We start from the raw sequence: 144,179 nt of genomic DNA, 5'->3' as shown, positions 1-144,179 counted from the left end.
GTGCACGGTGGCGTACCCTGGCATCCCTTGCCCGCTGCACATCTTTGAGCCTCGTTACCGTCTGATGATGCGCAGATGTATGGAGACGGGCACCAAAAAGTTTGGCATGTGCAGCTATGAGCATGGCAAAGGGTATACAAATAAAATATTATGTAGCTAACATCTGTCATTTAAGGTTATGCTAGCTTCCGCACTTACTGATTTTAAGAAACTTAATTTAGGCCTTATTAATTCTCAAATTATATACATACAGTCATGTGAAAACGAAAGGACACCCTTTCGAATTTTATGGTTTTACGTATCATAAAAATCGTCTTAAAATTAGGTAAATGCAACCTCAGATGAACAATAACACATGACTTAAAGGGTGTAACACATTACACCATGTCATTATTTATTTAACAAAAGCCATATATATATATATATATATATATATATATATATATATATATATATTACATTGTTTTGATACTAGAATTTCCTGTCACAGCTTTGCAGATTATGGCTGCATGTTGGATATTTTGGAACTTGAATTGCTTCCCGATGGTCGCTCCTATGTGGATACAGTGGGAGGAAGTCGCTTCCGAGTGCTCAGGAGAGGACAGAGAGATGGCTACCAAACTGCTGATATTGAGTACCTAGAGGATCATAAGGTCAGAGGTTACAGATTGCCATAACTCAAATTTCAGATCTGAGTCCAAGAAAAAGTCACATTCGAAGAACTCTTTAATGCAATACAGCATTATTAAAGCACAAAAGACTATATGTCAAATATGAAAAAAATAAACCTTATAACCAGATAATACAAGAATCATTTAAATGAAATTGCTCTCATGGGGTCGGTACCACTGAAACATTCTAGAATTCTGTCTAATCTATTTAGTAACTATGGTGATTTCAGTTAGTTTAGTCAAATCTTAACTTAATGCTTAAGATAGGAAGTATCTTTAATACAGCCCTTGATGTACTTCTCATCTTAAAGGTTACAGTCTCTTGTCACAATAGAAATCTGGCACATGTTTATCTGAAATGTTGGCACGCTTGCATTCTATAATGTATATTGGTATTTAAACTAAAGTGCTGTGCCTGCGTGAGCCTCCGGGATATTATTCTACCATAGCAAACTGTGGCAGTAGCAAGCTCTTTTTGTCATTTTATTATATTCTGTCATTTTAATAACTGTCAATCACAACTAGTTTTAATATATTATATATTATTAACTATAGTAAGCATGCATTTCAGTACATTATATTAAAATATAATGATCTGAATGCCTGCATAAAGGTGGATCGTTTTAATACTGCTTTGACCTGTTGTGGGACACTTCCTCAAGATGAAATTTGTGCAGAAGTTTCTCACACTTTCTATACACTGCACTGCATAGGAAGTTGTGGTGCCCACTGAGGCTATGTGTGGAAGTGATCATGATTGTAGTGACTCAAATAGTGCAGTGACACCAAGATGATTGTCACTATAACAATAATCAAGCCATTTGGCTGCCGCAGTTATTTTCATTAAATTGCATCCGGTTGAGTTCACATACTAGGGCAGAATACTGTAATTTCTCGTCATTTCAATAGGTTCAGGTTGGTTCTGACTCTGGCAATTAAATGTTTATTAATAAAATGTTTAAGGCAAGTAGAGCCACGCAACAGTGTGGTGTTTTTTGTTCAGTTATCATTATTAGTGAATAACGTTGGACTTTTTAATCTTCTAGTAGTCGTTTTCCCAATGGTTGTGTCTCAACCACCTAAATAAGGTGTCATGTTTGAACATTAAATGAAAAGCATGCATAAAAGATTCATGAGGGGGTTTTTATCACTATCACAAGCCCGAGCCTGTTTGCATGATAGATTGCTTATAATGGCTGTAAATATGAAACCTTTTGTTAGCACTGCAAATTTGATATCAAGTAAATACTTAATGTTAATTAGCGTTAATTGCAAGTGTATTCATCGAACAGCTTGTGATTAACTGCCTGTTAGTCAACAAACAAGCTCTTTTCTAACTCATCTTCATTATGATTTCACAAGCATTGTTTTATCATCAGGTTGAAGAAAGCATGTAAATAACAGGAAAACTTCTACTTGTTTGCGTTTAGGTCGAAGGCGGCGAGCTTGAATTACTTCAGCTTCTCCATGACAGCGTGTATCAGCAGGCGAGAGAGTGGTACCATCGTCTGAACAGCCGCATTCAGGAGCAGATCAGCCGGCAGTACGGCATCATGCCCGAGAAAGAGGACAACATTCAGGTCAGAGCACGCCGAATATTGTGTTTATTAGCAAAACCACCGATCTTGCGTTTTAATAGTAACTTTCTAACGAGAATGAATGTTTTTGTGCGTTGCAGGCGTCTGCTAATGGACCGGCCTGGTGCTGGTGGCTGCTGTCAGTGCTGCAGTTAGATCCAGCCTATCAGACCACCGTTCTGTCTTTGACTTCCCTGAAGGATAGACTGGGTCATCTACGCATTGTACTAGAATACTTCTCTCAGAGCTAGGACAGAGACACATTAAATGCCAAAATTGCTGATCTCATCACATGCATGCCCCACGGAAGATTATTATTATTTTTTTAATTTGTCACCTTTTTTTTTTTTCTTATCATAATCCATACACAATATATTGTGCTTGGATTATACAACGGACAGCTATGATATGGGTTGGTTGAAAATAAGATGACTTGTTCCAGTGGCTGTACAACTATTGAATTAGTCATTGAACTAATTCCTACTTAGTCAAGCACCAAAGAATTAAGGACTCGTTCTACACAGAACAGCTGTTTATTGGTTCACGCTGTTCGCTTCATTAAACATCATCAGAGTGGATGCCAAATGTTGCAGCTAGTTTTGTTGACATACATTTGAGATGTTTCCAGTAGTGCTGCGCCCTGGCCAGGATTTATTTTGAAAGTGTAGCTCACATTTGTGGCCGAGAGGGAAACTGTTGGCCCAAGGTTCTGATGACTGAATAGGAGCTCATTGATTATGCATGAATGAAACGCTTATGACTACAGACTCAAAATCTCACAATTCCGGCCGTTCGTTTTAGTAGAATCAGAAATAATATTATGAGGAGTTACATTAATATTGCTATACTAATGACAGAGAATACACTTCCATTTTTTTTCCATGAATGAAAGCTGCTAATTGTGCTTGTTTCATTTTTGTATTAAATCTGTTGCAAGCTTGCTGGCGTAACACTAAGGAGGAGAGGAAAAGAGGAAAGAATTTTAGCAGTCTGTAGTATTTTTTTGAAAGAAATAAATACTTTTATTTAGCAAGAATGCTCAAAATCGATCAAAAGTGACAGTTTTATAGTTAAACATTTACTAAAGATTTCTGTTTTTAAAAAATGTGAGTTTTTCAACAACAACATAATAATAAAGCTTTGCCATCACAGGAATAAATTACATTTTAAAAATATTCAAAAGGAAAACAGATATTTTAATTTTAATGATAATTTACAGTATTATTGTTTTTACTATATTTTTAATCAAATACATGTAGCCTTGATGAGACTATAAAAAATGAAAAACATTAAAAATCTTACCAGCCCCAAATTTTTTAACAGTAGCGCATAAAATTCTCAAACGGCAGTTTCAGACTTGTCATGGGCACCAGGGCCGTTGTGGGAGGTGTTGTGAATGTTTTAGCCATCTGGTCGATCAGTACAGCTCTCCAAACCTCTTTGTGTCAGTCATATTGGATTATTTATGTGCGCTTGTGCCTTGTGTTAGGCCTTAATCTAGTTTCAGATATTTAGTTAAGGAGGACTGTGACATTTAATTTCCTTATTTCCTTCTTCTGTTTTAGTGCCACATTCTGAGGAATGTTAAAACTGCAAAGTTATATGTGATGTAACACTTAAATGGGCTTAAACTTACCTTTTTTTTTTTTTTTTTTTACACTGGTGAATGTGCCATTGTTTTTTTTTTATTGCTGGAAGTCCAACAAGGGTAAAAATGCACCAACCTGCACTGTCAATTTTGTTGCACATTTTTCAGATTTTATCTGTTGTGCACTGCTCTGAAGATTACTGTCAATTTTCCATATTGAAAACCAGTTATTAACAGGTTGGTGCTTGGCTTTCGACCCTGTTTTGAATGCAGTATGCCTAAACGTACAGAAAGGTGTTTTGTTTGAGGAAATATAAATCTGGGTATTTTTGGAGGAAAGATTTTAGGGCTCATCTATTAGGTACAGAAAGGTTCTTAAACTGAGATTGAAAGAGGCCTCAGTTATGTTTCTCACGAGACCGCAATGAATCAGAGAGACACATATATGAAAGGGATTCAAATCAGAATAGGATTTTATTTGAATTTGCTTTAGTAATTTAAATAATAGAAAAGTTACTGATTGTTGCATCTGATGTGTTTTTTCATGTCTAAGGTGCACTCTTGTTGTCTCAGGATTAAGGACTTGAAAATCACTTACAAATGCTTTCAGAACTGTTGCTTCATCTGTAGTGTGACTCAGTTACGTGCTATCGAGTCTGACAATGTCAAATGTTCACCCTTCTGTTTATTACTAGTGTATGTGAAAGTGGCAGATCCTGTGGTGTTGCTTTGGGATAGTACACGTGCAATGTGTGACTTTATTCACTAATAGTCTCAAAAACAAGGAGAAGGACTCCTGTAAACCAAATCAGTTGAAGAGCTATAAAAAAAGACTTTGGTTTTATAGATTAGTCCACTCAAATCAAACTTAATAATCAAGATTATATCCATTGTTTTGTTAAGAAATTGCTCAAGAAGCAAATATCTTCCAGTCAATGGCAAATAATGATTGCTTGTTTGTTTTTAAATGATCCATGGATCTTTCTTTCTTTTTTGTCACTAATTCTATTATTGTCATATATTGATGTGTTTGGAATTAAAGCAGCTTTTGCCAGAGTATTTTATAATTTGTAATCCCTGGTGTAAACTAGGGGCCTGTATCAGTGATTTTTCTTTTGAGAGATTTGTTGTATAACTCTCAAGGAGTTATACGATATGCATTATACTACAATAAATGTAACATGAAAATCATTCAAAATATCATTGCTTTTCTGTCATTGGAAATTGCAAAATCAAATTAATAATAATAATAATAATATAAATAAAACATTAAAATCAAACCTATTTATTTATAGTTTGTATTACCAAGCATCCACTAGATGGCGTCATACAATCACATGATTGGCACCAGATTGTCTGATGTATTAGCATCTATCAGCGTCTTCCATTTCTTACCGTAAAAGAGTAAAGATGTTAGTTTTTTCTCCTTTCCAAGCAGACTGGTCTATCATATTTTGCTAGTTTTCCCCCCCCTTTACAATAAAGGTCAATAGGGACTATTGTTATTTTGTATGTATGGACAAAATATCTTTACATCAAGATCCCACTTGTTAATGTTAGTGAGTTAGTGCATTAAAGGGGCTATATGCTTTTTTCTGAAATTTAAACTCGCGACTGACACCTGTGGCCAAAAAACGGAACTGCTCTTCCTTTCTGCTCGCTCTCGTACGTGCACACTTCACAAGTCATCCGCTGCAAAGAAGTCAACATTATGTTTACAGAGGTAAGAACAGTCAAATACATATATTGTTTGAGAAACTAAGTTTGTTTGCTGACTAGCGGTGGTGGCAGAGTGATCTGAAACGTTTAACATGAACGCGCTTGACGTCACATCCGCAGACAGCGCGCGAAAAATCCGACCCGACAGAAAATAGGAAAAATAGGATACAGGCTTATAGGTGCACCCACTGTGAGCTGACAAGGTGTCAGTATGCTCATCAGGAGATGTTTGAGTCATACATGGTCAAATAAAAAGGCTATTGTTACGTTTATTTTGGGGAAACAGTTGCATATAGCCCCTTTAAAGGGATAGTTCACTCAAAAATGATTCTGTCATCTTTTACTCACCCTCAAGTTGTTCCAAACCTGTATGAATTCTTTCCTCTGCTGAACACAAAAGAAGATATTTCGACAGAAGAAAGAAATTCATACAGGTTTGGAACATTCTGAGGGTGAGTAAAAGATGACATAATTTTAATTTTTGGGTGAACTATCCCTTTAAGGGTAACCTGCATAGGACATCTGCCGCGTGTGCTGATGAAATCCCCATTGTGTTGAGTAAACAGTTGAAGTGTCAAAATGATGGCAATTAATTAGGGATGAAATCAATGTAATTTTCACAAAGCTAGTCTGTCACCATCTATTCTGTAGTTTCGATTTCATGGACATTCAGTTTGTTTTCATTTGTCACGTGTCTTCTTTGTTCAGATTCCCGCCGCCCATTTGTCTCCTTGGTTACCGTTATCATTGGTTCATTATGCCAGTTGTAGTGATTAATTATCCTCTTTTGTATTCCTTCTTAAGTTGTTTCTTCACCTGCACTCCTTGTCCGGTAGGCTATTGTCTGTGTTGTTAGCAGTAGCCTACAGTTACACCAGTTCGTCTTTAGTTTTATTAAATTACGTTGATAATTTGATGCTGTCTTCAGTCTTTCATCATCATCATCTTAATCTTATGACACAGTCAGAGATGGAGAGTTTTGATTGAAGAGATGATGCAGGCCCGTCACCGCCTGTCAAACTAATACCCCGTGTTGCCATGGAAACCATTGCATGATAGATAAGAGACAAAATAAAACTTTTAAGTAGCTAGTTAATTAAAAATAAACTTTTCAAGTGCACGCACAAACTCTTTTGTTTGTTTACAGTCTGTGAGCCGCAGTGTCAAATGCAAATACTTCAGAGAGATAAATGGTGAATGCATGAGATGATACCGAATATGTCTGTTTGTCTCCCTCTCTTGGTTCTCTTTGTAGGGATTATGGAGCGTCTAAGGGGTGGCAGAGCTTGGACTGATAAAGCAGCCTTGTTCCACACTAACCTAATCCTCCTGTGTCAATACACTGATAAAGCTTCAAATGCTGTGTGCAAAAGAGTTAAGGTAAACATATCAGAGCCTTGGTACTTGAGTCTCAGGGTGCGTTTGGTAATAATAAGACAAACGCAGGCAGTGCGTCTCCCTTCGTAGAGGTGGAGATTAGCTTCCATGAGAGGCAGCTGGCTTTGTCCCCTCGCTGAGGTGGCAAGATGAGACACAGTAATCTCTAACCTCCCTGTGAAGAGCTAATACATTTGAAAACAAAACAATAAAGTTAGGGGAACGTTAGAATGTAACGTTCTACAAACCAAAAACATAGTTCTATTTTCGTTAAGAAAACTTTCCTTGCTAACCAAAAGCAAACCTTCAAAAAATAACATTCTGGGAACCAAAAATGGTTAGCTGGGTTACAACCTGTAATTTGAGCTCTATGAGGACATGAACCCTTTTTACAAGTTGAAATCACGTAATTGCGGTAATTATGGCATTAACGCACATTCAGTCAAACATGATCAAAACGAATGAAAAGCAGATAAAACATAATTTTGCACCAACATAAAAAAAAAGTTTTTTTTTTTTAACTAAAAAGCTTTTAAAAACTACTCGACCACCCATATCACATTTTATTGTATTTAATGTGGTAAATTTTGACTAACTTTTATAATTTATAATAGACAATCTGTTAATTAAATATATATTTTCACTAGATTTATATTACAACTGTGGCATGTTGTAGCTATAGTTTCTAAATGTGTAGGCTGCTATTTTTCAATAAAAAAAGAAAAAAGTAAACATTGGCCAACTGAGGAGCCATCACTGTAATTACATTCCTGTAATTAGGCTACAGCTAGCCTTATTGTAACATATGCTACAGTTAAACAATTACAAGAACTATGTACATTTTCACAAGGGCAAGACAGTTTTCGAAAGACGGAGAGCTGTACTACTTCACTGCCTCATTACAGAGGAACAACAGATTTTTTTCTAATTGCCTAACAAAGGCATGACGTATAAGGAAGCAGAGGATGCATTGAAAGCCTACTTTGTGCTAAAAGCTAACATAGTAGCTAAATGAAACGCCTTCCGTAAATGCTGTCAGGCGCTTCACAAGACATTTTTACAGTACGTTGTTGCTTTGCGAGAGCTTGTTGTTTCATATAAGTTTGGCGCCAGTACTGACGAAATTATTTGTGATCAGTTAGTAGAGAATGTGCTTAGCCCACGAATATGTGAGTGTATTTTACTAGAAACTGATCTTACACTGGACAGAGCTGTTACGATAGCAAGCCAGATTGAATCTGCTGCCGATTAGGCTAAATCCATTTCAAATTCCCGCCAAGTTACCGCCTCCATACAAGTGGTGCAAAACACAGAACAAGGGAGAAACCGTCACATGCGCCTCTTAATTCTGCTCAGGTTGGGAAGAGGAAGTCATGCTTTCGCTGTGGATTGGAGGCACTCTTAGCTAACGCTGGGAACTGCCCAGCTGCAACTGCAAGATTGGACATTATGCTAAACTGCGCCAATCAAATACTCACAAGATCTGTGAAATTGAATTACCAGAAGTACCTGTACACCGAATGTTTAGCTTGTACTATCAGCAACACAAGTGACTACATCTTTTTCGCACTCACAGTGGATTGTGTGTTGGATTTTGTGGTTGACAGTAGGTCTTACTTATCTATTCTGCCCTACAGCATTTATGCATGCCATTTCAGTAATGTTGTGCTGTAGCCACCCACAGCCAGACCTGTGACTTATTCAAAAGCCCAAATTCTGGTGATTGGATGTTTGTCAATGAACATTTCCCTACATGACCACTCAGTTCCTGCTACGTTTTTCAAACTTCTTACACAAATTTCTAATGCCCCAAGGGTGTGACGTTGAGTTGTTGCCATACTATAAACTGCGACTGGATCTGTCTGTTAATAGCTGTTCTTCGATCTGTGCTGCTCCATAGCACACAAAGGATATCAGGAAAAAGTGAGCTTCGTGATCTCTATTGGTGGCCAGGGATGGGTGCTCAGGTTCATGATGCTGTCCGTTCCTGCCACGTGTGTCAGCTCAATTACAAAACCGTCAAGTCACATCCTGCTCCTCTCCAGCCAGTGCCGGTACTGCTGCCAGATGGACCACGGCAGAATGGCCTTTGGATATAGTCAGGCCATTTGACACTGCTGCATTGACTGCAGGTTTGCTATAACATTAACTGATTATTACAGTAAATGGCCAGAGGTCTCCTTTACTCACACTGTCACTATGGTTTCTGTGATTTAGGTTCTGTCATCAGTCTTCAGCCACCATGCAATCCATTGAGTATTATAACGGTGTTCAGTTTACATCTGCTGCTTTCTCTGCTTTTCTGGAAGGAAGGAATATTCGTCTCCATCGTTCCTCTCTCTACTGCCCAGCAGCTAATGGTGCTGTAGAGAGGTTCAACCGTGTGCTCAAACACACTGTCCAAATGGCCATCCAGCAACATCAACATGGAAACCTGTGGTAATTGACTTCTTGCAGGTGTACCGTGCCACTCCACACACTGCAGCTGGTACTTTCCCCTTTCAGATCCTCGATAGCAGGCAAATGCACACAAGGCTGTCTATTTTGCCATCTGCTACTGTGCACCCACCCACTGACATGACTGTTCGCTGAAGGGTTGCGCGGCTGGAACACAAAATAAAAAGGTACACTGATGCGAAGCGGGGTGCTCGCACTTTTTGTTTCTAGGAGGGGGATAAAGTGAGGGTACGGATCCATGTTCCTAAGGAACACCGAAAGTTTGTAGATGGTTGCCAATCTCACTGCATTTCCACGCACACCAACAACTCCGGCTGAGAACACTACTCACTAAACAAGCGCTCATACCACTAGTCTAGTCACTAAACGTGATGTTCGGAAGCCAAGGTTAAATTACTATGTCACTTAAATCTGAAGTAATATTCTGTTCTTTAAAAAGGGGTAGAATTGTGTTGTGACTCCTATTTTAAAAAGGAAGTCTGAACTGTTGTATTCTGACGTTGTATAAAAGCTCAATGATCCTCCATATATGCATACAATTTTCACTCAAAATTGTTATAACATACTGCCATTTCTACTTTTATTGACTAAAAATCTTCCCACAGATGACCAATATGTTCTATAAATTGTGCTGAAGCAAAAAGTTACCATGGCAATATATCTGTTGACACATGCCAAGAAAATGATGAAAGGTTTTGATCCACTTCAAATGTTGACTACTGTATATTGTAACGCTAGGTGAAAATAAGCAGGCATGAGAGAGAATCTAAATGCTAGGAAGGAAACAGGGTAACAGAAGGGAACTAAGCAAACTCATACAACGACGGACAAACCACGAGTGAAACATAAGTACTATATATACACAGACAAATGATCTAAACAAGATAACAAGGGGGTGTGGTTAAATGGGAAACACCTGGGGAACTAAATCAACATGAAAAACTTCAAAGCAAAGCACACGACAGGAAATAACAAATTTGAAAAAGTGCACAGGGAATATGACAGATATATATATGACGGCTTCCAGACGCTCACAAGGAATAAAACAAGTCCAGGTGGGAGGCGGAACAGGGGGAGAGAAGGCGGGCCAGACACGTCGAGTGAGAGGCTGGGGTGGAGCAGGCAGTTCAGGGGGCCTGGGAGGCTGCGACTGGCTAGGCGCAGAGGCGGCCATCTTGTCCGAAGACACCGGCATAGACACAGGCGTAGAGGCGGCCATCTTGTCAAAAGACACATGCATAGACACAGGCGTGGTGGCCATGACGGAACGAGACTCTGGAATGGCGGCGGACATGACGAGACGAGACTCTGGAATGGCGGCGGCCATCTTGGCAGAGGGCTCTGGCGTGGCGGCGGCCATCTTGGCTGGAGACTCTTGAGTGGCGGCAGACAAAACAGAGGCATCAGGAAACACAGGGAGTTCAGGATTAGCGTTCGTGGCTGTGATAGTACCAACAGAAAGTTCAGAAATAAAAGCCACCGCCACCTCGGAAGAAATGGGCATAGAGTGTGCAGCCCACACACACAAAATGGCGATAGCAATCACAGGGACAACCGAAAACAAAAGGTCTACCTCAGAGTCAAGCGGCGGGCTTGATTGCGTAGTGGCCTGGGGATTTGAGAGCGCTGAAACCAGTGAAAATCTCGGGATACCGGCTGCTCGGGCAGATGTCAGTGGCGGATCGGCCATGCTGGACGCCAATCCTCTCCACTCTAGGACAGGTCCAGTGGCCGTGATTGTGCTGGCTGATGGTGCGGTCTGCTGTGGGCCATGCTCCACGGCCAACGGAGCTTCAGCCGTATAGCAAATGAAATAAAAATTTTGAATGGAAAAAACAGGCGGTTGAAACAGAAAAAAAATGGCAGGCAAACCTTTAGATGCACAGCACTGAGTTTAATGCCAAACAGCTATGGATGAAAAGCCCACATCATTTCATACAAGACATGACCCCTTATCCACATACAGTAAATAAACTGTAACATAAATGGTGTCTACCCGAGTAGGTCTACTGAATTACCTGTAAGGGTAGCACAATACCTAATGCATTTAAGAGGAACTTACAAGAGAAGCATATTCCTTCCCTATCTTTATGGTCAAACAGGAGACATATTCATTTTGACAGGTAATCGAGTGAACTTGGCTGATAAAAATGCCATTCATGTTCAGCTCTCATTCTCCACAAACCTGCAAAAATCAGCAGTCTCTTAGCTTTCTCCAGCATAGAAATCTGAGCTTCAGAAAAGAGACCTGAAATCAGCAGGCAACCGAAGAAATAGTGACTGTCAAAAGCCTCCCCATAGAAAACCAGCTTCTGCTTACTGCGAGTTGAAGTCTTTATTACATATTTTTTGGAGCTTTCTTTATACTCTTCCAATAGGGTTACTGCAACCCTGGCAGAGTGACAATGAATAAGTTTGTGTTAAATGTAAGGTTGTACCAGATTATTGGGGGAAAAAAGATAGTGACAGTGTTATTGCATTATGATGAATTATATTCAACAGAAAAATCACATTTAAGAAACAAGATGTTATTTGAAACTTATTTTGAGTGTTTTAGGTTGAACAGTGCAGTAGAAATATGTTAGTCCAGCACTTGTGTTTTGCCATTTGCTATGTTAATATACAATCTTATATTATTATTATTATAAACATATATACCGTTCAGAAGTTTGGGATCAGTACGATTTTCTTACTGCTTACCAAAGTGGCATTTATTATATCAAAAATACAGTAAAACTGTGATATTATAATTAACTATACTACTATATAAAAACTTTTCCGTTTAAATATATTTTTAAATATAATTTATTCCTGTGATGGCAAAGCTTAATTTTCAGCATCATTATAGCATACTGTAGTCTTCTGTGTCACATGATCCTTCAGATATCATTATCATTCTAATATACTGATTTGGTCAAATGTCTTTTGGTGCCCCTAGCTAACCATCAGTACTTATTTTGTTGATGTATGTTAAGGATAAAGACTCCTCGCATTAAATCAAATAAAAAATTTGAAGCTGTCTTTTTTACAGTTTTTTTTTTTTTTTTGGTCAGTAAGCAATTTTGATATGATTTTTCAGTAGTGCTTTTTTGCTATTGTGTCTTTGACTTTAAACCATTAACCAGCAATATATTTACTATATAATTATATTATATATACTTTATTATATACTGTAATTATTAAATATAATTAGGCACATAACTCATTCTCGTCTGTTTGTCGAAGCACAGAGGCTGAATTAACTCTTATTTGGCTGCAAGCCGGAGTGGCCTTTTTGCTCTAACTGATGAAAACATGCTCGTCTATTCTCATCAGTGCCCCAATGAGTTCTCAATATTCTTTTGACTGAGCATTGTCATGGTGACAGACCTTCAGCAGCCAATGGCTTTTCAGTGCGGTACGCAGACATCATTCTCTAATCAGATTATTCTCATCAGTCAAACTTGTTTGCTTTGTTTGCACCGAAATTGGAAAAGCTAGCTGAAATTAAGTAAACAAACAACACACACACACACACACACACACACACACACACGCACACACACACACGACAGCATATACAGCATATCAAATATATGAGATGTGAATAGACGAATAAATACTTTTTGATATCACATGAAAAACAGAATAGACCGTGCTTGTAAAATATTGTCACAGTCTGATTACACAGACTCAAAATGTGACATGTACAACTATCCAAGTCTCATCGCCGTCATGATGCAGTCGTGGAGCACATAATCTTGGTTGTCCTGTGAGAAAAGAGCCGTATCATCTCACAGGTCCTCTGCATTACACCAAGGAGGTTTATCTCCTCCTAAAGATGATGAGAAGAGGATTCTGGGAGCACAACTGGGACATGGCAGCCAACCATATAAGGCTTCTCTGTGTGAACAGATCCATAAATAATGCATATCCTAAGACATCTGAGGAAACATGCCTCTCATCCAGCGCAATTGAGCCGAGACTCTTTAATACAGCAGAACATATGTTTTATTTCAAAGTTCATATGCATGTTTAAATGCAAATGTATAAGCATATTATGTAAGAACAATGACTTGAGTATGCCTGCTTTTGAGTGCTTTTTTAGCTTGTTTTTCTCAACTGCAAAGCCCCAGGATGCTGTGTCTTCCTGATACTTTACAGCCCATGCTGTGTAAGATTGAAAATAAACCCCATTGGATGCTAGCAAGTGTTAAAATGTGGATCCACTGCTGTGGACGGCTGTTTCGCGAGTCACAGATCTGTGCAGGCGGCCTCTAGCCCTGAAGCACTAACAGATTGCGGATGTAATTTAGTAACAAAGGGGACTTATAGATTTGTGAATCACACAGAGTGACAGCCCCTTGCTCTGAGTTTGGCTGGTGCTCTATTTTAATGCATATTATTTACATAAATTCTTTTTGCAACGTTTGGCTTTGTGCCATTCAGTGCATTAATCATTGATCTTGAAAGTTTGGGAAGAGCCCAAGCTTTATGTTACTCTTCAGTGGAACAATAAAACTGCAAAAGCCCTGTCCCTGAATGGTACTCCATATCCATGCCAAATTATTAGAGTGTGGTGGAAGAACAGCTCCAAGTATATCTGAGTGCTAAAAATCCAGCCAAAGCAGGTTAAGAAGGGTTTCATCAATCAAGACTGCCTACTTTCCGCCTACTGACCTAATGCTTAAATATTATGGGAAGAGCGCTAGCCAGATGGGATTTAAACTTTGTTGGCTGGAGACACAATGTTCTCTCACCATTCATGATTTCTAACACACTCACAGTTCGGTGCGGTTTTGCGGCTGTCAGAGCAGAAACAAAAGCTGCTGCTTTCCGTATGTTTTTCCGTCATCTCCGTGCACGTTTATATGTAAATTGCGCAAGCTTATTTTGTCCATTCGATCGAAAGATCTGAAAAAAACCCATACATTTACCCGCTCATTAGTCTCAGCCTCAGACGTCATGCCCACGGCACGGACCGCTGGCTGAACGTCTGATGCATACTGTATGGAACACTTAACTGGAAACACAGGACGTCCGGGAGACTAGTTCCTCATGGAAGAAGAACGCTGTCATTTTTACAGCTGTGACCATGAGCCCAAGTATGTGAAGTATGCAAAGTTTGTGGCACAAACTCTTGAAATACGTCCAAGTGTTATACACACCAGTCTGTTATTGTAGGGACAGCGAAGTTAGATTTCCACGCCCCTAAACATGACGCGGAACAAAACGAACTGTGATTGGTTGCTTTACATGTCAGTCAGACGGCTTCTGGGCGGTCCTTGGCCAATGAAAGCTGCGATAGAGTCCTCAAAGAAATCAGGACAGAAGTGGTTGAAAGTGGACAAAGGTGACGGATTAAAACACCAGGTGTAAACGGGTATGTGTCTCCATCTACTTGTGATCCAATCGACCAAAACATATCTTAATACCATGTGTAAACAGGGCCTTTGATAAAGATAAATACCATGGAGGTTAATTGGAAGTCATTTTGAAAGTTTTAGATATTTAAATGTTAAAGGACAAAAATGTGCTAATATGGAAGTGAGGGAAATCCATCCATTCTAATTTGAGACATTTGTTAAGACACTAATGGCAATAATTGTGCAGTTTACATTTCATGTTTGCCATCCAGTTAAGGGAAATAATATAATATTATAAATTAACTATAAACGAATTATATAAATATTATTAATTACAGCATTATAGTAAATCATATGCATCTATTTGTATTATATTATATACGAGTAAAAAATTGGCTTACACTGTAAGTGACATGAACAAAACAGAATAAAATCCCAAATCGTTAATTTATTTGTGAGATAATTAATCATCGGTACAAAATTCATTATCATGACAGGCTTAGTTGCAAAAGCATCAATGATTTTAATGATATTAAGGTGGAATGACTGCACCTTGAATTACCACTTACTAACAAAATTGCAATTATCACAGATGTAACCTGTGATATATTTAACAGAATTAGAGAATTTTACAACAATGCATCTGAGACACATTATTATTGTTGAACCTGATGCAAAAAAAACATTTTCTCTCCCTTTTTTTCAGATCCAAACCTGCATCCTTAGAAACACTGCAGCTCCAACATAGATAGCAGTGCACTAATGAATGTGCCACAGCTCTGACAAGAGTTCCCACTTTCAGGTAAGATTTTCTGTTTGTACCTGTACGTGTGTGTTTTTGAGGATTAGTTGACCCAAAAATCTTTGACGCCAGTTGAACAGAATTTTATACCTGCCTTCTATAAATACAAGGACTTGCCCTTCATTGAGTTTTATTATATGTGACTTTTACTTTTACACTCTTTAAAATCTAGAAACAATACATATTATGCCAATAGCTCAATATACATTTATTTGCACGAACATCTAGTGGTTTTACCATCATGAAAAGGAAAAACAGCAGCCTCCAGAAATGTCAGTTTTACCCCCATTTCAAAAGGGACCTTGCAGGTTTATTAGAGTTGGTGGCCTGTGATTGCCTTTTAATGAGAGAATGACTGGGAGTGAGAGATAAGGAAAGTTCAGACTAAGAGGTCCTTGGTGGGATTAGAATAATCATCAAAACTGCCATGTCTTTAAAAAATCCACAATAGGACATGGCAGCCCAGCACACTTCCCCCCTCTCTGCAGCCAACCTATTTGCATTCCAGCGCAATGGTCCAGTGGATGCTCGTGAATATAGAATTTGTTCTCTTATTAAAGACCCACTATATGATTGAGGCAGGAAAATGAAAACTGTGCCTGCAAAGGAAAGAAACTTAAATGCCACAACTGTGACAAGATTAATTATCAGTTTAGTCATGTAGCCCATATTTAATTCACCTCTATGATGAGCTGATATAGTTTGCCTTTTGTAGAATGCTGTCTCAGAAATATAAAAGACTGCCACATTACATGACCATTATATTCGGAAATATGTCCTATTTATTGGGCAATACACCATTTTGTAGGTGACATACATTGTTGAAGTGTATTGGAAATAAAACCCATTTACATTCGAAAGAAAGACATGATCTTAAAAGTAAATTTCACTCTTAAATGGTCATCATGCTGAGTTGAACAACAGTAATACTCTGCAATCTGACAGCAAATCCTCTTTTTTCATGTAAAATGACAAAAGGCAAGTGCTGTGTGTTTCCAATTGATTTCTTTTTCCCATTACCATTTGCTGATGGCGATCATGTGGACTTCTGCCAGTTTAAAAAAGCAGGTCTGAACATGTCGACTGAGATATTGATCCCATGAGTGGGTCTGAGCAGCCAATGGCAGTGACCGCACTGAACATGTACTCACTTCTCATTGCTCATGTTTCATTTTTGGAAACCTCATGCTTTCAAGTGATTTTCGGGGATCAAGAAGTGGAAAAGCTTGTTCTGCTGTCTTAGATGTGCTGCTCAAAACCTCAGAGGACATTGGGTTGTTACTCATTTGGGAAAATATACCAGAGAGATTTCTAATGGAGTCTTTTTTAGGACTCAAGCTGCGAGTCATTCAGTAATTGGACCACAGTCTATTTATACCCAATGACAAAATATTAAAGTCCACAAATAGTTTTGAAACAAATAAGTCAATTGAAATGATTATTCAGCCATAATCTATCTCAGATAATTTGGAAGTGTTTTGGAGCACGTCTGGGTGACAAGCCCAACCTTCAGTGAAAAAGGATTATGCTTCTCTGCCGTAAAGCATTCTGACATTCTGAATGATATTAAACTTCAATGGACTCAGATCAAGGTTCACCGATCATTCTTTCAGGCGCTGAATCCATTATTCAAGGTTAGAGATGCTGTTTACTGAACTGAAAATGGGCTGCATCTATTATACATTCACATTACACTCAAAGCACAAGTGGTGCTTTCTGTTTGTTAGAAGTAATGTACGGTTTGACAATACAAAGATGCTACTAGGAAATTGTATATGAGATAAAACTGCACTGCATTTACATTGCTCTCAAGATGTTAATTATGAAACATTACACAAGTGATCACCAGTGATCCACATACACAACTTATGTACACTGCTCAGAACTTAGTGCTTTCCTCTGTATGAAAAGGGATATTTCTTCCAAAAATGAAAAATATTGTCATTATTCACTCACCCTCATGCTGTCACAAACATTTATGATGTTTTTTTTGCTTCTGTGGAACATTAAGGAGACATTTTTGACATTTTTGACAATTTTTACACAGTTCTTGCTATTACAACAAGGCACTTCAATTCCAATTCACTTCTAATGAAGGTGTTCAGAATTACTTGCAAATTACAGAAAGGTGGGTTAAAGTGGGTGGGTTTAGTACTAAAGTCTGCAGGACACTGCCCAGACAGCAACATAGTGTTGGCCCAGATCCAACCCTCATCTGATACACGTGGAATCCACACGTACCAGATGTGGGCCGGATCTGGGCCGATGTTGCTGTCTGGGTGGCCCTCCTGGACTGGAGTGGAAGAGCTCTGCCGCCATACAATGACAGTTCATTGTGACCAACTGTAAAACTACACAAATCAACATTAAAAGTGGGCCATACGAGTTCTGCAGAATGGAAGTATGGAATAAAAGACGCAAAGCCTTTGTGTGTGTGGATATCAGATATGGTACATTTGCTGGAAAAGCCAGAGATTTTACTACAATTTAAGGTCGCTATGAAAGTGGTGACAGATCTTTTCTTCTGTTTTGTGACACATCCAAGTGTAATGTATTATCGAAAAAGGGAAAAAGAAATGTAGGGCAGGGACTTGGTTCTGTCCATCGGTTGTCGGTTGGATTTTGAGATGTGGCCGTTGTACTTAAAAATAAATGCGAGCTTGCGGTCGATAGTGGAGGGACAGGGTTTAAGTGAACTTAACATGATTCAAGAAGTCCGGAATACATCACTAGAGAGAAGACTATTGTTTTCACCATAAGATCGAGTTATGACATTTTGATTACAGTTTTTCTCAATTGTTTACACACATTTTCTGGTACTTGAGACACAATGACCACAACATGTAACTCATTCACCAACCCCCTGAACCAATTCTGCTAAACTACAAGCACAATTCCTGCTTTACACTCAAATTGCAGTTCTAAAACACACTTTTTTCAAAACACTACACACAATTCTCTGCTTTTGGCACAATTTTCATGCAGAAAATATCTTGTTTTCACAAGGAACACACTGCCATTCAAATATGCACACTGACTCTTCACATGGGCAAACACCCGTCACACAGTTTTACAATTAGCAATCAGAGCTTTAGCATAAAAGGGCAACAGGTGAGCTCTTCAATGGAGCAATGGATGCCAACATTGGATTTTTTTTTTTTTTTTACTGTAACTGTATACAGTCAATTCTTCTGTTGTTTTGTATGTAGACCACTGTATGCGCAACTTTGTGTTGGTTGGGATGTACACTGTCTATATTGTTTTTGTGGGAAAAATAAAATGTATTTGTTACCGTGTATTTGTGTGTTCTGAGTATAAAAACAATATTCTCAAATATTTTACAACACACTTATGTATGTACTGTCTGTAGAAAGTGTAACACTGAACAAAAAAAAGGCCTAAGTCATTATGATGAATGGAGAAGAAGTGTTTTGCATTCATCATAGTGTTTTACATTGAGCACATCAGTGTTCAACTGGTTCTTATAAATGTCTATTCATATGATGGTTTGTGTGTGTCATTTGAAAACAAAATACCATTTTGAGAAGAAATAACATTGTTTTGAATGTAAAGTTTCATTTTGCAGGAGAATTGAGGGGTTTTGCCCATTGTGTGTGTGTTTTTTGATTTGTGTGTAGAGTTCTGAGAATATGAGGCATGCTTTCAGAAAATGTGCGTAAACAATCGAGAAAAACTGTAAACATACAACAGGGGTGTCCAAACTAGATCCTGTAGGGACACTGTCCTGCAGAGTTTAGCTCCAACTTGCCTCAACACGCCTGTCTGAAGTTTCTAGGATGCCCAGTAAGACCTTAGTTTGCTGGTTCAGGTGTGTTTAATTGGTGTTGGAGCTGAACTCTGCTGGACAGTGGCCCTCCAGGAGCAAAAAAAAAGCACAAGTTTTATGAAGCAATTTTATGTTTGGAACATTCTGGGGTGAACTATCTCTTTAAATTGGTTCCTTAGCAGAAGTGCCTCAAACAAACTCTAGCCATGGCAATCATAATAAACAAAAATGCCTTCAAGTGGGAGGCATAACCTGCAGTTCTTTCCGTGTGATGTTCCTATAGTCGGGCTTGTAACAGACTGGAGGTCAGCTGGGACTGTCCTGCTTGGCTGTTCCTGCTCCCCTCTCAACAGTGACAAGCAAGGCTCCAGTGTGACTGTAATCCATTCATCCGTCAACCCGTCTCACTCCATGTGCACCACCATACATCTCTCCGCTCTCTGCGTTACTCATTTAACTTCACCATCCATCTTACGCTGGCAACTTTCTACATCTACGCCCAACACGAACACTGGCCAAGTGAGCCTGTCTGCTTCACCCACTGTAGAAGGAGTGGGGTGCGCCTTCATTTTAACTTTTGATTCACCGCATATAGCGTTTAGTGATTTCCCTCTCAGAGAGGAGATTTGGGTGAGATCAAAGACTGTGCATTAACATGGCTGGGATTAAACAGTGAAGGGCGCCTTTGTAGGTCAGAAGTGAAATCATGAGCACATTAGCGTGATTCGTACGCATCACCGTGGCGGTGCAGGAGAGGAGGCAGGGGATCTATCTTTGTCACTGCAATGATGAGCCCGCGTGATTAACAGGCCTCCGCTCTCCGCACAGACTGCAGAACAGTGGGAGCAGCTGATGAGCCAACTTACAAATACAATGCTCTTTTCTCTCTCTTTCACATGTGTACGAAAGCATGCCCGCTCTCTCTTTTCATCTATCACTCCATCGCTCCCACTCACGTCTGCCCCCTTGTAACAAACAAATAAAAACAAATCACACCTCTTACAGAAACCCCTCGCCAAAATATGAAAACTGTGATTATTTACTCATATTTTTGTAGTTCCAAACTTTGACTCCTTCTTCTGCAAAAGACATAAGGAGAATGGTTTGAATGCTCTTTTCCAATCCATTACAATAAACAGGGACGCAAGCTATGAAGTGTCAAAATGGATGCAAAATCACAATAAAAGTGGTCTATATTACAGTACAAGCCTTCTATTCATATTGGAAGAGCCCATTTCACCACAGAAGAAAAAACAAACAAAAAAACATAGTAAATCATAATTTACAAAAGTACATCATTATGGGATAAAAAGTCAAAATTGTGACAAAATTCATAATTATGAATTATACAAAGATTTGAAATTATGACATACTGCATATTTTTGCCATAATTATGACTTTTTGTAACAGTTTTGACTTCATCTCATAATGACGTAGTACTTCATAATAAAAAATGTCAAAAAAGTCGACATGTCAAAATTGTGACATAAAAAGTCATATTTTAACTTAAAAGTAAAAAAAAGTCATAATCATGGCAATTATCTTCAGTATGTCAAATTTCAAACCTTTAAGTCATAATTATAATTTTTTTGTCACAAAAACAGACTTAGGCCTAGACTTAGGCCTAGTATCTAATAATTATGACCGCCGCTAGCGTAGCTAGCGAAAGCGGTCATATAGGGATTGTCAAAGTTTTTTTTTTTTTTTTTTTTCGTCACCTTACTGAATTTTTCGTCAACGATACCAGGGACACCGAAGCACCGGGGAACATGAAATTTGGTGGGCATGTAGCCCCACTAGACTTCTAAGGAAAAATTTCGTTTGGTCCCCGGGGGCCACTCCCCCCCCGCGCTGGGCCCCCCCAAACCCCAAAAAATGCAGTTTTTCCTAAATAACTACCTGAACCGTGGCACCGAGGATGAAGAAATTTTTATGGTATGTTGGTCTACTAGACTTTTACGGAAAAATTTCGTTTGGTCCCCGGGGGGCACTTCCCCCCCCGCGCTGGGGCCCCCTTAAATTTTTCGTCAACGATACCAGGGACACCGAAACACCGGGGAACATGAAATTTGGTGGGCATGTAGCCCCACTAGACTTCTAAGGAAAAATTTCGTTTGGTCCCCGGGGGCCACTCCCCCCCCGCGCTGGGCCCCCCCAAACCCAAAAAAATTCAGTTTTTCCTAAATAACTACCTGAACCGTGGCACCGAGGATGAAGAAATTTTTATGGTATGTTGGTCTACTAGACTTTTACGGAAAAATTTTGTTTGGTCCCCGGGGGCCACTTCCCCCCCCACGCTGGGGCCCCCTTTAATTTTTCGTCAACGATACCAGGGACACCGAAACACCGGGGAACATGAAATTTGGTGGGCATGTAGCCCCACTAGACTTCTAAGGAAAAATTTCGTTTGGTCCCCGGGGGCCACTCCCCCCCCGCGCTGGGCCCCCCCAAACCCAAAAAAATGCAGTTTTTCCTAAATAACTACCTGAACCGTGGCACCGAGGATGAAGAAATTTTTATGGTATGTTGGTCTACTAGACTTTTATGGAAAAATTTTGTTTGGTCCCCGGGGGCCACTTCCCCCCCCACGCTGGGGCCCCCTTAAATTTTTCGTCAACGATACCAGGGACACCGAAACACCGGGGAACATGAAATTTGGTGGGCATGTAGCCCCACTAGACTTCTAAGGAAAAATTTCGTTTGGTCCCCGGGGGCCACTCCCCCCCCGCGCTGGGCCCCCCCAAACCCAAAAAAATGCAGTTTTTCCTAAATAACTACCTGAACCGTGGCACCGAGGATGAAGAAATTTTTATGGTATGTTGGTCTACTAGACTTTTACGGAAAAATTTCGTTTGGTCCCCGGAGGCCACTTCCCCCCCCCGCGCTGGGGCCCCCGTAAATTTTTCGTCAACGATACCAGGGACACCGAAACACCGGGGAACATGAAATTTGGTGGGCATGTAGCCCCACTAGACTTCTACGGAAAAAATTCGTTTGGTCCCCGGGGGCCACTCCCCCCCCCGCGCTGGGCCCCCCTTAACCCCAAAAAATTCAGTTTTTCCTAAATAACTACCTGAACCGTGGCACCGAGGATGAAGAAATTTTTATGGTATGTTCGTCTACTAGACTTTTACGGAAAAATTTCGTTTGGTCCCCGGGGGCCACTTCCCCCCCCCGCGCTGGGGCCGCCGTAAATTTTTCGTCAACGATACCAGGGACACCGAAGCACCGGGGAACATGAAATTTGGTGGGCATGTAGCCCCACTAGACTTCTACGGAAAAATTTCGTTTGGTCCCCGGGGGCCACTCCCCCCCCCGCGCTGGGCCCCCCCAAAACCAAAAAAATGCAGTTTTTCCTAAATAACTACCTGAACTGTGGTACCGAGGATGAAGACATTTTTATGGTATGTTGGTCTACTAGACTTTTACGGAAAAATTTCGTTTGGTCCCCGGGGGCCACTTCCCCCCCCCGCGCTGGGGCCCCCGTAAATTTTTCGTCAACGATACCAGGGACACCGAAGCACCGGGGAACATGAAATTTGGTGGGCATGTAGCCCCACTACACTTCTACGGAAAAATTTCGTTTGGTCCCCGGGGGCCACTCCCCCCCCCCGCGCTGGGCCCCCCCAAACCCAAAAAAATGCAGTTTTTCCTAAATAACTACCTGAACCGTGGCACCGAGGATGAAGAAATTTTTATGGTATGTTGCTCTTAAGGGCCCACATCAACCTAGCCCATAATCACTCATTTGTGATTTGCGCCCCTCCCATAAAAAATGAAAATGCAATATTATTCTGCTTTAATCGCCCCTATCTTCAGTGGAGATGTTCAGAACTGCACCATATTTCATGTGTATGATTAACTTGACATCCTCTGGGGGTATCCTCTGCTAAGTTTTGTAGAATTTCATCCATGGGGGGGTATAAAATAAATTCATTTATGTGCACATTTAGTGACTGTACACTCATCGGCCTGTAGATGGTGCTGTTGAGCGAAGGGTTGCTGGTTTAGGATGATACTGTCAAGAACACACATGCAGGAATACAAACAAACGCAAGCATGCACACACACTGACATCCACACGCACAGACACACACCCATACACACACATACAAATCCACATGCACAGACACACACACACACGCGCACACATGTACGCACACATACATACACGCACAGACACACACACACACACACAGACACACACATACACAAACACACACACATACACACACACACACACACACACACAGACAGACATGCACATACTATTACTTTTTTTAGGTATATACATAAACACGCAATACAGCCAAATTACTCCACGTCATTTATTTTTGTGGAAAGCCAGTGCAGGCCTGAGCGGCGGTCATATTTTGTACCGCGATGCGGTACATCTAGTTGTGACTAATAATCGTCATAGTTTTTCTTATGTGGTAGAAATGGGTCGTCCATATACAATATGTCTTTATTAGAAGCACATTCAAATTTGTCGTTATTTATAAAAAATCCTAACATTTGAGCTAGTGCTCTGTTTTTTCTGATTTGTGAAAAAACAGTTCTCGTGAGTCTGATATTTTTAATGAATTTCATCCTGTTCACATAAACGATTTGTTTTATTCATTCATGAAATAAACTGATCAGAATCTCGAGTTCAAGTCACTGGCTCAACAATCCAGTCCAGTCATAGCCTATATATAGTTTACAGTGCTTTTGCTTTAAAAAAAAAAAGGAATGCTTCTAACCCTTGTAATTGCATGGAAAAGTATGGAGTATGATATGATCTAAAGGGAGGTGACTTTCTGTCATGTTTCATGTATGTTTGCTTCTTCAGACCACATTGAACCATCCACCATGTACCACGTTGCCCAGAGCCATTCTGTCTCTCAGTGATGGGATGGTAGTGTCAGATCAGACCCAGATCAAATATTCTGCCCCCTTTACTATTCATGATTAATATCAATCTCGGAGCCGAGAAGCTTAGGCAGGAGACTGCATGTCACTTAAGATATCCTTTGCTTGTATTTTTCATAGTACATCACTGCTGCGGGTAATATATTCATGAATGTCTGTGTCTGTATTTTATTGAAAACCTGGACGTGATGCTGGATGGTCTGAGAACCTCTGCTCAGATAAAAGCGGCTGTGACTGACTTGGCTATGACTTGATTGTGCAGACAAAAAGAAGAGAGATAGATTGATGGGAAGAAATACAATTCACAGGGAGGAGTGTGTGAGAAAATAGCAAAGAAAGGAAAAGAAAGAGCGTGGGATTGAGGCACAGTGGCAGGTGTCATGGATCCTCTCATGGCGTCTCACACACCCACACTGTGCCTTCATTATGTATGCTGTTCAGGCCCACACAATCACACACATTACAATGCCACAGTCACAGTGTGGGCAATCAAACAGCTCAGGCTATCCGGAAGCATACTGCTATTTTAGACTGCCTTAAAATTGAGGTTTTCTTTTATACTGGATGCTTTTCAAGTCTTTTTGATTAGATGATGTCAAAGAAGTTATTGAAGTATGCAGGGCCCCAGATTAAGAATACTTGCACAACAGTCACTTCCGGTCCTTGAATCTGATTGGCTGAGCTGCATTCCAAGAGTGACTTTTCCCTGTTTGTATCACTTCGCTTGTCTGTGTTTGCAAGTTCCATAAAAAAGCGAAATGGACTGTTCGTGTATTAGTGGAGGGAATTTTCAGTGACTTCAATGATCAGTGACAGGTGCTGACAAGTGAGTGGCTTTATGAGTGAGATATTAAAAAAATAAACTAATTTATTCAGGAATGATTTATCAGTGAGCCACTAAATACTTCTCTCAACCGATTTGTTCAGATACATTGATTCATTCAGGAACGAAACAAGACTGTATTTATCAGTAAGCCACTGAATCATTCTCTCAACCGATTTGTTCAAATTTACTGATTCATTCAGGAACGAAACAAGACTGTTCGTGTATTGGTGGAGGGAATTTTCAGTGACTTCGGTGATCAGTGACAGGTGCTGACAAGTGAGTGTCTTTATGAGTGATATATGTATAAAAAAAAAAACTAATTTGTTCAAAAACACTGATTCATTCAGGAATGATTTATCAGTAAGCCACTACTTATCTCAACCAATTTGTTCAAATACATTGATTCATTCAGGAACAAAACAAGACTGTATTTATCAGTAAGCCACTGAATCATTCTCTCAACCGATTTGTTCAAATTCACTGATTCATTCAGGAACGAAACAAGACTGAATTTATCAGTAAGCCACTGAATCATTCTCTCAACCGATTTGTTCAAATATGCTGATTCATTCTGAAATGAAACAAGAATAGCTGCAAGAATTTTGAATAAGTAATTACTTCACAACCGCTAAAAAAGTACTGTATGTTCTATGTAGTATGAGTGTGTGCAGTATGAATGTAATCTGGACGCACTACATTCGCCATGTTGTCATTATCATGTGACCTACCAGTGTCAGTTATGTCACTTCACTGCCATTCACAAATCCTCTCCAGTGGCCTCATGGGATAGTAAAGTGTCCATCATATGCACACTTCAGAATCTCGCAAGTAGTAGGTCATCCGGGTACTTTTTGCCTACTCTTTTATGAGTATTGTGAATTCGGACATAGGCTACTTCTTTTGTCACATACTGTTTTCGCCTACTATATAGTAGGGAAGTATGCGATTTCGGATGCAGCCAATGTCTTTATCAGTAAGACAATGAATCATTTACTACACTGATTTGTTCAAATTAAGTGATTCATTCAGGAATGAAACTAGACTGTCTTTATGAGTGAGCCACTGAATCATTCACCTTAAGCAATTCTCTCAAAAACACTCGTTAATTCAGTAACACCAGTACTTTGTGTTGCTTGAAGACTTGGTTATTTTTCTGTGGCTTTGTATGGAATTATTTCCATTGACAGAGCAAAAACAAATAAAGTAACTGACAATATTGCTTCTAAAATGTCAGTTACTCAAAATCGCTTTTGGATATCAACATGGCTAATTACATGTGTCACAGCTTGTTGAAAATAAAGATTAATGAAGAGGATCTAAATGCAGCTAGACTTTATTTACACAAGAACTTGAAAAAACACTAGGCAGGAACATAATCAAACAATCAAAATGTGATGACAACAGACAAAGAACTGTAATAAACACAGAGCTTACACTGAAACAAACCGATGAACTAAACGAACATTAAGCGCAAAAATTAATTAACCCACGAGTAACCATAATAACTAATGAACAAAAGGAAACTGATCTAGAAACAGTGAAAACCAACTCAAAGTCAAACTCAAACACATAAAACGAGACATAACTCTGACAACAGTTTCATTATTGCTTATATTTTTTTCCATATGTGTTGCAAAGAACAGCAAACACAGCTATACCTGCCAGCAACATGAACACAAATATATATATATATATATATATATATATATATATATATATATATATATATATATATACATATATATATATATATATACATACATATATAAAACAATTATTCTTTTTTTTTCTCAGTGGCCTATAGTATATCCTTTACTTTAGAAAGTAATGATGTTCTGGAAGATCAAGGAAGTTAAGGAGGTTAACTTGTGTCACCCTCCTCTGGGGAAATAAGAGACAAACCCAGATTTCATTGCCTGACTGCAGCTTCCCATGAACAAACGAATCATTTTCTCCAGTGTCACGGCGGATAACAGGACTATGCTGAAAATGCCACATTCTGACACTTTGCACAGTATGCCAGCTTTTAGAATAAACTGTACTACATGGAAATAGAGCAGAACTGATTATAAATCTGATATGCAAAAAAAGAAATTCAGTCACAACAGAGGCCTGCCTATCATGTGTGGAATTACACTACAAATCATCTTGACAGACTTTCACAAATGAGTCTCCGGAGCACAAATCTTAAAGGAAGAAAACAAACTTCAGTTATTACTAATGCATCTCTAATGTGTGGCTGAGGGTTCCTGAAGGAACTGAAACAGACATGGGTGATCATTGAAGTTTCAGCACATATATGTTTGTGAAAAATATTGGCTACAGCTGTGACTTGGTTATTTTTTACTACATGCCAGATTTATCATCTGCTCGATAATGTAGCTGTAGTACGGTTTAGATTACTGTAAGATGCCTTGATGAGACTTTTAATGCGATGTATGGCATCACACCAAACTAAAAATGAGGGAACAAACACCTGTTTCTTTGTTCCATATTTTGTTAACATCTCCATAATGAGAGCCATGAGGCATCCCAATTAACTCCTTCCGTTATTTCTGCAGGGGAGCTCAAATTGACAAAGATTAAAGAATTAATAATTCCTAAAATGAATAGGTTTGAGGCAACATGTGCCAACTGGTTAAACATCAGTGATTATGTGTGGAATGCACCTGTAGGTAATTAAAATACTCTACAGTGAGTCAAGCTCTAGAGATCAGTGGGAAATACATTAACCACCAATCTTTCACAGATGGCCACTTAAGTAAAGAATGAATAATCACCCTGCTTTTAAGCAATCATTATTTATATAAAATAGCAATATTTTTCTAATTTGAATACATAACATTTTTTTTTTCACACAAGTAGCCTATTTACGACTAAAAATATATGGATAAAATGTAATTTATTTCCCATTGTTGAAAAGCCCAGACTCTTGATGATTGTGGTTAAAAAAGTTTTATTCATTATTGATTGAATGTATTTTCCAGTAAAATTTCAACCACATCTCTCCTGTATGATAAAAAAACAAAACAGAACAAAATAAATCAATAAGATCCCAAATAAAATGTTAAAGTTTGTGAAAAAGTCAAGAAGTAGGTGAGCATGAAGAATACATTTTGCATTAAAATACCCCCAAAATAAGAAGTATCAACACTGTTATAGCAGAAACACAAAGACTCTCAAAGACCAGGTTTCTCTCTTAACTAATCAAAATTATCATCCTTATCGGTGAGAATATCCGTCATTAGAATATGCTTCAGCAATGTGTAAAACACCAGTTCAATTAACTCTTCAAAATCTCACAGCGGTATAAATGGTAAATGTCTCACTTTAACTTTACAAATCTTTTACTGCTTATAAAATACTGCTTTCACACGAGGCCATAAAGGACCGCAGTGCTCTGTGCCTAATAAAACACATCAAGAAAATGGAAAGAAAAAGCCAGAGAAATACAAGTTTCGATGGCCACACAGTGTGTCATGTTTCGCGGTACAATGGCAGTGTGCAGGGGAAGGCTGAATAGAGCTGGAAGCCATGTTCTGAAAGCCTGCAGTGATGAGAGCCCTGAAAGGTCAGCTTGACCCCAGAAGCCGATCAATGATATCTCCACAAACATCATCTCATGAGGAGCCTTGTTGCACAGTGTGTCTATAAGACAGAACAGCCTATGTTTGGATCTTGTAGCTGATCTGCTTTATTTTCTTTGTTTGTTCTATTAACAGAAAACAACTTAAAAGGATAGTTCACCAAAAAAGAAAAAAGTGTCATCATTTATTCACCCTCATGTTGTTCCAAACCTGCATGACTTCCTTCTGTGAATATCAATGTTTTTGTTAATACAATGAAAGTCAATGGGGTCCAAAGTCACATTATATTCATTATATGGACAAAAATGGAGCGACATGAGGGTGAGTAAATGATGATAATTTTCATTTTTGGGTGAACTACTTGGCCCACATACATTTATTTACAAATTTTGCACTGATTGAGGGGGGCAATTTGTTGAATGGATTTTAAATTAATTAAATATAGAGTCACACTTTTAGCATTATCAAATTAGCCAGATATGACAGGGGATATGTAAAAAAACTCAATGATGGGCATTTGGATTTGGTGGAAATCTCTGGATATTCCATGCAGGCCTAATTGTAGGTGAACGAATCATTAGCAAAGTATCATAATAAGTCCCTTTTTGTTACAGCACCACCATTCAAGAATAATTTCTCATAATGCATACTCAATGGCTTCACCTTAATGAGACTTTTTGTGTTTGTGTTGGGGACAAACTAGCTTATTTGCCCATAACTGAGGTCAAATTTTTCCTTCTTCCTGGGAGAGCTCACAATGAAGTGGCAATCAAAACATGTGGCGGCTCGCTCCCAGGTCTCCGATGAGGTATGGTGCCTGAAACGAGGCGTAGCAGCTATGCAAGGTCCATGAGGTGGGAAATCACAGAGCAAGATTATCAACAAGTTCATTTCAGCTATGTTCTACCAATCGACAACAAATCAAATGTATCCCTCACTCAGTTTCAGATTTACATCAGAGTATTTACACTATCGACAGGTCGTTAAATGAGCTGATATGTTTCTTCAATATGCAGTGATGGAGAGAAATAAGCAAAGTTGTTTACAGGGCACTGGATCCATCTTAATGAGTAAGATCTTGCTCATTAGCTTACTTTAACTCTTTTCTAGTAAGTATAAGGTAAAGGAACTTACAGAAATGCTGTATTTGTCATATCATAGAACACATCTGTGCAAAAATAACAAAACATCTCTGTGAGCTAATCCTTGTAAAGAAAATCAAGTTAGAGACAACATTGCCGAACACTGATATGAACTAAAATATTGCACACTCAGACAGAAGTAAACAGGTTTATAATATTGGCACAGCGCGAGTGTCGAATCAGACACGTGACTTTTCTTTTTTGTTTTTTTTAATTCATGACATAAACGAACACTTTCCCCCCCAAAAGAGTCCCACAGGCTTGTTATTGCAGCACATTTTCCCCCTTTTTTAAAATGTTTCGTCTTTCTTTAGAAAATAGTTTTATTGGTGGCTATTCACTGAGAAGAGTTTTCGAGTGCATTTTGGCAGTACGGTGCGTCTGTTGCGGGCGGGCAGACAGACATAGGGGCAGACGGCAGGTGAACGGGAGGTCCGTGCGTTACATGTGACGCGTGCCGCTCCGTCAAGATGGTCACATGCCAGAGGCTCCCAGGCCCATGCTGGCCGCGTGGCTCATGCACGGCAGCGTCTGCACAGCTTTGGGGAAGTCATGTGTGACGATCCGCCCGTTCTCCCCACCGCTACCATTCCCACTCATCCTGGTCAGCGTGGAGCAGCGCATGGCGTCGTTGATGGATTGCTGGGATGGAGATACAACAGCGTTAGACAGGAAAATGGAAATGTTTGAAAGATGCTCAATTTTAGTAGGATGATGATTTAAGCATCTGCCTAATGGAGTATGCACATAAAATGTTTTGTCATGTGATGACTGGATAATTAGTTAGACAACATTTGTGAGGTCTATGCCAACAGATTTCCATCTTTTGGCTTTCCTGACTTAACTGATCAGCATGATGGCCTGGAGGGCGCGACACAACGATTTTAGCAAAGCAAAAAGATGAAACCCCAATGAAACTTTTCTGATAATTATGCATTTCAGGAAACAATCCAATATTAGCCATATTGCTTCAATAAATAACAATAGTAGCACTCTATTCCACTTGAAAACCTACCAATTCCATAACATACTGTAGGCTCATTGAAAAAATGTACATCTACCTACATTTTTGCAAAACTCATACCTATACATACAATTAACTTCTGTTAAAATGAACCCCAGACAGCAACATAAGGGGCTTTCGCACCGGAGGAACCTTTTCAAAGTTCCTAGAACTATTGGCAGAAGAACCCGGATTTTGGCGTGAACTAGGAACGATTTTAGTGATCCTTTTGGAGGAACTAATTTAGCTCCTATTTCAGAGTAGGGTCTAATCCATCACTAGGACTACCAGTGACTTTAGTGTACGCTGATTGGCCGAACCCACGCGAAACACCATTTAAAAAAAAAGCTGTGTAAACTCACAGATTATAGCCTATATTTACTCCACAAACTAACTCTACGATCATGGAAAACTGATAGATGGGCCTCTTAACCTTTACACTAAAGAGATAATCCAACGCAACTTTGAGGGGAGCAAAGTTAGCAACACTGGACATCAACCACACGGCATATGCTAATAACTTTTCATATACTGTCTACTTTCTATGTATAACAGTTATGTCTAATAACGTATTAGAAAGGACTGTTAGACAGATCATAAACTAATGAACAAGGAGAATGCGAGCACTGTGTGGCTCTGGCTGGCCGGCATTCTCAGCGCCATCAAAATAAAGGTCTGCCGCGCCGTCGAAATAAAAGTCACAACAACAAGCACGGCTTACGTCACTTCAGAGTTCTTACTGGCGGTGCGAATGCAACCAGGAAAACGTTCCTAAGGGAACCACCCTGGTGGCTAGTTCCTAGAACTAAGTTCCTAGAACCACTTGTTGCGAAAGCCCCTTTAGTGTCGGCCCAGATCCGGCCCACATCTGGGCCGTGTGGAATCCATGTGTACCAGATGTGAGCCGGATCTGGGCCGACACTATGTTGCAGTCTGGGACACTACTGGCAGTAATACCACTTTTATTCCTTTTTAAACATATTATACAGTGGCAGATTATCGATTAATGTTATGACCTCAAAACACTTTTTACCAAAGTGCATGATTTGTAAACTAATATTGTTTTATGTTTGCATCACATAATGAGCTCCATATGGGTTTTTTGAAGGTAATAAACTGGCTTGGTCGCTCACCTGGTACAGCATTGCTCTTGCGATGCGGAGCACTCGGGTACGAGTCCCGTGAAACAATAAAAGAGCTCAAAGACATGTAGAAGCAAGATAAAATGACATGGTTGCTTCAGCAAATGCGATTTTATCTCTCGTTTGCTATTGTTAACACTCGGTTAGGTTTAGTATAGGTGCCACACTATTTTCAAACGCGATAGACCATTAACCTTTTAGCACCATAATAAAACATGGCCAGATTCACATTCATCTGTTTCGAACAAAACTGAATGTTTTTAGCGCCACTCACTGGACATTTCACTTTGAAAGTGTTGCAAAACGTGCAAGCAGCGACGTAATATCATTTTGCAGAAATGTCGCCACAGGCACGTTGTTTCCCATGAGCCTGTGTTGCAATTCCATGCTGTGCTACATATAACTGTACTGGGCACTCTGTTTAAAATTATGTTCAATATGTAAACGACCCTTATTTGCATTAAAGATGTGTTGTGGGCTAATGCTGTTGTGTTGTCAATTTTTAATTGCTTTGCTGCTGTCGTTGCATTGTGCCCCCAAGGACCACCGTATTTAGGCCCTCAAAACCAAAGCTGACACTGTAAAGCATCTCTGACTTGTGGGTAGACAATAAACAGTCTTGATAGGCGTGTAACACGAGCTTAATTTGCTACGGTGGTGGGGAAGTGAGAAATGTCATCGTTTTATTGCTGCTGTTGTGAAGAGCAATCCGCTATTGTAGTCACAGCCAGTGGGCCTGAAACCAAGGCTAATGATGTGTCCCTTTAAATCGCGTTTTTCCAATCTAGGAATGATTTCATTGCCCTACACTTCAACGCGTTGGGGGATGAAGCTATACGCCTGATGCAGACTAATTAGTTTGCCCATAATGACTCAGATTCCAGCTCGCCTAATATGAAAAATGGACAGCTGTGAAATGTGACTCCTGTCAATTGAATTAACAAAGCAAATCTATATTAATCTGTGCTATTATAGCATTACACGAGTGTGTAATACCCAGCTAAACTTGCTACAAATCCTACTTTGGGTAATTGCCTGTCATAAAGATACTTATTACAAAAATCACACTGAGGTATCTGTATATTCAACGAGTTGCGTTCAGCAAGGACCTTTTTTTTTTTTTGCAATGGTGCTTCTTTGATTTGTCAGTTTGGCCTGAATAAAATAAATGATTACCTGATAGATACTTTTAATGAACTATGCATTAGCAAAAGTACATTAGGTAAGATCTGACTTGGGTCTTAATGTATGAAGGAGCACACAAGCTGAATGAAGCATAATCATAAATCTAGACTGACTATTTTCAGAGTCATGATGGAAAACAGAGACCTGCAGTGTCTCCGGGGAACACTTGCTCTGTTTCATGAATGAACAGAGACACGATGCATATAAACAAAGCTCTAGTCTATGGACAGAGAGGCTAGCAGCCAACGGGAAACTGAGGGGAGCAGGAAATAGAGGGAGATAAAGAGATAAAGAGAGATTAGATTAGATTAGAAGTATTAAATAGGGCTGTCAAGATAAATGTTGTCTGCATGTTTGTATACGCCAACAATTAAAAATAAATGATAAAAAAACCAAATAAATTAAACATAACTAAAAACATTTTTTTTTTAAATATTAAAATTAAGTAAAAAAAAATCCAATTAAATAAGAATGAATAAAATAGAGATATTTCCCAGCAAATATTGATATATGCAATTAATTTTGATTAATATTATTAAATAGAATTATCAATTACTTTTTTATCAATTTTTTTTTTTACATGTTTTGACAGCCCTAGTTTTAAAACAACAGTGTAAGAGAAACAGAAAAAGAAGAGGTTGTGGAAAAAAGGATGATATTGAAAGTGGGCAGCAGAAGCTTTGATTCTGGTGACGGTTAGATGGGGGGGCAGCTTAGGCTGCTATGTGGGCAGAATGTGGCCTAGTTTTCCGCGGTACTTGAGGGTTCCTACCCCAGAGTGCTTTATATCTTAACAGTGTCGGGACCGTACAGGCCGTAACTCTGCAGCTCAGTGTAGCTGCTGTCTAAGGCGGTGCAGTGAAAGGCCTGAGTGGCCCGCGCAGACACCTTCATTCTGCGGGACTCTGTTCTGGACTTGTAGCAGAACTCCACCAGGGCCACCAGCATGGCCAGACCCAGACCACCGATCAGAATGTAGAAGACCCCAGCCACATTGCTGAGGCTAAGAGCACTGGTCTTGTCCTACAGGAGAAGGAACAGCGTCTTAGATGAGAGTTACTGTATTACACCGTTAACAAATTCACATGGACAAAGACAATACAAGCATTCCTGTAAATGACATATACACTTTTATGCATTCATCACCAAACATCTAAACATAGACATTGAATATAAAAGCTAAAATAAGAACTGTCTAGAACAATGTTGCAAGTTTGCTTAAAATGTTTCCTGCTCAGACATGACCTGAGTATATAATATCATTAATATAATAATATAAAGATTTAGTTTCTGTTTTGACTGATATCTTGCATTATTGCTAAATGATGCACAAATCAATAATAATATTAATTATGAAACATCCTATTATATTAGTAACTAATATAAATATATTATTATATTAAAATAAATACTATTATAATATTAACTAGTAAATAATTCAATAAATGTTAATACTATTTATGTTAATATAATCTAAACAACATAACTAATAATAATAAATTATATAGGTTAAACATCTTAAAATATATAAAACATAAATCTTAAAACATGGCACAAATTGTCATTTAGGCCTTAGGAACATGCATTCATGCAGTAACAGTCTGTGTTCACCTTTGACTAATTTAATATTTATTTATCCCACTAGTTAGCATCTCCATAAATTACAATCTTTTAAAACATACACACACACACACACAGTATAACAGCTGCAAATGTTTATATTAGTGATTGGCACCCATGCAGCCCAGGCCATGAATCTAAGGAGATTTGGATATGTAGCTGTTCAAAGGTGATATATTTCCTTTATAAGGACAATAACAATCTAAGGAGCTTAACTGGTGTGGAACCGGTTCTCTAAGAAAGGCAGGTAACACTTTACAATAAGGTTTCATTTGTAACATTAGTTAACTAACATGATCAATACATTTTTTACAGTATTTAATAATCTTTGTTCATGTTAGTTAATAAAAAATACAGCTTGCTCATTGTCATGTTAATTCACAGTGCATTAAGTAATGTAAAATCAAATTTTGATTTTAATAATGTATTAATAAATGTTGAAATTAACATTAACAAAGATGAATAAATGTTGTAGAAGTGCAGTTCCTTATTAGTTCACGTTAACTAATGTAGCTAACTAATGTTAACTAATGAAACCTTATTGTAAAGTGTTACCGAAAGGCAATCTAAGGGAGGTGTGATGTGGTGTATGTGTGTGCCATGCAGGTGGGTTTGGTGCGGTGGGGGTGTGTGGTGGCCGGGGCCTATGACAGCACAGACAGCTGTCCACTGGGTTTGCATCCAAATACATGCACACTCCAAGGGCAGACAGAAGGAAGAACACAGAGGCTGAGAACCACAAGGGGGCTTGACTCTTACGGATGATCAGAGTCTCTCTCCAGAGCTCCATTCAGACCACCAGGCTATTTTAAACAAAGTGTGTGTATCATAGTGAGTCATCCAGTCTATAATAATGGCCTTTTCACCTCACGACTCCAGGAGCTAGACATACTATTACTTACAATTGAATTAATAATATAAAAATCCTATTAAATATTATAATTTTCAAATACAACATTTCCCTGACTTATTCAAAAAATGGGAAGAAACCTGTCAGCATAAAAAAACAACAAAGGAATATGCTTACAATTTAATCTAATTTGTAAGTTATTACATATACACAAATTTGTCATTTCTGACAGGACAAAAATAATGGTCGGAAATGCACACTAACATACTACTCTTAAAACATCTTCATTATCACTGTTTTTACTGTATTTTTGAACAAATAAATGCAGCCTTGGAGCGTAAGAGACTTCTTTAAAAACATTTTTCATTCTTTCCAACACCAATCTTTTGATCGGTAATGGATAACACTGCAGGGTGCAAACTGTAATACCACAAAGAAATGCACACAACTTGACTTTCCATTTCCATTTCCAGTGTGAACAAGAAAAAAAAGAAAAAAAGAAGAAGCTGTTTTTGATATTTTTTGACCTGACTGTCAAAAGGTAAGATGCTTTTACACAAAATACAATTATGCAAAATGGCAGTGTCTACTACCAAATTGGTAACTGGACACCAGTCACATGCATAAGGAAGAGGACACAATTTTGTATACTTCAGTACTAGCATGTCTATTTTTTTGCTTGCTAGTTTAAACCTGTAAATTGTAAATTAAATTGTAAATTAAACCTGTAAAACACAAGTGTTTTGAAAGTCATTGAAAATACCAGCAGTTTCAATTTAAATCATGCCTAAAATATTTTCAAAAGCCTTTTAATTTGCCCTCTGCCAGCCCAAATGAAAGAATACAACTCTGGAGAGAGAGTAAGAGCCGCCCATGTCCAGATTCCTTACTGAACCTTCTGAAAGGGTTCTGGGAAGGCTAAACTGAGGGGAACAGAGCAGGACCAAATGTGTGAACTGACCTTTCTTCCGGAGTCCTTGCTTCCACACTCCCCCTTATCGTACCACCATTTGTTTTTCAGTTTGTCTAAGACGGCTTGCTCACTGAGTTTCAACACCGCTAGGTTAACTGGGATTCTTCAACCAGGGAAATAACATAAATAACATTATCCATGTTATTTTATGTTATTCAGCACACATTAAACACATACCCATCAATATCAACTCAACTGTTGTGTGTGTTTTTTTATTTTTTTTTATTGACTGCACACATATCAGAAACATGTTGGTAGTTCATAGTAAAAGTGATATGGGTTAATACTCCATCTAGCGATGCTTCCTTGCTCCCTGCTGCAAGATGTGCATTATTATATCACTTTGGGTAACCGGCAGACCGCAAACACTCCATCTGGAATAACTTGAATGTGGTTGGCTATTATTGACTACTTGCCATGATATGCCATAATTTGATCAAAACTTTACTTGCTATTAATCAAACAAAATTTGCTAGAAGTAAGCTCAATTTAGATCATATTGTTTTCGTCTAGAGTGTTTGGTCGGCGTGAGTTGCCGGTTACCCCCCATGGTAGTGGTGGTTTTACCCGTTGGGTTTGTCACATTGGGGCTGACCTTGGAATCACCTCCTCCGCTGCCACACTCTCCCTTGTCGTACCACCATTTGTTTTTCAATTTGTCCAACAGGCCTTGTTCATTCAGTTTTAACACTGCCAGGTTTACTGGGTTTCTTGAAACGATAATGAAATAATATTTTGGTCAGTGTCAGCCCAGATAAACCATTTCAGAGACAGTGTGATGGGAGAACAGACTCAAACTGGTTTGAACACAACAGCCACTGCTCTATGTAGGTTGAAATGTTAAATGCATGGCAATTGCAGTGGTTTTGCCCTGAGTCTGTATATAAAGTATGTTAACATGTGTTTTAATGGAGAACAATGCTTTTGTTAGTGGCCTTTGAGAAAGACAGGTTTTATAAAGCACAAGAATAAGACTTCTTCAGACAGAGGAGAAGAAAAAAGATGTCCTTGGTTTTTGCTGTCTGCATTTGGTTCTTCCATTTTAGGGAACTGTAACAATGTGAATCTAAAACAACAGACTAAAGACATTAGGCAAATTCTTAAAGTGATAGTTCATCCCAAATTAAAATTCTGTCATCATTTCTCACCCTCAGACCAAACTGTTTCTATCCTTTTCTTTCTTTTTTTCTGTTGAATACAAACATAATACTTTTTCATGAAATTGCTTATTCCAGTGAAAGTGAATGGTGACCAAGGGCTGTCAAACTATAAAAACAAAAAAAAGGGCCATAACAGTGGTAACAATGTATATATTTGTGAGTAATATATATATATGTACACAGTATGTGTGTAATATATGTCAAGCGTAGCGTTAGTTCTGGCAGGTCACGTTAGTCAAGCTCGCATCAGCTGACTCTCAGCTGATCCACATCTACCTATAGGAATACGACGCCTATCACCGTATACATATATAAACTCCTTCAGTATTATCAAGAGCTATCGCGTTTCTCAGAAGCTAATTACCCTCCTCCATCCCCAGCTCCTCCTCTAGAAAATGTCAAGATTCATCAGGCTCAAATTGTCAAAGAATGTTTGGGAGAGAGCATGAAGAATCATTTTCACATATAAATTGGCACTTCTGAGTCCTTAAATTCATTGAAAGACTGTGGGATGTGCTGCAGTAGACTTTACAGAGTGCTTGATTCTTGCATTGTCAATACAAGATCTTGAGCAAAAATTGATGCACCTCTTGATGGAAATAGCATCACAATATTTATTTCAATCAAGAGGTGCATCAATTTTTGGTCAAGATCTTGTTACTACGATTGGCTAGCTCATTTCACAAACAATGCAATGCACCATATTTTAAAATACACAAATGTAAAGTAAATATAAGATGTGAGAGCTGCAGCTGATAAGTTTATAAGTATGGACTACTTTTATGGTGCTTTTTGTCATTTTTGGAGCTGGGTCACCATTCGCTTTCATGGTTTGGAAAGGAGCAGCATGAACATTCTGCTAATCTTCTCTTTTTGTGTTTCATAGTAGCAAGACCATTATACATAACATGACAGAGTAGATGATGATAAAAATAAAATTTTTGATTTTAACCCCCCCGTCCCCCATGACTGATATCAGGAACCACATCTGAAGCGTGTGTCTCTCTTTTCATCTTCTCCTTCATCCTCAGGTCTTAAACACCCCTTACAGTTCAAAGGCACAAATATACATCTCCTCACGACCCACAGAATCGGCTGGCCGATCTGCATTGTGAGCAAATGTCGTCTGCAGCTCTGCCTGTATAGGGAGTGATTCTTTGGCTTGATAAAACCCAGGAATTCTTTCTAATCCCAGAAGTACCAGAAAGAAAGAAGTCAGAGAGTGTCTCAGGAATGAGAAACAAAAAGCTACATTCAGTTTGATGATCATTTGCTTCAGGAGGTGGCAGTGCTTTGGGTGAGATGATTTCATTGACTAAACTCAAAGAATGGCACAGATGAATAGAGATAAAAGGGCGCACACATCAATCTTTAGGGCTGTCACATCTTGACTAAAACAAACTGATTTAAGGTGTCAGTTTAAGATAAGACAAGGAAAATGTGGAACAGCTGTCAAAATGCACCAAAACAACTGATTATTCCATCAGTCAGTAAACCCATAAAACACAGTTAACCTATAAAACACAAAGTGAAGTACAAGGTAAAACAAGTTCAAAAGATCACTTAACATATGTGTTATGAAATTGATCATTAAAGCAAGATGAGACTAGCAGACCATAACATATAAAATAGTAAGGTGTAAAAATGATCCCTATTAAAGCCTTTGATCAGAATAATTCAGTCGCAATGTTGAATTTAAAAATTAAAAACATTTATTCATTCTTCTAACTACATTTTAACAATTATGTAAGCAGTTTTAAATATTTCTCAATTTGAAAAATGATTTTTAATTAAAATCTCAATGAAAAAGTCATTGCATTTTTCGCATATTAGAGGATTAATTTGAATTAATATATATATATATATTTTTAAAGATTAATAGACGTAAAAAAACAAAAGCAGTTTTTGCACCTAACAAGATCTGATCACTATGGAACTTTGTTTCCGCTACTGAATAAAAAATACAAAAAGGTAATTGTGACATTTAATGTCACAATTCTGCCTTTTTTTTCTCAGAATTGCGTGATATAAACTTGCAATTCAAGTTATAAAGTCAGAATTGTGAGATAAAAAGTCGAAATCATCTTTTAAATTGTTTTATTCTGAGGCGTAAACAAGCTTCCATAGATCTGTGCCAGATGTCTATAAATAATACAATTGGTTAAAATGCAAAATTCAGTAAAGATACACAGGAGCATTATTACATTTTGACAACTGCACCACATGGTTAGTTCAGCAAATCACAAACAATCTAAATGCTCAATTCAGTGTTTATTGATTTTAACAGAGAGAGCAAAATCTCCCATTGTCTTTCACATGTTGAAATAATGCAGTAGGTTCCCATATAGAATCTACCGGCTCATGTAAACGCGTCAGTAAGGGAGTTGCTCTCTCTCAAAATCAGATATACACCGCACAGCTGGTAACTCAACAGACAGAGAAACACATTTATGAATCCATTTCCGAGCCTCTTTCACTCTTGCTGTCAATGTAATGGCAAGCTAGTATTACATTTAATTTGAGTCCTGCTCTAGGTGGCAAGATGGAAGTCATTTACATCTTGTATCTGATGTCTCTCTCTTTCCCACTCCATCCACCCTCTATGTTCGCTTTGCTATAAGGTGACCCAAAAAATGTCTGTACAATTGCTATGAGGTCGTTTCCCCAAGGAGCTTATCTTATTAGAGAGAAATGGAGTTATTGAGGTTATTTCAACAGCTCCAAATTGCCCTTGCGAGGCCCTTTGCACTGCAATGAATGTAATATCATGTGGGCCATGGTGTATTAGTCAGATGGGTACATTCAAGCACAATAAATGTGACGTTAATGATGGTGGTGTACAATTGAAATAACAACTGTTCACCTTATATTGCAGAGAATATAAAAGAAACATGTTAATGTCGACATTCATCTTTAGAAGTGGCTTGCATAAGAATAACAACTGATTGCCCAATTTCTTTCATGCATAAGTCACTCTGTGAGAACAGAGCTTTCGTAATTCGGAATGAATCCAGTAGACCTATAGCTTCAAAGAGCCTGTCGTGAATAATGTCTGTGGTGTCTCAATGGGCTCTGCCGAGCGGCGCTGCTGTTTAATGAAAGGACGGCGAACACACGTGTTCCCTTTCAAGGGAACTCGCGTTGCGTCGAGTTTGACGCTATGGGAACGCTTTGCGTGATGACGTCTTGAAGCACATGTAAAATCAGTCCAATGGTGTGGCGGAACGTCAGAGGCGGGTGACGTCACGTACCAGGAAGCTATAAAAGCCGGCCCGAAACAGAAAACGAAAGCTTTCTGAGTCTTCAGTTGCGCTCTGTGTGAAATCTGTCTGTATATTTGGTGTTGGCTGTCTATTGAGTGGCCAGAAGATAGGCAGGACGTTCGTTCGAAAAGTAAGCTCGACGAACGCTTCCTGCCATCTCGTGCGCAGCCCCAGCGCAGGAGCCTGCCGTTTTTCCCCGATCTCCACACCGAGGTGTCGAGATCGTGGGCGAAACCAGTGTCTCACAGAGTTTATACACCACAAACATCTCACTACTCCTCAATATCTAAATATAAAGAGTATGGTTATGGGGAGATGCCGAAGGTGGAAGAGACGCTTGCGGGCTATCTCTCTCCAGCAACGGCATCTTCTCTGAAAGCTCCTACACTTCCCTCTAAGCCAGTTAAAGTAACATCTTCCCTGGTTCATAAATCGTATGCAGCCGCTGGTCAAGCTGCAGCGTGTCTGCATACGATGTCCATTTTACAAGCCTATCAGGCTGAATTATTGGGGGATTTGGAGGAGGGCGGGGGAATTGGACCTGACACTGTGGCCGAACTTCGCAGAGCCACAGATTTGTCTCTCAGGGCCACCAAGGAGACCGCTAAATCTATCGGGCGGTCTATGGCAGCCCTGGTGGCCACTGAGAGGCATCTGTGGCTCAATCTAAGTGATATCAAGGATAAAGAAAAGCATGTTCTCTTAGATGCTCCGGTCTCCACTGTTGGTCTGTTTGGTGATGCAGTTAGTGTTGCGGTAGCAAAATCACAAGAAGCCGCTAAGCAAGCTGCTGCTCTCCAGAAACTTCTCCCCCGCCGTTCTTTCTATGAGGCTGCTGAGCGGGAGCAGCCTCACTCCTCTAGAAAGAGCGCTGAGCACCGCGCCACTCAGAAACAGAGCGTTTCCTCCCGTGCTCCCCCACAAAAATCTCGGGGACACGGAGGGCGCTCTCAAACCCAGCAGTCTTCGAGGGGTAAAACGGATCTGCGGACCGTTATTACCGCCAAGAAGGCTGCTGGGAAAAAGTCCTGATGTCTGAGGGCTCAGGACAAATGAGGGTAGTCCCCCCGAAGCAGAGCGGTTAACACCTCTTTTCACGGTGCCCGTCTCTCTTCGGTGCCCTCAGGGGACCGTTCTGCCAACCCTGCCGCCTCCGGCGTTACAGGGCGCAGCGGTCTCCGGCGAGCACATATCTCAAGGTCCACCCGGAAACGTAGTGGCCTCGGGATGCCCGCCCCCTCTGAGGAGGGTGCTAGAGCAGTCTGTTTGGTCGTTCCCTGCCGGTGCGCCGTTACAGGGCGACGAACCGACTGCTCAACAGCAGGAGAAAAATACGGTGCCGTCTCTCTTCGGTGCCCTCAGGGGACCGTTCTGCCAACCCTGCCGCCTCCGGCGTTACAGGGCGCAGCGGTCTCCGGCGAGCACATATCTCAAGGTCCACCCGGAAACGTAGTGGCCTCGGGATGCCCGCCCCCTCTGAGGAGGGTGCTAGAGCAGTCTGTTTGGTCGTTCCCTGCCGGTGCGCCGTTACAGGGCGACGAACCGACTACTCAACAGCAACAAAATCCAGAAACCAGTCTCGAGAGACTGGTACCTCTAGTAGAATCTTTGACAGCGTGGAAGCTACTGTCAAATGTTTCTCGTTGGGTCCTGCAGACCGTGGAAAAAGGGTATTAGATACAATTCTAGTAACGCCCACCGCGGTTTATGGGGGTCCTGCCCACAATGGTGGGCCCCGAGCAGGTTCTGGTTATGGAACAGGAAGTAAACACTCTGTTAGAGAAAGGGGCCATAGAATATGTACCTCCCTCCAACAGGGAAACCGGGTTTTACAGCCGGTACTTCATAGTTCCAAAGTAGGACGGGGGATTGCGTCCCATTTTAGGTCTTCGAGTTGTCATGCAGCTCAAGTTCAAAATGTTAACATTGAGACAATCGTGCCACAGATTAGTCCGAGGACTGGTTTGTCACGATAGACCTCAAGGACGCATATTTCCATCCGTCCGTGTCATTGGAAGTTCCTGAGGTTTGCTTTCGGGGGCAAAGCATACCAATATCGAGTTCTTCCATTCGGCCTGGCTTTATCACCCCGCACTTTCACCAAATGCGTGGATGCAGCTCTGGCGCCTCTGCGCCTCCGGGGTATTCGCATCACGAACTACATCGACGATTGGTTGATTTTAGCTCAGTCGCATTAGATGGCGGTTCAACATCGAGATGTTGTTCTCGCCCATATGAAAGAGTTGGGGTTACGGCTGAACGCCAAGAAAAGTGTGCTTCTCTATTTTAGAGGACCACTTTTTTAGGCGTGGTTTGGGATTCAGTGTCGATGCAGGCACGCCTGTCATCGCCACGCTTCGATCCTGGCAGCTGTGAGAAGTGTAAAGCTAGGCCAGCTACTCACTGTCAAACAGTTCCAGAGACTGTTGGGTCTCATGGCAGCAGCTTCCAACGGGATACCTTTTGGACTGCTGCACATGAGGCCCCTGCAGTGGTGGCTCAGGACCAGAGGGTTTTTCCCCGAGGGGCAACCCATTTCGCACAATCAAGGTCACGCGGTGATGCCTACGTGCCTTGGTTATGTGGAAGAAACCTTGGTTCCTGTCCCAGGGCCCAGTGCTGGGAGCTCCTTGTCGTCGCAAACTGCTAACGACGGATGCTTCCCTCACGGGTTGGGGAGCGATCCTGAGGGTCGCTCATCTCAAGGTCTGTGGGAAGACCATCATCGTTCCTGGCATTCTATAGCCTAGAGATGTTAGCTGTCTTCCGGGCTCTGAGGAGCTTTATCACAGGTCTCAGGGGACACCATGTGTAGTACATACGGACAACACGTCGGTAGTCGCCTATATCAAGGGGGTTTGCGCTGACACGCCATATCCTCTTGTGGTCCCAGGGGAAGTTGCTGTCACTCAAGGCAGCCTACATCCCCGGGGTCCAGAATATAGGAGCAGACACTCTGTCGAGACAGGGGCCGAGGCCCGGGGAATGGTGGCTCCACCCCCGAGGTGGTGGAGCTGATATGGAAATTATAAGTGGGTCTGTTTGCGTCTCGAGAGACGTCTCACTGTCCACTTTGGTTCTCCCTCACGCATCCAGCTCCTTTGGACTGGATGCTATGGTGCAGACGTGGCCGAGGCTACGTCTGTACGCTTTTCCCCCAGTTGCTCTGCTCCCGGGAGTTCTGGAGAGAGTTCGCAGGGACCGGGTTTGCCTGCTTCTTATAGCCCCGCGCTGGCCGGGCAGAGTATGGTTTCCCGATCTTGTGTCGCTCCTCGACGGGCCTCCTCTGGAGCTACCCGTCAGGAGGGACCTTCTGTCCCAGGCGGAGGGCTCGATATTTCACCCCCGCCCAGAACTGTGGAACCTGTGGGCTTGGCCTCTGAGGGGGCCCAGCTCATAGAGTCAGGTCTCTCAACTGAGGTTGTTGAGACCATTCTACAGTCCAGAGCTCCCTCCACGAGGAAACTTTATGCTGAACTGGAGAGTATTCACCTCTTTGTGTAGTGACCGTCGGTTGGATCCAGTCAACTGCCCAATTGGTACAGTTCTGGAGTTCCTGCAGGACCGGTTCACTGCAGGTCTGACCCCGTCCACTTTAAAGGTTTATGTGGCGGCCGTAGGTGCTTACCACAGTCCTTTGGGTGGAATGTCTGTGGGGAAAGACCCCTTTGGTATCTCGTTTCCCTCGTGGCACTTGGAGGTCCTCCTCCCTTTCGAAATCGGACCAGGAGGCTAATAATTTGCTTTGCCCTGTTCGGGCGTTAGACGCGTATGTCCACAGAGCTGCCCTGTGGCGTAAAAGTGACATTTGCTCCCCTAACAAGGGAGGTCCAGTGTCTAAGCAAAGGATGAGCAGTGGGTGGTTGAGACTATCTCACTTGCTTATGAGGCGGCTGGACAGCCTTCTCCTTTGGCTGTCCGGTCGCACTCTACGAGGAGTATGGCGGCCTCTAAGGCCCTTATATCAGGAGTTTCGTTACAGGACGTTTGTGATGCGGCAGGCTGGTCCTCACCGCACACTTTCGTCAGGTTCTACTCTCTGGATCTAGACTCTGCTCCAGGGTCTCATGTTTTGTCTTCCTAGTGCTGCTCACCAGATTTCACACAGGACAGACATTTGTAGCTATGGAGGCGTTGGTATAGACGTTCCCATAGCGTCAAACTCGACGCAACGCGAGTTCCCTTGAAAGGGAACGCCTCGGTTACGACTGTAACCTCGGTTCCCTGAAGAGGGAACGAGCGTTGCGTCACCTTGCCATATCTCCTTCATGCCTGTCAACACGACTTCAGACTTTACGAAGCTTTCGTTTTCTGTTTCGGGCCGGCTTTTATAGCTTCCTGGTACGTGACGTCACCCGCCTCTGACGTTCCGCCACACCATTGGACTGATTTTACATGTGCTTCAAGACGTCATCACGCAAAGCGTTCCCATAGCGTCAAACTCGACGCAACGCTCGTTCCCTCTTCAGGGAACCGAGGTTACAGTCGTAACCGAGGCGTTTCCTAAAGAGCTTCTGAAGAGGGCGCGTCATTTTTCTGCCGTTTCTTATGCAAGCACTTCTGGTGGAGTGTGTTGAAAACCCCTTCAAGCAACATGAGGTAGAGGCGGGATTTTGAACAGCTCCACACACATATGTACACCCACACAACAGGATGTTCTGTTATAGCAGAGGCTGCTTAGCACAGTACTTCTACCCTCGCCCTTGGTTCAAATGATCATGTATAACGTCATTAAAAAGGCCTTCAAAAGAGAAACCAGATGAGTTCACTGAAGCCACACCAATTTGGTAAAAACCTCCACCTTATTCACAAACCACCTGGAATCCAGGCACAAAATGTGCTTTTTTTGGTTTTGTTTTTTTTGCGCTGTGCCGCGAGTATTAAATTAAGTCACTGACATTCTCAGCACAACCCTGTTGTTTTGCTATGAATGTGTCTTATTTGCAAAACTCAGCAATATTTTCCTGCAATCATGTCAGCAAAAAAAAAAAAAAAAAAAAAATCATCAAATGATGGAGAAGAGCACATATAGTTCCACATATAGATTAGGCAGTGTACTCAAGCACACTTGGCATTTTAAAGAGCTGATTTAGGTGCCTGGACTGCAGTGAGGGAGTGATGCTATACCGTTTCAGTAAAGTATAGCAGATTGCATTAGTTTGCTGAGTCCGTCATAATCTATTCAGAACTGGCTTGCAAAATTGGGAATTGCAACATGCAAATATCTATTTATTTATTTGGCTATGTTTGTGCTGTGACATGATTGGCATACTTATTTTAATGAATTCCCGTCTCTTTTCTCTTTTGTTTTTTATTTAACTAGTAGATGATGTAAACTTAGATGTAAAAGTTAGCTAAGGTGAACATTACCCATTTAGTACTGTATCCAGCCTCTACCACAACTGAACCACCATCTGAAGTTATTTTCATAATGGTCAAATACAGTCAGCATACAGTGGACAGCTGGCTTTACCTGAGAGCTGATCCTTTGGGGGTGGCGATGCCGTAGCCTTTGGAGTCCAGGTTCCCTCCGACCTTCATAGTGTCACAGGGTTTGCGCTGCTCGATGTACTCGTTCATGGTAGACTCCAGCAGATAGGCATACTTCCCCTTGGACTTCCTCACTCGTATAACTCCTTCATCTGTGGTTTTCACAAACACTGAGGGGTCTGCTGATTTCATATAGGACCACATCTTCTCAAAGACCGCAATCTTTGACCTCTAAAAGAGGAAAGAAAGTGAAATATTATGCATTTGCACACTGTAAAAAGTGGTAACGTGTTTTGCACTTGTTTTAAAATTGTTTTGAATTACCTCTAATGTAATATAGCTGTTTGTGAATGTAAAAATCAAAAAAGTTTCAGAGATCAAAGTGCATGATGAAATGGAGTTATCATTTCCCAAAAGAACGAACCGAACTGCCTGAAAGAGTCTTTCCTAAACAAACCTACATAGGTTTGTAGCAAATTAGCATAATGCCAGTCTATGATCTTCAATGAGCCGCTCTCAAACACTGCAGTTGTAGCTGAGGTCTGGAAGTGTGTTGTCAACATGTTGAGAAGATGCTGTTTTCTGCGCTGCGAAAGCAAAGCAATGCATGCATTTCAAAAGGATGAGGACTCGGGCTCATATAGATATGATAAAACTGATGCTAGCGTTACTGTTCGTATCATTGTGTACTGAAGCGCTGAGGAAGCCTCTGGAGCTGAAGTTCACTACGTGCTGTGAGTAGTAGACCAATCACAACATACTGGGCCATCTGACCAATCAGAACAGCGTAGGCTCTCAGAAAGGAGGGGTTTAGGGAGACTGAATCTTCAAACTGACCGTTTTCAGACTCTTTGAGAAATGAGGTGATGCGCAATGTATATTGTATATGTGTTTTTCGACCTTGGATGCATGTAAAACTCTTGTAGGGCACCTCCAAAACAAAATTAGGAACCTTTAAAATAGCATGATAGGGTCACTTAAAATTTCAGTTATGCAGAATAATATCTTTGACTTAAATAAACATTTTTAGGTTAATATTTTTTAGGTTAACATTTCCCCTCATTCATGGCACCTCTCACCCTAAAAAACTCCTTGGTGGAGCCGGCGTCTAGAGTCCCATAAGCAATCTCAGTCTGTTTGGCCAGATCCTCTGCACTCTCGATGGGGGACACCATCCTCTCCACTGTGAGAAAAGCAGCTAGGTTGGCTGTGTATGAGGAGATGATGATTAAAGTGAAGAACCACCACACACCACCCACGATACGGCCAGAGAGAGACCTGTGGAAACATACACGTATATGTGAATGCAAATATCCTCAATAACTTTTAGTACACTTGAAATGCCATGTTTAAAATGTGTCTTTGTATTATAAAACTAAAAACCAAACCAATTATTTTAGAGAAACATAAAAACATACACACAATTGGTTTCAAATTATATATATTTTTTTGACAATTTCTTGTTCTCAGATGTTAGTGTAACATGGCCATAGTTAATGTAAATATTTAGCAAATTTAAAAATGAATATACAATTTTCAAACTGTACATATAATGCTGTGGTGCCTAAATTCACTTCTAACATTTAAAATGATTGATTTTAAAGTGTTTTATTTTTAATTGACAATACCATTCAAAAGTTTGGGGTCAGTACATTTTTTTTGAATGTTTTTGAAAGAAGTCACTTATGCTCACCAAGGCTGCATTTATTTAATCAAAAATACAGTAAAAACAGTAATATTGTCAAATATTATTACAATTTAAAATAACTGTTTTCTGTTTTCATATATCAGTGATATCAACGTTGATAAAACTTGAATGGTAGTGCGCATAGACAAAACATTACAGAAAATTAACATCAGTCATGATCAGTTATCAGTCAACAAGAACATAATTATCGGTTTATGAGTATCAGACAGAATTTCACTCAGGAACTGAATATTTTGTATCTGTGCTGCTAAATAATTCAGAGAAACTAATGGAAATCACATGCTCAAATGGAGATCCATTATGAGTTTATCAAGTGTACCCATTCAAAAAATCTCATTTCTGTGGAGCACTGAACATTTTCTTAATCCTAACTGCATTACAAATACTGGCCGGCATGTACTGTAGCTTCTCAATGCACACGTCGATGCTTACAGTGGTCGGTGGTCTAGTCTGTTTGATACACTGCTCTCTGACTTCACTCAGCTATAAACTCTTAGTGAAATGTGCTGAAACGAGATAAGGACCATCACAATACAACTCACCAGCAGCGCATTAATCTCACGTTTAGAAAGTTTCCAGTATGTTAAAGTAATACATGCATGTTAATTGTCAGGGATTAATGGTGATGAGAACACTCAGCCGCCGCCATTGTAATTGCACTTAAACCAATATTAATAATATGAATAATAATAAGAATAAACCCTGAAAACAACAATTTGTCCAAATTTGTCTAAGCAGAACACAACAAGACACGGTGTGTGAAAAAAGTTCCAGGGAAAATAGCAGTTTGATGTGTGGTGGAACAGGAAAAGCTGCTTTGATAAAAACACAAACAAAAACAAATGCACGGTTTAATCGTTTAAGCTGTGAGGGAGGCGAAACCCATCGTGATGAAAGGCTGTCAAGATTGCAACAAACAAAAAATATAAAGGCAAGATCCTGTGAACCCTTTGAATCTGCAGAGATTGTCAAAAGGGCAAACAAAAATATATTTAAGAGAAAGAGCATAACGGATATTTGATTTTATTCTTTAAAGGCTGGACTGAGATATCTCAAATTCAATATATATATTTAAGATATATCAAATTCCAATTTTACAAGGTTTAAAAAAAAAAAGGAAAAACAACTTCACCCCTGGCTAAATCCTGGCCAGAACACTATGTGACAAGAATATTTTTAAAGCATCTCTTAGTTTCTGCCAGATCTTTGGGGGTGGTCTCTAATCCCGTGGCCTGAATGAAGCTCAGACAGGCATATGAGATCAGTTCTAAATGGTCTACCTGCAGGACTAGAAGGCATAAACTGAGTTCCTGGCAGCCTGGCGGCATAATCTTCTCTCTCTGCTGGAGTAAAGAGTGGGGTTAACTGTCTACATGGTGAATCCACCTTGATGGGTGATAGCCAGGAGACACTGACAAATTTTGGTGTAGGATTTCATTTTACAAATCATAAAAAAAAAAAAAGAAGCAAGCAACACATTGAATTAAATGTGACATTTTGAAATAGAAAAACTTAAATAGCATTTGCTTCCAATAATCTTTATTTAGAACTTTTAAAAAATCATTTTGTTTTACAGTGTAGCTAACAGGTCTATAGAGTGCAACTAGGGATGCACCGAAATGAAAATTCTGGCCCGAAACCGAAAACTCTGGATGCACTTGGCTATTTACTTTTATTTAAAGTAACAAACAAAAATTGGACAGAAAATAGCCCTATATTAAAAAAATATTTAATATCAATATATTATTCTTCATTCAGTTCTATGCAACATACTCAGATTTAACAGATTTATTTCTTGACTAATTATCAAAATAAAGTATAGTCCTATAAAACTATTATTATCAGGTGAGCAGATAGCAGGGAGTGGATCAGTGAACGAGAGGGTAGCGTCATTTTACCCGGGTTGTCCAGCACTGCTATACACACCATTTTACACCACAGGGCTATTGCAAACAGAAACAAGTCTACTACAGAGAAATTTCATGTCCGCACGTTATTTGAGCAGACTTCCCCTCATTCTTTTCCGGTGAGCGTGATCGGTACATGAGTGGAGCATCTGGGCCGTGAGTGACAGAGCAGAGCGCACTACGCTCACACACGGAGCAGAAAATTGAGCAGAGAATGCACAAAAAAACTTGATTTTGAACGATAACTTATAAACCCTTAAAGACAGACTTACTGAGAGCTACGAGGTTGTTAATATATGGAATTTGCTATATGGAATATTAATCATCTTATATTTTTACAATATTTGTGTTTAACAGTGAAATTCCTCTTGCCAAAATTGAAGGCTCTTTTTGTTAATCTACCCGAGTCAAACTTTCATGTAAAGGCATAATTAGAATGGCCACTTTTAAGATTGACCGTATTTTCGTTTTAGGTCAAAATGCCTTTTGAATGGGAGTGCATGGGGCACTTCTATAATAGCATCAAAATTGCTATTTTTAAAACACTAAGAAGGCTCCACACAACATAAAACTGTGCTCGAAGTATCACCAGGGGCTCTACACATGAACTTGAGCACTGACTACATTGTTTGAGTACACAAAGTTTACTAAAAAGAAATGTTTTGTACGACTCACTTTATCAGTTAGTGTTTCCGGGCCGCCGGCATTTTGTCAGTCAAAAATAGTCGATCTCCGAATGCAACGAAACCGGGAGGAGAGAAAGCTTCTAAAGCTTAGTTCCATATAAATTCACGGATAAATTGTTTTGTCGTAAGTGAAAATCAATATTGACCTTCAATTTTGGCGAGAGTTACCCTTTAATGGTGCTGTACAGGAAATTACACCAATCAGAGAGTCAAAAAAAGCAACATGCTCCAAAATAGCTCTTTAGCTCCGCCCACTCCCATGAAGCACTGTGAAAGTCATAATCAAGTCAAACTCCCATATGCCTTAAAAATACTGTAGGTATATAGCCTATGCTACTATGTTGATTGGATTTCTCCATCATTTTTAATTCGATTATGCTGTTCGCAATGCTTCATGGGATTGTAGTTCTTTTCCTCACTAAAACCGTTAAGTACACAGTCTTGTACCTTTGTCCTATTTCCAAAATATTTTTTGGTTCAAATCAAAGTTTTGTTGTGATTCACTTCGTAGCTGATTGGCTTGGATCATGGCTTAGTATAACTCTTTTAACAAAGACTATTTTAAAATCCCAATAAAAAAAAAAAAAAGACCTTCCGGAACCAGGAGGTTTGGTACCTTTGCTTACCTTTTTACCAGGTAAAAAAACTAAAATCCGAGATTCTTACTCATGTCTATATTTCATTTCTGTGTTCTCTCATTGCGTGAAATGTGTTTACAAATCCAACTGTGTACAGAAAGCTAAGCACCTGTAGGATGGGAAATTTATTTGCTGAATGGTTTAGTACACAGCAGTATTATAATATAATGATGGCGGTAAATCAATACCAGGCTACATCGTAAAAATGATTCACAACAGGACTTGCCGAAGTGTGTTGAGTTAGTGCTAAACAGGTCTCATGAAGATGCTGATGTGTTGTGTCTGCTGTTTATTCAGCTTCATAATTCATATTAGCTAATTACCATTAAATATGCTATACATATTCTGACAAATACACAGCATGCCATATTTACAACACCAAGTAGCGATAATCAAATGTGAAGGCATACCGAAGTACATTTATTTGCTGAAATAAAATGGATGACTCAATACTAAGGGATGTCTTTGATTAGTAATGTCAACATTGCAGTCACCATATTGTGATTGTAATAACAGCTTGATTATTGAAACTGCAGAATGCTGCACACAGTAAATGTGAACCATCTTAACACTTACTTTGCATGGAAAAAATATGAACTAAAATAAAATATATATGATGAAAAAATATAAGTAAAAAAATTAAATAAACATAAGAAATATTTCCTTGGCAGCTAAGTAAAAAAAAGTTTAAGTACTAAAGCTAATTCAAAATAATAATAAATACTATAATAATAATTAATACTAAAAATAACACTAACTATATACTATTGTATGTTATATATTGTTTAAATGATAATTAGTTAATGCTTATTTAAATAGTTAGAAATAAAAGGAATATATTTTCAATTATTCATATTTAAATGCATTTCAAAATATTTCGAATATTTTTTTTCCCCTTCTTGATTTACACAAGCACATTTATACTGAGATTCAGGGACCCACAGTTTTTTTTTTTTTTTTTTTTTTTTGCAATAACCATTAGATTTATATTTAAAGAGCTTTGTTTTGGAAGGAAAAAAAGTAGCCTGCGGTGTAAAACAACAGCTTTAAGCTCAAGCGGAAGCCTTTTCCAATCGGCTGAATCAGAATTTAATAAGTGCTAATCCTTATAGCTAGTGCCCACTTCAAGTATGTGCACTTTAAGCAAATCTTTTAATCACCTAATATGCATGAGCCAAGCTAATAACATGTATGTTTCCCTCCCAGTTTTCAGATAATTCCTACACCCCTGAAAAACATCAGTGGGCTGTGGAAAAAAGCCCAAGTCAAACTCTGCAAATATACCACAGGCAAAATGTGCTCAGGAGGCTCGGGCACCATACATTTGAAGCTGGCAGAGGGAAATGCAGCTCAGTGCTCTGATGTTGTTTGACAGCTTTTGCCGGGCGCCGTTTGAGCGGTGTGAAGCTGACACACTGATCTCATTCCTGGTCACATGTCAGAATCTCTCCCTGCTTAAATCCAAGCTGCCGCTCCCTCTTCCTCACGAGGTCAGTATTTACGCTCTGCATGTATGGAATGAGATGATTATGCAAATGCTGTTTACTGCAAATGGCTGCAATTAAAAGGAGAGAAAAACTGTGGGTGATTTCCCTAATGTGTACATAATATGCTCATTGCAGAGCACATGTATGTGACTCGGTATGTAGAGATATGAAACTGCTGTGTTTTATTTGTGCACTTTTAATTTCATAAATCTCACAGATCATTATAAAACACGCCTGGCTCAGAGTCTCTTATTTAGATGGATGTGTAAGTGTCTTATGAAATCCATTGCTGAGATATAACTTCCCTCCTGTGTTATATAAATGATAGCCATAATCTTCTGCACTGCCCTGTTCAAGATAACTTACTACTGAAGGTAGCCCGGATATTTGTGGCTATTGACTCTCCCTGCAACAGCATACACACACACACACACACACATTTACACACACATCTAGAACAAGCATTAGATACAATATGCACCTAAAAACACAAATCACCCCCTGATAAATCATGAAAACCAATGAAAGCCACACATTCTTATGCAAATTATGACTTTACAGACACTAATAGGGCACATAAACCCAGTTAAAATACACATGGCTTTCATTTCATTGACATGCCAGCTAATTACATTTTCTTTACTGAAACCTCCGTTAGATAACGCTGATAAAAGATAAACCTTTTTGCATTTGACTGTTTGACTGAGCTCTCACTGTTTCCCTGTTCTTCCATCATTGTGGGGACATTTGGTCCCTATAACGTAGGCTAAACCTGCCTCTCCCCCACACACACACACACACACAAGCGGATGGTGGTACTCAGTCAGCAGCGCTCTCACACTGTGAGCTGTGCCACTCCAGAGGAAACACCCATGTCTTTCAGCGTTGCCATGGCAGCGCTCTCTTCTCTCCAAACAGGCGGCTGAGATGGGTTTTGTCACTGAGCAGCTTTCGGTCCACACTGAACTGACTGAAACCCGTCTACAGCCAGCATGCTTCTGTGTAGCTCGGAGAAGCCCACTGTTTGTCCGCTGCATGTTTTCTCTTTTCATCTGTCTGACATTGAATTGAATATCTGTTATTCTAAACTCCGAACTGTCTCTACCCATCTGACTCCGAGTCCCACACAGAAATGCCTTTCTCCTGGGGAGGATGTAAAGCAGATGACAAAACTATATGGGCCCTATCTTGCACCCAGCGCAATTGACTTTGTACACTGACGCATGTATCATTCCTATTTTGCACCCGCGCAAAGCGCGCTTTTCCCTCCACAGAAGCACGTCGCTAAACTAGGGAATGAACTTGCGCTCCCTGGGCGGTTCAGCGCAAAAAAAGAGGCGTGTTCCGGCGCAAACGTTCCCTCATGCTATTTTGCAGGTTTAGAAAACAATTGCGCCACTAACCAGGAAAAAATAGTTTAAAGTCAGTGGCGCGTTGCGCATGTTATTCATATGCTATTTTAAGGGCGCATGCTTGGCCATAATCAATGTAGCGTGTGCACAACGCGCATACACTTTGATTCTCTCATCTACACAGAAGCAGCAGTTTTCATTTTTGCAAATCATACATTATTATGATAGATAGATAGATAGATAGATAGATAGATGGACAATTTATTATAAAAGCATACATCTAGCTTACACATTTACCCAAATTATCATACGCCTTTTTAACCGAAGTTAATTTGGGTGGGTTTCTCCATCCCCAACGTCCCTGACGAGAACGTTGCTCTCCTTGGCTGTGAACCGCTCCTGGCGCGCGTCTGGCAAATCCGCCGTTATAATAGGAATCCGCTTTAGAACAAAGCGCGTCTGCTCTTAAAGGGAATGTTGGATGACGCTCTGATTGGTTTATTTCACGTTACGCCCAAACCACACCTATGAATAATGAAGCTACTTCAGACCAACCCATTTTAGATTTGCGCCTGGCGCAAGAGTCATTTATCCCGCTGGGAAAATAGCAACAGCGCCAAGACCCGCCCACAAAGTTACTTGCGCTTTGCGCTTTGACACTTGCGTTTCAGATCGTTAAAATAGGGCCCTATATCTAAAATGTCTAATGTCCGGTACACATTGTACGATTTTGGGCTGTCCCAGACGAAAGATGACCAATCGTGGCGATTTCTGTGGTTGTGGTTCCTAAACGGGGGTCCTACGTCGTACAGTGAGAAAGGTTCAAAGACGGTCGTTGTCACGGTCTTGCGACCAAAGACAGCCTGCGATCATTTTCTGATACAGAAATTTAGCATGATCATCTCACAGTGTGTTTGCTGCTACGATCTGCGTACGCTCTACTGAGCAGCCAATAAAAATGCAACATGAAATGGCATATTAATCAACGTGCTTACCTCCAAGCTCCATTTGCAAATCTGGCATACAAAATTGGCCTCTTATGCCTAGACATGACCGCGTCCATATTCTCTTTCACTTCCTCCTCTTTTTTCAGCGCACATAAATTGCCAAAGTGTGATTCATCTTGCTCTATTTGTTTACCACTAGCGCACAAAGTTTTATTCTTCTATACTAACTTGCGTCGTAGCCTACTATTCAATAGGTGTCATCATCGTAAAGTCTAATTGCTGTACATGTCGTCCCAGATCCATGTTATAGAGTGCGATTTGTAATGATCTTATAGGATTGTCGAAATCGCACAGTCTGTAGCAGGCATAACACCATTCAACAGAGGACCAATATTTTGGTAACTCTGAACCATGTAATTAAGTAAGTAAATAAATAAATAGACAGTGTTGGGCACATTATAGCCTAAGTCTAAGGTTTATGTTTTAGTCTGTTTAGTTTCACTGGTTCTGTACTTTTCCTGTTTCCTGCTATTTGTATGTTGACCCAGTTTTGAAGTGTGTGTCTGTTAGTTCATCTGTTGTTTATTTAGTTTCCTTGTTTACCCCTGTGTATTTATACCCTGAGTTCTGTCTGTTCATTGTCCCGTGTCGTCTTTAGCTAAGTCGTTGTGTGTTTTCTCCTTGTGATATTCTCGTGTATTTCCGTTTTTTTGGATTATTATATTAAAGACCGTTTGTGTTATCTCTGATCATCGTGCAAATTCAATACAGCCACAGTTTAGCGTGACAATAAGTAACGTGTATTACATAATCAGATGACCTTTTTGATGTAAGAAGTAACGCATTACTTACTAAATGTACACATTGATATTTGGGTTAATAAGTATTCATAGTAAGTATTCGTAGCCACATGTCCACTCACGCTTATTTTTGAGGCATACTAATAATTATAATACATATTCAGAATTATACCTTTAAAGAGTATAATCAAAACACAAAGCAAACAACACATGTTATGTGTGTAATCATAAAGAGAGTTAGTCTTACAATGAATTTGTACAATTATTTAAAGGGATACCCAAAATGAAGTTTTATCATCATTTACTCACTCTCATGTTCCAAATCTGTTAAATGTCTTTCTACTGTAGAACACTAAGTAGATAGGAAGCAGGAAGACAGTTGTTTTTGTGGAAATAAACAAGCTGATGTGAGGAAGATCATGAGCACGCAAGTAAATATGCAGAACGCTGGACACTGACTCAGGCAGATACTCTAAATATCTAATAAGCGATGTAACTCCTCAGAGGAAACGTAGAGAGAACTGCAAAACAAAGTCTAAGTGGAGTCCACCAGGGACTGCTTCACTGAAGATAATTAAAAAGAAAACTGTTGCTGCTCCTGTTCTTATTGTATGTTCGTTCTCTCGCTTCAGGGGGCCTGTTGCATAACACATTAAGAAAAAACAAACCTCATAAAACATGTTTGACAGTATCTTTTCATTTATCCTGTAAGGATCTTTGACTGAAGCAATAGGATTAACTAAAAGCAGCACAAGGAAAGAAAGAAAGAAACGCATGTTGGCAAAGAATAGTTGCTTAAATGAAACATCAAGGAAACCAAACAAGTGCTTAAACTAAAATGACAAGCTGAATTTAAAACATCAATTTGTATTGCCAAACATGGTTAAAGTCAGACTGCAGGCACAAATCCAATTTCTTTTTGCTCATAATGTCACTCAGATGTTTATTTTCTTATCAGTGTGAACAGCACAAACCACATGGAATCTGATCTTTTCCATTCTGATTTGGGCCACTGCCATACAGCATGTGGCTCTAGATCAGATACAGGTCCAATGCTTAGCAATGTGACCTCAGTCTAAACATTCATATGGGAATTCATGACAATAGAGTGTGCAGGTATGCAGGTTTTTGCAGCTGGTTCCTTCAAAACATTTCTATGGGTTTTTAGGATTTTTTAAAAATATTATATTATATTTTTTTATGACTATAATTATATGACTATAATTTGCCATTTTGTTCTATAACGTAAATTACACACATCCATAAGGAAAAATGCACATTTTGAAGCAGTTATATTCATTTTTGAAAATGTATGTTTTTAATAAGTAACTATATTAGACAGTTTGGGGTGTGAGTGTGTGCAGTGTATGCTGCAGAACGAAACGTCAAAGTATCGTCAAGTTATGTTTTTCACAATTTTGATTGCACACATAAAAAAAAAAAAAACAAACATTATAAAACCTCAAAAATCTCGAAGGAACCAGCGGCAAATGAGTTTTCATACGTTCTGACCACTCTATTCTGCACTAAAGGGAGTCACTTTCACTTTCTGTAGTCACTCTTTAAATATGGGTGACAGTTGACAGTCGTAGTGGGCTATTGTATATATTAAAAATTAACGATTTTATTTCTTTTCTCCCCTTTCTGGGGACTATGGGAGATTCCTGCCAAAGTCTATAAATTCATGAAGTGGCTGGGAAGATTAAGAAATGTACAAAATACAACACAATACAGTGTTATAAAGGACACATCTGATTGATCAAAAATGACAGTAAAGACTTTGTAATCTTGTTACAAAAGATTTCCGTTTCAAATAAATGCTGTTCCTACACTGCAAAAAAATATTTTCTCACTTAGTATTTTTGTCTCGTTTACAGTCCAAATATCTAAGAATTCTTAAAATCAAGAAGCATTTACTAGACAAGTAAAATGACACAAGTTATGATGTTACAAGTTATGATGATAAAAAAAAAAAAAAAAGGTTTTTGCTTAAAACAAGCAAAATTATCTGCCAATGGGGTAAGACAAATAATCTTGTTTGTGAGATTAATAATCTTGAATTAAGATTATGTTTTTTACCCCACCGGCAGATCATTTTGTTTAATCAAAAACTCACTTAATTATTTTTTTTTTTTCAGAAAACAAGCCATAATAACTTATGCAAAGGCAAAAATACTAAGTAAGAAAAGCGCAGTTATTTTGCAGTGTATGAACACATGCATCCTAAAAAAAAAAAGTGTCATGGTTGTTTCTTGAGCAACAAACTGCCATATTAGAAAGAGTTCTTAAGGATCATGTGACACTGAAGACTGGAGTTATGATGCTAAAAATTCCGTTTGCCATCAAAGGAAAAAAATATTTTATGATATGACCGTTTTTCTTAATTCTGATGAAATAAACATAGCCTTGCTGAGCATATTATGCTTCTTTTAAACACAAAAAATCTTACTATTTATAATTGTATATATAATATTGAGAAGAGAGAAGAGAAGAGAAGAGAAAAGAAGAGAAGAGAAGAGAAGAGAAGAGAAGAGAAGAGAAGAGAAGAGAAGAGAAGAGAAGAGAAGAGAAGAGAAGGACAGTGTAAGATTGTGGGCCCACCTGTGTGAGGAGATAAACATTATCTTGAGTGGCTTGCATAAATTAGGCCTGATGGGTAGGTTTGAGTGACAGGTCTGACATTTGAACAAGGATTTTTTTTTTCTCCCAAAGAATAAATAGCACACGATTGAGCAAACTAGCCTGACTGTTACCATCAAGCGGCCAGACCACTCACCATTCAACCTATCCGCGCTCATTAGACAGGAGGAGTAAGTGTAAATTCACATACAGATGATCACAGAGGAAAGAGGCTCTGACTACCCATGAAGCGTAATTGAGGTGGTTAATGCTGCTGCCGTACTCGCTCTATCGTCCTCTAGTCACTAATTAAATGTCATCACACAAACAGAAGCAGTCATGCATGTCTGCTCATATACAGCAATGTCTGAGGTGACGTGTTCTAGATGGTGAAACATGTTCACCCGCAATGCGGACACGCTATCCGCAACCCATCCTCACTTGTTTATAGAACTTCAGTGACACGGAGAGAGAAGGTATAATCACAACAGCATTGTCGATTCCACTCTGCAGAGTCTGAGTCACAGTGAAAAAATGACAGGGAGAAATGACACAGTCTAATTAAGATCCTCTGAAGCCGCTCTGCGCCCCATCACAGGAGACATCCACAGGAAAGTGACGTTCTGCTCTCTCTCACACCGCTAACATTTCAGCATCACGGCTGAGACAGAACGATCAATTCATATAGGAGCTCACAGAGACATATACCGCCTGGAAGTTCTGATATGCTGGATGACACACTGAGGGATTGTTCAAGACTTATCACTGTGAATCAGTGCAGGTTAAGGTCATTTTCCATACCAACATAGCAAAAAATAAGTACATAAATAAACCATATATAACCATATTGCACTGCATTGTGGGATTGTAGTTCATTGTAGTTCATCTATTGATCAGTCAAGAATAGAAAATTATTGGAAATATTCAAATCAGGAATGTTCGAATCTGTAAGGGAGAATCTGGGTTTGTTTCTGTTTTGGGTGGGTTTGTCACATATTTTAGCTCTGTGTTCTAGTTTTCAGTTAGTTTCTATGGTTTTTCATTGTTTAATTAATTTGCGCACCTGTTTTTCATTTTGTTGATTGGTTTTGTAAGAAATTGTAGTCTGCCTCGACCCAGATTCCACTCCAAAATATATTTCAGAATGAGCTCATCCCCAAAATGGCTTAATTATCATAGAGATGAAGGAAGTCAAGTTATATTGTTTCTTCACCATTTGGGTTGATCACATCATGAGCAAATGGTCATCATCAATTGTAGAATGGGAATGGGTGTGGGACACAGAGAACCTTCTCAGACAATGGGGTGTCACAACTTCATTAACATACAGACCACAGCTGTTGCAACAAGAGCAACTTCATTTACATTAAGAGTGGTAAAACTGTAACAGGATAAAACGTTTGAGATTTGGATGTTCTGGGTTCATTCTAACGCCGGTGAACCCAAGGTGCTTCGTGTACCTTGCCACTGCTATGCTGTAATAAACCGAGATATTCGACGTCCACGTCATTGTTTCTTACAGTTTGTTCTGTGTATTTAAGCCCTGTGTTTCTCTGATCACTTTTTAAAACTGCGGTTCCATTATTACCCCTTAACATATTTTGACTACTGTGTGTGTGTGTGTGTGTGTGTGTGCATGCATTTGTGAGTGAGTGTGGTGACGGCCAACCAAACTAGCTTGTGTAGGACAGTCAGTTTGAAACATCTGGTGGAAAAAGAGCCATTTGAGGATTCACAAAAGATTCTATGTATTAACACAATCTTTCTAGTTTTTGCTCTCTCTATCTTGTAGACAAATCAACTTAATGCCAAGAATTACATAATAAAAATAATAATAATATTACCACCAAAAAGCGAGCACTCATGGTACCTAAAGTGCATGTTGCCATACAGGCGCTGCTGAACATAAAACCCATATTAAAAGGTGTGAGATGTTACCTTTGAAACTGAACTCATTATTTACTCATCACATCTCTTTTTTTAATGACTCCCTGCCAACGTACCCATTTGTAATTATGCTTATGGTAGTAATTGTCCCCTTCCAAAAAAGGAAAGGTACAATTATTGCTATGTTGATGAAATGGCATCCACAGGCAAAACTGCAAAAAACAACAGAAACCGACAGTCTACTACACAGACAAGCGCTTCCTAAGGAAGAATCTGAATTGAAACGTTAATTCATAAGTGACTGATGTAAAATGTCCAAACTAGACATCGATTCCGTGTGTAATACAAACAGCTCCTCACAAAAAGCGCACAGCAGCCTCAATTGATTCCAATACAGTTTGGCGTTAAAATGTTGTTAAACTAACATAGTGATATGCACACAAATCTTAGGTAAAATAATTAGTCTTCTACTACACTGAACTTTTTCTATTGATAATTTTCAATACTGAATGAAATGTGTTCATTAATAATCACTGTTTCTCCCACATTGTCCACCAACTGAGATTGCTACAATGCATGATAGGATTATTACATGTTTAGAACAGCCTATAATTCATAGAGAATACATGAATGGATTAAAAATATATACTTTGAATGCAATTTAAGTCACTATATGTTGGAACAGAACATAGACACACATTTTTACCTCTCTCTTCAACTTTTTAAGAGACTCACAGATCAGACAGACGTTTAATTATATTTCAGAACCAGGAATCTAGGATATCCATCTGGAATGTTAGCTTTAAGCATCAGCGAGACTTCAATGTGTTGCCCACAGGTGCGAATACTGTCTGGTGCCTGAACTCAGCTGTTGACATTTCTCTCTCTGAGACATACTGTACTATCTCTCCCTGTGCCCTTAAAACCCACAGCCATTGACCTCATGTTGCCAGCTTCACCCCCAATTAATTAGGTTTTTAATTGGTGACCTTTAAGAGTCCAGCAACTGTGTAGCGAGAGACACTTCATCTCTGGCCCTGCGCACCAGCAGCACTGAGTGGAAGGCTCAAATGTAGCCCTCACAGCACTTTAATTTGCCTTTCAAAGAGCTGCTGTCTTCCTCTCATTAGACACTGTGGAATTAGGCTTGCTGTGTCCGGTCCAAGTGGATGTGCAACTCTATTTGATCTTTAGAAATACTGTCATATACCACAAACCAGCTGTGCACATGAGAAATGGCTAAACTGCAAGCACATATCAGTAATCTGCCAAGAGCCACACAACAGCAGTACCGCTGAGAAATCACTAGACATTTAAACATTTAAAAAATCTTCGGCAAGCGATATATGATTGCAGTGCACCTTTGTGTCATTTGAAACTGAAATCGAAGCATAAAACGAGACATGATGAAGAAATCATCATAATGAAATGCAACTAACCATGTAATAGTGTAGCAGTGCCAGAGCAAAATAAACAGCTTACCAACTAATAAAAGGAAATTGCTTTCACTTTCATTTTCTACTGACATCTATGTGTGTGTGCCCAAATAAACTTTATGGTATTTTGCTGCAATTCATCTGTCACTTGGTACTGGTAGAAGCAAAATTAGACAAATGCCAACATGGACAACTTGCATGAAATGACGTCTTACTCGTACTCAAACCAAGTGAAGTAAAAAAAAATACAACCTAAATAACACTGAGTTAATTTGCAACAAAGATAAACTAAGTGCATGAACATAATTCAAAAAAATCTATTATAATCCAATTAATAAATATCTAGAATAAAAAATGCTAGGTTATTTGAACCCAAATGCTGTGTTCAGTCTGTTGGTTCAGTTATTTTTTTTATTGTTTTTCAGATACTGGGTAGTTTTTGTGTAACTCAGCTCCTGTCAATTTTACTCACATACTCCCTGACACATCCAACCAGAGCTGGGTCGGTGCAACACAATGTTGGGTAGTCTGTGTCAAACCGGTTAAAACTGCATACATCTGTCAACAGTGATTTTTGTGTTCTGTTCTTCTGAGGGAAAACTTCCAGAGGGGAATCTTACTGAATGAAATTCAATTGTTTTCAATTGTGTAACCAAATGATTACAGTTGAAACGTCTGTAGTCTCATATTATACTATATATTCTTTCTATAAATATCTGTTTGGAACGCTAGCCTTACAATCCCAGCATACACCAGATCTACACTCCAGGGCTGAGACACAATGTGACATCCTTGTCATATGTAACAAAGTTGCCGAGCACATGCAGTGAATACAGCTCCATTGACTACAATGGTAGCTCTCTATAGGTCTAGATTGTCATTTAATTAACTGGAACAGACACAAGGCCATTCCATAGTCACTGCATAGTGATTATATAAAATGAATAACCTTCAACATCAGGTTCTTTGACCCAGCACCAAGGGGGGGAAAACAACCCAGCAAATGAAAAAACCCTCACCATGTGGTCTGTACAATATTTACCCAACACTGGGTTGCCAAATGACCCAGCATTTTTTTTAGAGTGATGTGTTACAATTTTGTTCACCATTGTAAGATAAACAATTTCAGTGTTGAGCTGCCGCTTTATGTCCAATTTAAAATCGTAAAGCAAAACCAGTTGAGAAGCGTTGAACTAAACACAAATTGGCATCTCACCTGGGGGAGATATCACAGCCCTGCTGCATGAAAGCTCCCAATGAGAACCAGAGACTGTTGAAGATGCCAAACTCGTTGCTCTGCTCCTGACTCTGCTGGTTCTGTTGGCCCTGACCCGGTTGGGCGGATGACGAGGAGGGCTGGTTAGGGTTCTGTTCAGCTCCGTCGTCGTAGTCCTCTGCGTGCCACTCGTAGGGACTGAAGCGGCTGACTAGGAAAAGCACCACGCTCACGCCGATGTAGGCAAACACAATACACATCCAGATCTCATAGGCCAGAGGGTCCAGGAAAGAGAACACACCAGGCTTGGACTTGGTGGGCTTTTTGATCATGATGGAGATGCCGAGGCTCATGAAAGGCTTGGAGAAATCAATGACTTCCTCCCTGACAAGGGTTATGGTCAGTGGGGCCACAGCTACGTCAGCTTTCTGCAGAGGAATTTATGATGTTATTGCAATAAATACCAAGTATATATTGTTATATATTTTATTAAATTACACATGAACCAGTAGAAGTAGTCAGTCTAGGACAAAGTAAATGAAGAGTGGACCTGCTCTAATCTATCCTCCATCTACAGTAAATGCCTTTCCAGGAGGATTTTTTTTCTCTCATTCCATGTTATTGTGCTTGAGGTAAAAATATGAAGCCTTTTGGTCAGTTGCTAAACCTTTTCTCATGAGGTCTGGTTTTCTCAGTACAATAATGATTAGATTTTCAATAGTGGAATGCTGATTAAAATGATTGAGATTTTATAACAGCAATTTTTTTATCAGTAGCATAACTGGTAAAAAAGCTATTGTGTTCTTTAGCATTCGTCCTTAACACTCTGATATTCGGGTCTGGATTTATGTCGCGAGAAAATAAGATGTAGCACTTACACCATAGACAAGCTCTCCCACCATTCCATTCCACATCATGGTCTCGGCATCTCTGGCTCCATATTTCCCATCAGCCACTATTTTGAGTAGGTAGTGGTATCCCACATGTTTGGCTATCTCTGCTGCCAGTTCCACACAGTAACCTTCATATTTATCATTCCCTGTAAACTGCTCGTGGTTCTTCTTCAGCATGACATATGGCGATTCCTAGTCAGGACACACAAGTAGACGGACATATACAGTGAGTGAACAACAAATATTTACATTATTTCTTTGTAACTGACCTGATATTTCATTCAAGACTAAAATAATATGTGAATAACTATGTATCCTACTTTATTTTCAATGAAAATCATTTGGTATACAAATGGATGTTTTAATATTTGATATAATATTTTTTACTTTTGTAATATAATATTATAATAATATTAACATCACTACATGTATACAAATGGATGTTTTAATATTTGACATAATATTTTTTACTTTTGTAATATAATATTAACATCACTACATTTTAATAAAAAAAAAATACATATTATGTCTGTAAAAATATTTTACAGTATTTAAGACATACAAGGCAAATAAGATAAATACAATGAGAACTTCTGATGTAGACAGCTCCATTGATTATGGCAGCAATTTAGTCATAGTCTAACTATGGTGGCCGAGAGAGCTCAACACGCTGCAACTGAAGAAAACACATGCAAATATAAAAACACCCACACATTAAGAAAACATCTTCATCAGTTTCACAACACATGTGTGCTCCAAATACTCACAACACAACCAAATACAGAAACACGCTGCAAAAGTTCACAACACAACCAAATACAGAAACGCGCTGCAAATAGCACAGAACACAACGGAAATGTTTCCAGGGGACCCCAATAAGTGACGAACCCGGCTGGGACGTGCTTATTGCTCGTGAGCATCCCTATCCTACTCCCTTCCAAGGGCAGAGCCCATGAAGTGGGGACTTTGGAGTGAGCAGGGCACTGCCATTATGTAGCCGTAAGGAACGCATTTGGTGAAGGGAGCAAAGAAAGACAACGTAATTTCCTCATTATTTTCACCTGGGATGTTCCCATGACAACGCAGCACGTGTCCATCAGCTGAATAGCTGTTATTACCAGAAATATCTTATTATTGCTGTTAACATAACTGTTGCAAATAAATATACATTTTATACAAAAAAGTTTTTAAAATATGCGTTATATATCTGTGTGAGTGTCTCAACTTTAAAATGAGCTTTGGACCCTGCATTACCTAACCTTTCTTATGAAACTTATTTAAACATAATATGACAAAATTTGTACAATGTAACTGATGTATAGATTAATATCTTACCCTCGTGTTCTTTTTCTCTATCTATCTTTCTTTCTTTTTTTTTCAGCTAACTGAAAGCTCTTCTTTTTTCATTTGTATTCTGATGACATTGAACATATTGTTAATACATTTTGTATATTGTATACAAAGTTATATGTCATAAACATGTCATCTCTGTATGTTTTGCACACACACAAAAGTTTAAAAAAATAAAATAAAATAAAATAAGTAGACTTTGAGCATGTCCCAGCCGGGTTCGTCACTTTTTGGGATGCCCTGGAAACATTTCCGTTGTGTTCTGTTCTATTTGCAGCGTGTTTCTGTATTTGGTTGTGTTGTGAGTATTTGGAGCACACATGTGTTGTAAAACTGATGAAGATTTCTTAATGTGCGGATGTTTTTCTATTTGCATGTGTTTTCTTCAGTTGCAGCGCGTTGAGCTCTCTCGGTCACCGTATCTAACTCAATAGACTGGCTGTAAGAATTATGGAAACCATATATTAAGACATTGAGAGCTGGGGTAAGAAATAGTTAACAAAGCAGATAAGAAATAGTGGTTTGTTACTTAGAACATGGTGAACTTAACAGGTTTATTTTCAGATGACTTTTCTTGAGCATCAGGGACATACCTGGCTATCAATTGTGTAGAAAGTGTAGGGTGATTCTATTTGTGGAAGGTCTGTAATATGAGTTAGCAGTTCAATTGTGATATTTCAGAAAGATTGGACATCCTGAGGAGACTAAAACAAACGCCACCTGAGGCCCTGCTGACAGCTCACTCAGTAACAGGACTTTTCTAAGGAGCTCACAAATAACATGAGATCGTATAGAGGAGGGAAAGAAAAATAGAGTGAGGTGACAAAGAATAGAAAAGAACCCCTTGCTGATCAGCATAGGTTCGACACTGAAAGCAAACACAGCCAAAGCAAATGGAGATATATAGTTTTTGCCAAACAGCTTTTCCAGAAACAAACCTCAAAATGTCATATCTGCAAATGTTTCAGTATAACAAAACATTTGAACCCAGCTGTGCTGCAATGCAGCTGAAACAGACCTGAACAGCGGCACCATATTACCTGCTAATGTAGACCTCCGAGATGGCCTACAGTACATGCTGTCTTTCAAGAGAAACAAATCATTCTTTAGAGCACCTGTGGTGATGCCACTATTTCCAGCCTCTTTGATAAACAGTCTCTGTAGGACAAACAGCATAGCTCAGACTATTTCCTGCAATCCCTCCTACACCCTTGTGAGCGCTTAGCCCCTAACCCACATTACTGCCCCCCCCCCCCCATCACCTATTCCCCCAACATCCTTCCATCAGGAGACCGTTCCACTCACTCTGCCCTTTCTCTGTTTTGGAAAGAGACAGGTAGTCACATATGAAAGGTTAATAAATGCCCTCTGAAGCCTAACTTGCGACAGAATCGCTAAAACGCAGGCTAAGCCCAAAGATCGCCTCAAAGAAGACGAGGATAAAGAAAAGGAAAATTAATCTTTTGTCCACTGCTGGCAATTCAATCCACGGTTCCCCTTTAAGTATAAGATGAAAACACTGTGGCTGGAGGAGCAATAATGTCTCATTTACAGACAGAGCACAAAAGAGCCTTCATGCTTTTATCTGCACAGAACAGCATTACCGTCATCATACTGAGGGATAAAAACATGGAGGTGATGCATCAGCCATTCTAAGAAATAAAAAAAAGAAGAAGAACAATCATGAGATGGTGGGCTCTGTCCGAATTCCTGTATTTTTGTTTGACCTTGGGGCGCCGTAATGTTGGGGAAGGTTAGGAAGATTCTAAGGGCCCTGGACCACCCATCGACAGAGAAATTTGATGCACTGATTTCTATATAAGTACATTTTAAAATGCAATTTATTGCTGTGATGGCAAAGCTGAATTTTTAGCAGCCATTACTCCAGTCTTTAGTGTCACATGATCCTTCAGAAATCATATGCTGATTGGGTGCTCAGGAAACATATATTTGATTTATGTAACATAAATGTCGTTACTGCCACTTTTGATCAGTTTAATGCATCCTTGCTGAATTAATGCACTGGCTTCTATGGACTGAAGCCCAGGGGCCTACACTGGGGAGGGGCCTACTGGCTGCACGAAAATAATACTTTTTTCATAATTATTTTTATATATGGGAGATTACAGAATTGACAACTACATTCTATAACCGAACTCACATCCGTAAATTTTCAGAAATCACAACCGGCCTAATGGCCTTGTGACATTTGTATTCGTGGTAGTCCAGGGGCCTCTGGTTATCTGAAGGCCCTGTGTTGCTGAATAAAAGTATTAATTTGTTTAAAAAAAAAAAAAAATCTTACTTACCCTAACTATTTGAACAGTAGTATAACATTTAATGTGTTTTCAAACCAGCACAAGTTTAAACCAGTAAATCACAAAAATGATTTGAAGACATACCATAATAGTGGTAACAATATATGTGCGGTTCTGAAGTCCGGAAGTCTCATTACTGCCTGGCATGTAGGCCGCCGTGCTCACAAATTTCTCATCCTCATTCCAGTAACCCACCTGAGAAAAGATCAAATCAGGGACAGGAACTTGAGCATCATCAGAAACCTTTCTGAGATTTCCCACAGGAGACACTACATCAAATACAGTGCTCATTTATTAGGCCAGAGTGGATTTCTGAAACAATAACCATACAGGAGTCTGTGAATGTTTCGTTTAAACTATAAGAGTAGAAATCCATCTGAGAAATGTGAAACAGTCTGTCACATCGAGAGGCTTCCTAATCCTTTTCCTGATATTTAAGAACTTACTTTTTTCGGTCCCGTCGGCCTGAGCTCCATCACACTGACAGTGTAGTTTGTCCTTCGTCCCTTCTCGTTAAACTGAATGTGTCCCGTTAAGCCTTCAATCCGAACCTGAGTAAAAAACACAGAGAAGATGACTTTCGTTCTTTCTTTCTTTCTTTCTTTCTTTCTTTCTTTCTTTCTTTCTTTCTTTCTTTCTATCTTTCTTTCTTTCTTTCTTTCTTTCTTTCTTTCTTTCTTTCTTTCTTTCTTTCTTTCTTTCTTTCTCTCTCTCTCTCTCTCTCTTTCTCAAGTACTCCTTCCCAGGAGGGTGTACATCTCTCACAGCGCCTCTTCTGTGTGTACAGTACAGAATGTCTCCCAGGCCGAATGATGGAGTTAATTGACCGAGTTGAACATCAATCTCCCTAGCCTCCCAGCAGATGGACCAAATTGCCTCAGTCCAGCACACATCAGACTCTCAGCAGACACAGCCGTGGGCAACTGTGTGACAGAGCCTACCTCTGCAAGAAGAATGCTACACACTGAGTTTACTACATTGCTTAGACCTCCTCACACTTATAATTAAGTTAAGTGAACTCAAAAAACGAATGTTGTTTATGAATTGTTTATGGCTTCTCAAAGAGAGGGCATTTCTAAAAAAAGATTTCCAAAAAGTCTCATTTGGTTTGTGCTAACAAATTCTGCTCATACGCTGCCCAAAGCGAAGAGACAAACATCTGCCTAAGGGTAACGCAACAAAGCCAGGTGTTCTTTCCCTCTCTTTGTAAATATAACTTGTCATGTGCTGTTAGGACCAGCATAAATGTTTATCGCCAACAGGCTTTATTATCTGCAGTGTCACATTTGATTGCGATGGTCTCGTTGGTGAATCAATGTGAACTTTATGAGACAAAATAAAGATGTAATTTGCTTTTTGGGGTTTCATTTTGTGCACTCAGAATAGATTAGAACCAGTGTCAGTCTTGCAGATTGAACGTTTATGTTTGTGAACAATGTGTTCATTCAAAAAAAATATCTGTGTGCAGTCCCAACAGGGCAAGATACCTGCTGAAGTGCTCTCTGAATATCGATGCCCTGGCCCCAAGGTGCTGGTGGGTTGGCCAGACACTCTCCAGCGTTTCCACGCCGAGATATATCTATCCTCTGCCTGCGGAGGTTCTGGAAGGCTGTGGACATGACTTTGACCCCATCATATGTGAGAGCTCCAGTGTACTGCATAAAGAAAGTACATTTAATGTATTTAGTTTTATTTAATGTACATACACATTATATATTTAATATATACAATGCATATAAACCTAATTACATGTTGTTGTTTTTTGTACTTCTTATGTATCAGGTTTGAATTCGTTCTTTACATGGTGAAATGTACCTTCAGTCCTCGCTTGGGAACTTTGGCATCTTTGTTTTCAAAGTCCAACCACTGCTGCACTGTTCTACTAATATTAGGGTTTGCGTAGTTCACCAGCTGGAAGCCTGTTACATTCGCCTCACCCTTCTTAAATTCTGTCAGGTCGATGTCCAGAAATCCCTACAGGAGAACAGAAAACATGTTAGCATGACATACTGTGATTTCAGTTACAGTAGAGCAGAAGGTTTCCATAGTCAATAAGAAGATAAGAATCCAATTTAAACCAAATGCCAATCATTAAAGGCAAGTAATTGACTCAATTGAAAAGGGAAACCAATCTGAGATGGTATGATGTATATGATATGATGTGTATGATAAAATATGATGACGAATCCCTTGCGATTGTTAAAAAAACAAATTCCAACGCAAGACCTCGACAAGAAATGCAGGTTGAATTCGCAGTAGAGGGAGTCGTTTCCACAATAATGGTGAAGTGTAGCGAGAGAGCATGAGGCCGGGCCTGTGGAGTGCTGTCAAATGTAATTCAGGGTTTAAAATTATAATGGAAAGAATGGTTGGGTCAATCACTTAATGAAAAAGGCTAATCCCTCTCATCCACTGAGGCTGGTTATCCAAGAAAGCTCGGTTGTTATCCGATGTGGTGCTGGAAAATGCAGGAGCTGTGAATAGGAATTTGAAGTAAAAAAAAAAAAAGAAAAAGAACAGTGGCACACCATGAGAGTTTTCTGGAGGTTTGTCTTTAATCCCAATGGCTCTATTCAGTAATTCAAGGACTTTTCTCACAATCCTATCAGCTGAGGCAAGCTGCCCCAGAGCAGCCCACACACTCTCCGTACCAGAGATCATACCGAACTGAATCTAACCTGAAGTATTACAAGGAATGTTTCATTTCATGAAGCTGACTATTTACTCCTATAAGCTCAAATATAAATGTTTGTGTACTAAAGATCAGTTTGTGTTCAGCTCAACAACAAAATACGTTGGTGTGTGTCTCACACACAGTTTTGAGTGTAATAGCCCTTGTCAGGCTGTAAGTGTGTTGATCTTTGATCTTTTATCCCTTAACACGCTTGTTCCCCCAGGAGCAGTAACATGTCCCTGTGTACCCTGGGAACATCTGCTCCGTAGGACAGCGAACAAGACTGACTACGCTTCTAACATGACCTCACGCTTGTGTCTTACCTCAAATACCCTCACACACACATATACTGCTGTTCAGAATCAAAGACTGAATAGTATACTTGGCAGACCGTGCAATGTGTCAGACTATGTGATATGCAGCAAATCTTTAGGACATTTGTTACATTTGACAGTGTTGACTGGGCAATCAAACATATCACGTTCTGACATCCTCACTGACAGGCAAAAATGAAATGGCACCGCAGGGAAGTCCCATATGCCAATGTTGGCCCATATTGGTTGCCCACTAATTTAAATATGCATAAGGAGAGGCTGTCAACCTAAATATTATGGTGCCACACACCCCTAAAAAATTATCCCTTCGCTAGAAAATATATTTAGCAAAAATATAAAGGCACCTATAAACTAATGTTAAAAAGTCTAGGGTCAGTTTTTTATTTAGAAGAAATTAATACTTTTATTCAGCATTAATGTATCATATTTACCAAGGGCTTCTTAAAAATAATAATCTGCACAACTGATTTCAACATTAAATAATAATAAGAAATGTTTCTTGATAAATGTTACACTGAAGACTGGAGTAATGGTTGCTGAAAATTCATCTTTGCCATCACAGGTATAAATTACATTTAAAAACATATACATACATACATACATACATATAAACTTTTTTTTATAAAAACATCGAAAAACCTTACTAACCCCAAGCTTCTGAATGCTGGTGTACTTTTCATTTATAAAGAAAGATGCATTTATATATATATATATAAAAAAAAAACCTGACCAATGTAAATGTCTCCCTACTGGAACCTACCATTCCACAGGGACAACTCAAAGTATCCTGTAACATCAAATCAATTCTTAGAGTGAAGTGCTATCACACGGCTGGCCTCAGGGCTGAAGCGTCACACAACCTCGTTTCACAGCCTCATCACTCTCTGCGGTGAGAGTGAACAAGGCAATCAGAGATACACAGGCTGCCTGCATCACTGCACATACCGTATGCCATGCTGTTACTGAGCGCACAACTGGGACGCATGTCATCACAAGCTCTCAAGTCTGAAACATGGCACGTTCTTCCCTCAATCAACATGACTACAGTCTTTGAAGGCAATCAAGAGCTCATTCACCAAACAAATTTATAATAAATTAAAGGAGAAAACAAAGTCAAGCAGTTTGCAGAATGAAACTTTCACTGATTTCAAAAAAGCAAAACTCTCGACACTTCTGAAACTCTCATTTCAGAAAGATAAAGGTTTCAAATTTCTTATTTTGACAGGTTATATATTTTTAATCATTCACTACTTTTAGCTCATAGGTCCAACTTTAGCCCAATACTCGCAACAACTATATTGAAGCAGTGTTGTTATTGTTAACTAAAATAATGAAAAATAATTTTTGGTAATTAATAAATAAGATTAAGAACATCAACGGAAATTATAAATGTTCGACAACTAAATGAAATAAGTTTAAGTTGAAATTAAAGTTTAAATGCAAGTTGAATTAAGTTGAATGATTTAGCAGGAATTAGTAGGCCTAATATTAATAGTGATGTTTGCCTTGAATTGAATCTGCCTGGTTAGACACACCACGCAAGGGACTCTATGAGTCTATAACCAATTGAGAGATGGAGGAGAAATGGGGCCAGGAGTCATTACTGATTACAACAGCAAGTTGCTTTCTGAAGGGCTGCCACTGCTCTCTCATGATTGGCTGCATCTCTCTGTTTTTTTCTCTTTCTTTTTTTCGTTCAGCTGCACATCTTTTGGCATTCCTTCTCATGTCAACTATCTGCTCTCATAGCAACAGTGACATCCTGTTTCCTGGAACAGGGCACCACTGATGATATCCTTCAGTTGTATGTGACTAGTATAATTGATTACAGGTTTTTGACAGATTTCGTTCATTTTTGCCAGACTTGTTCTCTTGGCTCAGCGTAATTATTCTCAATTTCAGGCGTAGGCGGTCCTCCCACTCTAGAACTACAGAGAGGGATTTTGCACATCTGATCCTACACAAACTCACTGTAAACCAAGTGGATGATCTAAGGAATGCAAGATTCTGGGTGAAGACACCTATATTCTCATTACAAGTTCTCAAATCACATCAGTCAAGCACAAGACTTGAAAATTGCAGCCACAATGTGAGATATGGTGGATGTGCCTCCTATGAAAACCTGCACAGTCTCTGTCTGTGTTACACCATTAGGATATTTCCACAAAACTGCAAAAAACTAAAGAGGAAGCTCCTCTTTTTCCTCTTTTGTTTATTTGATCATTAGAGTCATCTGTACGTAAATATGTCTAGGGGCATCCTCCCCCAGGAGTGTTTTTGGTAACACTTTACAATAACAGGGCATGAATAATCATGTACTAATACCTGAATTAATAGTTACTTCAACATGAACTCATGATTAGTTGTAATTAAATCAGAAGAGATGATCGGTTCACGAATCACGTCACGCACAACCTTCGGGTTGCCAGTCTGACTCGGCCATGACTGTTGACTAGTGTGCTTGCAGTTTCACCCCGTGGTCATATTTTGCTAATGTGACCACACATTAACAGTCAAATACTGTGAAAAAGAATATTTTACCGTGGTGCTAAAGATGGAAAGGTCATGGAGGAAATGCTGGTACAGTACAGTGAACCTCCTAACTTTTTTATTATGAAAATATTGATCTTAAAAAATAACAGGAGCCACTCATGCATCCTCTAAAAAAAGACAGTAAAATATCAATCTTTTTAAGAAAGAATATCTGGATTTTTAAAATGATGATTGATTTTAACTCAATTCGATATTTCCCCATTCTCTCCTCTCGGATGTACTTGTAGCAGGTGTTCTTATCTCTCGACCGAGTGAATGGAGTTGTATCTTTTTCCGCTTGGCGTCCCTGTAAATGTGGTGCAGCGAGTTGGTGATGTTACTATAGAAACTAGCCTTTACCCAAAAGGCTTGGACACAGAGGGGAAGCTTACACAGGCATCCACTCAGATACAAACGTCCATGTATGCGCGCACACACACACACACACACACACACACACACACACACACACACACACACACACACACAAACACACACGCACACACGCACACACGCACACACACACACACAGTGTAAATAGAATTGAGCTCCCCGTCGTAGGACACTGGGAGTAATTTGCTCACTTTATGGAATATGTATATATATAATATATAACTATATGCCATTATGGAAATCACAGGCAGTTGCAAATCTTTCTTTATTGCTTTGCAACCTTTATCGTTTATCATTTACAATTACATCTAACAAAACGTCCAGACCAGTTTAATTTAAAATCCTCAGCAGTGTGCCATCCAGGAGCACACCACAGCATATTAATGCTGCGATTATCATCATTTCTGTTTAAATCAATTTAGCCCTCCGTTCTCATACGTTGAGCGCACATACAGACAAAGACTGCAGAAATCACTTGTAGTTTTTCATATTCACAGAGCAGTTCTCCAGGCAACGTTTATATAACATCTCATTTGTTAGTCATAGTGAGCATCTTCTTACGATTGGTCAGTAGTGAAAATATGCAAATCACTTGTAATATAGAGTCCAGTGGCATTTGAAAGCCTAATGCTGAGGTTTAGTCATGAGATCTCTCATAGTGCTGAAATGAGTGCCGTGGGTTTTTTTTTTTGCTTACCAGGTTTGCTAGGATGTAGTGATAACTCTTCACGTTCTTCCCCAGCTCGATGATCTGAAATGGACCAACAAATAAGATGAAAAGTTACAGCGGTCAGTATTCATTTTGGAGAACACAGCACTATATAAAGCCTTATTTATGACAGTAAACCCACAAATATTAATAAATCACACGGTAATATAATATTTGCTGTCACATAACTGCAAAAAACGTATTGTATTTTTTGTTTTTCACTGCATTCATCAATTGAATCAGTAGTTAATGAGCATGTGTTATACTATATTATTGCCCAGCTCTGATTTGCTAAATCCGACAATAATGCATTAAGATTAAGATAGTATAAACACTGACATTGTGATTTTCTATAAAGCTGCTTTGAAACATTATCTATTGTGAAAAGCGCTATATAAATAAATTTTACTTTACTATAATTATTATAATATTTATTATTACTATTTGAACCAAATCAATAATAATAATAATAATAATAATAATATTTAGTGTTCTTTTACCCCAAACAGTATACACCAAAGTTATGGTTAATAAATAATAATGATTATTATCTATAACAACAACAACACCAATAATAATAATTATTATATTTATTTATTTTTATTTTGTGTTTTACTTCAAAGAGTACACACCAAAGTTATAGTTTCGATTCTTAGCAAACACATGAATTGATAAAATGTGTAATCTGAGTCACTTTGAATGCAATGCAAGTCACTTTGATGAAAGTGTGTGCAAAATGCATAAACATTTAAATAATAACAACAACAACTGCACATTTCATCTCCATAATATGACTACAATCCTGAGCTTTCATCTTTACACTGAGTTCAGGGTGTTTCAGAATCAAGATGGCTATGATTTCAGAGTAACAAAGAGGAGAGGAATGAAGATTTGTGATGTTCGTTTTTGTGTGTGTGTGTGTGGCTATAGAGATAACAAAGCTTCTGCAGGCATGAAGAGTACAACAGTGGTGAAAAACAATGAGTCATACTCTGACGGGGGAGGAACACATTAGCAGCGCTCTCAGTTCTGTTTGGTACACACTGACCGAGGGTCACAGCTTTAACCTGTGTGGATGTACGTGAGTGCGTAGTGTGCAGTGTCAAGGGGTATCAAAGACTTTGACACCATCAAACTGTTAAGTTGTTCTATGGCTATAATTAAAGAAAATCCTCTGCATATACTCGGGATGTACTGGACTAATGGGGTACTCAGAAATAACAATGAGCGATCGTAAAGAACAATTCTGTGACCAAATTGTATGTATGTGAGTAGATGTTTGCTCTTAAACACTTTTCTGTAAAATAAAGTTGTGAAAGCTGACTTTAGCTAGTGGCCATGACAGACAGTAGCATTAGTTATTAATGGTGACCCCAGTAAGATTTCATCCGGCAGGCCAGCCCAGGGCGGAGAACACACGTCTTCTTGTGTATTTCAGTGCTGTGATCAAAATTAAAGGGAGAGTTCATCCTAAAATGTAAAAATCACCATCACATTGTTCCAAAGATGTATGACTTTTCTTCTGTGAAACATAAAAGAAGATTTTGAGAAATGTCTCGGTGGTTTTTGTCCATGCAATTGAAGTCAAAAGTAACCAAATCTTAAAAATGATCTTCTTTTATGTCCTGCAGAAGAAAAAGTCATTTAGATTTGGAATTAAATGAGGATGAGTAAATGATGACAGAATTTTCATTTTTGGGTGATCTTTTTCTTTAATGCAGAACACATGAATGAAAGAGAAGCCTCAAAAACTAAAATTTGTTTTGTGACTTTTAGTCCATGTCTGTAAGGATCCGGTTACATTAGCAAAAATTCTGCAAAATTTTGTGGGCAAAAAAGGTTCACTGTCTCTTGTCAATAGTGTATCGCTCACACAGAAGTCACTTTAAAACCAAGCAGTTTTTTGTTGGTTAACACGGCACATTTGCGTGACCAACTTGAACACGAGCAAAATCTGCGTGTGGAACTTTTTCACCATTATGTGAAACTCCCAATAACATGCATTCCTATTGAAACTACTGGATTTTGCTTGCAAAACTTTGCTGAGGAATGGTAAATGTGACTGCACCTTAAGCTTGAGGCAATCTATATGATAACATGCTCCAAAAAGTTGCCAAAAAACCTGTAGCAGAGGGAAATACTGGAAAGTGGACCAGATTTCATCTCTTACTAAAGGAGTAAACTGTGTTTGTCAAACTACTGGGGTCTTAAAATAGGAAATATTTAAATCTAAAAAGCTCCACACAACATATTGCATGCTAAGAGAGTGATGAAAACATGTACAGAGAGTTTTTCCTCAGTTAAACCGTCTGGCCCCCGGTGTTAGTGAAAGAATCAAAGTGGGGGAAAATTACACCAATGTTGTTTTACGGTATGATTGGTGGATGCGTGGTGATGGATGATTGCTTTCAGAGAGGAAAAAATTTGTCTAGACATGCTGTGGAAATTGCCACCAAATGATGCAACAGCCTTAACTGTGGCCACTGTGCTATCAATAACAGAACATGGCCTGTCGAGGGTCTTCTGTTTGAGTCATGAAATAGAGAAAAGAAGAAAAAGGGAAGAAAAGACACGCTCTCATTAATTACAGTAACAGGGCGCTTCCTCCTCCTCCAGGCAGTGGGGAGAGCTGATAGAGAAAGTGGCGCGTCACTATGGCTCCGCTGCCAACCCCAAATGTCAGCCCAGTGTTATTTATCTGCTCCGTCCTTGGCGCTCTATGAGAGAGAGAGCATCTTGGGGCCTGTTGCACAGGCCACTCCATCTGATAAGAGTGGTCACAGGCTTCATCCAAGTACTCAAGCTCAGAATTGCATTTTAAGTTGAGTCATCTGAGCCTGCAAATGATTACTGTTATATATTCATAATGGCATGGTTTATTTCATTCATAATTAGCAGCATTACAGATGACTAACTGTTTGACTTGGTTAAAAGACATATTGTAGTCTTAGTACATTTAAAGCAAAGAACATGCTCCATTTGCATCGAAAATTTGAATCCCATATTCATTTGGAGGATCTGACAACATGTATGACTGTAATAATAAGACTGGCGAGAGCCAATTACCTTCTTCAGGATGGAGGTGAGTCTCTCCAGCTCACAGTCGAGGATGATCTGGCCCTCCTTTCTTTTGTCCAGGTCCTGGAACACTTTGAGGAAGGATGCTTCTGTCATTGTCTCCACGTTCACGGAGGTCACTAGCCAGTTATGCTCTGCTGCTGTGTCCAGAACCTTCTGCAGAACTGCCAGTCCTTGAATAAAAATGGGAAATATTAGGTTAGCAGAACTCAAAAAAGTTGAGTTACATCAATTTACAAATTAATTTACTAGAACTTTAGATTTTAATTTTGCATTTCACAAGCAGTCTAACTGCACTTAAACTAACAATTTTGGAGGAAGATGGGACACTTAATGTGACAAGTTGTGTGAAATGTACTGTGTAAATAATGACATGTCATAGTATGCCTAAGCTAATTCATTAAAAAGTCATTCTAAATCAGCTCGAGAGCTGTATAGTATCGACACTCTGTTATCTCCAGCAACTAATCATCTAACCATCTGAATGCCACTTTATTAGCTGTAATTTCAGAAAAAACCTGCCAGGAAGATACAGACCAGTGGAGAGTGAAAGCCACACTGTTCACAGACAGGAAATTGGGTTCGATTAGTGAAGACATTGATCTTGGCATAGGATTGCATGTTCATGTGGGAAACCCCCATAGGACCAATCAGCTTTCTCCCCAGACACCAACAAAAAATCTCTCTAGAAACAATATGCTTAGTAGCCATTAGAGCCAACCATATCAACTTTTTGGAGCAGCCTTCAAACCAAGAACATGGTTATGATGCCTTAAAATGTTGCCTGTGGAAGCAGCTCTAGGTTTTGGAACAGAGTGATAGTGTCACGGTTCATGAATCGGCTGTCTCATTTCTGATGTGTGTGTGTTTGTCTGTGTGTGGGTGTGGTTACTCATTGTGTTGATTAGTGTCGCCAGCTGTGTTCAATCCCCGTTCCCTTTATATGTGCAGTAATTCCCATCTCATGTTGTCAGATCGTTGTGGTTTCCCCGGTGTCGTGTCCTGTTCCCATGTGGCTCTCTGTTTCCTGCTGTGGATTATTCGTCGTGTGGATTCGTTGTTATTCGTCACCTCGTCTGGACGTTCCACTGGCTCCTGGTTTCCCATACACGCCGATCACTTCACCACCACCGGATGCCATCAAAGTCCCTGCGCCACAATCGTCATCTGAGTGTTTGTTTTCCCCGACCTGTGTTGTGCGTTTCTGACCATATCAATAAACGCCTTTTTACTTGCAATTGTATCCGTTCTGATTTCCTCACAGAACGATCTGACCAAATATGGATACAGCAAGCGCGACTCGTCTGAGCGACTTCATTTCCCACAGTATCACACGTATGGATGTGTGAATCCATAACAACAAGAAGAGAGTATTTCCAGCACAGGTCGCGCAGTTCAAGCACTCGTGGCGCAGGTGTCCGAGCTCACCCAACAGTTACAACTTTTACGAGCTCCCACTGCGCCGCCCACACCGCCCGTTTCTCCCCCACCAGCACCAGTACCAGTACCAGAGAATCAACCTGAGCCTCGTCTACCCACACCGGAGGGATATTCTGGTGAGCCTGATTACTGCAGAGCTTTTCTCACGAGATGTTCCATGCACTTTGCATTGCAGCCGCGTACCTTTCATAGCGAACACTCCAAGGTGGCGTTCGTACTGACACTGCTGTCAGGAAAGGCGGCTCTCTGGGGAACGGCGGTGTGGGAGAATAAGGACGACTGCTGCACCTTGTTCCAGGCACTCTCCGAGGAGATGAGGAGAGTTTTCGATCGCGCAGTGGCGGGTAAGGAGGCGGCCAGATTACTCACCGATCTGCGTCAAGGTGAAGGCTCGGTGTCGGGTTATTCCATCCAGTTCCGCACCCTGGCCGCAGAGTGCCATTGGAATGAGGAGGCGCAGTGGGACATGTTCCTGCATGGGCTGGCTGACCGCGTTCAAAAGGAAATCTACGTTTTGGACCTCCCTGAGACACTTAATGGACTGGTGGAGCTGGCGTGGAGAGTGGATGCCCGCCTGAATCGTGTGACAAGACTGGCACGTCCGAATCGTCCCCAGCACGATCGTCCTCAGCACGGCGCGGAGGACCACCAGCCCAGTGGAGTGAGCGCGGTCAGCCCCGTTTTCGACCACGAGCCCATGCAGGTAGGGAGAGCTCGGCTTTCCCTGTACTGTGGCCGGGCTGGTCACTTTATCCACTCTTGTCCGGTAAAAGAGCAAGCCCGATAATAAGTATGAGGCTACTATCGGGTGGGATCTCCGCCGAGAAGACCTCATCACCATCATCGATCCTCCCGGTAAGACTGAGATGGCCAACATCCACACACAGCACTCAAGCACTACTGGATTCGGGAGCGGAAGGTAATTTTTTGGACTTCAAACTTGCACTCAAGCTTCAGATTCCCATCACTCCCCTCCCGCACAAGATAACCGTCAACGCACTCAATGGACAGGAACTTCCCCGGATTACTCATTCTACTGAAACCATCACACTCATCACTTCTGGCAATCACACTGAACTCATATCATTTCTCCTCATGGACTCACCACTTGCCCCAGTGGTTCTGGGACACCCGTGGCTCACTCAGCACAATCCTCGTGTCGACTGGTGCACTAACACTATTTCCACATGGAGTAACCACTGTCATGAGTCCTGTTTGATGTCTGCTTGTTCTTCTGTGTCTGGTTCTGTTTCAGAGTGAGGCACCGGATTTGTCTAATGTGCCCGCGGAGTACCGCGACCTGAAGGAGGTGTTCAGTAAGTCTCGTGCTGCTTCTCTTCCTCCGGTTCATTCAGCCTTCCTCTTCTCCTGCGGGGGCGGGGTTCTTTTTTGTTGGGAAGAAGGATGGTTCTCTGCGACCTTGTATTGATTACCGAGACCTGAACAACATCACGGTAAAGAATACTTATCCTTTGCCGTTGATGTCTTCAGCTTTCGAGAGGTTACAGGGAGCATCCATTTTCACAAAATTGGACTTGCGTAACGCCTATCATTTGGTTCGCATCAGGAAGGGGGATGAATGGAAAACCGCTTTTAATACCCCTAGGGGGCACTTTGAATATTTGGTTATGCCTTTCGGGCTTTCCAACTCCCCAGCGGTTTTCCAAGCACTCGTTAATGACGTGTTGAGAGACATGGTAGATCAGTTCATATATGTTTACCTGGATGACATTGATTTTTTCTTCGTCTCTCCAGGAACACGTTCAACTGGTCAGACGTGTGCTCCAGAGATTGTTAGAGAATAGGCTTTTTGTCAAGGCGGAGAAATGCGCTTTTCACGCACAGTCTGTTCCCTTCCTAGGGTACATCATCTCTTCTGAGGGAGTGCGTATGGATCCTGACAAGGTTAAGGCTGTGGTAGATTGGCCAAGCCCAAATTCCCGTAAAGCCCTACAGCGGTTTCTGGGGTTCGCCAACTTCTATCGGCGGTTCATCCGCAACTTCAGCCAACTAGCCGCACCTCTGACTGCCTTGACCTCCCCCCGAACGACGTTCAGGTGGTCGAACACTGCTGAGGCAGTGTTCGTCAACCTCAAGAGCCGCTTTGTTTCGGCCCCCATTCTTGTCACCCCTGATCCCACACGTCAGTTCGTGGTGGAGGTCGACGCGTCAGAGGTGGGGGTAGGAGCAGTTCTTTCACAACGCGCTTCCTCAGACGACAAGATGCATCCCTGCGCGTTTTTTTCTCATAGATTATCGCCTGCCGAATGTAACTATGACATTGGTAACAAAGAGTTGTTGGCAGTCAAGTTAGCGTTGGAGGAATGGCGTCATTGGTTAGAGGGTTCAGGGGTACCCTTTATCGTTTGGACCGATCACAAGAACCTTGAATATATTAGATCTGCTAAAAGACTCAACTCCAGGCAGGCTCGGTGGGCACTTTTTTTCTGACGTTTTGACTTTGTTCTCTCGTACCGCCCGGGTTCCAAGAACATCAAACCCGACTCTTTATCTCATATTTTTGATCCATCCGAACGCCCGGTGACTCCCGAGTGCATTTTACCTGAGAAAGTAGTTATCTCCACACTCGTATGGGAGGTCGAGTCGAAGGTCAAGATGGCCTTAGAAGGGGTAATGCCTCCGCCCGGTTGGCCACCGAATCGTTTGTTTGTTCCGGAGGGGTTACGGTCCGACGTTATTCGATGGGGTCATTGCTCCAACGTGGCTTGTCATCCAGGAGTGACTCGCACCAGTTATTTAGTTAAGCAACGATTCTGGTGGCCGTTAATGGCTCGCGATATTCACGATTTTGTTTTGGCTTGCTCAGTCTGTGCCACTGGTAAGACGTCTAACCGAATCTGTAAATTATTGGGGGCTACGGTCAGTCTGTCTCCGGGTTATCATCCTCAGAGCAATGGTCAGTCTGAGCGGGCCAACCAAGATCTTGAGAGAATGTTGCGATGTTTGGTAGCCAAGAATCCTTCGTCCTGGAGCCAACAACTTTCTATGGTGGAGTACGCCCATAACTCGTTACCAGTGTCATCCACGGGCCTCTCTCCGTTTAAGTGTAGTTTAGGTTACCAGCCACCAATTTTTCCGAGTCTGGAATCCGAAGTCGCGGTCCCCTCCGCTCATGCTTTCGTCCAGAGGTGCCGCCGCACTTGGACTAGAGCCCGTGAGACTCAACTCCAAGCGGGAGGGGGGGGGGCGCATGAAGGCCAAGGCCGATCGCCACCGGTCAAGGCCTCCCGTATACGTCTTGGGTCAAAAGGTGTGGCTTTCTACCAGAAATATTCCGCTCCGTTCCGTTTCTAACAAGTTAGCTCCCAAATTTATCAGCCCGTTCCCTGTCACCAAGATTATTAGTCCGGTGACAGTCCGACTCAAACTTCCTCCAGCGTACAGGAGAATTCACCCCGCCTTTCACGTATCAAAGATCAAGCCCGTGTTTTATTCTCGCATTAATCCGCCTGCCCCGGTTCCTCCCCCGCCGCGACTCGTAGATGGGGAACTTACTTATTCGGTACGTCGTATTCTGGACTCGAGACGGAGGGGATGCGGATTTCAGTACTTGGTGGACTGGGAAGGTTACGGTCCGGAGGAGAGAAGTTGGGTACCTGCTAGAGACATTCTGGATCACTCCCTTATCAATGATTACAATCAACAGGTAAGGTTGTCTGGGAACGCCAGGAGGCGTTCCTAGTGGAGGGGGTACTGTCACGGTTCATGAATCGTCTGTCTCATTTCTGATGTGTGTGTGTGTGTGTGTCTGTGTGTGGGTGTGGTTACTCATTGTGTTGATTAGTGTCGCCAGCTGTGTTCAATCCCCGTTCCCTTTATATGTGCAGTAATTCCCATCTCATGTTGTCAGATTGTTGTGGTTTCCCCGGTGTCGTGTCCTGTTCCCGTGTGGCTCTCTGTTTCCTGCTATGGATTATTCGTTGTGTGGATTCGTTGTTATTCGTCACCTCGTCTGGATGTTCCACTGGTTCCTGGTTTCCCATACACGCCGATCACTTCACCACCACAGGATGCCATCAAAGTCCCTGCGCCACAATCGTCATCTGAGTGTTTGTTTTCCCCGACCTGTGTTGTGCGTTTCTGACCATATCAATAAACGCCTTTTTACTTGCAATTGTATCCGTTCTGATTTCCTCACAGATAGTGTCTACACATACTGTAACACGAGCCGCATCTCTCATAAGAACTGAGCAGTTCTGAAGGATCATATGATCCCATGACGTGATGACAGTCGAAGGCACAAGCATACATGATTGCTCTTATTATGCTGTCGCTGAGAGCAGCTTATGCTCCTTGTATTCTCAGTACTTCAGCACCATGGCCAGCTCCTCCAAACTCATCAAAACCTCTCCAAACACTCAACTGCACACTTTCACAGCCATCTATGCTTTTTGCTGTGTGAGAAACACAACAAGCCCAAGTTCATCCAGTAATCCAGAATCCAGTTTTTTTTAAATCCTTCTCAAAAACTGACTATGAAAGTCTATGGCTGCCTGTAAATTGTGGCAAGCTTAACAAAGAGACATAAATACAGTAACTCCCCTGTGAGCATTTATATGGGAAATTGTTTATGAAATGTTTAATGGACTTTGGGTGCTGTTCAAAACATAAAACAAATTTAAGTAAAAGAACAAATAAAGAAAAAGCATGTACTTGAATTTTATAGCCTTTGTTTAATGCAACACCACCCAGCTGTTGTATGAGCTGCAATTAAAAGGAGAGCAACAAGGATACACACATTATAATTTATGGAACCAATGGATCCCGCAGCAGCGATAACAGGAATAAATATTTCATTTATGGGGTGGGATGGACCACGAAATAAATTACAGGAAACTGTGACTGTTCCAGAAGAATCATTCTGTGCACTAGACTACAATAGGGACTACACACTTAAACGATTTAAAGTTAAAGGATTAGTTCACCCCAAAATCTAAATTCAGCCATCGCTTGTTTACCTTCACACCATTTTACCTCAACATCATATGACTTTATTTTAATTGTGGGACACTAAAAGGATACATTTTGGTCAATTACTGTGATGAAAAATAAATAAATAAATAAATTATATGTATATATATATATATATATATATATATATATATAATTATTAACTGTGATTAAATTAAATTAAATTCGGTCACTCTTTTTCATGCAATGAATAAGGACTGTAGATTTCAAGCTTAAAAGGAAGCAAACACACCATAAAAGTATCATAAAAGGAGTCTATATGAGTCCTTTTCACTAAGAACTTGACATCCTTCATAACTAGGAAGTGTTATCCAGTTTGTGAATGAATTATTTTGAGTGAGATCTTTTCAATAAATCAGTTGATCTTGTTAACAAAACTGGTATAAAAGATTCACGAGTTCGCCTGCCCATTCAGTCTTAATTGCTGTCCTCGAAGGAGGCTCGGACCAGAGGCTCGGCTCGAGCTCCGAGCTAGACTCTCCTCTAACAGCACTGCGCAGAGGAAGAATAAGAGAAATAGAGGAGGGATGGTGCAGTGACTGCTGATGATTGACAGCACTGAATGTTTAGGCTCCTCCCAAAACTACGTTTGGAACTTCATTTCATTCATGAATCAAACTGTTTCAGTTCTTGAGTTCACAATCATAATGATTCAGTAGCAATGCTTAACAGGCACCAGAGGGGAAGATTATCAGTGAACAATGATTTAAATTTCAGTCTTTTTCTCACACAAAGCTATCATGTGGCTTCAGCCGATTTGAAATATAGTGCATAAGTCATGCTAACTATACATTTATGATATTTAAATGGTTTTTGTGTCCTTTTTGTAGCTGGACTGGGGACTAAATGCATAGAAAAAGCAACAAGTGCAATTCTTCAGAATATTACAGGAAAAACTGATTTGAGTAAACAGTCACAGAAACTTATTTAAACAGTCCAACTAGACAACAGCAAATCATATTTACAGCGAAGTTTGAAAAACAAGTCAAGAATAGTTGGATTCCCAAGAAAAGAAAGAAAGCACATATTGACGGCAGGCGCGAGAAATATTGACTCCCTCCTCTGCTTCGGTCCGCCTCTGTTTTGAGCACTTGCCCTTTGACCCCTCTGCATCTGAGTGCAGATCTACATCTCAGTGCTTCTTCCTGTTTGACTCAGTGTGAGGACAGCTGGACCACTTTAAGACTGCAGGGTGATTTGACATTAAGGAGCTCACACTCCCAGCAGGCTGAACAAATGGCTCACGATGCACACAGAGAACAGGGCCAGCGGGGAAAGACGTCTCTCCTTAGCCTCACTCTCACTCATCTGGGGTGGTGTGACGCCAATGGAGTACTACGCCAACATGCAAAACAGCACACGGCAGCGGGGTCGGTTTTATACACATAGGAAGCTTACAGTGTGACTCGGTTCACATACGGGCTACATACACTCTCACACGTATGTCCTTAAAAGGCTTAAAATAACCCCGTAGACAGTGCAGCGCTGTATCTAGGCAACAAGAGGCTGGTGATATGGATTCCTGCAGTTTGGTTCCTCTCAGTCACAGAGTTAATGATCCCACAATCTTAACCCAGAGCCCTCAGCACTTCAACAAGATAAAACCATCACTGAGACACCTGTGGTGTGCATATAGGCAGGCATCAAACCTATTGTGTGCGTACAGCGATGACAGAACTCACAGCGACAAAGCAAAAAGGTGAGCTGGAAAGAAGAGGGCTGGCGGTGAGAGCATTATGGGTAACTACATTTCTTAAAAAAGACTAATATGCAGATCACGCCATGCTCCCATCATGGTCGGCTGAGCTGAATGTCTGTGACAGATGGTGACACATTATAGGGACACTGCAGCCAATTGGCTAGGGGGGGACGGGGGGGAAAGCACACCTGGTGCTGACAGGTGTGTCAGATTTTACCTGTTCGTGGCGCAGCACCGGATGCCCATGACTTTTCTAGAGCAGATCTGGGAATTTCAGGTATTTATTTTGAAGTGAGAAGAGACAGGCAATCAAAATTCCCATGCTATGGGATGGTAGGTGGAAAAAGGTCCAAAATTAACACTCGTCATGCACCAAATGCAAGTAAAATTTGGGTTAGTAACCACTCTGGTAACTTTCTTAACAACTGTGATCAAATCAAATCTGATGTAAAAGACATGTGTGATTTAAATAAATGACAACCGTCTACCAATGAAGCCATCTGTCATGACTTGTGTGTCTTCTCAGTTTTTACCAAATTAGAAGTTTTGCAAAACATATGTGGAATATTCTTCACAAAGAAATTCAAAAACAAAACAAAAAAATGAAGAACCAAATTATTATAGCTGGCTCATTAATGTGCATTACATGTCATTATTTACTTACCCTCATGTTGTTCCAAACATGTATGCATTTCTTTCTTCTATGGAACACAAACAAATATTTGAAGAATGCATTGACTTTAACTTTATGGACAAAAAAATCAAGGAAAACAAAAAAGGCTTTTTTTGGTGTACTACTTTAAAGGAGTCATAACCTAGTATTACCTTGGATACCCACGCTCTATTATAGTCTTTCAGGCCCTTCTAAAAAAGAAAAGTTGAAAAAAAGTGGGAAAAAAAATAAACACAGAGCTCCTCTGACCCTTATTTCTGAAGGCATTATTGTCTCGCGAGATCTGATGCGATATTTTGGGTGTCGTGGACGGTCATTGTAATAATGCAAATGAGGGGCGCGTTGATTGGTGGCAGGAAGGAGGGGGGTTGACACCGCAGGTAACGCTTCAGCATATCATTCCAAAATGACATCATGGCGCAAGTTGTGAACGTTTCTGCATCTTTCACGATCGAGTGCGTACTTCGAATCGGAATTCAGTAATGGCGGCGCTCGACTGAATATGAGGGGGAGAGGGGCAGGGCGGGCTTCCTGCAGCATAGGTCTGCGGTGTCCATATATGGTACAGTATATCTTGCGCCGACTTGACGTCAAGTCGGCGCAGAAATTAACATCACGTATTTGAGTGCGCGTGCACGTGGGTTGGTTGACGAACCCAGGGGTAAACAAACGCTTCACTTTTAAATATTGGCTTCCCGGCCAGTGTATAATCGTTAGGCAATCATAACATAAATTTTTTCTCGTGGAAAAGTGAAAATTACAGGTCATGACTCCTTTAAGGAAAGAACAGCTAAATAATTTCCAAAAAGACAAAAATGTATTTTTAAAATAAAAATAAAACAAAATATAATTTCATGGCTTTTAAGAAATATTTATTATTTGGTCAATTTTCTCAATTCATCGCCCCTGGCATGTGTGGTAGAAGAGTTAATTTTGGACCCTTCTTGGGATAACAATGAAACCATGTACAGAGGTGTTTTGGAATTGGGATTTTCGTTCCTCAGCCTTCAGCTGGATATATTTTACTCTGGCACAATGGTTTCATTCTTGCAGATATTCATGGAGAAAGATGCACAAATGAGCTCCAAGTGCAGGGGAGAGATGCCTCCACTCAGATCAGAACACTATTGTTCATCCCAGCAACACACAAGCAGGCAGCTCTCTCATGAGTCATATCTATATCTGTCATTACATACCAACATGTTCACAAACAAACAGGGAACAAAAGCTGACTCAATGTGCACGCCAGCAATGTGGTGGTAAATATTGGGTCTCAGAAAACCAAAGTATTCAAAAAGAGAACTCTAAGGGGCGAATTCAGTTTAGCGCATGGTATTTCAGAACAAAAACCAGTGTCTTTTTCACTAAGCACCCACAAACCAGTTTAAAGAAGACTTGCTAAATGCATTGCTACAGCACTACACAATGAGAATGTTGCATACTGTATTTGAATTCTAATGAGTGGAAAACATGCCTCCATTCTATGCAAATTAAGCTTATTAAACATTGCACATTTTAGAGCACTTTTATACAGATTTATAGAGATTTTCTATTGATTATGTCAGGGGTTTTCACATTTTTTAATGCCAAGAACCCAAAAATATGAATACCTTGCCACTGTGTGAGAAAAAATAGTGAAATCGACAATATTATTATCTAAATTTACATTAATAATAATAATAAATATTATTATTATTTAAAAATGATTTATTTTCTTCTAAACACAAGATCAAGGAAGCAGTTATACATCAAAATAATAATCAAATGCTGTAAATAAGAGTGTGTAAACAAACAGTGCTATAAGTGGGTGCAATTCATTCTTAGACAATTCCCCCCAAAATCCAAAGATTTCGATCATAAAAGCAGTCCTCACCAGAGTCCGAGCTGTACATGTAGACGAACCTGGACCACTTGTAGTGCTCGATAACGCCCACCAGGGCATCCTGCAGTTCGGGTCTCAGCTGGATGACAAACTGGTTGGAGTTTTCCATGGGGAAGCTGGGCGTCACAAAGCAGACGTGTAGTGCACCGCAGAATGACATCAACATGTTGACGGTCTTCCTGTCGTACACGCCGATGATGGCGTACACCCCTTTTGAGAACTGCGAACAGACTGGAGATGACAACAGAACACGATTTACAATACAGACACCACTCATGTCGCATTGTTAGCATCTTGCTGGTTTTTATTATTAATTTCCGAGAAGCAATTAGTAAACGTTTCTATGTGCATCACTGGACTGGAAATGGTGCGGATGGAGTTTCTGAAGAGGCAGATAATCAATGCACACAAAGGGTCTCGCTGACATTTACCAAACAGCAGGGCGCTTTTCTATCTCTGCTGCCTTGAACGATGAGTATCTTTTTTTTCTCTCCCTGTTGGTGGCAAAATGGCCTCCATCGGTTTTGAACCAGGTTTCCCGGTGTATTATAATGCTGTATCATACTCTGTTGTTGCTATCTTTGCCCTGGCGGAGGTTATTTTTCACCGTGGCTCCGGCCCTCACGTTTCAGTCCCGCAACTAAACAGATTGAAGTTGCAGTCTGTTCGCTGCCCAAGGCCCAAATCCCAGCAGGGGCCGCCTGAGGGGCACGGGGGGAGTAGGAGCGATAGGCATGGCCATCACCCAAACTGCCTGCCCCATCATGCAACAGCCCACAAGCAGTGCAGGGTGCCAACTCCTCCAGCATGTGTGTTTTTGTGTGTGTGAGTTTGTGACCACTGGCCTTCATCACATGCACTATGGCTCATTTTAACATCCGGCCAAAACACTTTATCTGTATGATAGACATTGTCTCATTCTGAGCAAATTACATCTTATAAAGAGAATGTGATATTCAACACAGGCACATTCATTAAACTGTTCTCCATGCACTGTATATAAAAGTCACACGCTTGGTGCTAAGCAATAATGAGTGTGGCACGTCTATAACAGACGCTGCCGTGAGCTCTGAGGTAATATTGGGGGGTGTTCTTATCACACGGCTCTGCTTCCTCTGTGATGACTGATGACTTGCACATTAATTCTGTCTGGGCTGAGCTTTGTGGACCCGGAGAGAGAGAAAGAGAGAGAGAGAGAGAGAGAGAAAGTGAAAAGAGAAAGGAAGGTGGGGGACTGCATCCCTCTGTGTTAGCTATTACCGAAGACATATGGCATATTGAATCGAGATCCTCATCATACCATATGTACTTGTCTTGAATGGTTTCACATATTTAAAAACATTTTTTTCAATGCATACAATGTTAATAACCTGTGCTCATTCAACTACAACATATTGTTGAACTGGTTCCTGGCAACAGGCATCAGCAGAACATATTCATTACCTTTATTTGATATCATTAGGCATAATTCATTCTAAATGACTTAACTTTAATAACAGTGATATACTGTATTAGCCTACCGAACACAGCTTTAGTGTCTTGCTCATGGTTTTTTAAACTGGCAATGCTATCTGAGATAGTCACATTGATGCACTTGAGAGTGATGTGAGTGTGAGACACACTCCTTTCCCTCCTATTCCATGCACCATTTCCTGTTGTTTTTCTATTTTCCTACCAATAAAGCCAAACCAACCTAATGCTTATGCTAAGACTGCATTTATTTGATGAAAAAATACAGTAAAAACAATATTTTGTATTGTAAAATAACCATTTAAATGTAATAACTCTAATAAACTCTATTTTAAAATACTTAAAAATGTATTTATTTTTCCTGTAATGGCAAAGCTGAATTTTCAGCAGCCATTGGTCACGTGATCCTTCAGAAATCATAATAATTTGCTGATTTGGTGGTCAAGAAACATTTCTCATTATCATCAATGTTTAAAACAGCTTAACATTTTTTGTGGAAATGGTGATACATTTTGATGAACCATAATGTTGATTATGAATAGTTCAAAACAGCATTTATTTTAAATCGATTTTTTTCGGTAACAATGTAACCGTGTTTTTGGCACTTTCGTTCAATTGAATGTATCCTTGCTTAATAAAAGTATTAATTTCTTTACAAAAAAAAAAAAAAAAAATCTATTGCGATTTCCTCAATGTGTGTTTCTTCAAATATGGCTATTTTTGGCCCTGTGGAAAATAAACTCTCCTAAAACATGTTTTACTAGTAAAACACTCTCACTAGTTTAGGAAATGTGTTAATATAATCTCAAATTCTTCACTAACTTTGAAGAAATCTTTACTAGGAACAAAATTGTTTATCAAGTGAAGGACAACCATAATTTGTCATTTGAAAAGAAGTAAAAATAAATATCCGGTGAAAAAAGTTTCCAAGACATTTTTAATGTAATCCAAGCAAGAATAGTAACATAGTAGCATTTGGTTTTTAATCAGTAACTAATTTACAAAAATTTCAATGGAAACCATTTGCCACACGGCCGGTGCCACTTCCTACGTGTGTGTGATAGTGTGGAAGCAGACTGCAAGTGTGCGGTTCTCTCTCGCTCACATCTGCTTCCCTGTTCTGAAAAGTTCCCACTGACAGGGAGCACATGGCCGTGTCATCCGGCCCTCTAATGACAGGAACACACTGGCCGCCTGCAGTGGTTTGTGTTAGCCTGAGTGGAGGCGTAAAACATGATGTGAACACCTCTGGCCAACCTGTGCTCTCTGGCCCCGCTAAAGATCCTGGCAGCATCTGCCCGTTCTGGCACCATCTCGCAAACAGATCTCCACAGGTCTGTTCGGCCCTACCAGCCCCTCGACAGGGATGACTGATGACTCTATTGAACGTTCAGCTTGTCTGTGGTCATGAGACTCGTAGAGCCTTAGCCAAGCTGATGCTATAAGCCTAGAAGCTACTGTAAAAATATCCTGCTGAATTTACAGTTTGAAAAAAAAAGAAAATGACAGCAGCTGTGGTTGCCAGAAGTTCAAGGTAAAAAAAAAAACATGGTAATTTTTCATGCACTTTCTTCTACATCACAAATCTCCATACGCTTCATATTCCATACGTTAATAATGAATTAAAGGAATAATTCATGTCCATGTCATTTCAAACACCACTGACAGCAACAAGTATGTTCACACACACATCTTTAATCAAACTACAGATGTTTTTTCCCTCATCTGTCTAAGTATATATGACACAATGTGTAATTGAATATTTGAAAGATTAAATACACACTGTGGGTCACTTCTGTCTTTGTGCACAATGCAGAGATCAAGTGTGTTCATGCTGAACATAACATAGTGAATGAAGCCAGTCTACAGTCCCATCATCTGCTAGTCCGATTTGACAGAAAACGGACTGGTATGATTTCAGTTTCATTACTGAAATGAAATTTTTTAACTTTTAAAGTTTATGTAAACACACAATTACTTTTTCCCCCATTTAGCATCCTGATAATGTTCTCCTTTTGTGTCCCACAAAACAAAGGAAGTCCGACTGAATTTTTTGGTTAACTATTCCATTAAACAAGAAATATTTCACTTTCTAATTCCAAAATCAACTGGCAACAGTGAAGAAACAGTATATTGGTTGTAGATAGACTGCTGAACTGGCTATTCTGTTTTTCCTTATCCTAAATTACATCAGTTCCGCTTAATATATGTGAGGCCAGTCTATTTAAACGACAGCGTGTCTGAGAGGTTCTTGCCAGGCAGCACTATGGAGTAAACCTGCTTTAAACTGCAGTCTGAAAGCAGTCTCAGGTAGACTCCCTCAGGAGAACTGGGGAGACTAAATAGCCATTTCCTTCTCAATCTGTTTCACTCACTCACTATTTATCTTTTCCTCCAATCGTGAGCAGAAAACCTGTGGATTGTTGGAGCCTGTGTGCCCTTTCATGTGCAGTTATTTGGTGTATGTTGATGCCTGATGACATGTTGGTATATGGATTATTTGAATAACTCTGCAGTGGACTAAATTTTAAAGGACAGTGAGCAGCACCTCTTCCATCCACATCTACTGCTTTAATGAGGTGTTCTGCTCGCTCCTTTGGCCTCCAGTCCACTGTATAAACACACACACACAGAGACGCACACACACACACATATCATATCCTCTGGCACACAACATGCGCACACAAGCTACCTTCACAGTTCAAATATAAAACACACGCACACACACAAGCCTGTCCATACTCATTGTTGGGAGTTACACGTCATTACCCTACACAGTGGAGCGTATTGCTGTGGGTGCTCAAGAGAATGTGTAGTAATAATCACGCCTGTATCCTGCTGTATTTATGCCCTAAGTGGACAGTTCCAGGTCAGCTATACATAATGTGTTATTTCCAAGGAATTCGACCTTTACAAATACAGTATGTGCATGGTACGACAACATAAGCCAGGATGAGGTCTTCTCATCATTTGGATGTACTGCATGTACTGTTGCTCATATCCTATGATACATGCCATTCAATCACAATGGCTGAGGACTTATCAATGTCTTAAAATTTTTATTTTGTCTAAAAAGGAACCGACATCCTCAAGACAATCTCTAGGACACATTTTTCAATACTTAGGTCACTTTTTCAAAAATCTTCACATAGTGATCACAACAGCAATCTATGTGCAAATGTGGATCTCATTGCTTTGGCACAAAATGCCTTCAATGACAATATCTTTCAATTTACATGAATTCATTTCTCACTTAGACAGGAACACAACCAAAACTTTGTACTATACGCTGATTTCACACAGCCGCCATTTTGAAATCGAAAGTGAGGCTCCGGTGGGAAAAACCCCGTAAGTAAAGATAAACAACAATGCCTTTGGACTACCAACCTGAAGCTGCTGCCACGATTTACACTATTGGATGTTAATATCCAATATAGGATATGTATATAGTTCATTCCTGCTTCTTTTTTTACTTTCTGAATTATATATAAAAAAAAATTATTTATAAATGAATTTCACTGTATATAGTCTAAAGTATGAAAGAAATGTATGTACAGTTTTAGAATTGACACAACATCATTAAACACAACAATACCCCATCGCATTCACGACTCTCCTGTGATTAAAGGCGACACTTCCGGTTTTCTTCCCAACGGAGCCTCGCTTTCGATTTCAAAATAACGGCTGCGTGAAATCAGCATATACAAGCCAATTTGCACGTTTACATACTCTTTTCAAAACTGTTAAACTGAAGTTCAAAACCTAGCACAACACACAAAATGAACAAGACAAATACCATTAATTGAAATATATTCTGATTCTAAAAAATCTAATACTATCAAAGAAATTAGATGTAACTAAACACATAAACAAGTGTGAGTCTTTCAATTTCATTACCATTCATTCAAAAGTGGAAAACTTAATTTTGTACTGTAATGTAAACATGGACTATGTAATATACTGCAGTGAATTATAAGCAATAGAGAGTGTCAATCTTGTTTTGTAAAAAAAAGAAAAAAAAAAGAAAACGTGTAATGCTACCTGATGTTAGTGTTTTTTAGGTCTGTTTTATGAATGACAGAGTGGGCTTGTTGGGTGAAAACCTTTGCTAGTGTTATGGAAGAATGACATGTTTGAAGTGTTTTGGTAGTTGTGGAAAGCAGGATGAGGCCGGTGGCGTGATTGATTATGAGCGTCACCTGCGTGGCGCAACAGTCTCGGGGACCAGGCCTGGACTATTTTACGTTCGCTTCAGTGCGGGCTTGGCAAAAGTACGCATCGAGGGCGCATATCGACCACAAAGGGGGGCGCTCGCGAGCACTCTTCTGACAACTAAAATGATAAATGGGACACCCTACGGTCTCATCGACTTAACGGACACGTGTACGTGGCAGCCATTGTAAGTCCACAAGACTGTTAGGGCATATGAAGTGTGTCATTTGGGACAGGGCCAGAGAAGAGACGTTGTTGCGAGGGGAAGGGGATCCTAATGGTTTTTGATTAAAGATTATGAGGGCAAAAAATTAAAAATATTAAAAAATAAATAATACAAAATAAACAATAATGGATGGATAAATCATTTATAGTAAACACTGCAACGTTCCATCAAAAATAATAATCATCAATTTTGTTTTCATTACTGTAATTAAATAATAAAAAATCATAATATAAAAAATTATAATTTGAGTCTCTACACATCCACATGTTCCAGAAGTTTCAAGTATTGTCATTATTCTAATTATAGAATTTATAGATAATTTCTGCTCGACCCTGAATGTGCAAAAGAAGATCCTGAGAAATCTTTTTATTGTGGATAACGGTAGTCATGTCCTGAACCTGTCTGCTGACAAGATCTCTGAGGATGGAAACAGCTGTTATCAGTCCTGCAACAGGAGAACAAACCAATTTAGCGAAAGCCAGAAGCAACCTCTGAAAAAAATATTTTTTTTTCTAGTACCCAAACACAACAAATAGCCTGAGTACTGCAAGTCATTTTGTCCATCATGTTTGCTGCATTAAAAAAGAATAAAATATTGACAGTTTAAGCTTCAATGTGATGTTTGCTTCATTTTATGGAAACAACTAAACTAAATTGTCCTGCATGGTGGCTGACATTAAGAGTTACTGCTGTGGCCCTAAAGCATTATTTACCACACAAACACACTTGAACGATTTCCTTACAGGTCTGATTAAAAGTCTGTCTGTCCAGAACATATAGTCCATGTTTAGATTTAGAAGTGTTAAAAACGGTGTGAAAATAACTAAGCCATACCTCTCACTGTGTTTGATTGACCTTAATGATAATGATATAAAGAGATGCAGGTCCTTCATACTGAAGGCCACAAATAGCTCTCAATGCAGCAAAAGTGATCCAGTGTTGGGTGGGTGGAAGCTCACAGGTGCAGAGACCGCTGGCTTGGCCAAATGAGAATTCACTTCTTCAGAATGAGTCACTCGCACAACCTGAGCTTGAGAGTGAGAGAATCAGATAAATATGGAAGAGAATAAAAACCACCTCAGACAATATGGCACAATATGACGGCAGACATGCTGGGTGGCACAACTGTGTGCTCACACAGCAAATGTCCAACCAATCAATGCCTGAATCATAACCCAAACATAACCACAACAGCATAAAATTGGAGGGCAATAATTGTGTTATAGAAATGTCTTTGTCTTTCAGTTTTATTTTGTTTGAGAAGGGTTATAAAAACAATAGGAATGCCATCACTCACAACCGAAGTAAACAAACAAACAAACATTTAACCTGCCCCTTATCCCTTCCAACCCAACCCACATGACACATTTAAGTCAAACAAAACCATGATATTACCTTTCAAAAAAATTATGAATATATATATATATATATATATATAATTATAATTATTATTTTATTTTTTTTAAACCCTCCAAACTTTTGAACCACAATACAGGTACTGGAATATAATGAAATAAAACAAACAAACAAACAAACAAACAAACAAACAAACAAACAAATAAATAAATAAATAGGACACCAATCTGCATTGGCAAAGTGACCTGAAGTCACTGATTACCCCATTAGATTTGGCAGCTGATTCACTGTCAGTGTGAACGGCTTAAGAATTAGCTCAAGGAAAAAATCTTTTACATTACAAATGTTCTGCAAAGTTGCATTTTAAAGTAAACCGTATAGCTTATGAAGAATTGTCTGGTTGACAGGAATGCTGTTTCAGAAACAACTAAGGATGTTGATAGGCCATGACGTGGAGAAATTAACTAAAAATAGTAACACAACTAACAGCAGCTCATCTGCTTCTAAACAGCAGTTTTTCCAGAAACAAGCTACTATTTAAAGTAGACGTGTTGGTTTATAAAATGTCACATTCTACAGCATACATTCAAATAGCATGTTTGGACATATCTGCAAGCTCTCACACACACACAATCCTTAATACATGTGAGCACAATAATTCCCAGCTGAAAACCCTTCCCCTCGAATGGATGGATATACTGTACTCAAGTCTAGGATCCTCAAGTAGGCCAGAATAGTGTAAGGGCAGGCTGACCAGACAACTTGACAGCTCGGGTCTTGGTGTGCAGGGGATGAACAAAACGATCACACTTTCAAAGAGTGCTAATAGTGCTGTGAGCCAGTGGCTGCTGAACTCAGTATGTGTCCTCGACATCACAGAAAGGACAAACGCCGTCCTCAGACAGGCATCAGTAACACGTATACGCTCTTGTGCTTAAGCAAAGTAGCTAAGGATAAAAGAGGCCAATATCAGCTGATATTCAGGGACAGGGCTGGTCTCTTACTTTCTCTTCCACAATTTGTTACAACAACAGTGTAAACGAACCTAATGCCTAATTAAACGGATAATTGAGAAAGCCAGACCTCCGTCCACTCCAATCACAAGGCATCTTAAGAGACAGCAGCCTGACCCACACACACACACACACACACACACACACACACACACACACACACACACACACACACACACACACACACACAGGGATTGAAATCGTAAAGTGCCTGGTTCAGATTTCATTAACAAGTCTTTTTGTACTTCTGAGGAAACAAGAGAAATAGAAGGATGTGCTGCCTGTCTTATTTGTAGAACCCATACTTTCTCTCTCATCACATTCAATTCAGGCGGTAAACTCACAATTCAACTACAATAAATTCAGTAGTAGCAGTAAAACAAAACCACTGAATAGCAGTGTTTTAGTGCAATTTTCGTCCCCCATCTGTGGAAGAATGCAAATGTTTAAGCAAAAGCATAAATAGTCATAGAAATAGAATGTCATGAAAATCATTTGGTTTGCTTGTTAAATTACATTAAATAGAATGAGTAAATGTGGCGCAGTTCTTAAATAATTGGTCAGTGTGTGAAATCCATTTAAATGTGTGAAACACAAGTTTACTTTATCCATTTGTGTTGTAACTACACTGAAAAAAATGATTCGTTGAATTTAATAAAAAATTGTATTGTAAGTGGTTGCACACAATTGATTTTAGCTACATTTAAACAAATGCGTTTAGTTTAACTTAATCAATTTTAGTTCAACTTAATGCATTTGTTTAAATGTAGCTAAAATCAATTGTGTGCAACAAAATAAATTTATTAAATTCAACAAATCATTTTTTTCAGTGTACATAAATCAACATCACTGTAAGAAAACCCAAATTCAGACTGACGTGTTGAAAATTATGATCATGATTTTCTATTCTATTTTTAGTAAATAAAAAAACATTTTTAAGGAAGGGGTTAATGTGCCGCCTTAGTGCCGATGCACACGTCATCAGAGGCCCTGTCCCAAATGGCACCGTGACCCTAAACACTCGCGGTTTTCCCACGAGTCCGCATTTTCATGACGTAACACTGCATAGGCTAAATTAAATAAAGTGTATGGGCGAATAATGTTTAATCACAGAAACACGCTACCGTTCAAAAGTTCGGGGTTTGATAAGATTTTTTAGTCTCATACTCACTAAGGCTGCATTTATTTGATCAAAAATACAGTAAAAACAGTAATATTGTTAAATATTAATACGATTTTAAATCACTTATAATGTTTTCTATTTTATCTATTAGTCAAATTGTGGTTAAAAGCCATAAATTGTGAAAATGTGCAATGTTATTCTGTTGTCATATTTTTATCATATAGCGGGCATAACTAAATAAACATTTGTACAAAAAGACGGCAACAAATTTGTAAAAAAAATGTGTAAGGCTTATGTTTATTTTTGTTAGTTCTGTGTTTTTGTTTGATTTTGTTCATTTCCTGTTTGCATGTATTCCAAGTGATTGTTAGTTTCCATAGTTACCTCCTTAGTTTCACACCTGTTCTTAATTCTGTTGATTACTCTGTGCATATTTAAGCCCTTGGTTTCCTCAGTTCAGTGTTCGGTACCATTTATATTTAGGTTGATGTGGTTAATATTTCTCCTGCGTTTGTATATCTAGCTATCTATATTAAATACTTCCTCGAGTATTTTCTTGCTTGAGTTTACCCCAGCTGTAACAATATGTGTTTTTATTGTTTTTTGATAGGTTTTATTTAATTGTATAGAAAACTTTTCTTCAGTTTAATTAGGTTCAGTGTACCTTTTAATTTTCTTAGTGTAGTATTTATCGATTCTCAACCCTACACCTGAGCCAGATGTTTCCCATCATAAAACATTTTCCTAACATGGATAATACAGTACATGATTACGTCTTCACAAGCACTAAGACCTACAGGGATTAGAATTAAAAAACCCTTCTTAAATTCTCTATGGTGATGTCAGCCAAGACAGCTGCATGTGTCCTCATTAAGACAGGAAGCTCAGGCTATATGGGGCATCCTCATAATGAAGCATAATTGGACTGCTTCCACTTTTTAAAATGACTCTTTATGATGGTATGGGGACAGTGGAGTCTCTTGCACTAGATAACAATGTCGAGGCAAGATTGTCTCATACTGAATTTATGCTTCAGTTTGTTGCACTCATTCTTTTATTTGTCATTTGCAGCTCGAAAACCAAAAGACTCCCTTAGTGTTTTACCACCTTTACATTCTTTGTTCTAGTTTTATAAATAAAATAAAAAACAGCAAGGTTGTCATGTTTTTGACAGTTGAGAGCAGACGTGGTTCTCTCTGTGTCTCTCATTAATGTAAAGGACTGTGCGAGACAAGGGAGTCTCTGTTCGTCTCAGACTGAACATGACAGCTCCTTTCTTTTCCTCATTGGAGAAGTACATCCCTCGCTGGATCCTTTTTCACAGCTCTTATAAAAACCAACAGCTATAGTAAATCAGAGATAAAAAAACACCATACAAATTCACCACACAGTGGACTCCATCACCTCCCTATTATCGCTGTGAATGCCCAAAATGTATGAAGTTGCATTGCATTTTCCTAAGCTGCTGGTGTGAAGAGCTGCCATGGGATATTGTGAAAGGCAGGTGTTGTTATTCATGTTTGCTTTAAGTCAAAGGTCACAATTAACAAGAAATCCACATTTGGTTTTGGACCAGTACCGGTCCAGACCGGGATTGGTTTCATGTGAAACGCAAAACATTTCTCATAAATGAATATACACAACAGTTCAAAAGTTTGAGGTTGGTAAAAAAAAGTATCTTATTCTCACTTACTGTGAAATATTATTACAATTTAAAATAACCATTTTCTATTTGAATATGTTTGAAAATGTAATGTATTTTTGTGATGGCAAAACTGATTACTATTGTAATGGCTGCTGAAAATTCATTGCCACATGATTCTTCACAAATCTGTCTAATATGCTGATTTGCTGCTCAAGAAACATTTATTACTATTATCAATATTGAAATCAGTTGTGCTGGTTAATTTTTTTTGTGGAAAGCGTAATAAAAAAATGTTTAGGATCCTTTTGTCATGAACCAGGGTTGATCTCTCTTTCACACACACGCACGCACGCACGCACACACACACACACACACTCTTTCTCTCTCAGCTGATCTTCATCGCAATCAGCGTTCGCGCTGATTATCTCCACACCTGTTTTCTCTTCAACCTGATTTTGCCTGCTACTTCTAGCCATAGATATCATATATAAACGCTAGATGTCTTATGGCGCAGTCACTTCCGGCATCACCGTTCGGCCATCTTGTCACAGTGAAGCTGTGAATTAAGGTGAGTGAGTGATCAGCACGCGCACAAATCCTCTTATCTCGCTGAAATCTTGACGGATTTACAAACGGTTTGGTTTCTTACAAATGTTATTAACGTGGCTATAATTCCGAATGCTTGAACATGTATGTTATAATTATTCATATGTATGCAGTGTATGTATGCAGTGTCATAACTACATCTCTGACGTTTATAACAAACCAAACCGTTTGAAAATCGGTAGAAAATTGAGCAAGTTATGGTTATTTAAAAGTACATGCACCATTAAATAAGTGAGCGAGCACACTGTGGCAAGATGGCCGCCACGTGCGGACGTCGACCTCCATTGGCCAGCAGCGCGCACGAGACATCTAGCCTTTATATATGATATCTATGCTTCTAGCTACCATTCTCCCTGTTTCAGTGCCAGATTATTGTTGCTTTGGCTACGTTTACACGTGGCCGGCTATTTTCATAAACGGACATTTCACCCTCTCCGTTTTCAAAAATAACACCGTGCACACATTTCAGTTTTCAAAAAAGTGTTTGTTTACACGAACCTGTGTATATATGCCGTCAAGAGCATGCCAAACCTTTAGGTGGCAGTGTAACGAGAAGCTCAAGCCCACGTTAGCCAATCAGAATCTCGAAAATAGCAACAACAGCAACGAATCACTTCCTCTTTATGGTCGCACTTTTAACGCAGGTGCCAGTTCTGTCGCATACTGTGACGTCGGCTGCCTAAAACTCAGTTTTTCTCAGTTTACATGCAAACGTGCAAAAGAAGTTTTCCAAAATCTTCACTCTGGCCAGAGTTTTTAGAAAGAATCGTTTTCAGAGGCGAATTCACCGTTTGCGTGTAAATGAAGAGCACAAACGAGGGGAAATGTCTCCTTTTTTCAAAATAACCATGTACTTGTAAACGGGGCCTTTGTAATGCTCGTTCCTGTATAATCTGCAGTTCTCGTCTACTTGTCTGCTTATACTGTGCTCTGTCCAGCCATCCTGCTGCTCGTGGCCTTCGACTACTCCTCAACCTGCCATTCTGCAACTACTGGTCTAAGACCGTGTTATCCTCGCTGACCGCTGCTATCCAGCTCGGGGATCCCTGCTGTTTCTGTTTCATTAAGCCAAGTCAATTATAATTGTGTTATCCAGTTCTGTGTCCGCCTGGCGGCTGACTGCCTTTGTTCTCTTTACTATTTCACGAGTTCACACTTACATACAATTAGAGGGAGTAAAGTTTAATGCGTATTTGGCACTCGTGTTAATTATCTGAACGTGCTCCTCCCGAACTTTGTTAATAAAACATCATTAAAACTTTGTTTGTACCTGCATTCGCTCTTGGGTCCTCTTTTTATCCTGACACCTTTAACGTATTGAAAGTAAAAAAAAAAAAAAAACACACTATACTTTTGCAACAATGTAAAAATCACTTTTGATCAATTTAATGCATCTTTGGTGAATAAAATGATTAATTTCTTTAAAAAAACAAAACGATTGTATAATTATAAACCATTATAAAGCATAGGCAACCCAGAAGCTGACAAGGTGCAGTCACACACTTCCAGTGCCATGCGACAGTAGAAATGTGTCAACTGCTTAAAATTCTACAAGTACAGACAGAACATTGATTATAATGGGAGTGATTTATCAGCTTACTGTAGGTTGTTTACGGTTACTAAGCAACAGCACAACCTGTAACAGAATTCGACTTTGTGGTTTTGAAACTCTGATTGTTCTGACCTTTTCTGGAAAGAACATTTAAAGACGGAACCTCTTGGCACTTTAACTGAATATCCTGCTTTAGGGAATCCTATCCAGATGATTCTGTTGTTCTGATCAGGATTTGGAGGTCCTGCAGTGGCTGAGGGCGATCCCTCCACCGCTTCGTTCTCCTGTTACACAATAACACAATACCCCAGAGCCAACTCTCCCAACACTCACAATCCTCTACCGTACACATTTCTCTGTGACTGTACGACATGCTGTAGAGGGTTATTATTTTCTTCTCAGTGTGAAGTGCTGAAAGACATTTCAGGCTTATGACAGAAGCCGCTGCTGCTTATACTGAGATACTCTGATGCATGTTTACAGCCATCTCCCAAGAGCAATCACATCAGAGACGAAGGTGTAAACTACAAACTTTGAAACACCAAATAAAAGGAAACACACGAACATACTACTCTTCACCAGCAGCAGAGCAGTAAAAAAAACAGATGTTTAATTTAGAGCATTATAAGACTTTGCTCAACGCAGATCCAATAATAGCAACAGGAAATACACTCGATTCAGTTCTTTGTCCAGAAGCGTGCTAATATTCTTCTGGTCTGAAGGCTTTCTTTCTTGGAGGTCTAAGAAAGCACACTCTCCCATAGATCTTTAAGTGGGCTCTTGAGTCTTTACATGCAGGAATCGGTGAGCATCTCATATTGATTGTGGATCCATTTGCATGGGGTCCGGCTATTGATCAGCTCACAGATCAAATAAAGGAATCCACCATTAACTGTGAGGACTTCAAATGTCAGCGAGACGATTGGGGGTCATTGAATAAATTGCATTGCACATTCTTCTGATATTGGGAGTGAAAACGTGTCTATTCCTGGAAAGTGGGAGAGTGTTTGAAACAGGTCCTGGTTTATCAATTTAAGTATCAAGTATTTTAATTACTTTTTTACCACAAGGTAATGTAATTAATATTACCTCTCTAAATATACAGGATATTTAAATGTACTCCATCTTAATATAATAAGAGTTATCAGAAACCATCCAACACTGCTAATCCAACACATGAAAACACAAGACTACAGCAGCAATTAAATCAAACATGGCTTTGGGAAATCAACAGAGATATTATATTCAGCTGATGCTGTATTTCATATAACAATGAACAATAGCAGCACACACAATTTTCCAAACTTAAAATCACAAAAGACAGTCTTAACCCTCAGGTTCTGTTATTGATTTTGATGCTCTCTGGAAACCACAATTATTTAGGGCAAAAATAATAAAACTAATTTCAAACTTCAAGTTATTTTAATACGTTTCTCTTACTCAATCAAATCCCAGTAAGCAAACATTATTGTGACTTTTTCCTGCTGTTTTACCACAAAGTAAATGTCCACTTTTCAGAAATGTAACTAAAAACACACTAAAGAAAAATACAATACAAATTCATGTTTTATATCATGTATAATCTCTTAGACCCCAAACATTAATAACACATTAAATGGAGAATGAGAGTTTTATTATTGTTTATGCAACAGTTCGGCGTGCATTATTCAATCTAACCGTTTCACCGTTTGTATCACTCCGCTTGCTTCGACTGTCATGGCGGTTGAGCAAATCCACCATATTTTTAAAAAAAAATAGTACTGTTGTTGTGTCACAAAATTTAGTTTTAAGAGTTTTTTATGCAAGAATGTAGTTATTTAGACCTCAAATATGTGACTAATATATAATCATAGTGCCTATTTTACAATCTGTTTAGACACTTTCGCAGATGCGAGCTCCAGGCCGTCATCGGCCGTTCAGCGCTCATGTTCCCGCAGAGAACAGTGTCATCTCGGCCAGTCCTTCGGGAATTTGCCGCTGGCTCTTATGTAGATAGTGGTTAAACATGAGATATAATTAATTTGGGGTATATCAAATGGGAAATATTTGGTCTTATTAATCTATTACTTGTTCCATAACAAATCGATTTTGGTTAAGGGGAAAATTAAGTTTCATAACTTTATATTTAGGCTATATTTCACTTAAATCCTTTACTAGAGTGCTGCTTGTAAGTTTGACTGAATTGTTTGCTTGTGTTTATTTCCTATTGTCTTTTAAAAATGGCTATTGTTGTTCATTTAAATATTGTTGTTCAATAAATATTATTTTATATAAATAATACGCCATATTTGATATTACGAAAGAATCATGATATGGACTTCAGTGAAAGTTACATTATTACGCCATTAGATGGCGGCTTTATGAGTGAGCCACAAGGAAGTTGTTTTAGCGAATGTCATGGGAAGGACAAAGATGAACATATTGCTTTTGCTTTTCATAGTGATTTTTTGGATATAATATTATGGACATCGACCTGAAGAATGAATGCTATATCAGATGCAGTAACACACTTGTTTAGTCGATCTCTCTCATAATACCATAATACTGTACTCTACATAATACAACAAGCTTCAGTGAAGCGACTCCATTACTAGTTATAAAGTGACGTTTTAGAATTAGTAACGGAGTCTTGGGCTCAACTGTTAAACTGTCAACTTGAGATTTGAATCCATGACGGAAGGAAGTAGTTCTGCACAAGAGGGATTTAAAAACACTCCGTTGTTGTTTCATATTTATTTACTCACATGTGCCGTCGAACTGTTGTATAAACGCAATATCACACTCGCAGCCATGCGATATGGCTGTGTATCATCACGCTGTGATTACCTACAGCACTCGGCCACAGCCGTGCTGATATACAGCCATATCGCACAGCTACTCTTGTGATATTGCTCATTTATCATCACTTCTCTTAAGATTGGTAAGTATTAAACTAAAATATCAATGTTAGGAAAATACATTTGTAACATTAGCTACTAAAATCACCTTGAGGTCTCTGAGACCCCAAAGAGAACATGAGGGGTAGGTGTGCTCTCATTACGGTTTGCTTTCCTAGGTGCCACACCACTTCTTATTTAATCAACCTTTGCCCCAGAACAATCCTACCCCCTTTTCTGTGTACTCACCCCCCTCTGGTTCACCCTGGCAGGTGCTGACAGGGATGATTTGCTCTAAGGACTGAGCCCACACAGAGGGGGAGCAACTGAGGGTAACTCTCCTCAGGCGTCTCCGGACACACATTCAGTCCATGGCACAAGAGGCCATTCAGCAATACACAGAGTCGGGGCCTTCACAGCACTCCTCTCACAGCTCATTGTGTGAGGGCTGCCCATTCACCATGCAACAGATCAGGACGGGAGCACAGCCGAGCAATACAAGAGACCTTCGATTATCTGGGACAAACTGCTGCAGCGTTTAAATACGACTGAGCTTCATAACGGGTCAGTGAATAACAAATGTCTTATCTTGAGGGGAAAAAAGGAAGACAGTGAGGAAAAAGTGCAAGAACATCATTGACTAATGAGCATGTTGAATTTTCCACCTGAGAGAACCCTGTGAAATTCATAGAGGGACTGATTTGTCTCTTCACTCCATTACAAATCCCACTGCACACCTGCAGCTCTGACAGAATCAGTGGCTGAAGTTTAATTGCACTGTTTGGGGACCCTCACATTAGTGTTTGGATCTGCATCCTAATATCTGTTAATAAGGCCATTATGCAATTGTTTTCATTTCATCTGATTGGTTTTCCTCAAGACCAGAGAGAAGGCATGAGGTGCTGATGGATGGGCACACACAGAATGCATGAATAGAGGATGAGGCAGGAGGGTCTATGCATAGCTCAAAATTCACATCAAAAAAAGAAATATTGGTAGCCTGGGGGAGACGAATCCTTAGATTTAATGTGAACATCTTTGATGTCCTCTCAGTAGTATTACAGAACAAAGAATATTTAAAATGCTACAGAGCTGAAAGATATCTGCTTACTGATTTTCCTACTCAAGTGTCTAGTTTGCGTCATATTTTTAAAAAACTCTATTCTCTAAACTCTATTCTCTCTATATATTCGTTGATGCTTTGGTGACAAAAAGAAACTGACAAAGACCGATATAGAGCAGTGTTTCCCAACCTTTTTTTTGTCTTACATTCTCCAATGAGTAAGGCTCAAGAATCATGTTATTTTATACTGGATATATCACTCTTCATTATCATTAAGTGGCTATTATTACAATGATTCACTTTCAAACATAACATGATCAATACTTTAAGTACTTTCTAATACAACTGAGATTGTATTTTTTAAGCATTTCTAGGTTCACATATGAAAAAGATCTAACAATTAATTTTATTCATAAATGAAAGTAGGCTACTCCTGATTGGGAATCACTGATACAGACAGACAGACAGAGAGAGAGAGAGAGAGAGAGAGATCCCCGGTCTATATCCCTATACTATATTCCTGCTGTTAGACATCTTCGTGAGCCTAAAGAGCTTGAAAGGTACACGTTGTGCGCTTTAAGACTAGAAACACAAATATCTTACTTAATCACAAAATGACCCAACATAACTGACCGACAATCCTCAAAAAATTCCGCAAAATAGATAGATTCATAATGATCCGCATTATAAGCATAACATAACCGTTTCATGATGTATCAGCAACGAAGCGCTCGCGTCCATGACGCATAATTGAGATTAATTGCACGCACAGTATAACAAAAGAAACAAACAAATTACGTACATATGTGCATTAAAATGTGTTTAATTTGATAATTGGGTTATTTCCTAACCACATATTCCACGCGCGCGTTCGGCGTAACACACATTTTTGCGTCTGACCATGCACTTTATGCAGTTGTGAATTATATAGGCCTATCAATAATACATTCAAAAACGTTTGCCATGCCAGATATATTAGTGTTTAATACAAATAAGATCGATTTAATCTCCGCGTTGTATGCGCAACAGGGAGACAAAACTTTCACATACAGACTTCTTCATTTTATCATTCTGCCATCAACGCAACAGATAGACATGAACAGCAGCTGCAGTGTGTTGATATTCACTACACACATTTTCTCTACACTGTAAAAATGGGTTGTACTCACAAGCATATGTCATGGAGAAGCTATTCCCCATTTTGACCATATCCACTTGAGGTACCAGTTTAGGGATATCCTGGTGATGCGAGAGCGCAAACCGAAACACTTCATATTCGTGTGATTCGGTTGGGAACAATCCTCCTGTGGGAAGAGATAAATTACAGAATACGTTAATAAAACAACACAAGCAGTTTTCTGGTAAAATAAGTAAATTTACTAAGACCATAATAACGAGTATTTCTCCTTTTTTTTTTTATTCACAACGCAACACTCCACCCTTCACTTTTGTAATTCACTCACCTATGTTGATATTACTTGGAAAACTGGAACCGAAGCACAATCCCAGAAAACTGGTGCAGAGCAGTGTGAGGCTTCGCTGCATATTTCCTTTTGCATTAGCGAAGAAAAAGAAAGCCAAATCCCAAGCATGGGTATGCGCGAGGTGTAGAATATCTCTTCTGGATGTTCTCACACTATCCGCACATCGGCGAGTGAACAGCGTGGATTACAGGTGCACCTCTTTGCTGTCCTCTCTCGCGCTGCGTCCTTGTGTGTTGCGCTCCCAGCCGTTCTTTCAGCACGAACAGTACTACTTCCTCTGAGAGCCGCGGACGCGCGCGAGAGAGAGAATGAGTGACGGACCCCAATAACCGTATCCCACTCCAGCGCAACACCGTGAGTGGACTTTCTTCTCACGTTCACGATTAACCACTTACTGTGTGATTGAATTACCCAGCGATCTTTCTCGCGTTTAACTGTATTGTTACGCACAAAGAGACGATGGCGAATGACGCGTAAACAAACAAGAGCGCATACTTTGAAATGATGTTTCAGAAAAGTGCTTCTCAACCTTTGTCACTTCAAGGTCCTTCATTGTCAGAGATAATATTCGCAGGGCTCTGATATTTCTTCTGGTTTCCTGTAATTGACGATAAGCTTGTTTTCGATAAAAAAATTTTTTTAAACAGAACATGGACTGATTATAAGAATGTTTTGTGATGGTTTCAAGAACTGTATGTACATTTCTTAAAAACAGTTGTTGTGGGGAAAATTGAAATAAGAAATTTGCTGCTACATGTTGGACATCTTTAATTTTTTAACCATATTAAGCTAGAATACGAAGACCTCCGATGCAAAAGCCATACAAGCCACCTATGTCAAAAATGAGATAATATTATTGAGTGAATGCTCTCCGCACATAGTAGGCTATACGTTCATCAAATACTTTCACTTCAAACTCACTAAATCCCAGCCTCAGACCATTAAAAATATAGGTACTTGGGTAGAAACCTATACATGATAGGAGCATGATAAAAATGTTAATATTAAAGAGAAAAACGTTAGACGGACTTAGAGCTGCTTTTGCATCTGCTGCAAGACAGATGCTTTTGCATCTGAAGTCTATATATATAAAATTATGTCATCGTGTCATCTTTGTTCAGGATGGTGTCAGCTGTCAAAGAACGTAAATGCCAGCATGTTTCTTCCCTGAGAATTAGGCATGATACTGATTTAGAGAATTTAATTTAGATATTTCAATCCAGTTTACTGCATCCGGTTTCACAGGAAGATGCAAACATTTGAATAAGCTTAGAATAAGCATTACGTCCATAGGCGGATTAACCATATGGGCAATTGGGCAAGTGCCCAGGTGCACAATGTCCAGGGGGGCACCACGCAAATATATATTTTTTTCTTTTAAAACAAGCGATTCATTCACCAACGTATTTCTAGCCTAGGCCTATTATTATTTTCATTATTTTACAAGTTTTTATTTTTTGTGGACGCGCGATCTACCGCCAGATTCACACTACTGCGTGAGCACGCGCGTTTCATTTCAACGCCCATATTACACTAGCGTGTCCAGCAGAGCGAGTGTTTTCAATTAATTCCAAATGGAAGTTGAGCTTTAAGCTTGCGCGTGAGCGCGAAGCTAATTTGAACTGAAAACGCTCGCTCTGCTCCGCGCTAGGCTAGTGGAAACGCACCATGCAGATTCTGGGAGTGTGATGTGCGGTTTCGCGTGTTTTGCGTCCTTTCAATCGAAATGAAACTGCCTCGCGACGCTCATGTGTGAATCCACTACGGAGCATCAGCCTTTCACGTTGTAGCCTACTTTGCAATAAAGTTGCAGAAAGAGGCAGTGTAAACGTGCCCAGGGTGCACCAAAGAGTCTTAATCAGCCACTGCATACCACTAATCACATAATACAGCTCACATAAATGTGATGTGGTTCAAGACTTTGTGCGCCATTCAGAACTAAATGGGCAATGCCTTTTAAATTGAGGTAGCAAACAGGATGTAGAATTGCAATTTGAAGAAATATATTCAAAATGAATAGAAATTATTATTTTTTATAAATGTGTATTTTTTGTATAATTTTTGTATTGTGTACATTTTTTTAAATAGAAATGAATAAAGTGTTGTTTGTTCATGTTGCATGGGATTCCAAGTAAATTCAAAGGCCCACTTTATGGTTTATCTTCCTTGGTTCACACAATATTTAAACTTTGAGTTCAAATTTTGATGATTTGTAGAATGCAGGCTGCAGGCACTGAAACCATCCTTTATGATGTTGCTGGGCAATCTCTACCACTTAAAGCTGCACAGCCGGCTTCACAGCCACTTTGAGCTGGAGAGAGCAATGACAAGATTAGAGCTTTTGGGCTGATTCAGAACAACAGTGGGTTATTTATAATCCACTGCACTTTCAGTGCTATAGAGATTACCTGGCAAACACTGCAGGAAACAACATGCCAGTCACTGTTGCAGCACCACAAAAGTAATTCTCAAACATGAGCTCTTCAAGACGCTCATATTCTCATGGATCTATGTATTATATATCATGCATCTAGGTTAAATTATCACATGTCTGAGGATACAGTAAAAATGCCATATGTATTCGGTCATAGCATTATCCTTGTTGATGAGCAAACCTACTTGGGCCCAGCTCAACCAACCATAGTTTCTGCAGTGAAACTATATTGGTGTCAGGTGTTTTAAATGCAATGTGGGCTTAAATGTTATCCACGTTACTTGTCAAGTCTTTTGTGAAGTTCCCTACTTGTTTATGAAAAAGGGCAAATCCTGTCTTTGGCATAATTAGGATTAAGGATAAACTCATTTATCAGACCCTGGCAATTTCTCTTCTCTGGGTAATGAAAAAAATGTTTTTCCTTTTAATATTGTCTCATGCAAAAAGAGGACCCAATTAGCATATTTTCACTGACAATACAATTTAAGAGATTTAATGGGTGTGGAGTGAGAAACAAGAGTCCTTTTTTTTTTTTTTTTTTTTTTCGTCTTCAATTTAACACGCACAATGCGCCAGTGATAAAACATGATAGGTATCTGGCTGCTGTGACATCTTTGAGACTATAGGAAATCTGGTGAGATGTAGCACTGCAGAAAATGAAAGAGAACTTACCATCACCTGCAAAGTGTGAAAGAGAAGGTATCATTTATTATGAACTAAGTTCAAGAGGAAGGCACACATACAAATGAGGTGAGATAAAGCATATGGGCTGAAATCAGCCACACCAGCTTCTTACCATGAAGCTCAATTACTCATTGGAAAGTGAGAAGGTGAGGAGGCCTTTCTCATTAAGCCTGTATAATATTCAACCCAAAAGACCTCTATTAGACATCAAGGCAAAAGGAGCAAGTAGTTAGAGGCTTGGAAAATGAGTTGCACACATTACGTAAGATGTTTTGATTATTGTACACACAACTTGTTCTCTCTGCCCTGTGCACTCTTCTCTGGGGCCTACATAATTAATGTTATCTCTTTTTCAAGATGATGTCTGCAGTCAAAGAACTCAAATGGTTAATGCCAGCATGTGGTTTTTTTTTCTGTGCATTAGACATGATAATGATTCGCAGAATCATCTTTAATTTATATATTTTTCTCCTGTTTATAATACCGCACACTGAAAAATAAAATACTAAGTAAAATGTACTTAATTTTTCTTTTGCAAGTTTTTGCACGTATATATAAAAAAAACAAAAACAAATTCACATATGGAATTAAGTAAAATCTACATAACTATGTTAAGTAAAATCAACAAAGAAAATAAGTAACTAAATTCAAGCCAGTAACAGTTTAACTAATTTCTACTAAGTTAAAAATTACTTTGCAGTCCTCTGTTTTCAAGTACATTTTACTCAATACAATATAACACTGAATTAAGTCATGCTTTTAAAGTATATATTTAACTTAGAACATCCAAATAAATAATACAGTAGATATTGTGTAAACAACATATCTACATAATAGCAGAGATGTGTTACCCACCTGAACATAGAGACCTCAATACTTGGTACACAATACACAATGACGGTAACATTCTTTGAATTATTTTTGAATATGAATGTGGAATGAACTCCAGATGTCACAAAACAGCAATTTACTAAACCTAACAACAAAAGCAGCCGGAAAACAGTGAAAAATGCAACCTTATTAATTATTCATGCTCCAGTGCATGATGGGAACACCAGTATCAGAATGTAAAGTAGGTTTTACTTAATTTTATAACGTTGATATTTATACTTTAATTTAAAGCTTAAATTGAGTACTAATTTAGAATTTACTTTTTTTTTTCTCTTGCCTGAACTAAATGATTTAGGTACAAATTGCATTTGTTTTTTCTGTAGTATTTCATTTCTTACACATATGGTTTCACAGGAAGACACAAACATTTGCATAAGCTTAAGCATTATGCCTATACCACTAATCACATAATACCTCCCAGAAGGCCATATAAACAGACAGACAGATTATATTAGATGTTAAATGACACCTATAGAAATGTGGTTTATATTTTGTCTGTCATGTTCTGTTTAGTTCATGATTGTGAAATAATTGATGGCTGTTCAACCAAAAGACCAAAGACTGCAAATACCAAGAGAGATTACTTGCATAAGAGAAACTGCTGTGCACCATATGGTGGAAAAAGTCCCACCTTCAAAATAAAAGAGCCAATCGCCAGTTGGTAAAGTCATCAAGTCACTGCAGCTGCTGTTAGAAGCTCCGGTTTCCATAGAAACAGTCAGTGTCCTGAGATGTATGTTTGGACTGCACATGCGCCTTGGTTGGATCAACCTGAAATATATGGATTTTTTTAATGCTATTTGAGGATAATAAACAACATTTTTGGGTCAGTTCATGTCAGTTTTTTTTTAGTGCAACACCAACATCTCAAAATCCAATCAACCACCAATAGAACAAAGTCCCCTCCCTACAGTTTTCACTCGGATTTACTTCACAATATTCTGTCATGAAATTCTGGATGGCACAGGCTGATAAGTTCTTAACTCAATTTGCTTGCAATCAAATTAGGGCACATCTGCTGTATCAGTAGCCAATGAACTTGTGTGCTCAACTTTCAAATACTTGGTTAGCATTTGCTGTAGCAGTTGCAGCGTGCTTTCAGACACTCCACCTTCCCCAGCTCCACCTGTATAGATCTGCTACAGGTAATTCATGTGCGCTATATTGTGCAGCAGCAGCTTGTCTTGCATGCATTGGCAGTAGTAAGTCCTGTACTTGCTCTGCAGCAGCAGCAGCAGGGTAGTAATCTATTCAGCCAAGACCAGAAATATACAAGTGGTACTCACTGACGACCTGCTCCTCCTCTCTGGAGCTCTAAATGGGGTGGAGGGATAGAGTTGTGGGTAGGGTTAGGGTGTGGTTGGATATTCTAGCTCCACCCATTATGCCCAAATTACATTCGCTCCTCCTCGCTATCCATTACCATGCCAAACACTCAGAGAGTTGTCATGTCAGAAATATGGATTTGAAAAGAAGTTTTTGAGATTTCAGTATTTCTCCATTCAGGCAGATAAAACTTGGTCTTGCATGCTCGAAATAGCTGTATACTCATAGACAACATCAGTTTCTCATAATTAGTTTTTACTGTTAGCTAAGGATCCCTTTTTGACTTGTTGGACCAATGTCTCAATGCTAAAGATCGATAAGAAGCAGGGAAGCATGTTTAACTTCAACTCTGTCTTAATTGTGAGTATTGATTTGCAACTTAATTAGACTTTGTGATCAATTGTGGTGGGTTTTTTTCTTAGGATAAAGATCTGTACCTCTGTAGATTCAACAGAACATGTAGAGATAGCCAGGAAAAGATGTATTATTTACAGCAAGTTTGCATAAATTGTTATGGTAATGGTTTTACGACTGAATTAAATACCATATTCGATTGACTGGAGAGAATTGCCTTATCAGACTAATTGTCTCCGGATCCCTTTGTTTGCATGTGGCACAAAACATATTTTCTCTATTTCTGAATATTCTGAATCATGGCGGGTCTATAGGGACAAATTACACTGTTAAGAACTACGATTGACACCAACTGATGGAAAGGTAGAAAACAAGTGAGTCAAAGATATGTGTGTTTGGCATTTTTTTAAAGGCCTAAAACCCCCATCTGTCTCTCTCGCTCATTCCATGTTCCCGCCGGTATAATTGTCTTTCCATCCCGCTGCCTGCCGCTGGATGTAGGGCTTTCAGAATGTTACCGCGGTAATACTGATTGATGGAGTCGATACCTCGCCAGGTTCCAGAACATCGAACACCCCCGCACACAGACATGACAAATTTCAGGGAACAAATTATTATCGCTTGACTCATGATAAATTCCTTCAGGGAAAATAGAAATATTGTGAATACTTATGAACTTTGCCTGCCATATGGCCATTCATTTGGTACGCTCATATAGAAGAGGAGGAGAAAATAAAGACAAGGTGAAGAGGTGGAAACTCTCACTGATGAGGATGGATAAAAGAGAGAGATGGAGGGTATTCGACGGGTAGATATATATATACTGACGAACAGCTATTACTTCTGAACTACGTCTAGTCTTTGATCCATATTTTAAAAAGCAGTATTTTCGAAATACATCTACACTGAAAAAAAAAACAATAAGTAAAATTTACTTAATTTTTCTTTGGCAAGTTTTTGCACGCATATTTTTAAGTAAATTTCACATATGGAATTAAGTAAACTCAACTTAACTAAGTTAAGTGAAAGTAACAAAGAAAATAAGTCATTTTAACTTGGCTGAAAGGTTGAGTAATATCTATTTAGTTTAAGTTTCCTTAGCAATACATTTCACTCAAACAATAAAAACTCAAAGTTACACGTCACATGAACGAAGAGACCTCAATACTTGGTAGACAGTACACAATGACGGTAACATTTGATGGATCGTTTTTGTGTTTGAATGTGTCATTTTCAGTAGAAAATTAACTCCAAATGTCAAAAAATGGCAAGTTACTTATCCCAACAGTATTAGAAAAGTTGAGTAATTTTATAACGTTGATATTTACGCTTTCATTTCTACACGCTTGAATTGAGTACTAATATAGAATTTACTTTGTTGTTTTTTTTTTTATCCTTGCCTGAACTAACTTTTTCATGTAAATTACATTGTTTTTTCTGTAGTATTTACTTCACCACAAAATCATTTTTATCAGTATGGTACAACAGTTATGTAACAGATAAGTTCGCCCCCGCTAATAAAAGTTGCAGGAAACTAAGAAATGAATCTGATCTGCTACAGAGACATGTGGGTTAAAGAAAGAGAGCAAGACACACTGTGGTTGCTTCAGCCCAAATGTGACTATAGTTGACAAGCATTAAAAATCAATCAAAACAAATTAATGGCTGACAGCAATAGCTGGGTTTTGTTAAATGGAATTGGACTTGGTTGCAAAGCAGTCATGAGGCTAATAATGAGTGTCAATCACCACGACTGCCAATCATTGGCTCTCTCCAAACCCCACAGCGACCTCAGAAAGCAGAAGGGTAAAGATGTATTTGATGGGGCCCAAAAGATCAACAGATCACAGTGCAAAACTGTGGCTGTTTCTGAACCCTAAAGCACAAATCAACAACTTTTTAGTATGACAGTACCTCCCAAAGCACCATAACGTCATGTATAATGAAATAGAACAAAAATTCAAGATATAGAAAAGTAAATATTTTAACACTACAAAACTTGTTTTATTATAATGAAGAAATTGACAAAAAGGACACTTCTGATTACTGAATAAAAATCTTGCAATCACTCCCATAAAGTTTCTATTTTAGAAACTCCCACTTTGAGAAATTGTAATTATGATGTGCATAAAGTATTTTGGTCAGAAAAAAAAATGTTATCTTATTTTTTTCCAAGACAATAATCTTTTTTAAAGCATTCATGCTACATAATGAAGAGCAAAATATGCACATTAGGTTTTGTGGTTGATGCTGGGGTGGGGGGTGGGGGGGTTCACCACTGTCATACTGCCCTGAATAATCATGGGATTGTTTCCCCCCCAAAAGTCAGTTGTGAACACCTTCTAAATCTGTATTTGGCATACCTCCAACTTGAAGTAGACTTTTAAGTTGTGTTCATGTTTGCTCAATTCGTGAGTATGATGATTTTTTAAATGACTTGTACGCACCAATAGCAGTACAGGATACATTCATGCTGCCTTCAAAAATGTCTAGAGGAAGCCATCTTTATTTACACAAATGCTGAATTGCATTTCATTCGGATGTCACTAAAAGCTGGAATATACTACATGACTTAATATCTGAAACAGATTTGAAACTGAAAAGGTAAAGATCATACACTTCCCAACTTTGTAAATGGCTACAGAGAAAAACTGGTCATCATACACTAAACAACTATGGATCACAAACAACCAGACTGTCAAGTTTTTCCAAACACAACAAACTCATGCAGAAACATGTGCCTCATTGCTAAGAGATGAGTGACATATAATAACAATATGTGTTCTAAAATCAGCTCAAAATATCAAACATGTTTGATATCCTACAACTGGATGGAATCATAGTCTGATGCCCATCATTCACTACACAATTTTCTGTGAAATCGGTCAATTTTGACTGCTCAAAATCTGCAACAAGCGTTGACTCATCTAGACTGGAAATTGGGGCAAAAAGTTGAGTGTATTCCAGCCTTAAAGGGATAGTTCACCCAAAAATGAAAATTAGCATATGATTTACTCACCCTGAAGCCATCCTAGGTTATGACATTCTTCTTTCATACAAATTTCAGAAGGAGTTACATAAAAAAAATGTCCTGGCTCTTCCAAGCTTGATAATGAGAGTGAATGGCTGTTTGACTTTGGAAGAATATTAAAAGCACATCTATTCATGATTAAAGTGCTCGACATGGATCTGCAGGGTTTAATAAAGGTCTTCTGAAGTGAAGAAATGCGTTTGTGTAAGAAAAATATCCATATTTAAAACTTTGACTAAAATAACTAGCTTCTGGCAGACGGCCATACGCATCGATTTACGCCAAAAGAGTAACATTTGAACTTGATGCACAACGTAATGACGAACGCGGTTGCCCAGCCCTGTTTGTTTGAACCGCGAGAGGCGTCAATTGCCATCATAACGTTGTGCGTCAAGTTCAAGTGTTACTCTTTTAGCGCAAGTCGTCTTGCGTACGGCCGTCTGCTGTTCACGGCCATTCACTCCCATTATCAAGCTTGGAAGAGTCAGGACATTTTTTAATAAAACTAAGATTGCATTCGTCTGAAAGAAGAATGTCATATACACCTAGGATGGCTTCAGGGTGAGTAAATCATGGGCTAATTTAAATTTTTGGGTGAACTATCCCTTTAATATGAAAAATAAGTATTTGTGAGATGCTGCATACCTAGTGAGGTATAGTCAAACATTTTGCACGCATTACCTAATAATTAACAATAATAAAGAAAATGGTATTGTGAGGGTTACAAAAAAAAGAGCAGAAAAACAGGAGATGGACAAAGTCAAAACTGAAGATACAAAACCATATCATGCTGTATACAATACAACAATCACTCCTGATTTCAGCCGTCATACCATCACTTTTCAAACCCTGACTGTGATATAAGAGTCTACGTGGCAACAGGCGAGAATGCTGGGAGGCCATATGAGGTAAACAAAGGTGCTCTTTTAGCATTGATGGATTTGCGTATCATACCTTGTGCACTGTTTATGCTGTGCTAGCACCTTCGCAGCCACCTGAGCTGACGGCTCGCACTGTGGAGGTGTTGGGCCCTCATATATTTATCCGGGGAAATCACTGGCTGAGAAATCAATTAGTGCCTGTCTGTGTGAGTATCGCACACCTGCCACGGCCAAGCAGGACGCTTCCTGTTCATTAAATCAGTTCGCCTAATGATCTCAATCGTTTGGCTGTCTGAAGCAATCGCCTTAATGCCATACAAAAAGTGAATGACAGGATGAATGAGTGAAGGGAATTAGAGAAAGAGCAAAAGACCATAAGGACTGATTTCATCCTTCCACATACAGGTTTTGAGCCACCTGATATATAAAACTATGAGACTAATTATTCTGAAGCCGCAGGAAAATGATGCCATGACAAGCTAACAACACTGACGTGAAAGACAGACTGGGAAAATATAGTCAATTTCATGGTTTTACAAGTCTTCCACAAAAAAAAAAAAAAAAGACTCTGGTTAAACATCTGCAATATAAGAATATAGAGCTAATTTATGTGTTGCATTAAAAAAGTCAGAACCCAGGGCCATTTTAAATAACGTTGATACAGACATATGCTTTTTAGGTCAAATAGTACAGTTATGGTATCTACCAGTAGGGGTATCAAAAGGGGGTATCAAAAGGGGATAAAAAGGGGGTATAAGAGGGGACGGGGGATGGGGGATGGGGGATGGGGGATGGGGGGGGTGTTAACCAATCAGATTTATTCTGTGCTTGATAATTCAGTGGTGGAACGCAGAACGTTGAGAAACGTCTAAATTTCTTACTGCACCTTTAATGTATAGTTGCTGTGTAGGCGTTTTCTGGAAACCTACAATATGTACGTAGGTGTATTCTGGAATAACACACGTTCAATTCCATTTGAGACCATTAAGATGTGTAACATGGTCCATCTTGCAGCCAAGATTAGACAGTTTCCAAACTTAAATATACAGTAGCGTGAAATCCACCCACGGATTTCCCTAATCACAAAAGTAGCCCTATTAATAGTACAATGTTTACATACATCTTATAATAAAAAGACACCATGCCAAAGCTTACCTTTTTTGGGAGCATCTTAGACTCAAGACGTACCTTCATCAGCATAGATTCAGCCCATGTTCTTCTTTGCCTCAAACAGCAGTATTGTCTACATTTTTTATGAGGTTGGGATGTTAAAAAAAAGTCACTAGAGGGTCCTGAAATAGTTTGCAGTGCACATTACAGCACATATTAGCTTGGAATTCATTAAAATAATTAAACATGAACTTAAGAGACATTGTTTTGTTTGTAAGAGGAATGCTCTGTATTATTTATGGCCTAGATGACCTTTTAAATTTAATGTATGCGTTTACTGCTAAAGGCATGTACAGCAGGGTTCAAGTCTTCTTGTCCAGTATTAACATGAAGTTAAAGCTCACAGATCTTGTAAAGGTCTCATGCCAATTACTGGGGGTCATGAAGTGAGTCATACTAGCTCTATACAAGCACAAAAGATACCTACTTATGAGGGGAGTTTTCTCTGAGGGAAAAATCTGATGAGAAAATAATCGGCAAGACAAAAAATATTTAATAAATCATTTTAAAAAGTAAATATTAAAAATTCTGAACTCAAAAAGTGTCTAAAGTCATTTTTTCAAAAGTGACTGTCGAACAGTGACACCAGATACAGATAAGGATTCAGAGGAAGGCAATGTCTCTTTCTCCACCCTCAAGCTTATTGCGTTGTCATTGATATCCTAAAATCTGACGTGAATGTAAGGGTGCTAATGGCGAAATTCAGGTGAAAACTCACATGTGGTGCCTCCACTGCTCTATTACTGGCTCATCATCGTGTCAGATGGATAATGCCGTTCATATTCATTTTCGATCCACAAATCGCCTGGAGAGGTCCAACTGGCAGAAACTTTAAACTATTCTGTTCATAGAGTACCTTAATTAGCCTTTGGCGCTGACATGGCTTAATTCAATAAACGGGTTTTACTATAATTAAATGCATTTATAGTTAATAAATATAATATTTATTTATTAAAAAATACAGATCGCATCAAGGCGGTAAAATAATTTAGGTTTAATTAATTTTGTAGATTTTATTTTGGTAGATTTTTTTTTAATATTTGTATTATTAATACTAATAGTAATATTTGTAAATAGTTTTTTTTTAAAAAATACATTGATCATCAATCAATCAGTAAATAAACAAACTCTTACATCTCTGCAAGAAACATCTTTATGAAAAGATCTTTCAATTTGATATTTGCTAAAAACAAAATTCCCTGGTGGGATGTTTTTAAAAACTTCAAAACGGTGAATGCGGTGAGTATTTCAAAGTGAGCTTCTGTGAAAAGTGTATCACAGACTCTGTAATGGCTTCAAAAGCTCGGTGTCTGTGAATAGCCAAAGGTCAATATTAAAGATCCCATTCCCGGCAGACATTACAGAAAAGACATTTCCCAGAGCCCGAAACATCTTTGAGTTTTATTGACCCGCATAGTTTGTGTCAGCAAATTCATTACCTGACTCCGCGACAGTCTTCCATGCGGCGTAAAATGCTGTGCTGTCAGGTGGTGGTGTTGATGGAGAGAGACCTGCGAAGCTTTGTCAACAAGGCAGACAAGTGCATGGATGGATGAGAGGAAGCGGGCCACCCTAGAGGAGTGTCAGAAGAGAGAGTCGTCAGTGTCACTCCGCAGAGAGAGCAAGACAAGCATTCCTGGCACACGCTCAGATCCCTGCTGAATAAATACACAGAAAAACAAAGAATTACCTCATTGTACATATATCATTGATCCAGGAGTATTTCACCACCCCCGACAACCAATCTATCCCAATCAGTGTGCACATGTGACAGGGGATAAAGCCTGTTTTATACAGTGTGCGCTTCCATTTCATTAGCAATAGGAAAGAGATGAAAGAATGGAGGCTGAACTGCATGCAAAGCTTGTGCACTTTTGCTTGTGCAATTTGTCAAAATGTGTGGTAAAACAGAGCTTACTGAAGGAAAACACAGTATCCCACAATACAATGTGCTTGACTTGAAGGCCAGCAAGGCCAGTAAGAGCTGTGCGTGTAAACCTCACCCCCCACTTACCTAAAAGGAGATCTAACGGCTGCGTTCTTTAGCATCCTTAATAGCTCGCCAGTCTCAGACACCTGAGACCCCGGTTCGAATCCCGCTCGGTTAGGACCGATTACACAAGTATACTTGTACGTTTTCTTTAAGGCAAGGCAAGGCAAGTTTATTTGTATAGCACATTTCATACACAATGGCAATTCAAAGTGCTTTACATAGAATAAATTAAAATAATAAAAAGAAATAAGAATAATTAAAACAGTTTAGAAAAATAAAATAAAATACAGTACAGTACAAACAGTCGGACGAACAGCGGCACAGTGCTCAATCAGTAAATGCATAGCTAAACAGATGTGTTTTGAGTCTGGATTTGAATGTGACTACTGTAGGAGCACGTCTGATCTCCTCTGGAAGCTGATTCCAGCTGCGGCTGGCATAATAGCTAAAAGCAGACTCGCCATGTTTAGAGTGAACCCTTGGTATTTCTAGCTGATATGATCCTAATGATCTGAGTGATCTGTTGGGTTTATATTCAGTGAGCATATCTGCAATATATTGAGGTCCTAGGCCATTGAATGATTTATATACCAGTAATAATACTTTAAAATCAATCCTAAATTTAACTGGGAGCCAGTGTAAAGACCTGAGGACTGGTGTGATGTTCATATTTTCTGGTTCTGCTCAGAATCCTGGCGGCAGCGTTCTGAATGAACTGCAACTGTCTTATGGTCTTTTTGGGAAGGCCAGTGAGGAGTCCATTACAATAATCCACCCTGCTGGTGATGAAAGCATGCACAAGTTTCTCTAAGTCTTGTCTGGAAACAAAGCATCTTATTCATGCAATATTTTTTAGATGATAGTATGCTGATTTAGTTATTGCTTTGACATGACTACTGAAACTAAGGTCTGACTCTAGTGTCACACCAAGATTCCTGACTTGATGTTTAGTTGTTTGACCCCTAGAGTGAAGGTATGCGTTCACCTTGAGAACTTCATCTTTGTTTCCAAACGCAATGACTTCAGTTTTGTCTTTGTTTAACTGAAGAAAGTTTTGACACATCCAACTGTTGACTTCGTCAATGCATTGGCACAGGGAGTCAATGGGGCTGTAGTCATTAGGCGATAGGGCTAAGTAGAGCTGTGTGTCGTCTGCATAGCTGTGGTAAGCAATTTGGTTCTTTCTCATTATTTGGCTCATTGGGAGCATATACAGGTTGAACAGGAGTGGCGCAAGAATTGAGCCTTGAGGGACTCCGCATGTCATGGATGTCCACTCAGACTTATGGTCTCCTATACTCGCATAATAACCTCTCCCATCTAAGTATGACCTGAACCATTTTAGGACTATCCCAGAAAGCTATCAGCTTTAATAAACTTACTTCACATGCGGTCACATCTACCATTGTACAGCAAATTTTCACTTGCAAAGTCCAGTCATTTCAATAGGAATCCACATGATCTGGAATTCTGCGTTAGAGCGAAGGATTTTCCCATGCAGATTTTACAACTTACAACAGAAAGCTGCTTGGTTTGAAAGTGACTTCTGTGTGAGCTGTGTTAAATACATTGCTACACATTTGACAATAGACTTTTTTTTGTCTGTGAAATTTCACTAATGTGACTGCACCTTCAGGCTGAGTGCTATTCATAATTAACTATGGAAAAACATTTTATGGAGAATTAAATGGCATGTTATTATGCTAATTTATCACTTTTATGAGCAACACAATATTTATGATAACTGCCTCAGATATTCACTTGCTAGCATTGAGCGGAAGCGGTAGTGGCCATCATTCTATATCGTCTTTTGTGTGTATGGAAATCGTCTGTATATACACGCAATCAAAGCTTCACACATATTGGAACATGTAAAATCCCCTTAAGAGTTTCTCCAAAAATCATTTTTCAACACAACAGTAGAGCCTGCGGCTAATTGATTCTGATTTAGTTTGACGAATCTCTCAGGTCATCAAATGCCATTTGGGTCATACTGAATCAGAAACATTATGTATATCTGGCTTTTAAATATTGGTGCAAAACCAACCTACATTTTCTCTGAGACCCAGTATTATTAGCCCTATCGCCATCTCTCAAAACATCATACTGCTTCTCTCCCTTCTCCTTCTGAGTTCACATGGGATTGTGCTGCCCAGGCCTGGATGAGAGCGGACATGCAACTATGGTAACAGAGATGAGGGAAGACTACTATTCAAAAGCCTTTTCCGTCCCAACTGTCAGCAGAGAGTAAAGGCAGCTGTCGGACTGAGGTAACAAACCCCTCTTAGTTCATTCCACAAATACGGTCGCCCATTAGATGGTAACAAGCCCGTCTCACCATTCACTCAATGGCTATGCCTTTCAGGTAACTTCTGGAGAACTAAGGCCTTGGGGCTGCTTGAGTCCTTTGTTGCTAGCACAATTAGTGAGGCTCCCAGTGGCTTTTGCTCCCATGTGACCGGAGGTGGAAATAATCTCTCTTTTCTCTGATGGCCTTGTAATGGTTGAGCTCAAGCTCAGTGTCTGGTGGTCAGACCTCAGGAAATGGCAAGACAAAGCAGGGCTGTGGGAGTAGCCGAGGGGCGTAGAGTGCTGACAGCACTTTCATTAGCATGGAAAATGCTAATAAATGTGAGGAACCCTTTGAAGACGCATCTCAGCTCAAGTTTCCATGGACAACCAAGAAAAACAGTTAGGGATTTTTTTTCTGGCCAATGTAATAAGACATTTCAGTTAGACAGGACAACCTGATCTCAAGGTAAATTGTACGTATTTTAGGTATTTTGGTATTAGGTGGCTAATTCGTACAAATTTGTATGATTTCAGCAGAAGGGGGCTTCAAATACTGTTTTTGAAAACTGGAGTCCTTGTGGTCAAAAAGGAACCACTGCATTAATGTGCTATATCTACCATAGCTTAAAAAAAAGGTCAAAAATACATTTCAATCTTGAAGTAAAGTCGGTCGTAACTGACTCACATTGACTTTTAAAAACAGTTCATTTAGATGTTACCACAAAAGCTGGTTTATAGTGGTTAGTGATGGTCTAGCTGGTGGACTAGAATTGTCTTGCTGTTCATAAATAAATTTAGCTCATGAATCTGGTCATTTAGCATGGTATTATTTATAGCCAAAAATATTCTTGCTGGTTAAGCTAGTTAGAAAGTCTGGTACAAACACCAGTATCTCATGCTGGATGATCAGCAACCCAAATACCATATGGTATTTGGGTTGCTGATCATCCACATTGAGATACAGTAATACAAACATGTATGTTGGTTAGCTGGACTAAACCAGGGCTGTGTCTCCCAAAAGCATTGTAAGCCTAAGTTGATCGTAGAGACTATTGGTGGCAATTGTTGATCAATTTAGGCTTACAATGTTTTTGGGAAATGCAGCCCAGCTTAGTACCAAATCCCTGCAAAAATGTCTTGTTGACTCAACCCTTTTAAATATTTTTCATTTTTAATGGTTTTCAATACAGCTATTTTAGATATAGGCTTAAATGCGAATTGAAATGTCCATTTGAGAAATCTCACGTAGGCTACAGTAATGAGTAATTAAGTGAATAATAAATAGACTGGGGGAAAGCATTTAGTTATAGCAGGTAATTAAATGCATTTTATATTGACTGTTAAAAATGTTAATGGAATTCATTTAATGTGCTATGAATAATCAGAGAACAACTTCCTTAGTGTAACGTTACTTTGAAATGATTTTTGTAGGATGGACATTCCATTCACAAGTGTTTCACCTGAAAGACATTCTTAAAAATACATCAGATTTATCAAAAAAATACTGTACCAAGACCTAAAATTGGACACAAAAAAAATCAGTAAATATGTTTTTAACGTTAGCCTATAGTGTACTAAATTACTTTTGGCTAAGTTATACAGTTGAGGGAGCCTTTTGGCGAACATTATCCTCCCCCTCAGGCATGAACGAGGTCTGCTGGTGTACATTTGTTTATGTAGGCTACTGCACTTTGTACTTTTTAAAAACGATATATTATTGTTGGGTGTAAGACTTCAGCCATACAAGTTTAACTACTGTTTTACGCTATGGCCAAGGGACAATATTACTTTGTGTCAGGATAACATATAAAACAATACTCAGTGAGTGTCATGGTTATCCACCTGATTTTCCAGCTGATTTGATGATTGACAGCTGTCTCGCCCAATGAGCAACCTGAGAGTGGAAACGGTCGCTGAATAAAACAAAAAATCAATACAGCACTGAGAAATTTCAGAATGTAATTAAAAAGCACGTACCTGTCATGCGAGATTGAAAAGTGTTGATACGTCATAATTCATCCATGTACTACGGTGGCCCAAAGAGAGCTCAACGCGCTGCAGCTGAAGAAAACACATGCAAATAGAAAAACACCCCCAAATTAAGAAAAGATCTTCATCAGTTTCACAACACATGTGTGCTCCAAATACTCACAACACAACCAAATACAGAAACGCGCTGCAAATAGCACAGAATACAATGGAAACGTTTCCAGGGGATCCCAATAAGTGACGATCCCGGCTGGGACGTGCTTACAGCAAGTCTATTTTATTTTATTTTATTTTATTTTATTTTATTTTATTTTATTTTATTTTATTTTATTTTATTTTATTTTATTTTATTTTATTTTATTTTATTTTATTTTATTTTATTTTATTTTATTTTATTTTATTTTATTTTATTTTATTTTATTTTATTTTATTTTATCAACTTTTTTGTATAAAATGTATATTTATTTGCAACAGTTATGTTAACAGCAATAATACGATATTTCTGGTAATAACAGCTATTCAGCTGATGGACATGTGCTGCGTTGTCATGGGAACATCCCAGGTGAAAATAATGAGGAAATTACGTTGTCTTCCTTTGCTCCCTTCACCAAGTGCGTTCCTAACGGCTAGATGATGGCAGTGCCCTGCTCACTCTAAAGTCCCCACTTCAAGAGCTCTGCCCTTGGAAGGGAGTAGGATAGGGATGCTCACGAGCAATAAGCACGTCCCAGCCGGGTTCGTCACTTATTGGGGTCCCCTGGAAACATTTCCGTTGTGTTCTGTGCTATTTGCAGCGCGTTTCTGTATTTGGTTGTGTTGTGAACTTTTGCAGCGTGTTTCTGTATTTGGTTGTGTTGTGAGTATTTGGAGCACACATGTGTTGTGAAACTGATGAAGATGTTTTCTTAATTTGCGGATGTTTTTCTATTTGCATGTGTTTTCTTCAGTTGCAGCGCGTTGAACTCTCTCGGCCACCATATTTTATGCAAAATCATGTCGATCTGATCATTCAGCGTTTATGATGCATGCTCGATTAATACGCACAATCAGGCAACTCTTGAACTGTTATGTTAGGCAAAGAAGAGCGCCATAATGTCACATGTGCGAATATTCGTCCTCACAAGAGGCTACATTTCTAGACCAACAGGGAAATGACAGAAATGTTTGACTAATGAAACGTGAAGCCAATATACGATTGTGGCAATGTGTGGTTTTTAAATCCATGTTTTCTAAGCATCTTTGTTCTTTTTAGAAGGATACAAATATATTAATAAGTTGAATGTTAACCCAGTTGTAACATGCTTAGCAGATTTTTGTTTAATGTAGTCCTATTTTTTTACCCTACTTTTTCTACCCTATGAACAGAATCAATCAAAATCATAAGTTATAAAACAAGTTTAAAATAAAACACTGTACATTTAAAATATATATAGGCCTATGTTTACGGTTTTGAGAACAGCTTGCAAATTTAGCTTTCTATGCTAAGCTAACGCCATTTCCATACATGTGCCTACATAAGATCCCAATGGAATGAATGAGTTTTTAGAGTTTGAGAGTGGATTTGTTTTAGTTTCCTTTCAAAATTCTTCATTCAAAATGAAAATTTTTTTTAGATAAAGTTTTTTAACGCCTTTTAAAATCAGTTTCTGACCGAGCAGTTTAGTAGCCATTTTATACATTTTATACATTATTCCAACAAATTACAGTTAAATCCAACACTACGGTTAAAATCAAGCATCTACATTTGGATTCCTCACAGTATTATATGCCAGAAGTGCCAAGGGTTCATGAACTGTAACCAAACTGTCCTATTTAGGCTCAGAAGGTGATCAGGGCATGGCTGTTTTGTATATATATATATATATTTTTTTTTTTCTTTATATACTATACATCATACTTAAAAAAAATGCTGAATTATGCACAAATATAATGTAATTTTCCTTCATTAGTCAATATGGTGTCAACACCATTGGCCCCTTTTTCATTAATACCGCTAATGTGTGAGCTATGGTTATTTATAATAATTTAAAATCGTGAGGGGCCTCAAATTTCTGGATCATGGATGGCCTACTAATTGCTGCAAAATAAATTAATCTTCTGATAGGGTGTGGGCAACAAAAACCCTGAACAATGATCTGTTAGAGCATGGCCTTCAGATGCTCTGCTACTGTATGTGTGAGACTGAGTAGGAGAGAAAGATACAGCCAAAGGCAAATGACAAGATGAGGAAGATATTGATTGTTACATCTTATTTTAACCCTGAGCATCCATGGTGCACAGATACAACACATTCCTATTGAACATTTTTGTTTCACTGCCTCTCAGTCTCCATTGCTGGCACAATCAGAGCCTGAAGTCAAGTTGTGCTCAATCACAAAAGGCTGTTCGGAGGTAGACAGTTCTGCACACAGTATTTTGTGAATATTGGCAAGAAGAGGTTTACACAGAGATTATGCATTCTCTATGGCTCACTGCAGGCTTGTTTTGACCAACCCCTCATACTTATACAATTGCTTATTCATCCTGTAGAAAGCTTGATAAATTGATAAAGCCATATTCAAAATTAATGTTTAATTTGGTTGACATATCAGAGTTATAAGAACATTAATAATATAGACATAAAACCAGAAGGTTTAGTACATTTTAGTGCTGATGTGGTAATTACTGGCTCAGTACATGAGAAAAAACATTTTGAGAAAACGACCTTTAAATATATGTATAATTGAAACCTACAAATACAAATAGAAAAAGTGGAATAAAATAAACACTTAAATTTTTAATCCCATATATTTTGGAGGTTTTCTTTCAACTAGTCTGAAAGAACAATGGTTTAGGCTGTAGCGTCTTGCCTTAAACAAATCCTCAAAAAAATAAATAATAATAATAATGAAAATAAAACAAGAAATAGTGAAAGTTTAATATCAGAAATATATATATATATATAAATGAACTGATTTGTTCACATGTGTGATTCATTTGCATTGCAAAGTAGTGGGAGGTGTGAAACATGAGTGTCCGTGCAGGATCAGACCCAGGAGATCCTCCCTAAAGCATTTCTGCATGGCCCTAATAAGGCCTGGAGACATTATGCAAATACCAGCTAATGTGCCACACATCAGGGATGAGCACTGCTCTCTGCCACCCTCCCCCAGATGCCACAGATCCGATGATGGGAAAACTGCAGAGCAAAATCAAATGTACGAAGCATGTGAACAATTCAAAGCTTCATGCAGAGAGCAGGAGAGCAAGACAGACAAAGCAATGACTCTGATGGAATTTCAAGGGCCATTCGGAAGTGATGGCTCTTTGTACACTTTTTTTGTGCATCACAATTAATTGCTTTTATTGCTGTTTCCATGGAAACGGCAGAACACTTTGAAGCCATTACAGATTTTCCTCCAGCCCTTTGGAATGGGGTTGGGGGTTGGGGGTTGGGGTGGGAAACTGATGTCATGGCACTGAGTTTAATAAACTATAAATGCTGCATGTATATAAACATACAGACCTTTTCCAAGCCCCGGAGAAGCCTTGAAGTAATACAGAGAGGACAGAATACGCTTGATAACAGGTAGACAATACAAAAATACATAGAATGCATTACCCAGGATGCTTATATGAGCATGCTCACACAATGACATTAGCATTGAGCGTTGAGCATATGGCCAGTGATAATACAGAAGGAGGGAGGAATTAATTTTAAGGAATTAATAGGAAAAAAGAAATGCAATTCCATTTCCAAATGATAGTAACATCATTTGGTAATTATTTTACTGTTCTTAAAAGAAGTCTCTTATGCTCACTAAGGCTGCATTTATTTGACCAAAAATACATTAAAAACAGTAATATTGTGAAATATTATTAAAATTTAAAATAAATGTTTTCTATTTTAACATACTGTACTATGTAATACATTCATTCCAATGCTAAATTTTCATCAGCCTTTACTTCTGAAGTATACTTTGCTGGTTCCGTTCAGTCTCCTAGCTCCGCCAGTTCCCAGGCTCTGCCCAGTTCCTCTGCTCCTCTTCCTTTGCTGGTTCCACCCAGTTATTTTCCTTCGCTGGTTCCGTCCAGCTCCCTGGCTCTGCCTCATCCTCCTGATCCCCCGGCTCTCCTCAGCCCTCCTGGTCACCCAGATCTAACGTGGACTTCGGAGTGGTGGCCGCAAAGTCTCAACCTTCTGGCTCCATTTTGGCCCTCCAAGCCCATTAATCCACCTTGGCCTTTCAAGTAATCAGCTCCACCGTGCCCTGTCATCCCCCTGGCTTCACTGGGCTCCCACAACCTTTCCGACTTCTTCTTTGCCTATCATCCCCCTGACTCCACGATGGGCTTCCGGGCCTGCAGCTGCAAGACCCTCCACTCCTTCGGCTCCATCGGGGTCCACCATTCCTTCAGCTCCAACAGCATCCTCACTCCCACCGGCTATGCCGGCTCCCCTGGGGTCCTTTTCCCTGCCTGAACATTGCAATGTGTTTCTTGAACAATTAAAAGAGCCAGAACATTAAAGTTAAAAGCCAAATATCTGGAGATGCTATCTCACCACCTCCTCTTTAATTCTCTAATTCCATCAATATTTTGTGTAATCCGCAACAGCGAAAATGGAGTTGAAGCAGATGGGTTAATTCTCAGAAGTCTCAGGGCTGCTTGCTGGCACACTAGGAGAACACTCTACTCTTATTGCTTTCCCTCTTTTTCACCAGAAGCGTTTTATTGTTATTGCCTAGAATCTTGGCATCCTTTGATGCACCTCTCAGTCATTTGAAAGGCTGGGGGAAAAGAATAAAAGTGAAAGATAGCTATTAAGGAGGACATATTGGAGCGGATGTTGAGAGAAGAATGAGAAGAAATGGTAGCACCCACAGAGGATGATGGCACAGTCAATCTCAGATTCCCATGATAATGACGGTAGCGAGGTGATCGTTCCTTCAATTACTCCCAAAGCCCATAGCAATTCCATCTCCATATTTATTTATTTTTTTTACTTGGTTGGTTTAATAGAAGCATTACACAGCATCTGAGAGAACAATACGGCGGTAATGAGACTCTGAACCACGTGCATTAAAACCACCATATCCAGGCTCTATTAATTGAACAGTGGCTTGATTGAAGTGATAGAGAGATGATGGGGAGACACACCTGTGTAAAAGTTAGATCTCCACAGCAGAAGGTAACAACAGGTTTGTTTTTTCCCCACTGAATATAGGATAGATTAACCTGCAGTCAGAACATTGGCAATCTGCAGGCAACCTCTAAAGATTCACACTAATGCATTATGCATGACACGGTGAATCATTTGAGATATGACAGTGAGTAATGTGCTGGAGATTGTCTGATGGAACATGAACGCAGGCCATGCTTAAGATATGCTTTTTAATATAATTTCTTCCAGGTGTTTTTTTCTAATGGCCTTGTGCCGTGATGATCAGTCTAAACCTGACTTTAGACAAATATAAGTAAAATGCTGATAAACTGCCATAACCGTCTGTGCAGAGCACACATCAAATTGAAGGATTCTGAAGAGAAATTATGCAAAAGGATCTCATTTCTTGGCATTAAGGAAAAAATACAGGGACCATTGTTCTGTCTATTAAAAAAAATAGGTTTTTATGCTTTACTACATGGAGACATATTAATTTTTAACCACAAAGTCTGTATGAAACAGATAAACACCACCATGCAATCATTTGTTTGTACTTTTTACCATTATTTTGAAGGAAAGTGGAGTGGAGACAGGAAAGTATAACTGAGAGAAGGAAAATCGTCACAGAGTTGAGTTAAAGTTTTTTTTTAGCTCAAATAAGAATGAAAAAAGGGTTTTAGGTGCATTCACCAGCAATGAATAATGAATATGTTTACATTGTTTGACCATTTGCAAGTTTTATGTACCCTGTTGTTATTGTCAATTATTGTAATGTACAACAACCTACTGTCTTGTGATATACAAATGCATTTGTTTCTCTGGTAAAATGAGCACTTACATGTAAGTGATAGTTATTCTTGTCATGTTCCATGTTGAGGTCAGCATGTGGCTTTTAAAGCCAACTCATGAGTGTGATGATGTCAGCATTTTAAAATAATACACTTTTGCACAATTAACACGTTTCCAAAATGCCTACATTTTCTTTACATATAAACTTACCCAATACCCAAATCATTGATCTTTATAGACACAAATGCTTAAACACAGCATATTGAAAAGCATTTAAACATTGTGTGTTTGATTTATTTCAGAGATTTCTTTTCTCTTATGGAGCTAATCAGACACTGCATGAATTCATTTATGTAGACTAGGCAGGGTTTAACCTGGAAAAAACATGCAGACGAGGAGGAAGAAACATAATTGGGAAAAGGGCCATTGCTGATGTGCCGGGTCAGAGAGGAACAAATATCACAGTGTGTGCTGCTCAAGTGCTGGTTTGGTGCTGCAGAAAAGCCAGATTGGTCCCTACAACACAGAGTGCCTTATGTTTTTAGATGACCTCCACCAACAAATGGTGCCAGGAGCAGAACACAGGTGGTAGGAAAAATTTGGACATTTGTGATTGCATGGGACAATGTAGCATTCCATTCCAATGTAGCATTCACTCTCCTTTCTACCCCATTGAGGAATTATTTTCTTGGAGGCGGAATGTCTTTATCATCGGCCACATGACCAAATGTCCCTCCTGGATGCAGAGGCATCTCAGTTGAAGACTGCCAGGGGTGGATAAGGCATGTCAAGCATTTCTATCCAAGGTGTATAGCGAGAAACAACATAAGATGTGATGTGGACAGGAACGTGGCAAATGCTGAAGATCATATAGATTAGAACAAGACAGTTCTTTTTTTCTGTGCCTTTTTTCTGTCATTTTGTTTTATTTTTGCACACTTTGAACCAAAGGACATGTATGTTTGTCTTTTTTTGTTTTGTTGATCACTGGCAGCAGTTTCATACTGCTAATAAAGCCTTTACTGCAGCAATTCTGTCACTTACTGATTTTATTTCTCAGTTGTACATTCTATAAAGTATTGATGACTCCTTCACTTTCAGATACTATGTTTTACAAATTATATCTAATGCACCATGAATTCATACAAAAATATAGAGTGGTTTACAGTTGACTGAATAAAAAAAAAAAGGATTTCATACTGTATAGAACATGCTATACAGGTAGAACGGAAACATGACAAGTAACACTTTTTGTATTGCCACCAACTAGTTCGACAGTCATTGCGCTTGGTTGACTATATGTTCCTGTTGGATAGAAAACTAGTGCTAGTGTTTTTGCCTTTTGAAATTAAGAGTTTGTATTTATTTAACAAAATATGGTTTTGTGCAGAAAATTAACTATTTGGCTAATTGTGTGATGAAGGTGTGTTACTGTGTTAAGAGTTTAGAAAAAGTACTTGAAGTATTGGCAACTGCCTGTTAGCAATTGTAAAAAAACTGTAATGGAATATTACAGTGTTTATTATAAATTATTTATCTGTGCAAGGATATGTCGCAATACGTAAGACAACATGATCGCAATTTCCATTTCATGCCGACTTTAAGTTCTGTGAACTCTTTTAAGCATGTAGTTCAAATGTTTAATGTGTGCTTCTGACTATTAACGCATGATCAAAGCAGGTTACAGTAGATTAAACGTATTTGACCTCAGGGAGGATCAGTACACCAGCTTTAAGGTGAAATGCATTCCAGTGCTCACAACACATCAAACCTGAGCACACCTGAGCTTTACAGTATGTGACTGAGAGTTGTCAACATGTTCACATATACTCGCATGTTAGAGTGTAAAGCAGGTCAGTGCCCCCTCACCTGATACATCTGCTGCAGTGATGCAGAGAGAGAAGGATGTGGTGTGACTACCACTGTAACTGTTTTTTTCCATTTCAAGCACAGTTGAGCAGAAGCCCTGTTTAAAACACCATGACGCATATGGCTTCTATAACTTATCACGTATCACTGTGCTTCAAAATGCACTCTACTACCCCAAGCCCTGTATCAGCCACTACTGCTTTTCAAAAGTGTTATATATTTAAAATAGCCACCAGTGCTTTCTAAAGTAATAAATACTATAATTCTGGGTCTGCAAATTATGCAGCATGACTTTTATGTTCTCGGGGAGAACTGGTTTTGCATTCGACTCCTGATGTGGACTGTGTAAGATTTCCAGAGGAAGCAATTATCTAGTGAGGCGAGCCCTTTAAAAAAAAAAAAAAGGCTTTTGCTACCTTTATTGGGCAGAGCAGAGAGCACCAGGAAAGTATTTGAGAGAGACAGCGAGGGGGAAATTGGATCGTGGCACATCAGAGACCAGGTTCGAACCTGAGTCACTTATATGACCGCCACTGCTCAAAATGTCTGCGGCACCAAGCCTTTTATGTGTAGATGCAGACGGTGAGACATTTTCTCCTCCCCGGTAAGTTCTGTCTATATCAGCACTCAGTCAGTTGGTGAGTTGCAGAATCTGATAAGACCCTGTTTAAATTTCCCATAGAACAGCTGCAGCTCGGCAGCCAGCAGCTCAATGCCTTATCAAGGTCAGGAGAGCGTGGGGCAACCCTTACAAGCTTTCATCAGTGTTTTATCACATACACGGCAGCTGAAAACAGCACATATTTTGACTCACTTTCAAGTGCACTCACTGCTGCAGAGGTCCTTGGTTTGTTTCAAAAGCAATCACCGAATCACTCCTGTAATTGATTCACAAGCATCCCCTGGATTCAATTCTGTTTTTATAAAAGCATACAGTGGGGTGCAAAAGTCACAGTGAACACCATTTTTACATTGTAAAAAATAAATTGAGAAAATCTAGGCATCATGATGCATTGAGACATCCTCTCAAATACTATTTAATAGCCAATTTGAACTGAATCAAATTCCATCAAATTGAATTGAATAATCCTTACATATTATGAATTAAGAACTTTAAATGAGTATAAAATCTTAACAGAACAAGGGAATGGACCATTTAGTTTATGTGATTTGCATTCATAAATAATAATAATAATAATAATATTATGCTAATTAATTATCTTAATTATTCCAAACTCAAACACGTTCAAATTCCAGATAAGTTCATGTTGATAAACAAACTCATGTTAATTATTTGATGCAATTGTATTCTATGCAAATCAGTCATTTTGTAACATCTTATTCTGCTGGATCTGGTCCGTTACCCATGAGGGGTTTCATTTGTGCTCTGTCCTAGAGTTTGCCCAGAACAGAGCAGAACCACACCGCCAACACCAACAGAGCTGCTACAAATTCTCATTACTGTAAAACATTTATATGTGACAAAAAAGTGGTCCTGACTGCAATATAATAGAGTATAATAGAAAAAAAAACATTATAACAACAAAGTTAGTCTATATCACACATACGCACTGTGCTGTATAGATCCCCCCACGTGAATTTCAGAGTGACTATTGGGTTTTAGAGATAGACTGTAAGTCATGCTGTGATAAAAACCGTTGTCCTGAGTGGCTAGTTTACAGTAAGCTGCTGTATTGCCAAGCGTCGACAGCTGTCAGGACAGCACTGTGTAAATCAAACAGGCCGCTGATGACGAGGCTTTAAAAGCTACAATAAATCAGGCATGAGTGTGACGGCTCGTCTGGCCCTCTGCTGCCACGAGGGGGACAGGTAATGGATGTGTCTCCCCTGGAAGGCCTAAAACTCAACGTCTCCACAGCAGCCTGAAGCTTTAATCATGGATGCACACAAGATAATATAAAAACAAAAGGTCTTGAGGATACTCGATAACATTATAAAGTTATCTTCACAATTATCTCAGGTTGTAAAATGAAAGTCAATAAGATCCAGTTGAAATACAGAACAAAAAAGGAACTCTGCTGTAATGTGTGTTAATTTGTTGTTGAATTACTCTGATGAAGATGACTAATAGTTTTTCATCTCTGGCTCTGAAGCTCACTGCTTCTCTGTCTTGGGTGCCAGTTATAGTAATTACCATGTTGGCAGGGCTTGCGTAGCAGCTTTCGCTGTGTTATGATTAACCAAATGTTTAGACTGTTGACCCAGCACAGTAATGCCGTAATGAGCAGAGGCCAGTGATGTTTTGGGATGTTTCTTTTAATTAGACTCTAAATTGCCTTTTACGATGCTGTACTGATTATGCTGCTGTCCTGCGAGCAGCTAAACGCTCAGTCAAACAATCTGTCTGTCTGTCTTTCTCAAATTACAGTTCTGCATCCTGTTTGCTACACTGGTTCAAATGAAATTCACATTCAGAAAATGAGTTTGAAAATTCAATTGTTAATGGTGCGCAACTCCGTCATATGTGTTTGGGAAGCAGATTGTGGAGCTCTGGCTTTTTTATGGTTGGTTAGAAACAAATTGGCATTGAAACCACGCAAGTCTGCACAAGCTTTCTTTTTCTCAGATATCTTAAACTCACGGAGACCAAATAATTATCAATTAGCCTGGCGTTACAATCCTCCATCACTCTGTGGAGTTTAAACGAGGCTCAGACACAAAGGTGTGTGGTGTTTAAAGGCCCATGCTCTGTAGTTTGATGGATTCTGGAGGGTTCACAGGTTCAGTGGAATGGGCCTTATCGCAGCCTGCCAGCTGGACCAGAAAGAAATGACTCAATTTAATATCCATCTCAGCTGCGTGATAATAGGCTCTCTCCTGTCACCGCCCCCCACTCATTAACCCCTTGCAGTCTTTGTCTTTTGAGAGAGTCACAGTTCTTTATATTCCTAGCAGGCATCAGTCTCCTCCCATCACACCTATTTCCATTCATCGGCTAGCAGCTGAAGAGAACATTGTCTTTGCGTGGGAGAGAAAGAAGCGGGGAAAGCATTTGGCTCACCTTGTTTTTGTTGTTCTCCATACTGTGGAACAAATAAGCTAATGTTCTCATGGTGTTAGGGGAAGAAAATCAGCCTCTTTTTTCACATCTTGCTCTGGAACATATTTTTTTTAACCACACAGTAAAAGTTTTTGATTATCATTTAGGTTTATTATATTTCAAATAGTTAACTTTTGATTTTTATGTTTCTGCTCATTCCTTAGTTATTGATCCTTTTAGATATTTTACACTGTTAGCATTCTTATTTGCATAATAATGAGGTCAATAACTTTAGACAAATCAAACACATTTGAACAGGAAACTGTTCCTGCTGTTAACGAGTTTGCCAATATCAATGTTTAATCATTATTATAATTATTATTTTCTGAGATGATAAAAAAAAACTAAACAGCATGTGAAAATGTCTGGGACTATACAAAGCTCATGAATATATAATGAGGTAAGCACTGTGTAGTTTTATTTTATGATTGCTTGTCTGTTGCTGAACAACTCACTGCAACAACTAACATTCTATAACTGTATGGTTCCACACTGTATATGAAATGTTGCTTTAGCCACAGTTCAAAGTGACCTCAGCCCAGGGTTTATAAAGACGATAACTCAGGGTTAAGTGCAAAAGCTGTTTTTATAGATGCAGCCCACACAGTTTTAAAAGCATTTCACAGCTGCATTCATTTTATATGGATCAGGTCAAAGCTGTGGCTTGTTTACAAACCTATGAAATATAGGCTACTTGAAATTAATCTTAGTACTCATCAGACAGGATCTAATCTCTTGGTGCAATCTAAAAATCAGAACGATACTAATGTAGTGAATAATTTGGGGAAAGATCAATGAGACCATCAATGGCTTTCTCCTCTATGTATTTGTCTAGAGACCCTGAGCCAGCACCTTCATTAATCATAGGTCTCCCGTCTGCTTCTTTTGTATTCAGTTTCTATTTGAACAAGTGATTAAAAATGATTAAAGTTTGCTTATACAATCAGCATAAACTTGAGATGATATAACAGGTTATGAATGAATCAACAAAACCTTTCTCCAACTATTATATGATGCTGGGAGACTGTTTCAGTAATTATAGTGTAATTTATTTGCAGTTCTGTGACTTTCTGATCACAAAAAGTGGAAGTGAGGTGATTAGTTATTAATCAAACACCTACATATGGATTAAAGCTGGATGGTTGAAACTTTTCAAAGAATTAGCAAATTGACACTTCCTAGTTTCATTTTCCATTATGATGTTGTTGCAAAACTCAAAAATAATCTTAATTAGGTAATTATATAATGGCAGTTAAAACCCACAAAAATGTGATTTACTTTGTTCCAGACAGATAAACAGAAAATAGATTATAGATAAAATAGATAAACCTCCAGTTTACTGCAGGGGTCAGAGTGCAGAAGGGTTTACTGGCTGCAGGCAAAACTACTCGACCCTTTGAACATGAAATGATCAGCTCTGCGTTTAATACAGAAGAAAAAAATTCTGGAGAATTCCACCCTAACATTACCATTACTATTACTAAAAGCCTTCCGTCATTTGACTGGGCTGACAGGTGTGGTAAGCCAGAGCCAGTGCAAGGGCTAATGTAATTTCATGCTCTGCAGCAAGCTCCATCAAATTCATACACGAATCCACCTTAGAGAGACAGACACAGAGTAGACAGACTGTAAAGCATTTCCACATCATATTACTGCATGCTCTTGGAACACCATAGAATTGAATTTTAACATATATACCTCAATCCATAGTATTTCTGTTTTGCCATTTACACTCTGTTTTTATTAAAAGCAATATAATATAATATAATATAATATAATATAATATAATATAATATAATATAATATAATATAATATAATATAATATAATATAATATAATATAATATAATATAATATAATATTAAATGTGCTGAAAGCATTTCATTTAGAAGGGATATTACTATTATATATAATTGATAATAGCAGGAGTAAATCATCAAATGGTGCAGATGAGCAGGGCATATATACAGGTGAGAGCAGTAGATTGCAGTAGCCTGCTATATTATGCACATATTATAACCTGCCGAGAATTGCACCATACAAATTGCATTTAACACTGATTTCGTTTGCGCTGGTACGAGATTTGCATAATTCCTTTTGTGAAATGGATGCTAATCTAACAAGTGCAAAAAAAAAAAAAAAAAACTATACTAACGGCTGCCGCAATTCATTCATAGTGAACACCCTCCAGCGACTATCAGCTCTACTGTTGTGAGGAAATATCATCTCTATCCTTAGTCTTACACAGTCTGACTTTAAAAATGATGAAGACACATTCACTTTTTCTACTCGCAATGTGACTGTAAAATTGGATGGTTTATTTTAATGAGCTTTCCAAAGACTGAGTCTGCAGGAGTGGGTTTTATCATGAAATACCACAACAATAATGCATTAAGACTCAGATTAACACATTCCACTCTAGACATGATGTTCTGAGAGTGAACAGCTCTTCAAATTCTAGAGGATGGTGACAAATTGTAAAAGACTGGGAAGGAAGCTCTTCTTTTAATTGATCCTTCTTTATGTGCATACATGTGTAAAAGCCACGTGCGGGCTCAACCTAAAATAACACAGTGACACATGCTGATAAAGAACACACTGTGCATGTAACAGCAGCAGTTATGAATGATGCTGTGACTACAGCAAGAAATGAACAAAACAGAACATTCTTACCAGGACTGATGAGGAAAACCTGCTCTTAATGGATTCATTATGTCCAATGAAAAGCAGGAGCAAAGAATGTGTGACTGCATCAGATAGATTGATTGATATCAATAAGTGCATATATAAAGACGAGTGAAGCCATACATTGAGTAGAAATAAATGGGAGTCAGTCCATGCCATTGAAGGAACTGCATTCATGTTACTGATATATTGCAGGAGAGTGTCAAAGCTATATAGACTAAATAAAGCCCTGTGGGTGAAATCAACACACTTTGTTTGGACACAGGCCAATTTCATGACACATGTTATCCTTCAGCCATCTGCCAGTCACTCCTCATTACTCCATGACAACCTGGCTTGCAAGCAGCAAACATTTTTCTCAAAGATGGCCGACTTTTGATATCTGTGTGGAGGAATGGGGTGTGATGGGGTGCAGCCTTTTACATAATTCAATGTGCAGTTTGCTTTTTGGGCATGTGTAGAACTATGTTTGTCTTGTGTGGTTGAGTCAGACAAGCATGCATACTAATATAGGCGTCTGTGTGAGTTGATTCTTTATAGGAGAGACTACAAGTCTAATTGTCAAAGCTATAGAGCTAACTATCGAAACCATTTACTCAAATTAATATTTTGGGGCTCAATTTCTGTACAAGGACCTTAAGTCTTGGATACAAAAAAACAATGCTGAGTTCGGAACCACATATAGCATTCTATTCTTACTATTTCTGCAATAGAAAGATATGATAAAGGTAGTACAAGTAGTATACTATGCGGTTCTGAATTGAGCACAATTGTGTTGTACACTGAAAAGTGAAGTCAAAACATTTCGATAGCCCCTTGGTGGCTGGCTGCAGTATATACGTCATAAACCCCGCCCTCTCCATGCAATCAAATGGGACGAGAGCCAAACCCAAAAATCCAATTACACTTCAAATAGAATCCAAAGATGTAAAAAAAAATAAAATAAGTCTATACAATTCCAGTGATCAAATTCTAAATAACAACTGTATAAAAAATACAACTGCAATTAAAATGTATGTAAAATTACAACATAAAAAAGAACTTGCCCCAAACTGCACTACAGATCAGAATTCAGAACTATTGGTCAGAACTTTTGATATTTCACAGTAACATTGGATCAAAAATATAAACAGGACAATTCCAGTAACAAAATGTCCCACCAAACAGAAAATCTCGGTTTTTATACAGACCACATAATTACACGTCTTGTTCCAGACAGGCTCTATATATGACTGCTTTTACCAAGTGTAGCATCTAAAATTCTCTGATAGCCAGGCTCTTAAAAGCACTGCAGTCACTCCATATCAACCCTCATCAACCCAGCTCTGCTCCGTCTGAACTAAAGTACACATCTGTTTGTTCACTATAGTTCACCATCTAAATTGAGGCTCACTGCAGCCTCATAAGACACAAGAACCACTTTGCTGCATATGTCTGGCATGATTTATGGGCGTCACTTTCCGAATCACTTCTGAGAGTTGCACTCGCCATGCCTGACACCCTCTCCCTGCCTTCTTTACTTCACAATCTGATTTGGTACTTTACAGCTATGAAAAAATCACGAGATGGATTTGACAGCGCAATGCTAATGCACTATGCAAACACATTACATAAGTGTGTCAATATTTTGCATTGTGTGTGTTGCCTGGTTCAGCATTCTTACAGTCAGTGAGAGTGTGATTGTATGTTTTTTATCTGAGCTCAGCTACATTTTATCCACATCCTTTAAGCCAGTGGGTAGTTGAAATATTGTGGATTGGAGTGTTTTATGTGCATTTCATGTGTTTTTGGCAGACTAACAGCGGACACCTCTTTAAGAACAGAATGATATGTTTGATGAATAGGAGTACATTTTTTCTTAGCAAGTTGAGTCATAAGTTCACTTACGGATCAGGGCCATCAGTTACTTTTCCTTACAGGCTGCTGTAAATATCACCAAAGTTTTGTCCTGATGGAGGCCTTCATTCATTTACAGCACCTGGCTCTCTTTGAATAGTTAGGTGACATTTTTGACAGTTCTACAGTCACAGTGGAAATAAATAACTCTTAAGTATGGAATGAAACTAATGTACTTGTTGAAGAAACAGCCATTTATCACCTTACTTGTGGGAAAGGAGATAAAAAAAATGCAATAATTTATCCAGCATGCTGAGTTATAAAGTGCAAACAACACCTCCACCCCTTGCTTTCCCTTCAATTTCCAAAATCAGTATCTTATCACCCACATTGTTTTGAGGCAGTGACATCAAAAGAGAAGCAGAGTTCTGAGACAGACTAATGAGTGAGGTTCGCCAAGCAAACATGATTCAAATGAATGTTTTAACCTTCTCAGTGCATCAGTTTTTATATTGCAATTTGAAACTAGTGTTTAGTATTATTTACATACTAGTATTTGTTAACTTAAAAATTTATATTTTAAATTACCCTAAAATTACCCTAAAAAAACTAAAATGTTTCATTTTAAAGTTTTAATCATTTTATTATGTCTGGTGCTTTTGTCATTATTATTAGTTTTTTGTTATTTCTATTTATTCTATTATTTTATATCAGTTTTAGTTGTAGTTGTAGGCTACTTCGACTTTATTTTATTTTGAATTTTCATTTGAGTTCTTTTATTAAAGTTTTTCCATCTAATATTTATATTTTATTTTATATTTGATCTATTTTATTTGATTTGATTTTAGCTTTATTTGATTTAACGATAACAAGTTTTAAGTTTTAGTTGATAACAGTATTTTATTTTTCCATTAGCCTTCAAATTGCGCAAATTGAAATTGTGAATTGAAAATACGCAAAACTCCCATATATCGCAAAAAAGTTTTTACGCCTGCATGAGGTGGTTTATCAGGCAATTCAAAAAAGGAATATTGCGCAAAACTGCAATGGAAACAGTTTTTTCGCATCTACAGGTCATCCGGTAACACCTTACTTACCACTCCTAAGATAACGCGCCTACGTCTCCTTCGATTCAAAATAATGGCTAGTGTGGTGGCTGCGATATACTTAAACCTACCAACATCTGTTGCCATGATTTTTTTTAAATGACTTATTGCAAGAGGAAAAAAATTACGTTTTAGGCGCATATATAACATCGCTTAATGGAAACACCGTCATTTTGCATTAGTTTTTTTATCGACATTTAAAAATATAGCAAAAGATTTGTGCAAATCTGTAATGGAAACCAGGCTACTGATTGCACCTTGTGGATAAGTTCAGTCAAATTGGAAAGAGTGACAATGTGCAGGAAGCATAAAGTTACGCCAAATGTTTCAAATTCTTTCCAAAGGAGCTGGTCCACTGCCACATATCAGCCAAATAGCATCCTAAAAGTTTCATTACAAGCAATCGTACACTCTAATTCCAACACATCAATTTGCATTGTGTTCTCTTTATAGTAGACTGTTTAAACATGAAAATTATTCTAAAATTATTCTTTCTCATCTTATTTTTTCGTCAACTGGGTTTATAAAGACTTTACAGACTTTACAGACCTTTAATGAACTTGCAGATCAGGAATGACATCTGGCTGAGAGAAGGCTCTGAGAGCTTAGAAGTAAGGTGATCATGTCTGTCTGATGATGGCTAATGCTTTGGCCTGTTCCCTGGTGGAGCAGTGAGGGGAATCCAGCTTTGATAATCACACAGCAAACAGGAATCAGACGGAAAGCTGTTCTGTCCTGCAAAGCACCATGTGTGAGGACAAGACAAGCACATCCAGGTCTATCTCATTCAAACATTTTAGTAATCGGTTTTCAATTTTAGTCACGCTTTTCAAAGGTTTAGGTGGCGGTTCACCAAGAATGAATTGAGAAGACTATATCTGTAAAAAAGCAACAATACTGCTTCCCTAGGTTAACAAGCATAACTACACCAGATAGACCAGCATAAACCAAAATGTTCATGCTAATATAGGCTGTGGGGTTTTCTCAGTAGGGAAAAGCAAGAGAAATTAGGAAGTGTTGCTCTAACAGTCTGACCTTGTGAAAAGCTCTTGATGTGCTATCACAGAAGTGGGTCATCTTGCTCAGTTTTCAGCTTGTGTAATGTTTCTGTGACACTGAATAATGTTTCTGTTTATGGGAAAGAAGACTATGTGGGTTTATATTTTTTTTCCTGGGGCCAAAATTGATTTCCTGAGGCACCATCCGCATGTGAGCAAAAAAATTCTAGAAAAGCATTATGAATTCAGAGAAACCTGAAGGGCATGCTATTTTTTGCCTTTTCTTCTTCATCTCTGTCTGGCTCAAAACCATTGTGATGTACAAAATCTAATATGTTGTACACTGTCAGAATAATTTTTTTTTTTTTTTTTTTGCAAGAATTGTATCTTTAGAAGTACAGTAGCTTGTCACTGGGGCAGTAGAGACAACTCTGTACCATATGTACCAATAAAATGCGTATTAGCACACTAGAATAATAACATGCACCCTTAACATAAACTATGAAATTTATGGGTAAATAACGTATAAAGCTGTCCCTTTAAAGTTTCTGAATGTACAGTAAAACATGTTATATGCTAATGTGTTATACAATATATGAATGCATGAAGATGAAGAAGAAGAGAAACATGTTAAGAGAGAAAAAAACAACCTGGCTAATAAAACTAAGAAAATCACCTTAACTAGTCAGGCTTGCAGTGCTTGTACAGGTGCTGGTAATAAACCCAGGGGTGAGATCTGGTCAGGATGAAGGGTTGATGACGCTGCCACAGCTTGTCAGCACTGACAAATTGACATCCCAGACAAAAAGCAAGTAGACATCCGAGAACAGTGATTCACCGAGACCCTGTCCATACACTGATGATGCAGACCCTCCGAGATTGGCACCAATAGTCTCGTTCAATGAATCATGGGAAATTGATTTAGGCTGCTCTCTGCAATTGACATGAGATTCATCTTGATGTGGAACATGCAAGAAGATGCAAGACAGCATACACTGGGGTAAAGACAGTAAAAGGAAAACATCTCTATTCATCCACCCTGAAAAACCTTGATGCATACACATCATGTCACGGACATGCAGATCAGAGCTCCATATTTGCAGTCCAACTGGCAGAGAGCAGATAAATATGAATGCAAGCTTGGGAGTGTGGAATGTCTTCACTCTGTCCAGCATTATGTTACACTGTGCATGGCAATGAGCTCCCTGCCTGCAAATCAGCTCTTTCACTAGGTAGTTTGTTTTGCTAAATTGAATGCTGATGGTATTCCTTAAGATGAATCACCCAGTGTTTGCATTACAAAAGTGAGAAAATTAAAGATATCTCATTTTATATCATCTATACACCTTAGCTTTCCTATCACACTCACAGATTTTATTTCATCATCTGTGGAACCTGATTCTCTCTCTTTATCTCTTTCCTGCACTGATAGGCACAATTGGTCTGCTCCAAAACCAATTGAGCTTCCAATAGAGGTAGAAGTTAAGGCCTTATAGTCTGATGCGAATCCTCTTCAAAAAGGTAATTACTTTATAAGATAACACATTTTAGCCAAATAAAGCAGCATATATCATTCACAGAGACGGCAACCCCAGAATGCTTTGTGAAAAGCAGAGTGAAAAAAAATAATCCAAGATGGTGGACAAGATGAGGGAATAAAGTAGTTGAATCTAATTTAAAATAGATTATTATACATAATATTTGTATTTAGATACTGTAACATTTAAATTAACAGATTTGTTTTTTAAATATGATTTTTTATGACTGAATCTACTTTAGATCAGATAAAAAATAGTTATTTAAAAGGCAGCTTACTAGGTTTTGAAAGAGATCCAATACATTCCTTCTCTGATTGATAGGGTGTGTGAAAACGTGAGTGAGTGAGTCAGTGTCAAGGGAAGCAATGAGGCCAGTGGAGTAGAGCAGGAACTCACCATGCAGAGCTCAGGGTATAAGAAGAACTACACAGCATTAGATCTGCTGAGATAGGAAAACAGTTTGCTCTTGATGAAAAAAAATTATAGAATACGCAATTTCATGTAATTTACCTCAGTCTTGGATCTTTTTGAAGCCAAATGTCACGTATGGTAGTCTTGCCTGTTCTTTACCACCAAAGTATCATCCAGAGCTACATCACAGCATGATATAAAAATGTAATGGTCCAAGACAAGACTACTCCATCTTCTTAAATCGGCAGGAAAAATAATAAGACTACCAGCGGAGAGAGGCTCTAACAGTGAGCACATTACAACCCTGAGCCAGCTGGTTTAGAAAATCTCTACAAACCCTAAGCTTCCCTCTCTTACACTCACACTCAATGCAGTGTAGCAGGATTTTTTATTAGCATTAATATTTTATTTACAAAAGGGGCAAATCTTTTAAAGGAAAGTTTCAAGGAAAAAAAAAATAAAAAATTTTTTTTTACTCAATCCCATGTCTTTCCAAACTTGACTTTCATTCCTCTGTGAAGCACAAGAGGTCAATTTGGGAGATTATGTCCACTTGCTGAATGAGGGCTGGGGCTATCAAGGGAATGAAAAAAAAAAAAAAAAGCACTGTTGAATGTATTATACATTTTTTACTTGTTATACACCCGCTTTGTGTGAAGAACAGACCAGAACAGACAATTTTCCCTGAGTGCATAAAATAATCAAATCAATATGCACTGAGATTGTTATGAGAAGAAGAAAATTATGATTTTTTTATTTTTAAATGCCATCTTTTAAATTAATTATTTGATTCAATTCATAGAACCAGTCTAAATGATTTGTTCACAGATCAGACTAACTCAGTTCTCGAGTTGAACTCACCGAAGGAGAAGCTTATCAGTAAATATCAAGCAAAATGTTTTGTCTGTTTCTGACACAAAGCTGTCATATGATGAATTGGAATATAG

At 39.1% G+C, this 144,179-nt stretch overlaps 2 protein-coding genes across 5 annotated transcripts in view; one reads left to right on the top strand and one right to left on the bottom strand.

The window, feature by feature from the left end:
• The window catches only part of lonrf4 (LON peptidase N-terminal domain and ring finger 4), a 16,715-nt gene extending 11,681 nt beyond the window's left edge, over window positions 1-5,034 (top strand). For both annotated transcript variants that reach the window (XM_084133811.1, XM_084133812.1), the window contains exons 9-12: window positions 1-132; window positions 491-653; window positions 2,102-2,251; window positions 2,350-5,034. The exon at window positions 1-132 is cut by the window's left edge and continues 27 nt beyond it. In XM_084133811.1, the coding sequence (XP_083989937.1) occupies window positions 1-132; window positions 491-653; window positions 2,102-2,251; window positions 2,350-2,499 (595 nt within the window). In that variant the 3' untranslated portion in view covers window positions 2,500-5,034. The remainder of the gene's footprint in view (window positions 133-490; window positions 654-2,101; window positions 2,252-2,349) is intronic.
• Window positions 5,035-27,999: 22,965 nt separating this feature from the next.
• gria1a (glutamate receptor, ionotropic, AMPA 1a) lies at window positions 28,000-107,220 on the bottom strand. 3 transcript variants are annotated; one of them, XM_084132541.1, is made up of 16 exons: window positions 106,732-107,211; window positions 106,438-106,572; window positions 88,118-88,357; window positions 77,429-77,613; window positions 74,351-74,404; window positions 69,535-69,693; window positions 69,207-69,374; window positions 68,166-68,270; window positions 67,804-67,914; window positions 64,037-64,243; window positions 63,159-63,586; window positions 47,555-47,753; window positions 46,459-46,706; window positions 36,551-36,665; window positions 34,008-34,142; window positions 28,000-30,431 (listed from the first exon to the last, which is right to left on the bottom strand). In XM_084132541.1, exons 1-16 carry the CDS (start codon window positions 106,811-106,813, stop codon window positions 30,264-30,266), a joined length of 2,739 nt encoding a protein of 912 aa, XP_083988667.1. In that variant the 5' UTR covers window positions 106,814-107,211; the 3' UTR covers window positions 28,000-30,263. The 3 variants fall into 3 exon arrangements, 2 of the variants coding, with proteins under 2 accessions (XP_083988667.1, XP_083988666.1); XM_084132540.1 differs by lacking the exon at window positions 36,551-36,665 and adding an exon at window positions 37,158-37,272 and having other exon boundaries at window positions 106,732-107,203; XR_014608681.1 differs by lacking the exon at window positions 36,551-36,665 and adding an exon at window positions 37,130-37,272 and having other exon boundaries at window positions 30,293-30,431; window positions 106,732-107,220.
• Window positions 107,221-144,179: the final 36,959 nt, after the last annotated feature.

Source organism: Abramis brama (assembly GCF_963993115.1).
Source record: "Abramis brama genome assembly, chromosome: 13".
NCBI lineage: Eukaryota > Metazoa > Chordata > Actinopteri > Cypriniformes > Leuciscidae > Abramis > Abramis brama.
The sequence above is the reverse complement of the archived record's forward strand: the minus strand, read 5'-3'. Positions and strand labels throughout refer to the sequence as shown.

Bases quoted from the DNA above. Each gene is read 5' to 3' on its own strand.
- gria1a (XM_084132541.1), bottom strand. From the start codon at position 106,813: ATGCAGCGAAGCCTCACACTGCTCTGCACCAGTTTTCTGGGATTGTGC. The intron at 64,244-67,803 runs GTATGTCTTCAA...TGTCCTGACTAG, and splicing joins ATATTGTTACCACTATTATG to GAATCGCCATATGTCATGCT. The intron at 36,666-46,458 runs GTAAAGCCAGCT...CCCTGGTTGAAG, and splicing joins CCCAAAGGATCAGCTCTCAG to AATCCCAGTTAACCTAGCGG.